The sequence below is a fragment of the Ochotona princeps genome, chromosome 20 (assembly GCF_030435755.1).
Source record: "Ochotona princeps isolate mOchPri1 chromosome 20, mOchPri1.hap1, whole genome shotgun sequence".
In the NCBI taxonomy this organism is placed as follows: Eukaryota; Metazoa; Chordata; class Mammalia; order Lagomorpha; family Ochotonidae; genus Ochotona; species Ochotona princeps.
In genome coordinates this window covers 15,196,981-15,341,159 of record NC_080851.1, presented here as the reverse complement: position 1 = coordinate 15,341,159, position 144,179 = coordinate 15,196,981, and the positions used below count along the sequence as shown (strand labels likewise).

Below are 144,179 nucleotides of genomic sequence, written 5' to 3'. Positions count from 1 at the left end.
TCTACCAAGGCAGAAGCTTCCTGTGTGCCCCACCTATAGAGAACTCTAGTAGCCCTGTGTTCCTTGGGAAAGCACAAGGCTGTGCTGCCTGATCCCAAGCTTCACTCTGGCACTTGGCCTCCCAGGCAAAACTACCCTTGCCCCTTGCTTCTGCTTCCCACATGGAAGCAGCTCCATCAACTTCACCTTCTCGACCTTCTTCACGGCATACAGTGAAAGCCTGCATGACCCAGGGCACAAAAAGCAACACATCTGGCTCGGCCCCGTCTCCCGCTCGTTCCTTCTTTCCTGCAGTCTACTCTGACTTGTGACCATCATCTTCGTCACTCACAGGCTTGCGGGTCCCAATCCTAATGCAAAGCCATTTGTCCTTCTTTCAAGCTGCTTCTGTTTCACACGGTTAGCATCTGATATAATGGCGTGACGGCCAAATGGATCCATATGCAAACTGAATTTTGTAAATAATATGAAAAGTAAGTAATTTAGATAATTGCAAGTCTTTACTAACTGAACTGTGAGGACTTCTGGAGCTGCCTTCTGGACAAGATATCTTAAATCACAGCTTTATAGATGGTAGACTGCAAGTGCACACCTGAAGCTGCAGCCAAGTCTACACCTACATTTATGTGTTAAAGTTTAATTTGTACATTCAGCATAAGAAGAGAGGAAAAGCAAAAAATAAAAGAGATCCCCTGAAATAAGTATATATAACATACAAGGGGACTTTAAAAAGAGACAGAAAACTGGGATTAAAGGTGAGTATGCATTTCCCATTAACTTTTTTGAAGCGTGTGTATGTGTCCCAAAAGACTTAAAAATAATCTGGAAATAAGTATATAGAAGCATTCATATGCTAACTGTTCAGTCTCTAAGCATTTACCATATGATATTTTAAGGAATTTTATAAAACTTTACATCATTATGGTCACTGAAAATGTATAATTACTCCAAAATTCTCATGAGTTTTCATGTTACTTTGATATTATCACAAACAGAACAGATTCAATGTACTTTGAGATATAATTATAAGGCTACAATGTCACATAAATTTTGTATTCTCTTCATTTTGCTAGTCTGTTTTCTAAAACTATCACATACTTCTGTACTGCTTCTCTGTTTTAAAACATGCTTTAAAAAGGCAATGCTTTGCCCAATTTCCAAGTCATTGTTTTGATATTCCAGACAAGTTTCCATGGAGTTCAGTGATGAACGAGTTTGGGAAACAGAGAAAAATGTAAATGGAGTACAGAAGGGCCCATAATGCATTGTGGCAGGATAAGAATCTACAACCCATGACCTGCTCCTGCGCACACAGGACTCCAGAAATATGAGTCTGATCCTGTTTGAGTTCTACTCGCTTTTCCGTGCAAACTCATTCATGTGCATTCATTACAATTCTCAGAGAACAAAGACACATCCCTCAGCCAGATGGAGGAAGATGCTTGTTGAATCCAGCACTTCATACTTGATGATTGCAGGGATTAAGAGCCAGCCTTCCTGCTTACTAACTGCACCTCATGTGACTTGCCAGGAAACTTCCACCACAGCACGCACGTGCTCTGTAAGCTGGTTATCCTCCACACTCCATCTTTCTCCAACCAATTCCCCTCCCCACCAAAGAAAATAAATATTTGTAGATTAAGAGAGGACTGCCTCCTCATCCTTTGCAGCTGCTGCCGAGCAAGCTGTTAGCCACAGAGTGTTTAATTAATGGGTAGATACCGCTAGAGAGACAGCTGGACCTGCATCCAGATGAGTCTGGAGATGAAGATCTGCGAGTGGGAAAGCAGCCCTGCGATTGGGTTCCTTTATAAAAGAGGCTGCTAAAGGTCAATTGTGTTTTCCTGAGCTAGAGATAAAGAGATGCTATTAAAAAGAATTGGAAAGTAATTCATAAGGGACCAGTAAGTCCCTTATGTTAAATTAATTTGTCTTTCTGATAGCGTGGCACTCATGATGGGAAACTAAATTTACCTAAAATCAAGATCTTTCAAACATAGCCATTGATCATGTTGGCTCTGCAACACCCTGTGAATCAGCCCGCACCTGGGGCTGGCTGCCTGGTGCCGGCTGATTGCAGCAGCCCCGTAGTTCATGGCGGCCACTTCTCAGGCTGAGAATGAACCAATTATTCCGAAGGACAGCAAGTGCAGTGGCATTTCCTTTGACACGCTGAGATGCCTTCCCCTCACTGCTGACGAATCAACGGCCAAGCACCAGAACAACCCATCAGGCCAGTGATTCCGTTTCCCTGACATTCAGCAGCATAATAGAACATCCCAGCTCACTGTACTCCACTCCCAACCTCCCTGTCTCCACTCCAGCGCGCACACACAATCACACTTACATATACCAGGCTGAAAACGTCATTTACTCAGAGAACATGTCTGCAATTATGAGTGGCAGTTTTGGGAGCTATCTAATAGGTTCTCTTTGTTCATCTCTTCCTGAGGCCAAGCCTTCCATCTCCTGCTTGCAGATGCAGCCACACGGCATGACAAAGGACAGTGGCTTTCAGTGCCTGGAAATGCCAGCCCCTTAAGGCACGCTTCTTCCTCTACACCAGGGGGAGGGTGTGCTTGTTTGCCTCCATGAATGGGGAAAGTGGGGGTTGGCACGCCATCTGATTTTGGTATGACTTCTGTAGGTAGACTAAACCTGGGAGGGACCCCTTCCACTTGTCACAGGGACAAAGGGGGAGAAAACTAATAGTTCTTTCTTTCTTAATGCCATGACAATAATAAGCAATTCCTTTTTTTAAAAAACTCCATTTGTAAAAATCTACTTTTCCAGGCACATGTTAATCACAACCCAAGCCACAGAGCTGCTCACCTTTTCCAGTGTCTGCCAAGGCGACACAAGGCAAGTGAATGACAGGGAATGTGTTCTGTCTACCACTGAAACTTTTGATAACAACCTCACAAACCAGAGTCTGCACCCAAAGTGATTCTAGATCACATATCACCAGGTTTCTTCTGAGCCTGACATGTTTAAAAAACCAGAGACGGGCCCAGTGCGATAGCCTAGTGGCTAAATCCTCACCTTGAATGAGCCGGGATCCCATATGGGTACCGGTTCTTCTCCTGGCTGCTCAACTTCCCATCCAGTTCTGGGAAGGCAGTAGAGGATAGCCCAAAGCCTTGGGACCCTGTACCTGCGTGGAAGGCCCAGAAGAAGTTCCTGGCTTCTGGACTAACTCAGCTCCAGCCATTGCAGCTACTTGGGGAGTGAACCAGTGGATGGAAGATTTTTCCGTCTTTGCCTTTCCAATAAAAATAAATAAAATCTTAAAAAAAAAAAGCCAGAGACACAGATGTGTTCAGCAGGAACTGTGCTGGGATGGATGCCCCTTCCCCAAGTTCAGTCTTCGTAAACGTGATGTAGTTAGGATATGCTTTAGGCTGCACGACGGGGAGACAACCCCAGGAGGCTCAGCTCCTTCAGTGAACAGCGACGTGGAACAGCACAGAGCAGCCAGGAATACCGCAACCGCAGCTGCCGCCACTGAGTGCCGGCCACAGCCACGCCCTTCTCCAGTGATGTCATGTGTGTTAGTTAATTGCCAAGCCACCTGGGAGATGGACATCACCATTTTCCTGTTTTAATACTCGAAGTTCTTCAGGAATGATCTCCTAGAATCCTGATCCTAGCTTTTCCTAACTGTACTTACACGCCTGGGACCTGTCGCATACATAGGAAACACCGAATGAGTTCCAATCTCCTGGATTCAGAATAGCCCGACCCTGGCTGTTCTGCGCTGGCTAGCTGTTGTCTCTCCCTCTCCCACTCTCTCTGCCTTTCAAATAAAATTAACTAGCTAACTAATTAATTAATTAAAATGCCTAGTAAGTAGAAGACACAGGATACTCTCACGCTCTCAGCCGATGCTAGGTAGCAGGTGGACACTCTTTTGTGAATCAGTTTACAGTGTAACTATGATTTGAGAAATAACCAGCATGCACCAAATAAGATTTATTTTGCTTCGTCAGCCCAACCTGCCTTCGCTCTCAGTGTAGACTAAGCATCTATGTCTTCTGAAAATGTTCCCGCTAGCACGTCCACTCATCTCATTCAATGGCACCTGCTATCTTTTCACAGAACTTCAGTCCCACTGTCCACACTGGATGGGCCCCGGGTAGGACATCTACTTGGCAAGGCCAGGCGTGAGGCCTCTTCCTGTTCTCTGACTACAACTACTTGTAAGTAGATTTGTGACAGTCATAACTGAAATAATTTAAAAATTATTTTGAATGAGCCAAATACTTTATGTTCAGCTCATGTTATCCTGGCCATAGTTCTTCAATGCAGGTGCTGTTCCTCTCCCCCACCAGACAGAGGAAGGAAGTGAAATCTTAACGGATGGTTCCTGACCCCAACCCACATAGCTAGGAAGTTGCAAAGCTACTGCCACAGAAATTCTAGACTAATAACTCAATGACGTAAAGAGCCACCATTGATTCTCCTAGACCTAGGGGTGAGATGAGGGACTGCTGGGCTCAACTGCCTGACTCTCAGGGTCTCGGCTGAGGTCAGTCCTGCAACAGGGTACATTAGAACATGGACCAGCAGGCCATTTCATTCTGTGGCTCTCTCCTCCTCACACCGGGGAACAGGTCCAGGCATGTCCTTGTCACTGAGCAGCCACAGAGCAGGAGCGCAGGGGTGAGGCTGACAAAGCCCCCAGCACCCCGGGCCAGGGTCCATGTCAGCATGCTGCTGCTGGTTTCACTGCCACCAACGTGACGGTGACACGTGGCAAAGATTGTCCAGCGGAAGAACTTCATCATCAAGAGCAACAACAACGAGAAACAAGGAGAAGACAAGAGCTGAGCTCAGTGCCTGCACTTACCAGCTTACGCACCAGCATCCACCCTGATCAGAATTCTTTAGGCATTTCCTGTAAAGAGCGGCTCAGTGACCCCAGACTGACCCCACCATCCTGGACCCAGTGTCCACCTGGAGTACCTACTTACCTAGCACAATCTAAAATCCCCTAGGTGTCGGTCCCTTTAAATTCAAACCAAGCGCTCCACCAATCCCTGGAGACCTTCATCCGTGTGTCCACCTACTGCGCATTCGCCAATCCCTGACCTTCCGCCCCTCCCCCACCCTACCCCGAGGCCTTAATGCTTCTCCCCTTTGCTCTCCCGCTGGTCTTTTTTCTCCCTGCCCCACAGCTCCTTCCCTAGTGGAAATGGTGACCTCTCCTGTGGCTTACTTACATGTCCAGCGTCTTGAGTTTAAGACTCAAAACTCTTTTTTAGGTTAGTTTCATTTTCCATCAAATGTTATCCACAAAAGTGACACAGCATCCCTTAAAGCCACAGTGATGTAGGCCAACCTCTGCAGCATACAGCATATACTGTGTACATCTCCTATCTGTAATGGATGAGAGGAGAAGCTTGGCATCACAAAGAATGGGTGAGATGTAACCTCCATCCTCAAAGGGCTCATAGCCCAAGAGACACAAGACACCAGCTCACGCACAAGGGTGTCATTTGCTCCACAGGTAGGGTGGGCTAAGCCCTGATTTAGGCAAAAATAGGAATGCCTCGGAAATGAGTTGGAGTATACTGCCAGGTTCTGGAAGGCACAGAGAACGTAACATCTTCAATCAGAGCAGAGGACAGAGAGGTGGCAGTGACGAGCTTTGAGTGGGGAGCAGGGCGGAGAGAATCATGGGTCATGTCATCAATGGGTAAAAGTCACACGATATCAGCTGAGGGACAAGACAGGCATGTCAGAAGTCGGGAGAAGGCAGCAGAGGATTGGGGCTTCATATAGCTGAATGTAGCAGAACTGTTCTGCCCTAGTTAGCAGGCATCACGTCCCGAAAGTGTTGTGGATTGTCAGGGGAAAAAAAATGCCCCTTGAGATCATCCTATTCCTTTCATCCTGAGATTACACTTGCAAAGCAACCTTTTCATCACAATTTGGTTTCCCACATAAGCTGTTCTCTGGGGAAGAAAATGAGCTACCAACCTATGGTGATGTTCCCATCTGCTTGGCACTTACGCCTTTGCATAAATGTAAAAACTGACAACCTAGTTTATAAAGTAAACTCCTGGGGGTCTAGCGTACAGTCAGGACTCCTTCTGTCCCAGGAGCCCTACACGATCTAAACACAAGGGCTTGCTGGAGAACAAGGGGCTTCGCTCACGAGGTGGACTGTCAGGCGGCAGCGCTGCTGCAAGGCATGCGGGATTTGTCTGGAGCTCTGGACCCTAGCAGGGAGGCTCCCAGCCCTGAGCTCAGACTTGAGAACCCACAAACAAGGAGCAAATGGATTATTTTGCTAGCCATCTCCGTGGAAGTCCTAAAATAAAACAAAAGGAAAACCCTACGATCGTCCTGATTTGAAGAATGTGCGCCTTAGTAAGGGATGAGACACAGTGCGAGGGCCAGCACGCGAGGAAGCTGTCCACGAAAGGTGGGAATCCTACGGTAAAACCTGGGGCTGAAGCAAGGCTGTTTGTTCAGCCTGGCGATCAGTGTTACCACCCTTGTTGATCAGGATCAGATTATGCCTAACATCCGGGGGAACATTAATAACTGCAATTACCTCTGAAACCACAAAGAAAATGACTAGACCTGGATCTGTTGTCCTCAACTCATTGCTTCTTCCAAGGGTGGAGTTCCCCAACAATTTTTTTTTTTTACTCCTGACACCATTTTCTTACTCTAAGTCTTGATTTCAGATGGTGTGGGTTGGACAAGCTTTCCGGCAGGACATGGATGAAATCTGGACAAATCAAAAAGAAAAGAAAAGAAAGAAATCTGGACAAATTAACACTATTGGTTGAATTTATGCTGGAGTAGAAAAAAAATCTGGCTGAGTGCCAAGTGAGAATCCAAAATGGGTGTCATTTGTCTCCATTGTGACGGTAGGGATGCACTTGTGTGCTCTGCAATCCCACACAGCATTGTCAGCACTGGCGTCAGTGCTGTTCCGGGCACCGTGGGAGAAGGCGGCTCCCGGGACAGCAGGTGCAGAGTATGGGTAGTGCTTGTCCTGAGCTCAGCCACACAGCCAGGGACCCACCTGAGAAGCTCTGCAGAGTTTTAAGCACACACAAGAGCCAGCAGCAGTGTGTGGGGCTGCAAAGGCCAGCTATTGTTCAGGGATGTGTTCTTCCAGCTTAGCTTAAGGCAAAAACAATTCAGAAAAGTCAGAACAATTCTTTTATATAAATGTTCAATGAAGAGCAATGAAAAGTCTGGCTAACAATACAAAGTTGTCACTATTGTTGTTCGAGGGACAGAGTGATAGAAAGAACCCCCCAATTAATGTTGGTTCACTCACTCAAATACCCACAACAGCCAGGGCTGGGTCAGCCTGATGCCAGAAAATTGGAACTCGATTCATGTGTCCCATGTAAATGGTAGGGACCCAAGTGCTTGAGCCATCACCTGCTGCCTCTTAGGCTGCACATCATCAGGAAGCTGGAATCAGAAGCAGAGCTGTGTTCTCACCCATGGGAGCAATGTGCTGGCAAGCTCATCTCTCAGAATCATACATAATCGCCAAAGATTTACGTTTGATTTTGTTAGACTGTGCAACTGCTAATCTTTTATAGGGTTGATACCTTTGTGTACTCTCAGTATACTTTATCAGTAATAGGGATGGTGGACTCCTGAGAACATAGCCAAATGAAATGCAATCTGCATACTAGAAAGAGACCTGCAACTCTATTATTTATAGCAATGCAATTCACAACAGCAAAGACATGGAAGCGACCCAGATGACCATCAACAAAGGAATGGATAAAGAAATTGTGGTACATGTACTCCATGGAATACCACTCAGCCATCAAAAAGAATGAAATTTTACCATTTGCAAGAAAATGGTCCCCACTGGAGACAATTATGCTTAGTGAAAGAAGCCAGTCACAAAAGGACAGCTATTGTATGCTCTTTCTGATAGAAGACAGCTAATGCAACGTACAAAATAAAGATACAGGCAATCAAATCTATACGTGTATTTTCATAAATGAACTCTCTAATGGAGACTAGCATACCAGAAAGTAAAGATATTTTGCAGCATGTGTCTGCTCCCAAATAAAAGTTGCATTCTCAATAAAAACATTTAAATATGCATTTACAGCATAACACTAGATCCTCTACCTTTGTCTATACCTACCAAGCCATGATATGCTTAAGTAGCAGAAAGTTAAAGTTACAACTTCTACAATGACAGAACTTACTGTTATTGACATTTATGAAACACTCACATGAACTCATCTTGATCTTTCATCAGATGCCTTAGTCTTAGACTGAAGTCAGATATCAGCAGATCTGTCATCAGGGCAAATCTTTAGCTTCCACATTAGGGTTAGACCAGGAACATCAAGGGTTTCCAAATGCTCCAAAAGCAGAGTGTCCAGGTTGGAGGTCATATTGACTTATCAGAGCAAGGACATTTAGAAAAAGCCAATAGGATTAGTAGGTGTTTCCAATTATAAAAAGTCATTTACTAGGGGTATCCAATGAAAATCAGTCATTCAAAAATGTCTTTACAAGGTTATCTGATTCTAGCCCTTCGTTATCTTTGAGCTATTTGATAATTGATGTTAAAACAAGCCACATGCAAATGACTTGACAGGTGGTGGAGGGCAGGGCTCTTCTGCAGAAAAGCCTCATCTAAATACACTTGTATCTGTTCCGTGAATTCTCCTTCGAGCCTGTTATATCTGCCGCGTTCCTTTGCTAGCAATGAGTTAAATGAATTCTTTAACATGTGTCTGTTTTTTTATCTGTGTGAAAAGGCACAATTCGATCCTCTTTTGAAATGTATCCTATAACACCAGTAATTGTGGAGGGTTTGTGTGGGTAGCTCTTGTCAAACTATCTTGTTTCTATTCTTGGGGTATTCATTTGTTTTCTCTTGAAGTTGTGCCTATCATCATTTCCAGAAAAGCTGCCATGTCCTGCATCATACAAATCAGGCAATGCAAGGATTCCACTATCTTCCCCTCCCACCCCTACCCCGACTGTTAGGATGGTATGCCTGCACAAGCTCATCAGGAAGCTGCGCTGCTGACATTTCCAGCTCCCACAGAAAGGCCTATTTGCAAGATTTGTTCAACAAAGAGGTTGGATAAGCATCTTGGATTAAACCTTCAGAGCAGCAGGCTTTTGGTTCCATTCTCCAGATTAACCTGGGAACACTTTGAAGTTCTTTCTTGCCAGACTATTTTTTTTTTAAACCCTCGGTTTCCATAATGAGAAACACTTTTGTAAACACACTTCTTTATATCTTTCCTTCTAATTAGTACTCTTTATTTTGCATGAAATTTTTATATTTAAACTTTATCTACAAAGGATATTTAGTGTGCAGTATTAAAGAATTAGGGAGGTAATGGAAAATACATTTTTCCTACTGATAACATATCAAAATCTGTTAGTCTACCCATTAATTTCTAGCTGCTTAGCCTCCAGGAAGCTCAGAGCCAAATTTATGACTCAAGTTTAATAACTCAGTGGGATCTACCTGTCTGTATTCTGCCTTTCTCCACTCTTGGCTTTGTATTTTATCTGCTTCTGATTTTACCTACTTAGATCTATTTCTTTCCATTTTATTGTATTCATTGGATAAGCCATCTCTACTTGTTTAGAGAATTGGCCAGATATAAAGAGAAAAAATGCATATACACAAGCTCTGCATGTAATATTCTAAGAAAAGTCTCTGGGGAAAACAGATCACACTTTGTACCATTACTGTTCTTTCATGCTGTATTTCAGTTAAAGACAAGGAAGCACTTGCACGTGGATATCTTATTTAATTTGTTCATGTGTACACATATTCATATGCTTTCAAAAGGCATTTTTAAAACTCCTGGCAAATTCAGTTAATAATGCCCAGTCGCTGTGCTGATTCCCACGTGGTTTAAATGATATTACATTTCACTTTGTTTAAACTCTTCCCAGTTTATTAGAAGAGCACTTTTTGATCACCAGAATCCAAAGACTGGTGGAATGCTTTTGACTTTTCATGGGCTAAAAGATAAAACAAAACAAAACAAAGACTTGTCCTGGTGTGTACAGATTCAGACTGCAAATGAACAGGTTTACACCTCATGAGGTTGGGCTGCCTGAGAACCCACGCTCTCCAGATGCATAAGAGGAACCCAAAGTGTTTCTTTCTCAGAAAAGGAAAATGGGCAGGTGTTCTGCTATCCTCATGCCTCAGTACAGGGTAAGGCCCGCTTGGTGCTATTACAAGCACATTGGATTGGAGCCGTAAACCTGTGCTCCAGCTGCAGGTTTACAATTCATGCAGACCCCAAGGTTATTAAATCTCCTTCCTCAGGACTGTCATGTTCAGGCAGACCTTAGTAACAGCCGCTCAAGACTTTAGATCTTGCTCTGCCCTTTGGGAGGTGCCTGGGCGGGTGAGGAGTATCCTTAACAAACCTTCCATCTCTGGGTTATTTGCCCGAAGTTGAGTGTACTTAATCAAGATAAAAACAGTGACTTCTTCTGCACAGTAAAAATAAAGGGCAGGACGTCTAATTTTTGAAAGGACGTGATACCTACGTTAAAGTCATCACTCACTTTTTTCTCAAAAATGTTTTTAAAAATTTATTTGAAAAGTAAAGGGGTAGAGTTAGGAGGAGAAGCACAGAGAAATCACTTCTTCACTTTCTCAGCAGGGACAGCAATATTTCAATTGCTTTGATTGCCATCAGCACGTCTAGTGGTGAGGACAGGAGGGGCACCTTCTTGGGTAATGAGAAGGCAGCTCCAAGACGCCCCGCACCGCCACCACTGGTGTTCTCTGCTGGGTCAGTTTAGAAAACAAAATAGAAAGAAGCTGGGCAGTAAGAATTGGTTCCTCTAGAACGGCCATAGGAAAGTCTGTGTTGCAGGTCCAGTGTACGCGGGGGTGAGGGGAGGCTACTGCTATTTGCAAGCCCGATTTTGTGGTGTGATAATAGAACCTGGACCCAACACTGCTCCTTCTCTGCATTTCTCAAAATACAACGTTTCTAAGAGGGTAGGGAAGATAGAAAGTAACATTTTTCAAACTGATTTGAATCTGAGAGTCTTGTTTTGTTTGTTTTCTCATGGAGAATACTGTGGACACAGTGTTTAACTGAATATGTTTTTGGAAACACCATTTTAGCTATCCTTTGCTGTGTAACAAATGACTGCAGGCTTAGCTAAACATGATGTACTTATACGACGGTGTAGTTTTGAGGGTCAGGAGTCTGGGCACAGCTTTCTTCATCCTCTGCAAGATCATACACAGGGCTGTGCTGCACCTGTGTGTCTCAGAGGGATTCATTCCAAACTCACTGAGGTGGTTAGCAAATGTATTTCACTTCCTTTCTAGAAATAAAACCTTTAATTTTAAATTTTAAAATTTTTAAATTTGTGTGAGTGTGCTGGCTGTTAGATGGAAGCAGTTCTCAGTTTTTAAAAATCCTCTTTAATTCCTAGCCACTTGGGTGTCTCTTATCATAGCCAGCAGTGAGCAGCTTTATCTTAGTTCCAACTACTATACCCAAATACCATAAGGTTGTGATTAGGAAATAGTAAAAATGTATTTTTTTAAAAAGTATTTATTTTTACATGAAAAATCAGAGTTACAGAAAAAGAGACACAAAGAGAGATCTACCCACAGTTTACTCCCCAAATGGCCACCATGGCCAGATCTGAGCAGGTCCAAAGCCAAGATCCTGGAGACTTTTCCAGGTCTCCCATGTAAGCACAGGGGCCTGAGGACTTGGGCCATCCTCTGCTGCTTTTCCAGGCCATGAGCAGGGAGTAGAATTGTAGGTGGAGTTGCTGGGACATAAACTGATGCCCATGTGAGACACCAATGACACATGCCAGAGGATTAGCTTGCTGTGCCACACAGTAATGTGTTCTCACTTTTGCAGGCTCAAGCAACAGGCTAAGCAGAGCCGATGTCTCTTGAGGATCCACAGTCAAGGATTATACCTTTGTCAACCTGTCGTCACATAAGTAGAACTGGCAAGGGAATCATTTGTGACCATGATGGCTCCATTCTCTTAACCTAGTTATCTCTCAGTAGACGCATATCTTAGTATTAATTTCGTGGTTTCTGGTTTCATACTATGAGGCCCAGTATTCCCTGTGACACATATGGGAGATTCAGATGGAATTTCTGGCTCCATGATTTTGCTTGACCACTGTGAGCATTTGGGAAGTGAACCAGCAGAGGAAAATGTGCTGTCTCTTTCTTTTTCCTCCCTCTCTCCTTGTCACCCTCCTTTAAATAAGTAAATCTTTCAAAATAATTTCGAACTATGAATAGTGAGGATGACAGGAAAATCCAATCTATAAGAGGTCACTTCACCAAGTAAATGTTAATCATTTGAATTATAGTCGCATTACAAGCAAGACGTAGGTCTCACTTGAACTCAAAGAAAGGATTCAACAAAGAATAGACTACAATAAAGAATAGTGAATACAAGAGAGAAAATTGAAAAACTGTCCACACGTGGTTTTGCCTCTCTCCAGGCTTGGAGACCTGAGCTTCGCTCCAGATGATGCAGCCCTAAAATGTCTGTCTGAGAAAGTTCAACAGCCAGAAGAACTTACTGGTTCATCTAGCTAAAGCCTCACTTCCCTTGAGCACTTAGAAGACTTGCAGTTCTAAACTCTTTTTCTTTCTTTCTTTCTTTTCTTTTTTTTTTCCTTTTTTTTTGAGATGCAAATCTTTTAAATTTGGAGAATTTCCTTCTTCTTTTTCTGGGGTGCGTGGGTGGGTGGGTGGGTGGGGGGGGGCGGGTATTTATTTTTATTGGAAAGGCAGATTTTCAGAGAGAAGACACAGAAAGATCTTCTATCTGCTAGTTGACTCCCTAAATGGCCACAACAGTCAGAGCTGAGCAGAGCCAAAGCCAAGAGCCAGGATCTTCTTCCAGGTCTCCCAGGCAGATTAAGGGTCCTAAAGTTTTGGGCCATCCACTGCTGCTTTCCCAGACTGTAACTGGGGAGCTGGATGGGAAATGGAACAGCCAGGACATGAACCTATGCCAAAATGGGATCCTGGGACTGGCAGGTGGAGGACTGGCCAGTTGAGTCATTGCACCTATCCCCAGTAATCTCTTTCTCAAAGACCTAAGAGCCATCATTTTGAAATGTAGTCATCTGGCTGGTGCAGTGGCTCTGCCATCTCATCCTCTGCCTGTAGCACTACCAGCCTATCTGGGTGCCAATTCTAGTCCCAGTTGCTTCCACTTGCAATCCAGCTCTCTGCCTCTGGTCCAGGAAAGTAGCAAAGGCTAGCTCAAATCCTTACACTCCTGCACCCATATGGGAGACCTAGAAGAAGCTCCTGGCTTCAGCCTTCAGAATAGCTCAGCTCTGGCTGTAGCAAACATTTGGACAGTAAAGCAGTGAATGGAATATCTCTCTATCTCTCCTTCTCTATAAATTTGCCTCTTAAATAAACAAATAAACAAATAGAAATGCAGACATCTAGAAAGATAGGGCCCATCTCTCCCAGTGTTTGAGGGAGGGTTGGAGATCAACTTGGATAAGCATCAACTAGCAGACACAGATGGCTTACTCATGTGGATGGACCTTGCATCACAATATCTTCAATGCTTTTCCTTTTAACACAGTCCAGGGTTGATAACTTCCTGAATTTTGTTTCAGCAAAGCTGAATTCCATTTTGTGAACAAACTGCCCCTAAAATACTTGCTAAGCATTCAAGATAAACCCCCAATCAGATTTATGCAAGAAGTGGTTGGACAGAACTATTAATCTCTGGTATCAGGTCATGAATGATGTGTGCTAGGGTTTTTAATGTCTCAGCCATTCGGAGCAATGCCTTGTTCTTTGTCCTGCTTAAAATTAATCAGGAGCCTTCTCGGCAGCCTCTTTTCAGAGGCAATGCCGTCCTTGTCCCTGATGTACTTGTGAATAGTCATATTCCAAAGAAAGTAACCTTGGGCCTGGCGCAGTGACCTAGTGGCTAAAGTCGTTGCCTTGAATATGCCGGGATACCATATGGGCACTGGTTCTAATCCTGGCAGCCCCGCTTCCCATCCAGCTACCTGCTTGTGGCCTGGGAAAGCAGTTGAGAATGGCCCAAAGCTTTGGGACCCTGCACCCACGTGGGAGACCTGGAAGAAGTTCCTGGCTCCTGGCTTCGGATTGACTCAACTCCGGCCGTTGTGGCCACTTGGGGAGTGAACCATCTACAGAAGATCTTCTTCTCTGTCTCTCTTCCTCTCTGTATATCTGATTTTGCAATAAAAATGAATAAATCATTTTAAAAAAAGAAAGAAAGTAACCTCCAACTAGTGAGAATTCACCATGAGTATCTAGTGTCTACTTTTTAGGCTGAGCCAATGTACACTGAGTGACATGTGAAAATTGACTAGAATTTGACACCTCTCAAGATGCATTATAGAATCATTGAGCTTATGTCTCCTGCAAAAGTCTCTGATAGTCTATCCTGAATAAACCTCAAAATAACCATCCCACAAAGTGAGTTTCTTTCTGTCAACAATTTCTGTTGGACCCCCTATTCCCTATTACACTTATCTGAATGCCCTTTTTCTGGTCACCTTCAGCAAAACTCTGTTCTGTTTTTCCTTGCAAAGGGGCAACCTTGAGTGTTTGGGTCAAACACCTGGCACTTTGATGGCATTCTGGTCTTCATTCTGACACAGATAGCCTATTTTAACTAAGTATTTGAGGTCTCTTAAAGTAGTTTGGCTACCTCCCTTCTCCTCTCCTAACAGATATGTTCCTGCAAGTGGTATAGATATTTAAATCAACTTTGATGTTGAACGGAAGCATGGGTGAATAATATAGGCAAGGAATCACAACCTAAGATGTAGGAGTGGTTCTGGCCTAGACTAGCCGTGATGGTTATTTTTACAGTTTATGGGGAAGGAACTACCAGAGGTGTGCAGAAGAGAAAAACAGCTGGCATTGAGTGATGCAGGCCGTTTCCCACCACAGCTCCCCAAAGGGAGGTCATGGCTGCCTCCTTGCAGAATCAAGAGGATTCTGAGCTGAGGAATTCTGCAGCTGGCAGCTGAAGCTTGAGTGGTAGATCTGCAGTTGGGCTCCACAGGAAGAGCATAGCACACTTTGGGCTATCTGAGCCCTTTGTTGAGTACCTGCTCTGAGGCAGTGTTGGATCCAGAAGTGATGGGAACACTTGGTTTTCCTCTGCCCTCCTCCCACAGGCCAGAAGTCCCCACTGCACACCAAAGGAAATCATCAACAGAATGAAAAGGCAACTTACAGAATAGGAGGAAATGTTTGAAAGGGTAATATCCTAAATATATGAAGAACTCCTATTACTTAATGACATATTTATTATTTATTTATTTATTTGAAAGGCAGATATACAGAGAGGAGCTACAGAGAGAAAGATCTTCAGTTTGCTGGTTCACTCTCTAAAGTGGCCACAATGGCTGGAGCTGAGCTGATCCGAAGTCAGGAGCCAAGAGTTTCTTCTGGGTCTCCCTCATGGGTGCAGGGTCTCAAGGCTTTGTGCCACCCTCCACTGTTTTCCGGGCCACAAGCATGGAGCTGGATGAGAAGCGGAATAGCTGGGACATGAACCAGCATCCATATGGGATCCTGGGCTTGAGGGGGAGAATTAGCCAGTTGGGCCATTGTGCTGGGTCCAAAGACAAACAGTCTGAAGAGTAGATTTGAATAGACAAGGAAAGAAAAAGGTGGTCACAATGAAAAGACATAAAACTTTCAACAAGAGCTTCTGAGAATGCTGGGCAAAACTACAAAAGGATGTCACCTTACATATGACATCATGGGCTCACTCCTAAAAAGAGAAAGAAGGAGAGCGAGTGTGAAGCAAAGAACTAACCAATGTTCACAGGATGTGGAGAAACTGAAACTATTGTGCACTGTTGGATGGAATGTAAAATGTACAAATAACATGGAAGAAAGCTAGGAGTTTCATATTCAGATTATATCAGGTAAAGTAAACAAGACATAAAAGACGAACACTGCATGGCTGCACTTATTGCAGTGACTACAGAAGTCAAGCTCTTAAACACAGGCCGTGGATTCAGGGCCCCCTGGGATTTAGGGAAGCAAGAAAAGCAAAGTACTATTCAACAGTTCTACAGTCTTGCGAGGTGAAAACAAACTGGAGATCTACTGTGCAATAATATGCGTAAGAGTAATCCAACTGTGTTGCTCACCTAAAAATGATTTAGATAGTAAATTTATGTTGGGCTTTTAATTAAGAAAAAAAAGCACAAATCCCATGTGCCACTACAAAACAGGTATTATCTCTGATTCACAGAATAGTCTTAGAAACTTTCAGTTATTTGATAAAGGTAATACATTAAGTATTAAACTGGGATTAGAAGTTAAACTGACTTAATTCCGACTCTATGCTGTTAAAGAGTTATGCTATTCTCTACAGTGCTTCTGCGTAGAGGGGGAAATATATTAAGTCTTTTCCAACAATTAATGGGAAAACTAATGGAGGCATATCAATGCTCTGTATTCAGTAATTTTCAGAAATTGTCTCTCATTGGGCACATGCCAAGACTAAGGAATCTGCACTTCATGATGTAATGACAACATTTGTGAGGCTGAATGTTTTATAAAAGGAGCACATTTAGGGCCCAGTGTGGTAGCCTAATGACTTAAGTCTTCATCTTGCATGTGCCAGGATCCCATATGGGTGCCAGTTCATGTCCTGGCTGCTCCGCTTCCCATCCAGCTCCCTGCTTGTGGCCTAGGAAAGCAGTAGAGGACAGCCCAAAGCCTTGGAACCCTGCACCCAAGTGGGAGACCCAGAAGAAGCTCCTGGCTCTTGGCTTCGTGATCATCTCAGCTCTGGCCATTGTGGCCACTTGGGGAATTAATGGATGGAAGATCTGTCTCTCTGTATCTCCTTCTCTCTTTAAATATAAGTAAATCTTTTTTTAAAAAAAAATAAACACATTTATTTGGCTTACACATTCGTAGGTTGAAAGTCCACGAACAGGTGGCTCCACCTCTCTAATGTCAGCATGGTGTCACAACACGCAGGAGAAGCAGAAAAGGAAATGGCTGCATCTAGAAGGAGTGAAGAATATGAGAAGGTCGTTAATCCCTTCCGAGGACTGCATTGCAATAATCTCATTTCTTTCACTAGATGCCACCTCTTAAATATTCTACCATCTTTGAACATTGCACACTGAGAGATCAAGCTTCTAGCACAAGGTATTAGGAAGACACTGAAACTGTATTCAAACCATAATGCATACCTTGCCTTTCTCAGACTTCCTTGTATTTAGGGTGCAGCTGTGTGATTCAGTTCTTGCCACTAGGACTCTGAGCGGAAATACGCAACCCAAGACAGAAGCAATGATGTATGAATTAATTCTTCATTCTCCCAATCTGCCCTCCCTGCACTCTACAGAGATTACTTAGATGTGAGATTGTAACGTGAGTACATCAGTCCAACAGTCAACTCCTTTCCAAAAACTGCCAAGAGTCACATAATCCAATCAGAGTGATGTGAGTGAGGGGTGCACTTCTGATGGTTGAAGTCACTGAGATCTAGGAACTGTCTTCATGTTAAATCAAGAGTAGCTTATCATACTCACAATGAATCTACCCACCATTTCTTTGTCAGCTGTTTGATTGCGATGTAGCTGGAAGGAGAATGAGGAATGCCATGAAAAAGAGCATCCGTGCTTTGCAGAGAAGTGAAAAGAGCGTTTAACTTTAGCCTGGCCCAGGGGAGAGACCCGCGTGAAGGAAAGACTCCTGGCAGAAATTGTTCTCTAGAGAGGGAAACCTGAGCTGGGAGGAGGGAAGAAACATCCAAACTGGGTCAGTCTAGAGACAAGGAAGGCAAATGGCCTACTAAAACCTATTTCTGATTAGACATAGTCAAATATAAATCCCAGGTCAAAACTTGCTGAGAATATCTTCTCTCAAAAAAGAGGCACTTTCAAGGAGAAAAGATAAATCATAATGCTGAACAGATGTTCCATTTGTTAATTTGGTTTCAGTAATAAGATAACATTTTTGAAGGCATTGTTGACCGCACCAGTTTTGTTCCTTGTTAGTAAAATCAGAAAGCTATCTCGGTTCAACAATGCTCTGGAGGGTAAAATGTGTTCTCCTTTATGATTTCCAGCTCTGATTAGTTCTATTTTTCTGCCTAAGGTGCAAATATGCAAATGTGAGCAGAGAGTTTGTGTTAATTTCAGCTTCTTACATCACTGCCATTAAAAAAATATCAAAGCAATGTCTTCTTTTGACTCTCACTAAAAATATCCGAATCACATGAGAATCACATCCTGCTATCCAATCTTTCATCACCATTTTAATCTATTGACTGTCTCACATTATTAAAAAACACAAAAGATTCATTTGCTGTAAAATTCATATGTATATCTTTAATACAATTATATATGCATTATATCCTATATAAAATATGCATATGATATGATTTATAATAAATTATGTATGGGAAATATATATATACTTCAGTATATTTATAATGCTGAACTAAATTGCTCCCAACAGAACGACACGTGTTAACAAGCACAGCAGTCTCGGATCTGCTTTCGGGTAACAGAGGAAATATGATGGATAAAGTAGGCACGGCAGAAATCTTAATGAGTTGAATCTCACTTCTGAGTACACAGGGGAGTCTTGAGTATGCCCCACATTGTTAATAAATGGTAGAGGGACCATTCTTACAGGAAAAAATGCTCTGAAACATTTGCACAGACTGAAGATCACACATTAAACACTAGTATACCTAATCACAGAATTTCATCGACTACTTTCAAAAACTCGTAACGACATGCAAACAACACGCTACGGTTTGAGGGTTCCATCACCTACGCTATCTCATCAAGAAACACAGAGTGACAAGTTCCTGCAGCTGCTTCCGACCTCCTCCTGATCATCAGGTCCTTTCTCACTGACCTGAGGTCTGCAAGTCCTGCAACAGCACAACCACCTGCAAACCCCACAGCAGTCTCGCATCGCCGTAACAGTGAGACTCGGGGTTCACAATGAGGGTGTGCAGAAGTCACATGCATCACGGACAGCCACTTTGTCTCTTCCGTTTGTATCAACAAATAGTTACTGAATTCGGGTTAACAAAACATCCAATTCAAATGATCTATTATTATTTCTAGAAGCCATACTATTGATTATGACTTTTGCTCCATTGACACGTAGTAGCACTGTAGGTAGAGAGTGTATCTCATTTTTCAGAACGAGATACAGAGCAGCTTTAGGTATAAATGAAATTTGTGAACTAGAGATATCATTGAACCTTCAAACTTTGACATGAAGTTGTTTGTGTTATTAGGAACCCAATGACATCTAGTGCACAAAGAACACGCAGGTGTCATGCTGGGAAGCCAATGATGTGGCTCTCATCTTGGCTGCAGGCAAAGAACTTCTCAGCAAAGCTATAAATTTCATGAGTCTGTTCCCAAATTTAAAACCCTTTAGGAAAATGGCTTTCATGGCTCAACAGTTTTAAAGGGTTGTCGCTACTTGGATTTGTAACAAGGAAATTAATCGTCTTTTTTTTTTTTAAAGCAAATCAGAATTATACCATAGTTGCATGCAATTTTCATGCTGTTGCTGTTAGCATTTAACTTCCTGTCCAGATAAGAGAGCCCTGAACACCACATTGAATTCACCATAGGAAGACACTGATTACCTGCTATGATTACTTAGTATAGTCCAAGCTGGGGACAGAATTTGTTTATTCATGGCTATGAAAAATTTTTTTCGTTAGGAAACCAAGAAATGAAGTAGCTTTCTAATCAAGTTTCACAGCTACGAGTGAATCTTATTTAGCTTCCTCTCAGGAGTGAGTTGTTTCAGGCTCAAGCAGTTAGCGCCCAACCAACAGGAATGTGTGCGGGCCTCAGGAAGCCCAGGCATGAGCTGGTGAATTAAGCACACAATGAACTGAGCCGACTCCTTCCTGACCACTGGGCCCTGGAAAGAATCTCACCTAGCCACGTGAGGGGCACATTGGTAGGACGGTCTCCTGTTTCGTTTTGTAGGCATCCAATTTGAAAGCAAAGGTTTGTTGCACCTGGGTAAAAAACAAGACAAATTGAAATGGATACAGGAGAATACAAATCTATCAAATGCCTCCCACTGCTTATTCTTAGAGGAAAATCATGACTTACTGTTCACAGACATCAAATGGGCAATATCATTGCATTTTGAAAAAGTATTAGACAAAAGTGTCCACTCACCTGATTTCACTTGGATGATAAAGAAGTTACAAATGAATAACTTAAAGAATTACTACAGATTTATGTAGTAGCATGCATGATCTCAAAACATGGCGAATGAAGAAAGCTACACATAAACAATACGCATGATACGATTCTGATCGCATGAAATTTTGGAACAGAAAAAAGTCAAGAAGGAAAGAAAGTCAAGTGGCTAAAGCAGGGTGTGTCAGTGCTTCAGAAGTGCAGAAAAGGCCTTTCTGGAGTAACAGAGATATGTTACATCCTGAGTGGGTTAGTATGTTTTGCAAAAATTGTCAAACATCAGATATTAAATGGGTGTATTTCATATACTCACATAAAATGGATTGAAAGAATAAAAATAATGTACAATCAAAGTACCTGCTGTGGAATGTGTGAGCCTAGTAGAAACTAATACTAGGGGACCATTTGTTCTAAAATTATTAAGAATTTCAAGATAATGGTAGCAGGGGAAGTTTGTCCATGCATCCCCAGTGCTAGAACAACAGTATACCCCAGGTCCCAGGAAAACTTTGCTGAATGAATTTCAGAAGTTGGGAAATACAGTGCCCTCAAATTTTCATTTTGCAGGAGCACAATATCCCTTCCTACTTCTGCTGTCTCTCCTTACCTCAGGAGAGTCCGACCCTGAACATAATTGTCAAAACTATGTCTAAGCCAGGCTGCTAACACCCAGCACAGGCAAGAATGAGGCAGGAAATAGACACAGAAAAGCAAAAGCAGTAATTTGTTAGGGCCCAGAGGCGCGGCCTAGAGGCTAGAGTCCTCGCTTTGCACGCGCCAGGATCCCATAGGGTGCCGGTTCTAATCCCGGCAGCTCCACTTCCCATCCAGCTCCCTGCTTGTGGCCTGGGAAAACAGTCGAGGACGGTCCAAAGCTTTGGGACCCTGCACCCGCGTGGGAGACCCGGAAGAGGTTCCTGGTTCCCGGCTCCGGATCGGCACAGCACCGGCCTTTGCGGCTCACTTGGGGAGTGAAACATCGGATGGAAGATTTTCCTCTCTGTCTCTTCTCCTCTCTGTATATCTGACTTTTTAATCAAATTGATAAATCTTTTAGAAAAAAAGAATTTGTTAAGTGATTTACCTTCCTTGGAAACAATTTATAGAATATTTATTAGTATTTATAAGGACCTTCTCTAAATATTTATATAATCTGTATGACATAGATCTTTCATTGAAAATTTCATCCAGTGCTCCTTAACACAGCTCACCGTTATTATAACAGAGGTACCTGGACTGCATTTAAACATGAGGAGAATTGAGAAGGCGGAATAGCGTAAGGACACGTTTAAACACACCGAGAAACATTAGCCAGTGTGAAGCAGAGCGGGCACATTCCAGGAAGTAAGAGAGGACAGAACAACAGCAGAGGGGTACCTGGAGACTGACAGACACAGGAAAGCAGCGAAAATAACGGTGTGGTGTCACAGCGGCATTCAGTGAGCGGCGGTATGAATTGCACCGGAAGCCGGAACTCCACCAGCAACAAGGTCCGTGTGGCCCTCAGACCTAATGACCAACAGGTTCCGGCAAGATCACCACCAACAACAACCTAGCTATATAGGCCAGCTGGTGCCTCCCTAATCCTGGAACTTGCTCTAACAGAAAGTGGGAGAAAGGTTGTACAGAGAACAATACAGCCTCAGCACAGTATCACAGGAGGTGGAGAGTGGTGAGCCAGGAGCTGGGGCTACGGAGACCATGATGGCAATCTAGCATAAGAATCCAGACCCGGGGCCCGGCAGCGTGGCCTAGTGGCTAAAGTCCTCGCCTTGAAAGCCCCGGGATCCCATATGGGCGCCGGTTCTAATCCCGGCAGCTCCACTTCTCATCCAACTCCCTGCTTGTGGCCTGGGAAAGCAGTTGAGGACGGCCCAAAGCCTTGGGACCCTGCACCCGCGTGGGAGACCCGGAAGAGGTTCCAGGTTCCCGGCTTCTGATCGGCGCACATCGGCCCGTTGAGGCTCACTTGGGGAGTGAATCATCGGACGGAAGATCTTGCTTTCTCTCTCCTCCTCTGTGTATATCTGGCTGTAATAAAATGAATAAATCTTTTAAAATAAATAAATAAATAAAAATAATCCAGATCTGGAATTTGCTGGAGGGAGTGGCATAAGTGCCTGCAAACAAAGAGACGTGTACCAACTGCAATGAGTAAAATCGAACTGTAGAGTGGTGGGTGACGCAGCTTAGAAACCTGCTGTAAGAAGAAGGATGTGTTAACCAGAAATACAATGACCAAGAGAAAAAGAAGAGACAAAGGCAAAAATGGGTATTACTGAAGATTCCCCTGCAAAGGAGCAAAATCCTTGCCAACCTCAGAGTTACTGAGGAAGATGTCGAGAACATGGGGGATACAGAATTCAAAACACTTGTTATAAGACTTCTTATCAACAAGAAGCATGTAAAGCAGGCATTCAAGAAATTTAAGAAATATGTCATGCTGGACTCAATATACTCCCACATATCTGACCAAATTTCTAGGTTGAAATCCTGAGTAAAATTTAATTTTTAAAAATTTATTTTGTTTGGATGGCAGAATTATAGAGAGGGATTGGAGAGAGAAGGAAAGATCCTCCATCCACTGGTCCATTCCCCCAATGGCCCCAACAGTTGGGACTAGCTAGGATGAAGCTAGTGGCTAGGAGCTTTATCTGGGTCCCCCATGTGAGTACAGGGGCCCAAGCAGTTGGGTCATCTGCTGCTTTCCTAGGTATATCAGTAGGGAGCTGCACTGAAAGTAGGACAACCAAGAATCAAAACTGGCAGTCACATGGGATTCCAACATCACAGAAGATGCTTAAGGGCGCTGCGCCCCTGCCTTGGCTCCTCTATGTCTAACTCCTCATGTGACTCTATTTGAGGCAAGAGTCAAAATGGTTAAAAGAGGTCAGAAGGATTACCCCCTGCTCAGGCAGAGCTAGCTTACCTATAAGAAGACACTGCCCTGCTCTCATGCTTGTCTGGACGTGTGTGGATGCTGTGTTCACATGACCAGAGGTTGTGTAGGATGTAACAAGGAGAAAGACAACACCAGAACGGAAGCCATGCTGAGCCTTGACCTGGTGATTCTGACTTCCGGAACAGTGAGAAAGTCTATTTCTGCTGTTTAAGGCACCCAACCAGTCTTAGATATTTTATAAAGTGAATCTGAGTTAGTATGTAACATTTTATATAACAGAGATATAAATCATGTGCGATTTAGCTTAAGTAAAGTGACTGGCTTAATCACAATCACATAATAGCTTTTCCACATTATGAGACTTATCTGTGTGTACACACAGCAGGAAGGTACAGATCCTAAAAATTTGAATGTACTTCTGAAAAAAAAAAACGCTCACAACAGACAGCTTGGTTTTCAAATGGACAGAGATATCACTTGAATATAAATATTTAAAACAGGACAGCTGAATGTCACTGTGCTTCGCACAGCGAGCGGTTTATTTTAGGAATGTGAGCATTCCGAGAGAGGTGGCAGCACACTGATAACAAACACACTACTGCAAAATACACAGATTTCTTGAAAAATCAAAGCCAAACAGTAGGCACACTCACACTTCTTCCATTAGAACGCAATGCAAGAAAGAAAAAAAAAGATAAAAGGATCTCCTCGATTTGGAGAAGATAGAATGATTGTTATAATGTTTTCATTTAAACCAACCTTCAAAATGAATTAAAGTTTTGCTAGCAGGTTGGAGAACAGAAAGACGTGAGGATGCAGCAAATGGTGGGTGAGGTGCTAATGAGAGACTGTACGTTTTCACGGAAGATGGTAGATCAAGACGGTAATAGCTACTACAAAGTGATTTAATGTAATATTCTGAAGTAAGACTGCTGGGTTTTTAACTCTTGTTCAGCCAATTACAAGTTACCTAACCTTGATTAATTTATTTCATGGGAGCCTGTTTCATGGCAGTTAACGTGGGAAAAGCATTAGAACTTATTTCCTAGGTTCACAAGGGCAAATGGTGCAACTCACACTGGACATTTACTATCTGCAACCATCACTCTGTTAGCTCAGACATGAGTCCTGGTATGCTTTCTTTTGAAAAGTGACACTACTGATCCAATGGCAAGCTTCTAAATGTGTGTATTTTGAAACACTGATGTGAAAAATAAAAGGTCAAATTCATTTTAGACTTTTCTGTCTTGTCATTGGCTCACAGCCTTTGGTGTAAGATGCACCCAGAAAGTCTGTCGTGTGGCCTATCAGTCTTTCCTGCTATCCACAGTGAGCTTATCAGAGTCTGTCCTTCGATGAATGGTCTGTTAACTAGCTGGAGCTTCTCATTTCTGCCTGCTGTACATCACAGCTGCCAGCATATCCTACTGTCATGTGTATATTGAGCTTGTCAGATGCATGCGATAAAAAATACGGCTCCCGGGCAAACACGGATTCCGCTCTCACAGGGAGGAACTTATATGTGGCCATTCTCTCAGAGCCCTCCGAATGCTCTCTCATGTTAAGAAACTCTGCCTTAAATCATCAAAGACATCTGCCAAAAACATATCACTCTGCAAACAGCAAATGGATTCATTGTTGCTGTTATGGCTCGCAAACTGACACCTTGGAAATCAGAGCCATGGAGAGTAAAATGACTGGGGAGAGGAATCTGGAGGAATTTGGGAAACTGCATAAACCAAAGAGAGATGCTGTTTTTGAAATGTTTAGGAAAGCTGTGTAAGTCACAAAGTGGGTCTTAAGAAAAAAATCTTATTCATCAAAAACTCCAGCACTACTTTTGCAGTAGAGAATGTTATATGAGCACTTCTTTTTGTCCTTCCCTGAAACCCCAGAGTGTCAAATGATACATAAGTTGATTACACTAGGAGAAAGTAAACCTATTTGATCTTACTTCATTGGTTGATTTCAAATGTTTCCACTTGCAAGCGTTCTCTGTTCACTCTGACCCGTGAAGTTTTTCCTGATATTGGTAACTGGAAATCTGGCAAAGTCCATGAACAAGAAGACAGAGACCAGTAAGGAGAACAGACTTTCAGAGGCTTCCATTAGGTCACCCCAGTGTGTTAGTACTTATTAATATATATATATATATAATATATATATATATATATCAGTTCTGAAATTTCAGTTAAGAATTTTTCTTTCTTTAAAAACACTCTTAAAGTCCAATTTATCTATAAATGGCCAAACAGTTCCAAACAAAAATAAAAAAATACAGATTTCTCTTCATTTTCAACAATTTTATTGAGAATATTTTGCAAATTAGATTTTACAACTTAACATTTTACATTAGAAATTTTATCTACTACATAGTGGCAAATGTTTCATAGCATTACAGAAAACCCCTCATTTCTTTGGATTTCTCTGTTCTGTTCCGAGCTCCTGAGACATATTTTTTCTGTCAGCTTCATTTTCATCTTCCTGTGAAAGAAATTTTAGAAAATGTTAAAACACAATTTTCAGGGTATTCATTAACTACAGTTATCACATTTTAATTTCATTTTTACCTGTAGGAAGGTAAAAATGCTATGAAGCATTGTGATTTCAGTAATCTTGGGGAAAAAAAGACTACAAACAAAAATGGCAACACAATTTGGCATTTACATATTTACAGTAGGTGGCATTTTATACTACACATTGGTTAAAATCTTTTATGGCATTTTTTTTTCAGGAGCAAATCATTTCATCAGTGCTCTAAAAATTACTTTTGAAGCACCGGCCACTGAAAAGTGTTCTTTGTTGGGGGTGAACCAGAAATGTCTACTTCACTGTTTGATAAAAAGCAATAAATCTAACTTGTAAGACACTTTACGTGCCCCAGCACGGTATTTTGGTCCCATCTAACACACTCTAGTGACGGGTCTGCCAATTTTCCAATTACTTGCACCACCATATGTTATCTGCAGATCAGTTAGGTCTAAAATAGGAAGCATGGGCATGTCAGGCTGTGAAATGCTTACAATCTTCTACAGTTTCAATTCAAAGCGGTAGCCTCATAACTCATAGCAGGGTCCTCTGAAATGCGATGAATAAATGAAGTGACATCATGAAGCCTGCTACAGGAATGAAGTGCATGTTGTGTTCAATACTAAAGGGTCACCTTCAACGTTGAGATAATGAGAGTCTGGAAAAATACTTCACTTTACAGTTTGTAACCCACTTCAGGAGTTGTGCTTCTTTAACAGCGTCCAAATACAAAGCAGTCCTGCTTTTCTAATACTTTTGGTTTACCACATAAGATAACTTAAAATAAAAGCATTTCCTAACTCTTCATTGAGTTAAAGAATGGATAATAATTTATTAAGTATCCGTGGGTAGTAACAAAATAGCATTATCATTAAACACATCATCCTATATCCCTGTACCTTATAAAGCCAAATTCAATTGAGTTGGTTAATTGCTGAATACTGTTAATTAAAGTAAGTGTTAATCAAGGAACATGTGCTGGTCTTCTTTGGGTCAGTGTCAGGAAGGGACAAACCAGCAACTAAAGGTGGCAAGAAACAACGTTTAGCAGCACTGACTGGCAGTGACTTCCTCAGGTCACACGCTTGGCGTCATATCCCAGCCGCATCACCTGGGAACTCTCGGTATAGAACAGCTGAATTCTGAACTGCAGTATATTTTCTGAACTATGTGAAACCATGGAGTGAAAAAGGAATCCAACAGAGGTCTATCAGGATTCATATGTAATTTGGAAAAGCAAACTATTGTTTATTTCCCATAGCAATCTTGACTTACTAAATAACAGCACTGAAAAATAGAAGAAAAATTGTTTGAAGGAACATAAGCCAATACAACCACTATCTGGCTCATTTCCTTTAACTTTTGGGAGAATGGAGCCTTGAAGAAAGAGGTTTATTTATTTTATTTGAAAGGCAGAGAGGGACAGAAATAGAGACAGCAATATAAAGGTAGAGATAAAAAGGAGAGAGAATCTTCCATCTGCTGGTCTGCTCCACAATGGCTGAGCCGGGCCAGGTGGGTGCCAGGAGCTGCAAGCATGATCCAGGGCACCCACATGGGTCATGGGAACCCAGGTACTTCAGCCAACTACCACTGCTTTTCTGGGTGTCCTAGGGAGCTGGATCAGCAGTGCAGCAAACGGGATTCAAACTGGTATCTATATGGAATGCTGTTGCTGCAGGTGGCAGCTTAACCCACAGAGCCACAATACCAGCTTCCATAAGAATGAAGTCTTTATCTCATAGACCAATATGATTACTTAGTTTGGTAATTTTGCTTGGAAACTTTCAAAATAGAAGTGCAAAGGGTTACTAATAACTGGTGACTAAGAAGTAACTGTACACAAATCAATTACTTTCATATTTACCTATGAACATAGACTACAGTCTCAATCACATGGTTAACTGAAATAAAACTTTGTAAATGTCATTCATTCACGTATGGCTTAATATATAATGATAAGATATGTGGGGAGACGCTGATAAGCTAAAATAGTTACTGTTACTAATATCAAGGTTTGGTTGTTGAATTTTTCTTAGGAGTCATATATACTTTATAAATGCAGGCCTCTACTAACCCTGCTTCCTGGTCTGGGTAGGTACAGAACTGCCTCACACCTTTCTTTATATTGAAGATTTGTTTTATAATATCTTGCCATTCTTATGCTTTCAAATGATTACATAAATACCATGAGCCAATCTCTTGCTTTCTTTACACAATGCTATCTGTGATCTAGATGTAAAAAGGGTTATAGAGGAGAGGGATAAAGGCATTTAATATCAATTACTGTAGCACGACAGTATAATTGCTATGGTATAAAATCATCTAGATAATACTAATAGACTTTACCTTAAGGAAAAGCGTTAGGATTATACCCAGTAAAGCCCCAGAAAAGGTTTTGTTGTTTAGAAATGTTAATCCATGAGTTTAACAGCACAGGTTAATTTATATAAAAATCCTAAATGCAGTTCAAGATGAGTAATTAAAGTAGCTTGGCCAACTATCAAAACTGACAAGTGATTCCAAATGAGTAAAACTGCAAAACACAAGCTTTTTTTAATCAAAGCATTTCTTTACCATTGAAAATTAAGATGGGCAAGATGGCAGGACTTTTTTTTTTATTATTATTATTGTTAAGACAAGATATCTGTTTGTTTCCCAGAGAAGGAAGACCCTTAATTATACGGATCATTTTCCTAGTGACAAGTCCTGACAAGTCTGACATTTGTTTCACGAAATATTCTGAAACAGCCAGCGAGAATATTTACCCTTTGAGACTATCAGAGAGCAGATAGGTTTAGCTTAATGTTTAAGCTTGGTAAATCCTACTCCAGAAAACATGGTGACTGTAGCAACTCTACCAGTCTATTACAGGAAATTTCAAGAATGCACATTCCCGCGCCGCCCCCCACCCCCATGGCTAATCCTCCTCTTGCAAAGTGCCAAGATCCCTTATGGGCACTGGTTCTTGTTTCAGCTGTTCCACTTCCCATCCAGCTCCCTGTTCGTGTCCTGGGAAAGCAGTCGAGGACGGCCCCAAGACTAGGGACCCGAAGCTCCTGGCCGTTAGCTTTGGGTTGGCTCAGCTCCAGCCATTGAGGGCACTTGGGGAGTGAATACGCAGGTGGAAGATCTCTCTGACTAGGAGCTTCCTTAGCCTTCTTGCTTTTTTTCACACTAACAGAACTGCAGTGAAGGGAAGGATCACTTTCAGAACACATGAACCATGTAGTGACTGTCCAATGCTGCAGGTGGCAATATGAGATTACAAGTTATTCTAATTGGGAAACACGTCAAAACCTTGCAAATCAAATCTCTCTTACCTCTGAATTAAGCATTTTACTAAAATGTGTTTCTTGAATTGGAAATTAAAAAAAAAAAGGTTTTGCAAGGAAAAAAAAATACAAACCTGTATACTCTACACTGAAATGTATAGCTAAAATAAATTGCTACTTAAAAGTACTTTCCTAAGCACCTAAACAAAATGTTTACAGTGATGCAGATGTTACCAATGTTGACAATGTTACTGATTTTTATTTTTCTTTTTTGTACTTTCCCACATTTTCTTACACTTCCACTGTGAGCAAGGGTCACTTTCACAATCAGACAACAGAAGTTTTCTTTTAAGTTGCTTTATAATCTACAAAAACAATGATGCCAATTGCTTTTATTTTATCTAATGTACTATTTATAGCAAAGATAAACAATGGAAAAATAGTAAAATGAAGCAAGAAGGTGCTGACCACTAAATTAAAATGCCTCTATTTTATGATATTTTCTATTTTGATAATTTGTTAGACTAATCAGAGAAAAAATAGTTTAAAATAGTTGTATTCAAAAATCCTACTCAAAACTGCCTGTATGTTTTAGTAATGGTCCCTATAAAACATGGATATGGGGGACCAGGGTTGTGGCATAGTGAGTCATGACTCTGGCAACAGTGTTGGCATTCCATTTGGGTGCCAGTTTGCATTCCGGCTGTTTCACTTCCTATCCAGCTCCCTGCTTACGGACTGGGAGAGCAGCTGAGGACACTCCAGGTGCTTGGGCCTCGGCACCTATTTAGGAGACATGGAAGAAGCTCTGGTCTCCTGGCTCCGACCTGGCCCACTTCTGGGCAGGCCTACGCCCGGCCAGTGTGGCCATGTGACGAGGGGGCCAGCAGCTGCAACATCTCCTTCTTCTCTCCTCCTCTGTAACTCTGCCTTTCAAATAAATGAACAAATCTTTAAAAATACATGTAAATAAATATAGACAGTTTTTAGAGAAAAAAAAATTCTGTTACACGCAAACTCTTCTGACAAGTGGCATTATAGAACAAGAAAAGCAATATACAAAAAAAAAAAAAAACCCAGTAATATACACTGTACCGTTTCAATCTATTGTCAAAAACTGCCTTCCTTGATTCATGTAAACCGTATACCAGATTTAACTCTCAATAGCTTTTAAGACCCTGGTTTAATACAGAAAATATGCCAGTGCTGCACAGTGAGAAAAAAATTTATCTTAATAACTGGAGAAGTACTGATGATAATGAAAATGTTTTAGGGAAAATGAGCAAGCTGCATGCTTCAAACTAAAATTAATTAGAGTTTTTAATGTGTTGCAATTCCACCATAATTCTTTAAATGGTGCATTTACTTCATAGTAATAAACACTTGGGTCATTAAGTAAAATGCAAAACGCGTGTGATGTGCTACATTTAACAACCTTTGGCCCTTTTTTTTCTGTACTTCTATATTCAGTTTTCCAAGGCATTGAATAAGCAATTGAAGATCACAATTAAATTTCCTGACTTTGCATATTTGAGATTATTATTTCATTTAGTACAAAAGGCAATTAATCTACCATTTTACAACTGATTTCCAACTTTACTGGTCCATGATAGACACTGAAATGAACCTACAAGAAATGCTTAATTAAATTTACTGTAAAAAGCATAAGTAATGACAAGTTGTATATTTAATTCTGTTAAAAACTAAAGTGACATGGTGCCTTCTTAGTAAGCCCAGTTCTAGCACATTTGCTCTTAAGCAGAACAGACTTACTTCTATTTTTTTTAAACTGGTTTTTCCTACTTAGTGATCCTCATACAACACAGGCAGTCACAAGTCTGCCTTTATATACCATTACAAACCATTATTTCAACAGCAAAGAAGAAACAGGACAGCAATGAATCTTCCACTTCGTGCTTGTGAGTAGAAAAACATAGATTTCTGTACAGAGCGATTTTTCAAGCTGGATTATAAAAATTTTAATGAGCTGGCTCATTAAAATTTTCACACAAACATGCTTAGAAATACATACATTCAGTATGCTTAGAAATTTGTAAAAACTACATGGATTATATGATCAGGAAAATTTCTTACATATTTTATTCATTCGTACTTAATAAGCGATAGCTACATACAGGATTGGCCATTGTGGCAGCAGTATCTTCTTTAACAGAGTGTGATAGGACCTTGTTTATTCAGGGGACAGGCGAGTCAAGCGACACAAACGGAAAGGGTATAGAATAAGAAAGATGAGAAAAGGTGTTTTTGTTTTTTTCACTTCGGGTCTAATGGTCTTTTTTTTTTTTTTAACCAAAACTAACTTATATAGTGCCAAAAGGAAGGTAATCATAGGTCATTTTGGTTAATACCACAATAAAAAGAGAAAATATTAAACTACAAATTCATATTTCATTGTTGAATTGTAATAATCCAGGTAGTTTTAGCATCTAAATAATAGCATATACAATCTTAAAGCTGGCATAGAAAAAAAATGTCTTCAAACAATGAAAATGACTACTTAATGAAAAGTATACTATTTATATAATTATAATTTCACTGAATCAAATTTATACAATGCAAAGATTAATTCAGATTTATATAAAATCATATGATTTTAATCATTTTAATACTTAAAATTGTTCCAGTATTATTACTTATGGGACCTGATATTTTAATTTGTTCATTTTGAGACTGACAAACAAGCCAGTTTCTAAATTACTCTCTTAAGTAGCAATTTGTCAAGGTATTCCTCCAAACAGCCATATCAAATCCAGGTAGTTATCAGATTAGCCTGAAAGGAACTAGAAGATGTATGGGGTAACTCTTGTTCTCTTACATTTCTTGTTTCTTGTTAGTGTTATCAAGTCATTTAATATTAAAGTAAGAATCCTAAGAGATCTTTTCTAAGCCTCTGTTCTATGTAGCAAAATACAGACCACCAGACTGACAAAAATATGAAATACATTTCATACCAGACTCTTAAAGCTATCTAATGACTTAAAACTATTCCCCAAACTGTCATCTGAACTCAAATGGTTTAAAAATACTTTGTTAAGGGAAAAACAGTAACTTTATGCCCTAATGGGATGCACTATGAGGTGACATGCCCTCTGGTCTGGTGTCTGGCGACTGTCCCAGGAATGGGCAACCTATGTTTACTCATGGAAGAATATCAGACCAACTCAGTTTGAGGAATAATTAGCAAAATGGCTAAACTATACATTTCAAGGTGTCAGGGTAATGGAAGGTAAGGAGACAATAAGAAATAATCATGTACCAACAAAGATCTTTAAGAGATCTTCGATGATGATGAAATGAAATGGGAGATCTTGGATTAGATTCAAGACTAGACAAAGGACACTACTGACAAAACTGGTAAAAATCCAAGTAAATTCTATGATTTGTTGTTTGATTTTGCTTTTTTTTGTTGCAAAGTCAGATATGCAGAGAGGAGAGGAGACAGAGAGGAAGATTTTCTGCCTGATGATTCACTCCCCAAATAACAGCAATGGCCAGAGCTGCGCCAATCTGAAGCCAGGAACCTGGAGTCTCTTCCAGGTCTCCCACGTGGGTGCAGGGGTCCAAAGCTTTGGGCTGTCCTCTACTGCTTTCACAGGCCACAAGTAGGGAGCTGGATGGGAAGCAGGGCTGCCAGGATAAGAATCGGCGCCCATATGGGATCCCAGCACATGCAAGGCAAGGAGCTACTGCACGGGGCCCTGATGTAGCATTATTGCACTAAGGTTAATTTTTTAACTTGATAAAATTTTTATGCTTACATATAAAATGTCAGCTTAAGGAGCAACTGGACAAAGAATATATGAGAATTTTTTAAGGTTTTTTTAAAATTCTTTTTAAGGGTTAAAGTATTAATATAAAAAATAAAACAGATTAATATCAAATAATCTTTGCTGGATAATTCAAGCACTATGAAGGTACCTGCCAAAAAACGACACACAGGGACAATCAGAGTCATGGATAATGGGGTTTTCAGCATTTCCATGATGGAGACGTCTCATTACTGACTGCACACTACAAATCAGTATTTACTGCCTGCCAGGATAACCACACTCATTCAGTAATAACAATGAGATTTCACACATGAAACTCACAGTTGTATGTTCTGGATTCATGCAGTTTTTAAGTACTTAGGCTAAAAAAGAGAGATAGAGAAAAGAAAAAAGAAATTTTTCCATGGAAACCTCATTTGAGCTGGGATAGACTTAATTGTATATTACATGTTAAAAGTCAAAATATTGGACATCATTGTCTGAAGAGCCATTTTTGCTCCCCCATTTTTTTTTGGACAACCCACCGACAGATTCAACTGAGTTCATTAAATACTATTTTCATTTTAGAGCAGTCCGGAAAAAAGTTTTGCTCCTTAACTCATCGCAAACGTTTTAAAAGATGATACAGCTTCTTATAACTCTATCTATAACTTGTTGAAATCTGTTCTCTTTATATGAGTAAAATAAATAAATAAACTTTGAAGAACTGCTAAAGAAAAAGCGAGGGAGAGAGATGATATTAACCTAGAACCCTTCCTTTCTTCTTTCCACAAAACTTTGTTCAACAATGAGTATATTCCAGATGCCAGGCAAAGTGGTGGAGATAGCTGTGATGAATAAGAGGTCGTACTGCCTAGAAAATCTTATTCTACAATGTGGCAGACAGGTGTGCAAATACTTACAATGCCACAGAGAAAGAATATAATAAAGTATATCAGAAATATAAATGTGATAAAGTTAAACCACTGCAATATAAAAGCAGAGTTTTTCTTAATGATTAATATGCTACAGAGTTCAGCTATGGCGTCAAAATAATATACCTTTCTTCATGCTCAAATATTAGTGCCATTAATCATCACAACAAATATTTCTCAGTTTAACTTACACTGCTCTTCTATTAAGATAAACACAACAACAAAGACTGCTCATCTCAGGGATACAGTTATGCTCAAAAACTGAATTGTTAAAACTTTACTCCCAAGTGAACAGCTTATGTTTCTTAAAATATCTTCATTTCAAGCTGAGTGCTATTTTTCCTAGAGTGAATCCATTAATCTCTATGGTTTTATGGAAAATTAATAGCTCATTAGACATTCAAGTAGTGCTTTTCCTACGGCACATTAATTTTTCATGAATTAAAAAAAGTTGATTTTGCCTGAAGAAAAATTAAAAAGTAATATTTTAGGAAATTTCATAGAAAGAAATTCTCTAATGCCAGCATTTTATGATACTCAAAAGTAACAATCATATTTCCACATCTTGAACTTGCAAAATATTTTTTAGCTTCTATTTTGTTTGTTTTTTTGGGGGGGAGGAAAAGACTAAATGGTTTAAATTCCCACCATAATGAAAACCATTCATTGATACACACTTAAATGAGTCAAAAAAAAGCAGGTCACATGGTAAGCATTAAATCACATACAGAGCTGTCTGAAATGTATTCATTTAACCAATAATTTCTACAACCAGTCAATTATTTGATAGGGTTATATATTTCCCAATATTTCTTCATTTAGACTACAGTAGGAAAATATTACTTCATAATTATGTTTCCAAACATTCTGTTTGAAAATGATACCCAGTAGGCTATATTAGCTATTCCCTTCTCTTGGAATGAGCATTAACTATGTGTCAGGCATTGTGCTAGGTGTTAAAAACCTTTATGCATAACATAGTTCCTGCCTGATGGAGCCCATAGGCTGTGACTAATACTATCAGTTACTGAAGTAACTGCACCACTGCAATTATAATACATTAAATGAAGGTGAAAAGTGTTTAAAGATCTGGAAGCTTCAGTGAAATTGCCCCACACTCAAAAAAAAAAAAAATAACTCTTGAAAATCTGAAGTTCAGGAAAAGGAGTTGTCCAAAAAACAATAATGGGAAGAACATTTAAAATACAGGGAATGATGGGAAAGTAAGTTGGCTGAGGCCAAATGAGAGACAGGAAGACAGGGAGAGATGAAACAAAAAGGCAGGCAATGCTGCCTTCAATAGTTCTTACCCAATGCTCAATTACTTATGATGTCGTTATATTTGTCATTTTTCTTCTGTCATTTGTGCAATGGAGAAAGTTCGGGCTTTATGGTCAGGGACTAGCAAATTAAGTTCAAATCTTCACTGATACAACACTGAAAAGTACTTTGAAGAAGTCACTTACCTTTTCTGAACCTCATTTTTCTCATTTGTAAAACAGTAATAACTACTTTTGATGGCTAAAAGTACAACATGGTATAAAATGTGAGAAGTATAGCACAAAACTGGCCCATGGAAATAAACTCTATTCCCCATTCCACCCAGGTTAAGGCTGTGAGAGGTTTTAACTAAAAATCGAGTACTGAGAAGGAGGGAGGCAGTGGGAAACCTCTTCCACACACCACTTGCTTAGTTGAATAATCATAAGAGTATTATTTAAAAACAAAATCCAGTACCAACTATGTCTCTGTAAATTCTTACTCTCACAGTTTCAACTGTTTTTATTATTCATAGATAACAATAGTAGAAAAATAAGTTAGCTATGTGAATGATTACACTCAAACATATCTACCTATATGCATTAATAGGTAGAAGCTAAGAATTAAATAATTCCTCTAAACCATACCATGTGCATTTGATTAGCATTTTTGATTAAAGTTCTTCCCAGAGTTACCCTAGGATCTGCATAATCTTGCTACTGTTGATGAACGCACATTAACACCCCTTCTCCCTGATTAAAGCAACAATGCTAATGAAATGGTAAAACTGAAACGAAAACAATCTCGAAAATTTAGGTAGGACCAAGATACAAGAAAAATAAACACAGTGATTTGATTTAGAAATTAGGCAAACAAGAATCAAGATGGAGAAACAGCGTAAGGGCACATTTAAATAAAAGGAGAAACATTACCGAGGGTGAATTAGAAAGTTCACATTCCCGGAAATAGGAGAGGACAGACTAATGGCAGAGTCACCTGGAACTGATGAACACAGGAAAACAGTGGACACAACAGTGTGGTGCTGTGGTGACCCGTTATGCCAGTGACATTCAGCAAACAGTACTCTGAGCTCCACCTGTGGCCAGAACTATACCAGCAGCCAGGTGGCAAGGGGAGTTCACCAGAAGCTCAACCCAGACAAAGAACTGCCCATCCTGTTGGTCTGTTTGATTGGACCAGCAGCATAGACAGAGCAGCAGAATCCAAACAGGTGGTATGGGAACAGGGTGGATTTCATAGTCCAAACCCCCAGCAGAGCCAAACTGGGTGCCATCTCGTTAGAGAGGCAATGGCAAAGGGACAGGACTGTGCATGCACTAAGCTGGGAGTGAACTCATTTCAGGCTCAGTGAATTGCAATGACTTGGCATCCTTCAGGTTCCACCCAAAATAAGTCTGGGTAGCCCTCAGACCTAATGGGCAGCAAATTCCATGAGTTGCACATCAGGCATAATTTTGCACAGTGTGACAAAGACTTTGAGACTGCAGGGACAAGAGTGAGCTGTGTATGTGCTGAGCTGGGAGCAAACTCACTGAGCTCAGTACATTGCACTGATCCCATATTGAAAATAATACCGATTTTGACATCTTATGATTCAAAATAAGTCCAGGTGGCCCTCAGACCTAACAGCCAGAAGGTTTCAATAAGCAACCTAGCTGGTGTCTCCCTAATCCTGAGGTCCCATTAAATTTTTCACTGACTCATAGATCATACAGTAGGATCATTTTCTTCAAGAAGGTTCTTGATTTCCTTTTTCATTTCTTAAGTGACAAATTAGTCATTCAGTAGCATGTTATTTAATTTCAATGCATTGTAATTTTTTTCCTTTGTTGATTTTGTTTTGTGCCTTTTCATTTAAGGGAATGTACAGTAACTGTGTAATGGAGACTATCCTATCCAGTGGCATGTTGTTTAACTTCATGGCATTGTTAATTTCTGTTTTTCTTCCTGTCTGGGTTAGGCCTAAATAGCATCACCCACTGCTAACTGACACACTCAAAAGCTGGGGCTGGAGGCATGCCTGGATGGGCTAGGCTGCAGTAACCAACTGCAGATTTGGTTTTGTCTTGTGGCTTTTCACCTGGCGGGGGAGGGGGGATTTATAGTGACTGTATGGTGGAGATTGACTTGTCCAGACATGAGGATACAGTCCAGGGTGCCTCTCTATTTCCAGATCTTGACAATGGGATGCTGGACTCTGCCATCGTCCATACCTGCAATGATTCACTTATGACTGTTTATGAGGAACTATGCTGTTGTAATGATATGGGAGAACTTAGCGGAGGGGGGCGGGGGGCCAGGGGAGAATAGGGGAGGGCATAGGGGAAATCCCAGGGCTTATGAAATTGTATCATGGTGCTTGGCAGCGTGGCCTAGTGGCTAAGGTCCTCGCCTTGATCCCATATGGCCGCTGGTTCTAATCCCAGCAGCTCCACTTCCTCTCTGTCTCTCCTCCCCTCAGTATATCTGACTTTGTAATAAAAATAAAATAAATCTTTAAAAAAAAAAAGAAATTGTATCATAAATGACAGTAATGGCAATAATAATAAAAAAGAAAAAGAAAAAAGAAATTAGACAAATACGGTTTATCAAAGTGAAATAATGACTTTTTTGAAGAAAATGGGCCTCAACCTTACAGTTAAAAAGCATTGTTTGAATGTCTACATAAACCTACAATAAATCCAAGGATACTGTGGAAAGTTGGGTTAAACTCTTCATTTCAGCCTTGGACAAGTGCATGTGGTTCAGTTGCTTCACCACAGATTCCAGGAGTGATTCCTTAATTTCTTTTCAGTAAAGCTCTTGGGAATGTTGAGAGTTCAAACTCAAGAATTTTATGGGCAAAATCCCAATTTATATATTTTTAAAAGTTTTTACTTATTGATTCTATCAGTTTGTTTGAGAGGCAAGCAGACACACAGAGAAAGATGGAGAGAAACACAGACTCAAGCCAAGCAGAGATTTTCTCTTAGCTCACTAACGCAATCCCCAGACGCTTGCAACAGCCAGCCCTGGACAAGGGTGAATTTCAGAGCACAGAATTCAATCTGCATCTCCCACAGGGATGACAGCAACACCATTACCTGAGCCATCTCTCCTGTTGTTCACGGTGAACAACAGCAAGAAGTTGCAATTTGAAGAAAAGCCAAGATTAGAACTCAGGAACTCTGACATGGGCTGTGGGGGTCCCAAGCAGTATCTTAACTGCTAGGCCAACTCCTGCCATTCAATATACTTTGAAATTGAATATAAAACTTTGATACAATGGTACAATTTTTTTAATGTATTCAAACATATAGAAATGAGAAAATATACAAAAGTTAATTATTTTATAAAAACATTACTTGGCAAACACATTGTATCATCAACAATATGTTACCTACTGGAGTTTTGTTTGGCACAGCAGTTGAGAAATGGCTTGCAACTTCTGATTACCATATTACAGTGCTTGAGTTTGAATTCTAGGATTCCTACTTCCGCTAGTACACATTCTGGGAGGTAGCACCTTGCCACCCACATGGAAGAGCTCATTTGAACTCCCAGTTTCAGGCTGGCTGGGCCCAGCTTTTGTTGTATGCACATGGGAAATGAAACAGTGGACGGAAGATCTCTCCATCTGTGTCCTTCACTTTGCCTTTCAAATAAATAGTTTTTAAATTTTAACTTGCTATTTTTCATAATACAGATGTATTCAACAACTATCTAGGACATGTAAATTAATAATTCTATTGTTTGTGCAAAGTTTCTCTTTTTTAATTTTCTTTTATTTCTTAGATTATTGAGCTAGCATCTATCATTGAAATATATGGATCCCCAGCTGTAGGCAACTGCCTAGGTTGCCTTGTACCTAGGCAAATGTTAGACAACAGGCAGAAAAGCCAGCCAATAACTGGCTGGCCTTCTGCGCCTGGTTAATGCCAAATCTGTGTACACTATACCAATATGCTAATGTAGCTGCCTAGTCCATTTTTTTAAAGATATGTGAGGAAGAGGGGAGAACACTGGGCTGGGACATGCTGCTTGAGCCCCAGGGGAAAGGAGGTCTGGGACATATTGGAGTGGAAGTAGCTGAGCACATGTTTGACAGGGGAGGAATGACATCTGGAATCTTCTACACGACCAGGCCACTGCACTTACAGGTATGCAAGGGAGTTGAGATGGAGTGGTTTTGATGGGGGGAAACTGGAGGGCATGTCTGGGTTAGGCCTAAATAGCATCACCCACTGCTAACTGACACACTCAAAAGCTGGGGCTGGAGGCATGCCTGGATGGGCTAGGCTGCAGTAACCAACTGCAGATGTTGGAACAAGGGCTGGAACATGTAAGGCTGGGCCAAAGCACCCACTAGAATGAAGAGAATCAGATCTAGGGGCAGATTTTGTAGTGGACTTGTGGGCTTGAGATGTGGGACTGCAGCATCTGCCAGTTTGCCTGGAGAGATGGGGGTGGTGACAGTCCAAGCCAGGCTGGATCAAGGAACTCACCTGACACTCATGGGAGCCAGGTCCAAGAGAAGGCTTGGCTGGGCCAGGTTGCAGCAACCACTGGCACTTGCAAAGACCAGACTGAGGGCACAACATGCCTGGTAGGGCTATGGCACCTGTTGGCACCTATGAGATCTGGGAGCGGGCTTTGTAGGGGAAGTTGGGGGAAACTCTTCTATTAGGTTGTAGCTCTTGCTGGGAAGCACAAGAGCCAGGGCTGAGGACTGGCAAGGCCAGCCCAGGCAAGACTGCAGTACTTGTCAGCCTTTGTGTGGCTCAGGTCTGCGGGAGCGTGGGGGCTGGCTGGGCTGGGTCATCCATAGCACCTGCTGGCACACAGAAGAGCCAGGACAGGGTGTAGGCCACACTTGGCTGGGCTAGGGTGCAACACCTAAAGTCTCAGCAAAAACTGAGACTTTGGGTGGGTCATGTCAGCCTGGGTCGAAGTACCTGCCAGCATGCAAAATATGTAAGGCTAGGAAAGGCCTGGTAATGGAACTATGGGGATTCCCCTGCTTTGCTGAAGCTCCTACTGGTGAGTTTAGTGCGGGGGACAAACTGAGCTAGACAAGGCCACAGCACCCACCATTATCATGCCAAGTAGGCTGAGTTTGGTGTAGCCAGCTTGGGTTAGGCTTTCGTACACGCTGATGCTCCTGAGAGTCAGAATAGGTGTGGAACAGCTATGGCTAGGCCGTAGCACCCATCAGTTCACATGAGAGCTGGGTCAGGGGTGGTTTAGGCTGGGCTTGGCTGTATCGCCCATTGCAAAAAGCTGAAATGAACTGGACTAGTCAGGACAGGCCACAGTATCTGGTAGTGAGTGCCAGGCTTGGGGGCTGGACATGTCAGGTTGGGCCACAGCATCTGTCAGCACATGAAGTATCTGGGGCTGGGGGTGTTTCTGCTAGGGAAATTCTTCTGCCAGGCCACAGCTCCCACTGGTGAGCATCAGTAAGGGCTGGGGGCAGGCCAGACCAGGCCAGGCTAGGTTGTAGCATATGTGTGAGCCAGATTTGGTGGTGGGCTGGGCTCGGTCAGTTTGCAGCACACACACACACACACACACACACACACACACATGCACATACACACATATATATACATTCGCACAAGCAAGAACCAAGACAGGTGCAGGCCAGGCTGGGTTGGACTACAACCCCCAGAAGTTCACATAAGGGCTGGGTGTGGGCCTGGCTGGGCTAGGTTGCTGCACTTGACGACAAGAGCTGGGACAGCAGGTGGGACTCTGGGCAGGCTGGGCTGAGCCAGGCTGTAGCACCTACATAAATGCTGAGACTGGGAGTGGGCCATCTCAGACTTAGTTGCAGCACCTGCTGGCATGCCTAAGACCCAGGGCTGAGTAGAAAAACTTTGGTGACTCTTACTGAGCCTCTGCTTCCAATGGTGCCATGTGAGATTATAAAATTATAAAATAAAACAAAACAGAAAATACAGGGAGGGTAGCTCCTTTATTCTACTCTTTTGATATATAAATTGTTCTTAAGAGCCATACGATTTTAGAACTGAAACATATGCTACTCAAAGTTGTTTGTTTTTTCACTGCAGCTGGAGAACCATCTGCAGGAGTAGTAACTGCTGCCGCCAGAGTCCACAGTCATTACTGGTAGAGCGGTCCCTGTGCCTCCTTAGTTGTAGTTGGAGCTGTCTCCCAGGAGTCAGTATTGACACAAGTAAGATTATAATTCAAATGATGGCTAATACAGCAGATAGAGAATAATGTGTTTGTGTGTGTGCATCTGATGAGTAGAACTGATAATGTATTTAAAAAACAGTTGTGATATTCTTCCACAAGGCGCCGCATTAGTAGAGCAGGAATCACACAGGTATTGGTCGCATATTTGAATCCTGTTTTGGCACTGACCAGTGATGTGAAAATATACTTGGAAAGAACTGAAATTAGGTGAAAACTGACTTCAATCCACATTTGCAAAACATCAAGAACACTTGTTGGGAATCACCAAACCAGTACTTGTTTTTCACAATGACTTGGGTTTGTCCTTCATAGCCTTCATATCACATGTCTATTGCGTCTTGACAGAATATAAGCACCAAGAGGACAGGGATTATGTCGACAGGTCTACCCCAGCAGTTCCCAAAACAAGCACTGGGAGTTATCCTTATCATATACTCAACCAACACCTGTTAAATGAAGGTCAGAAGAAAAACTGAAAGTCTAAGAATGGGTACATCAACATTTAATGATGGTTGTTTTAGCCTGTTTTGTAATAAAATATTACAGATAGGATAATTTACAAAGAAATTTACTTGTTAGAGTTCTGCAAATTGAGAAATCCAAGACCAAGGATTCACTTCTGGTGAAAGCTTTCATGGGGCACCACCCTATGACTGACCACCAAAGGGAAGGGAGTATGCGACAGCAACAGGGTAAAAGGTGCCCAAACTGTTTGGTAAAAAGTCCGTGTCTATGGTAAGTAGCCTAAACTGTGATAGTCACGTTCATCCATTCAGTATCCTGCTAATCTCTTACTAGAACCTACTCCCCAACAATGTTTTGTTTGGGGAGTTAATATCCCAACACATAAACTTTGGGGGGACACATTTAAACCACCACTTAATTCTTTTTCCTTTTCTTTTTTAATTTGCAAATAATTCATACTGAGCATCCATTATTCACATAATCAGAAATAATATATTTTTAAAATGCAACTTTTAAAGTAATCTTCCAGGCCCAACACAATGGCCCAGAGGCTAAATCTTCGCTTTGCACCCGCCAGAATCCCACATGGGCCCCAGTTTATGTCCTGGCTGCTCCACTTCCCATCCAGATCCCTGCTTGTGGCCTGGGAAAGCAAACGAGGATGGCCCAGAGACTTGGGACCCTGCGTGGGAGACCCAGAAGAAGCTACTGGCTTCAGATCAGCCCAGCTCCAGCCACTGCGGCCACTTGGGGGTGAACCAGTGGACAGAAGATCTTTGTCTTTGTAGCTCCTTCTCTCTGTAAATCTGCCTTCCCAATAAAAATAAATAAATCTTTAAAGAAAATAACCTTCCACTTAATTAACTACTGAATAAACCATAGAGAATATGAAATAGTAATAATTACAATAAATTAATGGCCTATTAATTTTTAATAGAAAACATTTATGCTAAATGAAGTTTATATGTCATTCAAAATTACTGCAGCATACCATTTTCAAAAATTACATAAGAGAATACTACACAGACCACAGTTTAGTAAAATTATGTTTCTCATTGGTGGAAAACTACTATCAAATCACATTTAAGAAATGCAAATCTACATTATCAAGGTAAGATACAATATTTCTGACATAACTAAAACTTTTTTAATCCTAATTGTTATGGAATATGGATCAAGTAATATTATGTACTCCTATTCAACATTGTTATACAAACATTTAAATATATAACAAAAATCCAGTTAGTACCAAATTATAAGAATATAATTTGTAAAAAGAAAGAAAAATTCTAGATTTTTTAAAAACAGATAAACTGTCATGATATTGGTCAATTATTCATTAAGACAGCATTATTACTATTAGCTTAGCATAAAAACCTGCTTTTGAGAACTCAGAAAACTATGAACTAGTAACATAAGAACTATTTGCCTTGTATTTTATCACATCTTAGGAATTATATGGAAATCCTGCATAGTTAAAATATGCTCAATTAAAGTTTATCATCACTGTCAAGCATAATGGTTGTCTTTAAAATAGGTCTGTGATGATAGGCTAACCTTGTCACAAGTAGCTTTGCTATAATTTCCACTTTAATATATAAAAGATACATTTTCAAGGAGGAAAATGCTGATATTATCTTATTTATATGCTTGCTGCTGAAATGATTTAGTTTTCTTTCCCACACATTATCAGTATAAAGCCTATCTTCTGAAGCAATGAATTATTGCTGATTCTTCAAACCTATTCTACCTGTATCTTTTAGTACAGAAAAATGAGAAAACATACATATTTATTCTATATAAACAGGACACAAGATACAGATAAACGATGCTTCATTACACAGCAGTGAATAATTGCTATCTAATCATTATCAGACCAGAAATGCATATTAAGTATTTCTAATCAGTTTTAAATTGGAAGACATGTAAGTTTACCATAAAAATAAAAAAACTGAAATCTTAGGTGTTTGGAATAATATGTGTCTGCAGTTCAAGCTGTTCACTGATACTAACAAATTTAACACCGTTGTCAACAGCAAACTCAGAATAATTATTTGGTCTAATAGAAAAACATCTTCAGTTATAAAACAAGCTGAAAGAACATACCCAGGGAACTGCAGTCTAAAAAATGGTCTGCGAGGAGAATCAATCACTTACTTTGATATTTCTGATACTTACATATTCAATTATGACCGCTTAAAATCAACTAGGTAAATAATTCTCTTCATCTGATAAGTTGAGGAAAATAATACTTTTTTTCTCTTTATGAGATACTATTTTTCTATTTTGGCCGAAAATATAAGGAAAAAAAATACCAAGTAGGAATAAAAACCATCTGCATCAGTTATATATATTAGAAACAGGTTCAAACAAGACTTTAAACACGAAACATTGAAATACTGAAAAATCAGGTAGGTATCAACATACAGTATCAATGCAATGTGAAACCAATATCAAAGAATAAAATGTGCACATGAGATTAAACTTCCCTGCGGGAAATATATTTTAAATTGTAGTTTTGATGAAACAGACCATGATACAACATCATCCAAACACAATGTCAAATTAACTTCTTTCTTTTATATCACAGCAATAAAAAAGGTTTTCTTTTCTGTACATTTTCATTTCTGTCCATACAAGCAACAACCAGACTGGCATAACCATGGGAACTGCCTCCTCCTTGGGCAGGCAGGCACTGCCCGGAGACTGAGCCATCACTGTGTATAAACGGGCACTGAGTGTTAGTGCTGGACGGGGAAGAGCAAAGCAAGAACCTCTTCTTAATGGCTCAACACAACTCCTTTATAAGCCCTGTGAGCTCTAGATTTCTTAACCACATAGATAGCCTTGAAGGAAACAAGACTTGAAAGAATGTGATCAAGTGATTTATCAAAGTCACTCCGAGATTTAAATTCTAAGATTCCAATTATGCTAAAATAAACGAGAAGTATAATTTGCCTAAAACTCCTCAAGATGTAACTGGATTGGCATTTTCCTCAAATGATCCGAGAGGCATTTCTGCTCCATGATGAAGCAATTTAAACATGGGAGCATTAAGGAATTTGTCCATGGTGGCACAGTTACTAAGTGGAAGTACAGACACTGAAATTCAGGTGTGCCCAATTACAAACCTCATGTTTCCCACTTAATTTCAGCTTCACGGAAACAGACATGAAAAATGAGGTCACTTTGCAGATAATAAACATAACAGAAAACAGTTTTAGCTTTCTGACATGTAGATTACAAGATTGATTTTATATATATATATATAGATACTCCTCAGAAATTAAACATTTTTCAGAGTCATTAAGTAGCCGGGAAAATAACTGATAAGGTTAGCATTTGCAGTCCACTGCTATTCTGTTGGCATGAATTCATTTATTTGTATGACAAACAGTATGGGGAATTTTAACTGTGTTATTTGAACCTCTGTTTAAACTGCAAGACTTAAAAGAGTTCAGCATTGACCACTCAGTGTTTGCATGACATACGGTGAAAAATAGTTAGTTGTTAATCTTCAGTGTCAATCTGTCAAACTATGAGATCACATATCAAAAGCTTGAAAAAGCCCTACACAAGAATTTTCAACATAATATGATTTTCTTCTACATTACACATACTTGCCTCTGTACTTGCATTCCTAGGGCTAGATACCCAGCCAAAGACACGGACCTATGTACAGATAACATGTACCACAACACCCAATATTCTCTAGTCTTAACAAAAGAGGAATCTAGGGGCAGGAACTTGGTACAGTCAAGATCCCATTTGGAATGCCCACATTCCATAGTGGGTTCAACTTCTGCCTCTACCCTGATTTCAGTTTGCTGCTAGTTCCCACCCTGGGAAGTAACAGGAGATAGATAACTAAAAAGTTGGGTTCCTGACACCAACACAGGAGACCCAGGAAGAGTTCCTGGCTCCTGGCTTCAGCCTGGTCTAGCCCTGTTTTTAGGCAACTGGGAACTGAACCAGTGAAAAAGAGACCTGCGTGTCTATTCTGATTTACAAGAAACAAACAAACAAAACACAAACAATTCTGTGAGTTGTCAATGCTTTCACAAATAAAATTCAATCAAAAATGAAAGAGCAAGAAGCTTTACTTTAGTGTGGGAGAATGTGTGTGTGTGTACAACCAAGATGTATTGTGTGACGTCTACAGGAGAATACAGAGCAGTCCACGCAGGAACCCGTGCAGGCCTGTTGGGAGTTGGTGCACCATCATGTCCAGATGTGCATGGGAATGTGTATGGAGGTGAATGCAGAACTATGTATGCAACGGTGTTTAGAAATGAGCATATTTGTGGGATAACAACTACTTGTTACTGTGAGTCGGTCAAGAATCTTAGAAAAGTTCCTGCTACAAACACCATGAGGCCAGGTCATCCCTACCACTCCAATGAGAATCCAGAAACATTATTTTAAGGACTTACTAATCATTTTAGTATATTCTTAGGACTGGTAAGCTGTATTATATTCTATAGAAATTTGTGCCCAAGGTGTATCAATTCCATAAACATTTGTCTTTGCTTGTTAACACTTTTTTGGCATATATTTTCCATTTTTGTAAATTTATCTTTCATTTACTTCAAAAATAAAGCTATATTCTTAACACGTTTTAGATATTTAACTTTTAACATTTTAAATCATCAATACTTTAGGGTTAGTGTGAACTCCATAGTCTTCATTTAAATTTGAAATGACTGTAAATTTGATTTCAGACTAAAAGCTGATGGCTTCTGTTTGTCTTTAATTTCTTCTCAATGTGAGATCCAGCAGAGTAAGACAATTAGCTTGTTTAGGTAAGGATAAAGGTGCTAAATTAGTACTGTAAATGGGTAGACATGAATCATATCCTAGAATTTTGAGAATGAGTAATATACACACACTGGAAAGATTTTATGTGCAAAGGTCAAGTCATTTGAAAGCTCTCAAGTAAGAACACATTTTTTAAAAGTTAGAAAAAGAATCCTGCTGAGCATTTATTGATGTTGCAATTACTGACATTCAGAATTCTCTTTATCCACTAAATCAGAGTTAACCAGTTCTTCAGGTTATTTGTGGATTAGCAATAGCATTTATGTATTATCACATTAATGGAAATCTCAGGTGAAACTGATTATAATAACTGGTGCTGGTAACAGTGAACCCTCAGAGTTCTGTAGTATGCCAATTGTGTGCAGAGGGCAAAACAGACTTTGTTTATTCCTTTTAAAGAAGATTTATTTGTTTTAATGGAAAGGCAGATTTACGGAGACAAGGAGAGACAGAAAGACCTTCCATTTGCTGCTTTACTCCCCACGTGGCTGAGCTGGAGCTGAACCAATCAGAAGCCAGAAACCAGGAGCTTCTTCCAGCTCTCCCATGACAGTGCAGGGTCCCATGGCTTTGTGCCATCCACTACTGCTTTATCAGGCCACAAACAGGGAGCCGGATGGGAAGAGGAGTAGCTGGGACACAAACTGGTGCCCATATGGAACAATGGCACTTGAAGAGGGAGGTTAGCTATTTGTGCCATTGTGCCATTGTGCCAGGCCCTACTTTGCTTATTCTTAATGTTTACATTTAATACTAAGGGAAAGATCAGGACACAAATTGTTATTATTTCTGAACATTTGTCCCATTATCACTTTCCAGAAAGATTTCTTCCATAACTCTTTCCTCTTGAGATTTTAATGCCACAAGATCTATTTATGTACATGTATAAGTATACCTATGCTTTATACATGAGAAAGAAAAAAGTTCACTGCTCTTATTTACTACAAGAATGACTGTGATTTTCAGTTGAAAATTTAAAGTTAATAATATCTAGTTTTCTAAGCGGCATTATAACCTACTTACATACATTAGACCAGATGGTAAACTAAATTGCTTACACCAATGATCAACCTTAAAAAACTTCAGAACAACAAAGTAAACTCAGATTTTCAAAAATAACTCTAATCATCAAGAATGTTTTTATTTCTAACAAATGTGATTGACAACATTAAATACATGCAACCAAAATCATGTAAAGTAAACTTTGTGGCTGGGTTGATATAATACGTCTTCACTGGGGTGTGTGTTGAGTCGTCACAGAGAGAAAAGACTGAAGAACAGACAGAGAAAATGTTCACGAGGCAGAGAGTGAGCCAGCAGCTAGAGACAGGCTACCAGGGTGTAACAACTTCAACGTCAGGCCGTCACTCCAACGTGTGCCCATCTCCACCATCTATTTGCCAATGTTCGTGGGACTGATCTTTTACGGATTTTGTGAATTTTCAATGGATTCAACATTAGTAATCCTACGCCCAAGAAAATCTTATAAATCAAATATTCAAATTTTGTCAAGAAAGACTTAACTGTGGAGAGAGGGTCACATTCAATTTAATTTTGGCTGTTTGAATCTGCAAGTGCCACGATTTTCCTCTACTGGGACATGTCACATGAGCTAATTTCCTTAGAAATACACACAGAAAAAATAACAAAATGTTAACAGTAGTTATTCTTTTAATAATTTTTGTTTTAATTTTTACATACTAAAAGTTCTCCAAGTTTTTATAATAAAAATGTATGCTTCTATAACTTTTAATTAAATATTTAAAATAACTATGATCAACTTTAGCATAGAGATCATAATTTGACAACAATATTTTGATCTAAATGCTTAGCTAAATATCTAGAAAAGCCACACTGAAGAAAATACGTATTATTTCTCAATCTCATATAACTGTATATTTGTATATACTTGTTTATTTGCTTTTTTCTTTAGCATAGATATCCAAAACATCAGTTGTATTCACGCCCTTTCAGCCTGCGTGCTGTAACAGCTCATTTGTAATTAAGAGCAGCAGCACGGCCAGCGCAGCATACAACGAGCCCTGCCACAGGAGAGCCACGGGAGCTGCTGACTGCCCCACCACACACCCGCGTTAAGATGAGACGAGAAACAAAGGCAACTACAACTGATTCTCCATGGACGAGGACAAGAAGCTAGGTTTGAAACAAGACAGGAAATTGAAATGGTGTCAACAACTGTTGCTTATGTAAACCAAAAGCTTACCAATTACTTGTTTTCACCATTTCTTTGCTTTCTCTCTTTAAAAAAGAAATAATGTAAGAAGACACATTTGAATGCATCAAAAGTGGATTCTTCGTCAATTTTCATATATCATCTTTAACTTGGTCATCCAGATGAAAATTATGTAAGCCATAAATTAGCTTTAAACAAGCTCTGAATCAGGTTAGAACTCGTTTTTGAATTTAAAAACCTTCAGAATATTATAAGTGGCTGTCATTTTATTACCCCAATCTATTCAGTGCGGCCTGAGGTGGGAGGAAAATGAATGCTGTATTCATTTACTGTGGGTTTATCTCTTGCAGCAGGCCCTGGAAACCACAGCAATGAATCCAAAGTTCAAGTTACGTTTAACAGTGCCAATGCAGGAAACTGCTGTTCCTTAAAAAAGCTGAGCTTCAATGGGGAAAAAGAGACATTTCTTTATTGTCCAAAATACGCAAAAATTAAGTTTAAAATAAAGAGCATTTCCAAAAAAACATACTTATGCATCATAATATTGAAGAATTTAAAATGGTCCTCAAAGGAAAAAAATAGACAGCATGTTATACTCGGTGCTTCTGATGTACAGAACCACATGTGCTACAAATAACTTAATGAGAACAGTTCTATTCCTTGCTTCCTGTGGATTCACACAAGCAAACAGAAGTGTAGCTTAGGTTCCGGTTAGACTCACACCACCATCACTAGACTCAAACACAAGGAAAAAGAAAAGCAGACTAAAAACGCCTGAAGAGGAAGCACTGATCTGTTGTTGCTGTTTTAATCTCGAACAAGAGGAAACTAAAACACAGAGAAGTTAAGTGACTTGCCTAAGTTTCACAGTTAGCTGGATGACTTGATCCTGAGTCGCACTCTTGAAGGAGACTATTGAGCGGAAAGAACTAGGAGTACGTCAAGGAAGGCCCTTCTCAGGCAGCATTCTCTATATCAGAGCAGCAATGAGGGACGGTAAGGAGGGCAGGAAGGAAATGGAGTTGGGACATGTCAGGAGGCGCTGGCAGCTGGAGGCCGCGGGTTCCACTGCTGGTGGACAGAGGCGTCAGCGTGTGTCTGCGCAGGTACTCTCACAGACACACACACACACCCTGATACACCGACACACACACACACACACACACACCGACACAAGACTGCTTTCAGTCTTGCACAGCACTTACTGAGAGAAACACACGTTGCTATACCCAATCACCCGTGTGTGTTCATCTATCTATCTATCTATCTATCTATCTATCTATACAAAATTATTTTACCTACTTTAACAATAAAGTTTCTATGTTGTATGTGCTTTAATATATATTGTTACTTTTCATGATACAGTACCATAGGCACAGGGATTTGCCCTCTCACCCCTGCTCTTTCTCACCACCCCACTGTTCCCCCTCCTTTTATTATGATAATATAGTCTTTCAACAACAGCCTCAGGTCCAACATTCTGCTATTTAAGTGTATCGTGATACTGTGGGTACAGACTATGGTAAAACGTCCAGCATCCTAATGGCAAGATACAGTCAAAAGTTGAACAGATTTAATAAAAACATTATGGAAGCTTCCAAAGTACTCAATGGTAGAGTAGACTAATAAATGTTGCAAAAGAGCACAAATTGAAAGTGACCCAAAGCTGTCACCATCTAGCTGGGAAAACCTGTGGTTACCCTGAGTGTTTCCACTGGGTCTCACTTTCCTTATCCGTTAAGTACTCCAACTAGATCATGAAAACAAAACAAAACAAAACGAAAAAAACAACCCACACACAAGCATCAGGAGGCAGCACTGTGGTGTAGTCGGTAAAACCACCACCTATGACACCAGCACCCTATATGGGCAGCAGCTTCAGATCTGGCTGCTCCACATCCAGTCCAGCTCCCTTCTAATGCACCTGGGAGTGCAGAGGAAGAAGGCCAAGTGCTTGAGCCCATGCACCGGGCTGTGACACACCAAAGAGGCCCTGGGTCTTTAGTGTCTGGCTGGCCCAGCCCTAAGTATTGCAACCACCTGGGGAGTGAGACAGTAGACGGGAAGTCTTTATCTCCTCTTTCTCTCGCTCTTTATCTCCTTTTCTTCCACCTTTCAAGTAAATAAACAAATAAGTAAATCTTTTTTAAAAATGAAAAATAAAGTGCCCAGGTATTTTTAGTCTAAAGAGAAGAAAACAAAAATTCTAATCGCGCAATTTCATGAAACCTTCATTATTATACAATGAATCATGCAAAATCTTTTAAGCATTTATAAGCAATCTAAATGATATTTCATCTTCATTTTTATTTTAAACATAAAATGCCATGATATTTTAAGATATATCGTTAAAAATTAAAAAAAATTGGAAAATCCTCACATGCTTTCTAGCAATAGAATTTAAGATCTTTTTTGGATTAAGCATGTAAGATGTACTCAGTTTTTAAACTAGATAGATAAAATAATACAATGGTAATTTTAAACTTAGAAAAATTTCCACAGAAGTCTTTTAAATGGGTTTCAATCTAACCACAAGACGTATTTCAAATTCTATGTCCTGACAGGAAGAGAAACGAATACCCCATCTTCCAGACACTGGATAGTCTAGGACAAAAGACTGAAGCTCTTACTTCGGGGGTGGTATCAGTTATCTGACTTGGCTCTTCTTCCTGTGTGCATTAGTGTTACTACAAATATTGTTTGGTCAATCTTTGTTTTATGCCTTTGTCAAACCTATGATTTAAAATGTTATGTTATTAAAACTAATGATTATCAAACTCTGTGATTATTTTTAAAATAAAATTTACTGAATATGAGTGAACTGATCATCCTTCCATTCGATTATGATTGAACAGTCTTTGCCTGTGTTCCTGCTAAACTGGGATGCTTTTGTTTTTTACCTGTTGAATGTTTTATTGGCTGGATCATTAAGTACCAAATTGCAATGTAAATTAAAAACATGTTATCCCGAATACAAAACAAAGAATGGGTGAGGGAAGATGGGAGATACGGGGCTATCATCCAGGATTGACAAAGAGATTCAACAGCCCTGTGAGGAAACGGGGAAGGAAATGAATAGATATTTTCCAAAAGAACAAATTCAAGTGGCTAATGGACATACAAAAAATGTTCAGACTCCCAAGATATCAGGAAAATACAAATAAAAACCACACTGGGTTCCACCTAACCCCAGTGAGATTGGCCTGTACTCAGAACTCTACTAACACTTCACTGTTGGTGGGAGCGTAGGCTAGTACAACCACTATGGAAATCAGCATGGAGAATGTTGAGACAAATGAAAATGGATCTACTGTGTGACATTTCTTTCTTCTTCCTCTGAGAAAGAATATAGGGAGACTGATGTGGAAAAAGTAACACTATTTTGAAGGTATTGAGGGGAAAAGGTAAGAATATGCCTCTTTTCCTAAAAGACAAAGCCGTCTTAGAAAAAGTGAGGGTACTAGGGATAAAACTGTAAACTGGAGAAATCTGACAAGGATTTGATATAAGTGCTATAAAAAGCCTGATAAGGAATTCACAAAAGACAGCTATGACGACTGGTTTAAATTAGGAGGCATGGGTTTGTAATAAATCTAAGTCCACAAATTTTTCCACTTATTTCTGGCCAAAAAAAGAACAGCTAAAATAAATCAATACACTTGAGGCGGGCAGAATTGGGGAGCTATAATAGAAGACTGATGTTTTTAAAAGTCTACATTAAAATGCCAAGTCATAGTTTCTTTTAAAAAGGGGGAGGGAGATAAAATCAGGGGGAGGAAAGTTGGCAGAGTTGGAGAACTGGTAAAAAGAGTTTGGAGGAGTGGATAGAAAGACAATGAAGAATAAAAAACGAGTTGGTAAAAACATTGTGACTTGGGGTTGATATAGTGTCTCAATAGACTAATACTCCACCTGTAAGTACTGGTATCCCACATGGTGCCGGTCTGTGTCTCAGCTGCTCTAATCCAGTCCAGTTCCCTGCTTGTGGCCTGGGAAAGCACGGGATGGCCCCAAGTCTTGAGTTCCTACATTTTCATGGGAGAACCAGAAGAAGCTGCCTCCTGTTTTCTGATGGGCTCAGTTCTGGCGATTTGTGGCCATTTGGGGAGTGAGCCAGTGGATGATGGAGGAGCTCTTTCCGTCTCTCCTTCTCTCTGTAAATCTCCCCTTCAGATAAAAATCAATAAATCTTTTTTTTTTTAAATAAATCTGACTTGAGTCATATTTGACATAAGTACATTATGGGCTCAGTATAATTTTTATCTTTCAATCTCTTACAAACAGTCTAAAATATTCATTTTTATAGATACACAGGGATAAAATACTTTAGAAAATACATTCTTTACACTCTCACAGAAAAAATAAAAACTGTTAACACTGAAGAAGGGGGCTGAGGAATGAGGAAAGACGAGACTGAAGCATAAGAAATCCTTTAAGATATACTTGAGAGGTATTCCCTTACTTAAGGGAGATTTCCTGAAAACCACCCCAAGAGGGTGGTCTATATGCACCGGTGGACACAGACTGGGTGCTGATGCGTCTGTCTGGAAGTACTGGCAGCACCAGTGCAAAGACGCAGGACTGCAGCAGGACGCCTGCTCTTTTCGAGCTTATCAGGGCTGGGCTGTGTTTGCACTGGGCCAAATGTGGACTGTGAAAAGAGCAGAACATGGCATCTAGAAAAGGATCCCGAGTTGGGGTGATGCCAATCAAAGAGAAGAGAAAAGGAACTTAAGTTCTGCATAGGAAGAAGCAGGTAACACCCAGGGGAGGGCACCTCTTACATCAAAGGAACTGAATAAAAGCCCAGACAAGGACACATCACTGACCACCTGCAAAAGGAAGGAGGGACAAGTATCACTCCTTGGAAACTACAGCTTACCCAGTGGAAAGCAGTTGTGAGAGGGCAAAAGAAGTTTTGGCTGACAGATAAACTGAAACTTTGACTTTAAACTGGATATAAAAGCATACACACACACACACACACACACACACATTTGATGAATTTATTTTGTTTGAAAGGCAGAGCCACAGAAAGATAAGTAGGAGAAACTGAAAAGGATTTTCCATATTCTTTCTCACTTTCCAAACAGCCACAATATCTAGGGTGGGATCAGATCAGGCCAAAACCAGGAACCAGAACTCCAACTGGGTCTCTCATGTGAGTGGCAAGGACCCAATCACGTGGGTTATCTTCCATTGCATTCCCAAGTACATTAAAGGGGAGCTGGGTGGAAAACTGAAGCAACTGGTGCTCAAACCAGTGCCCATGTGGGATGTTGGAGTTGCAGGCTATGGCTTAACCTACTGCACCACAATGCTTGTCCCAAACTGGGCTAAGGTTTTCTGATATTAAAAAATGACTCTCACTACTTAAGGATGAATGGAAAGCCAATGTGATCTGCCTGTCACTGAGGAGAAAAAGATCCAACAGAGGAAGAAAGGATAGACTTAGTATGTGCCCTATCCTGAATTCAAATCAAAATTTACTTAGATTACGCTTTTTTAAAATAACAATCTGGGTAGTTCTATATCAGTCTACATGAAGAACAAGTAAAACTGCTTCTATCTTTAAGGAGTTTTTGTTTGAGGGTATCAGATTGTAATATCTACATATAAATCCAAAGCAGACTGATTTCTAAGTTGATAATTCTTTGTGACCTGCAAATGATATCCAAATGGGCCTTGTCAAATAAGATTCCTGTGTTATCAAGAAACAAACAGGGTGTAGGCTTTCTTTCCAAACGTTGTTTTGGAAATATGAAGGAAGGGAAAACAAATAGAAGAAAGAAAAAACTTGGGGATTTCTAAACAGTAAATGAAAACAAGTTTCTCTCCCTGCAAAAATCAGATTCATGTGAAATAAACATGAGTGTTCCAAAGAGAAATCGGAGACAAAGATGGTGCTCAATGCAATGTTTGTGCTGTACATAGTTCAGGGCTGGGAAATCAATCTTGAAAAAGAAGCGATCAGAGAAGAGAATGGCAGAGGAAGGTCTGGCTTCTACAGTACTTTGCTTTGCATAAAAGAGTAAAGAATGGTTTCTAAAAATAGCCACTTCAGTTCCAGCCCTAAAATGGGAAAAACACTAGGATACTAGGATAACTTTTCAATTGCATTATGAAATAACAATTAACTGTTGGTTGTTGAAACTTCAAGATTAAGGTAAGAATGCTGACAGTATTCTGAGTTGCTTTCAGTTGCTTAATACACACCTGTGCTTTAGAAACTGATTACAAAAGATAATCTAAATTTAGAAACCTGATCTCAGAAACATATTTGTCTGTGAAAATTGAGATTAGTCCAGCCCTGAAGAGCACAGAAGTGAACATACTGCTGGAAAAAAAATGCTTTCATTTAGCTTGAACTTTTCAAAGTGATACTTAAAAATGATAACCTCTGTTGGCATACTTTAAAAAGATTCAAACCAGTGAAGCATATAATCATCTGTAGCCGTTATTGCAGGTACATTTAACAGAAAATCAACTTGAATGAAGGTATCACACTGCAACACAAACCTTTAAGAAACCTTCAGAGGAACCATTAACATAGGTGGCATCGTATGTGACTAGAGCTTGTATTTATTATACAAATACAGTCAAGGAGCTAAAAACAGAACAAAATGCTGAAACAACCTGTAGAAGTGTGAAATCATTAAAGATTGCTAAGCTGGTCGTAGCTGACAGTATGGTAGAATAAATAAATATAGTTACATAAAGACTTTTATTCTTCAATGAGATGGAATAATTATTTTAACTTTTTATGGGATAAGACAGTAATTTTATATTTTTTGATTCACAAGAATAATACATTGTCAGCAAAGGAACTAATCCAAACGAATATAAATTGCATTGCACTTAGTATTAAACATTCATTAAAAATAAGGTACTATTTTCAAATAAGAAGAGCTATTATTGTAAAAGAATGCTGATAATGAAACAATATAAAATATTTCTGAACACACACGAAATGGTTGAAGAAATCATGAAAGTCAAACTATCCATACAGAGACTGAATGTAGCTGGCTTTAGTGCCTCCTCATATTACAGGTTTTCAAACTCGACGACTCATGACACATGCTAAAAAGTAACCTCTGACTCAGTTAAAACACAGAACCTCTACTTCATAAAAAAGATCTCACTTTTATATTCCTTTCCCTCACCTCCCTCCAGCTAGGTGCTGGGTCTACATAAATGGTCCGCATTGTCAAGCACCCCTTCCCAGTGCAGAACTTGACAAACAAATAGTGTCAAGTTCTCATCTCCAATGTCCACTTTTCCATATTGCACTTACAATAAGGTCATCTCTAAGCAATTTATTTGATTTAAAACACATCTCTAGGTTTTATTCCTCTATCCATTAGAAAGACCAAAGCAATATTTTCTTTTTTTTGTCCTTTTTCCTATTTCATATAGTATTGAAAAAAAAAATCTGAATTTCTACTTTATAAAAACCTAAAATGATGTTATGACAAAAATCTATCTGGAGAATCTCTTGCAAAAAGGAATAGAAGATCCCGGATTCAATGTGTATGTAAAAGCTATTTGCCAAAATACAGGTGTGAGGACCCAGCATGTGGCTCAATGGTTAAATTCTCCCCGTCAAGCGCTGGAGTCCCATATGGGTGCTGGTTCATGTCCCAGCTGCTCCACTTCCCTTCCAGCTCCCTGTTTGTGGCCTGGGAAGCAGTAGAGGACGGCCCAAAGTCTTGAGACCCTCTACCTATGTTGGAGACCTGAAAGCAGCAGCTCCTGGCTCCTAGCTTCAGATAGACTTGGCTGCAGCCATCACAACCATTTGGACGGTGAATCAGCAGGTGGAAGATCTTTCTGTCTCTCCTTTTCTCCATAAATCTGCCTTTCCGACAAAAATAATTTTTTTAAAAAACCAAAATATAGGTTTCAATGTTCTACTATTTATTTTCTAAGTAATTTTCTCTGAGTCTCATATTTTTAAATTTGTACAAATGAGATGAGAACTTTAACTACCTTATAGGCTATCGTACGGATTAAATTGAATTATACATTTTCAGTACCTAAATAACATTGACTGGTAGTTAGCAATAGTAGTATGGTAGCATGAGAAATATTTGTTAAAAGGAATACTGTACAACACTTAATAAGCAGATAAGTATATAACATGGAAATTTTTCATCTACACAATTAGATGACAGGAAATCATTTCATACCAGAGAGTCTGATATGCCTCCAAGTTTTTAAAACTTTGTTGTAGAGGGATACAGAACTATATCCTATGTTCAGATGCTACACATTCACATGATTTAAGTATGTTTCCTATTTTTTCTGAATTGTCCAAGTATTCCACAATGATTAAGTATTATCTTTTTGATAAGAAATTTTAAAAAAAAAATCTTAAAATATAGGTAATTTCACCCTGACCTTAATTTACTTTTAAAAAGTAGAATTATAGAAACAAGAAGAAAAAAAAGGAAAAAATGAAAAGTATGTATTTTAAAAACAAGATTTCATATAAAGGATAACTAAACACTTTCTAATTTAAATTAGGCATGAAATACATTATATTTATTTAATCATATCTGCATAATGATCTTTCACTGGAATATCATCAATATATCTTCTACTTAAATAAATAACATTTGAATTTTGTACTAAATGAAGACTGTTAGGGGGCTGGCATCAGGGCTTGTCGGCTACAATTTCGCTTTTGGCACCAGTTCAAGCCCTGGTTGCTCTACTTCTGATCCAGCTCCCAGCTTGTAGCCTGGGAAAGTAACAAAGCATAGCACAAGTCCTTGGGACCCTGCACCCACTTGGGAACTCTGGAGAAAGCTCCTGGCTCCTGGCTTTGGACCAGCTCAGCTGTGACAGTTGGGAATGAATGAGCGGATAGAAGATGTCTCTGCATAACTCTAACTTTCAAATAAATTAAATAATATTTTTTAAGTAGCTAATGAAGAGTATCAAGTTGGTGACTTTCAAAAGGCACTTCTGTATACGGCTCCCTACCACTGTAACTTGATTGATTAGCGCAGCCACGATTCGGTCTCCCGTCATTTGGTGTCCACAGCAGTGAGGGCCACACGCCTCCTTAGAGAGTGATTTGATTTTTCAAGTGTATGTAAGTGTAACTAAGAAATGGAAAATTATTACAGAATGATCTATTTTCAGAGATTTCAATTATTCTTTTTAATGAATACAATATTGAACCATAGCAAAATGTGTATGTCATCAACTAATTTTATTGGAAACAAGTAAATCACATTTTCAAAAAGATCCTTAATCTGTGACCATGATTTCCTGAAGTTCATGGTCAATGTATCACTCAGTCCTCATTAAAAACTGCTTTAGGTTATGGAACCAAACAGATCAGTTCTGACTCCAACCCTGCTGTTCAGAAGGGCACTAAACAACATATATTTTTACTGAAAATTGTTACCTTATAAAAATATTGCTTAGGGATAGGTTACAGAAAACACAATGAGGACAATCAAGTAAATAGCCTCTGGGCAGGCAAACAACAGTTAAACAGTAAGTTCAGTTCAGGCAATGTATGTTCAGTCTAAGGAACAGCACACTTTCTAAAAAGCACAGTTGTAACTATAATGACAGGAACTGTTACTGATAAATCATTATTACTAATCACAAAATATACCACTCAATTAGAAATCACGCAAAGGAGATGTTCATACACACTTTTTTTTTTTGCCTGCCAGAGAAATACTGGAGCTAGTGGCAGCAGTCTGCAAGACTTAGAAGATCTTAGAATCAACAATCAACTTTGAAGTTTGTGAACTTTACCTTACTTAGTGGAGCAAAGAGAAAAATCTAAAATTTAAGCTCCAAACCACAGCCATGATTGAAGAAGACCATGTCTTTCAGTAAGTATGAAAGCAACCACAGGTTTGGTTTGTGAGAGTCTAATGCAGGAAACAGTACAAGCAACTTTACTCCAGATTAGCATAAGCCTGTATCACTAAAGAGGTGATCAAAACTCAGTTAAGCTGAGAAAACACACTTTTATAAGCATTAATGGCTGTTACACAAATAGGCTTTACATGTAAGTAACTTCTCTGTTAACCATGTTCAAATCAAAAACTTTAAATACAATCTAATGTCATGTAAAATCCCAGAGGTCAAATGCACAGTTAAAATATTCAAAAGTCCTTTTTTATGGGTCATTTACATGCTTCAAATTTAAAAGAACTTTAAAGGATAATTCATTTAAATTTTATATTTTTCATAAATCTTCACAATACATAAAATTCAGACATTCAATTTCCAGTAAGCGGAGGTTCAATTAAATGCTTGTTTAATGTATTGTGGAGAGATACTCCTTAGAGGTTTTCTGTTCAATATTTAAAGAGGCACAATTCTGAATGTCTGTTCTATCTGAAAAAAAAAAATTTATGTATGTCATTTCAAAATATCAGTTTTAGAATTCCAATTAGTCAAAGCAGAAATGTTGGAAAATAAAACAAAGTTTTAAAATCCTATTCCTTATATTCAGAGATTTCTAATTAAAAAAAGCTTGCCATAGCTGGTGTATCATGCATTTGTAGTTCCAGAAAATACCCTCCATAAGACAGTTAGATGAGTTTTCCATGCATTTGAATGTACATGTTTCTACTCGAAACATCTGTAAACTTAAAAGACCAAATAAGAATGAATCAAATGGCAATCTCCAAGCTCAGGCATGTTGTGGTAATCAGATAATGGCGGGCCATAGAGACTGCGATTTCTCAGAGGAGAGAGCCTAAGCAAGGATGAGACGCTCGTGGGAGTAGGTGGCACAGTCAGTGTGAAGTGACAAGACGGATAACTAAGTCCTCAGCAGCACTGATGAACATAATGGCTTGATGCAAGCAGCTTTAAAAGAAACATTTACACATGCTCCTTTAACCATGTCAAGACAAGTTATCTTCATTTGGGGAGTTTTGGCAGACAGAAATTCGAGATCTGTATCAAGTATACCATAGAAAAGAATAAACAGTAAACCATGTCTTAATTTTGAAAAAAATACCTTACCTCTACTGTCTACTTTAATATGTTACATATAAATGCAAAATATAAGTTTAAAATGCTAACTTGTTGAAATTTGTTGATAACTGAAGAGTTTGAAAAATAGGTATATTAGAGGTTCCTAGTCTCAACTACTCACAAAAAGTACCTGGGGAGCTCAAAAAAAATTCATGTATAAATCTGTGTAAAGGTTCTCCCTCAACCTTCTGTCTTCTTTTCACAAACAACTTAGTCTAAAAATCATCAGACTTCCAATCAAATAGGTATCTATGTGAGGAAGGCAGAGAGTGTGGCAATACATTTTTCCAAATTAAGGGTGTGATCACAGAAGAACACATATTAAAGGTAACAGAAGCGTGTTTTGTTGGTAAGGACTTACAAAATAAAAAGGGATAAAAGCGCAGTAGTTTTCAATATTTATGATCACATAGAAATAACAGAGGTGTGTATTTGTGTGTGTGTATGTATATGCATCTATATAGTCCTCGTGGCTGTCTAGTGAGAACTAGGAGAACCAACATCCCAATATCAATGAGCACAAAATATTTTGTTTTCTAAACACCATTTTTGACTGAAAGGAACCATGGTCCTTGCAGAAATGATGGGCTCAAAAAGTAGGGAAGTGGGGGGAACAATTTAAGCCAGAAGTTTTCAATGAGGAAATATTGAAAAATCAATGAAATCATATCTGGAGGACCCAGAAACCAACTTGAAGTGGCTTTCATTAACCAAATTTGGTGTGATTTGAATAAAATGGTAATGAATGCAACCCTCTGAAGATTACAAATTATAACTACTGAATAAAACAGAACATGAAAGTTTGATGAGGAATAGACTGTGTAAGTAGTCTCAAGGTTCTTGTATACTATCACTGTTTTTTTTTTTTAAAGAAAAATGATTTGTTTATTTGACAAAGTTACAGAGAGAGACTGGAGGTAGAGAGAGAAATCTTCCATAAGCTGGTTCACTCCCCAGATGGTTGCCAAAGCCAGGAGCCTGGAACTTCATCTGGGAATCTCATGTAGTGCCAGGGACCAAACACTTGGGCCATCAACCACTGCTTTGTCCAGACCTCTAGCGAGGAGCTGGATGGAAAGTAGAGCAGCAGGATACAAAAGGGGACCCATTTGGGATATTGTGACTTCCCTAAATATAGAAGAATGGCAAACAATCATGTGGTTAAAGTTAACATCATCATCATCCATTGTTCAAGTCAAAACCATGCAAGGAGGGATGGCATCGTAGCACAGCACATTCAGCTGCCCCCTGTGATACTAACGTCCTATAGGAATGCCAGGTCGAGTCCTACTTGTTCCATTTAAGGTCCAACTTCCTGTTAATGCACCTAGGAGGGTAGCAGAAGATGGTCCAGTTACTTGAGTTTCTTCCATTCACATGGGAGACCTGGACAAACTCTTAGCTGCTCTGTTTCAGATCCAGCCTCCTGCTAGTTTGCCTAGGAAGGCAGCAAAATATGGTCCAGGTACATGGATCCTGCCACCCACATGTGAGACCCAGATGGAATCCTGGCTAGCAGCCATCTGGTGAGACATATGTGACCCATATGGGATTACAGCATTGCAGGCAATGGCCTCACCTGCTAGACCACAGTAATAGTCCCTAACTCATTTTCTTTTTAAGAAAGAACAGCTTGATTAAGCCACAGCTGACCAAAATGACTTTATTCAAACATATTCAATATTTTTGTTAAAGGAGTCAAAGCAGCAAAATCTAGTTATCCACTCACACTTTCATAGAAACATGCAATTGAAATGTGCATTAATCCTGATGGTTAAGACATGTCCATCTTATGCAGAAATGCGTGGGATGGATTCCCAGCTCTAGCTCTTGATTCTAGCTTCCTACTAACGCAGAACCAGGTGGTCGTGGGGATGACTTAGTGGCTCTGAGATCCTGCCAGCCATACATCAGCCTGGAGTTCACAAGCACTGAGCATCTGGAGAGTAAACCAACAGCAGGACTCTCTCTCTCTCTCCTCATGTGTGTATGTGTGTGTGTGTATGTATACATATATATATATATATTCTTAAACATATTTATATCCTCAAAAATATATATTTGTTTTCCTTTTGTTTTTGTCTTTCAAACAAATATTTAGTTTTAAAAATACTATCATTTAAATCGTGAATCATGATGATTTTCTAAATAAAAGTTTCTTTTGGGCATAAATCATTAAACAACTTTATCAAAAATAAAACAAATATTAAAAATACTAATTAAGACATGAAATCTAGTTGTTTTACAGAAAAAGAATTTCAATTCCAAGTGTATTTTCAGATGATCCATATGCAAAACAAACTGAACTTTACTGGCTTCTCTCTCGGCTAACCTAATTTAGTAAGACCCAGGGTGTAGTGTTCCTGCCACTCCTGATGTGTGGCAAACTAGCACATGGTTACTTTTTTGGCTGTAAGAGCACCACTAAATGTGCTTCAGCACTGTAGTGAACATAAAAAAAAATACTCCCCAGAGGAAATTTATATCACTTAAGAGTTTTTTTTTTCCATAAAGTAACAGAATAAAGTGATATATTCTTAACATGCATCAAATTAAAGCATGGGCCCCACATATTCAAAACTTGTTTAGCTAGAACACTGATGGTGTGATATGGAAAAGCTATTTTGTTTCAGGGAAGCAGCTTTTTCCCATAGATGTTTTCCCCTTACCTTAGAAGATGAAGAATCACACTCCTGACATATCCATCCATAACCTGTTTGTTTAGGAGACTTTTTCAAGGGAGGATCCAAACAGCCAAAATGGTAGCAGAGTCTACACTCATCACACCTGCAGGATAAATAAACGTACGCTATATCTAAATAATATAAAAACCAGCTACTTCAAAATCAAAGAGAAAATCTTGTGCATTTCAGGTTTAGCACGGTTAATCCTATCCGTGGTTCATTAGCTCATTACTTCAGTATTTATGAGAGACACAATCTAAACCTGTAATAAAAGCCTTAAAGAAAAAAATACAACTACAATTCAGTCAACAAAACAGTAGCCATCCACTGTGATGGCATAAATGTTAAAATTATGTGAATGAATGCAAGTGTATAGTCACTTGTGCTCAAAACAACCATAACCATTTCAGTCTTGAACATAAATAATTATTTCCTATCAGATAATTTAAAAGCACTTAATAATGTAAGATAATAATATATTATTGTAAGATTCTAATATAAGATACCTATGTAATACTCAAGGTTATAAATTTAGTGCAACACATTGTGGTTATTTTAAAAATTTGAGTACTGTAGGGAATTTTACTCGGTTGCAATCAATGTTATAAACTTACACTTCATCTTTCTTTAAAGTAGACAACAAATAAATTATAAATTTGCTGACACAACCTACATAAAGTAATGATACATGTTAAATCACAGAATACTGAAATACACAAAAGGAGAAGAAATCACCCTAAGAGCAGAATATTGGTCTCTCAAACCTGATGTCATTTTTCCAAAGTGCTTTTGATTTGCCTACATTAAAAAAAACTTACAAATAAATGTTTTGATAGTATCTCTGTCACCTAGAAGGTACAAAATCTAAGAAAACTATCATACCTATTCTTTGTTTCAGACAATCTCATCCTGCTGACAATGAAGAAGAATCTGTATTATTTCAATGGTTGGTAAAAAGAACTTTGCATTAATTGGAATAACAAGATCAAAACTTAACACATAACAAAGATGTATATATCTTACAGAAGTGTAATAGTCTTCATTTTGTGTGTTTTTAAAAGTAAATAATACTTCTCTATAAATGTTCAGATTCTCTAAAATTGTTTATCGTACTAACTTAAAACTTCACCAGCCAACAAACCCAACAAATCCAGGGGAAAAATGTGTAAGGCACATATTACTTAAACAAAATGCAAAATTACAATTCAATTCCAACCTAACTACTATGATTTTATTTTGTGCTTGCTTAGTAACCTTTGCAAATTGTGATTTCTAGGGAATAACTCCAGGCAAAAATCATGATAAATATTAAAAAGAACCAATACTCATTATTTATGACCTTCAAGCACAAGGATGATTCTTGTTGGTAAGGATGGATTTGCAGCTAATATACTGAGAACAACTTTGCCAAACTGTCAAGTTTCCTGTCTATTACTAACTTCCATTTACTTGTAAAACCGTGCTATCATTCAAATCAAGACTAGTGAAAACAGGAAAAAAGTAAAGATTTTATATGCCAGCTGTGTCAGAAGATAATTTGAAGCACATGCAGTTTAAAATTATCTAATTCTTTGTTTTCTTCATAAATCAAGCCTCTCAAAAAGACTTAAATTCGCAGGTGTAACGCTTATGTGTTTGTTATATTTCCAAATAACTAGGTGTGACAGAAAAGTTCTATAAAATGTCTTACTCAGCAATGAATAAAAATTTTAACTCTAGATAGTAAAAAGAAGTAGTTAATACCATTAAAAACTATTAACATCCAAAAGAAAATAACCCAATCTTGAACTCAATAGATTTGCTGATAAACAAATATGCATACATATTCTCTTTATGCAGGTTTCTAAAATTAATCCCATGTGAAAAAAATTGGTTGTACTTTTTATCACAGAACACTGGATTTTAAAAAACATAGCTTTAGATGCTGGTAAGAAAAATATTCTGAGTGACACCAATTAATTCTAGCAGAATTTGCAAGAATTGTAATACTATGGGGAAATGTAAGAAATAAATTGAGAACCTTAGATCCAAGGAACAAAGCAGATGGTCAAAATTGTGAAATACTTGCGTCCATTATTTGCTTCAGTCACTTTGGAATCTTTATCAAATCTTGTTAGTTAACAAATTCAGGCTAGGTTTTACATTAAATTGTTTGAAAAAACTTTAAAGTCAGAAACTTACATCAAATCCTTTAATTATCTTATACCTAAAAGCTGTAATAATTAACACTGTTATGGATCAATTTTATTTGCAGTCTTTACCTCTGTTTCTTAATTATACCTGGAAAACATCATTGCAGCTATAAATAGCGTATATTTATCAAAATTGTGGAAAAAAGGTTTAAAAACTTTTGTAAAAGTGGTCTTTGACTCATAAATGATAGTGATGAGCATAATACACTTTATTAAATAACACAAATGTTTATATAATAAATACACACTGTTATACCATTAGCACATATGAAATACAGAGAAAGCGTTTCACAGTGCTAAAAATATAAAACTAGTCAGCAGAGGAACACTGCATTTTTTTAAATAAAATCCAAGCTGAATGCTTCAAGTATATTTATCTTACATGACATTATACAGCATTCAAAAAGTAAAGCTTTAAATGACATAAGATGCATTTCACTTAGAAAATAAAATGAAACCTTATTGTTTTATTAAATTCTTACCAAACACAACATTGTGGACATCAGATTCATATCAGCTATAAATACATTAATTATATATGATTTTTCACACACTGAAAATAAAATGCAGCAATCAAATAAACATAGTACTTAAGTATTTGAAGTACTTACTTAGCATATGATTAAGCATAGCATCCTAGACTAAGAAGGGGAACAAGACGATTGGCCTTCAAATGTGCCATGATTCATACAACGGGCAGCCAGGTGTCTACCTGACCACTCAGAACAATGTAGACAAAAAGAAACAATTATATTTCCTCTTTTGCTAAGAGGCAGCATTCCAGAACGTTTTCATCCCTTAATTTCTAGTGATAATATCATTAGGAGATCACACTAAATAACATCTTCAAAAACCAATTGAAGCAATTAAGTGCACCTCCTACACACACAATTGAACAGTTAGATGATAATAAGCCAAACTTCAGGCAGAAGCAAAATCCACAGCAAGATCTTACAGGTGTACGTTTTCACAACGAAGTCGACCATATACCAGTGGAACAGTTAACTTAGATCTCCACCAAGCTTACCCAGAATCAAACAGTAAGTTGATTCTGCAAATAGACACTATTACATTAATTCACCTGAAAAAAAAAGTAAGTATCAAGGGAACGGATCAATTGAATTTTCAAAGTTTTTCACTTCTACGAAAAAATTTCATACAAGAAAGATTCAAAAATTGGACATGATTACTAGCATTACTTAAACAATCTCACTGGCAGCTCAAGCACCCACAACAATCTCGTAACGAGTAGTGATTTTTTTTTTTTATTGAACAGTAGTCCATGAGTTAAATTGCTCTTAGAATAAGACAAGCTTGCACAAAACTCTTCATTACCAGTTTTAGATTAACATTTAAAATCAATTAGTACAATATTTTACTCCTTATAATACACAATTTTAGTGCAATCTACATGAACATTTTGTTCACAAAATAATCAGAAAATATCTTTAAATATTTCACAAATATAAGACTAATATGAAAGACTTGAACCTATTAACACCATTATCACAAGCGGAAATGAGTAAATGAGTGGCAAGATAAGATGTATTCTTTGCATATAAATGTGTATAATGTGCAAAAGAACATGGACAGTTATCCACACTCAGATCCATGTTTAATAGTCACTGAGAGGATAGAGTCACTCAGCACATCAGATAGAGAGTAGAAATAAAAAATAAATCAAGAAATCGAACATTTATATATAAAAAAGCAGTAAGCTCAAGCACCTCTTCACAGCATGAAAAATGATTAGACATTTTCATACCTGACACATGTCTGCTTTATTCCTTACTACACTTGACTTTCATCTGTTCATGCTCTTGCAAATTTTTTTTAATAGTACAACCTGCTGGGCACGGGTGCTACAAAACTTCGTATTTTTCTGTTCACAATTAACTGATTATGCTCTAATTAATAGCACAGATTTTTGTTTTACAATATAAATCAGATAAGTGGGATAATGGCTGGGGTCAATCTTATTTTACTTGCAAAGCCCAGCATGAAAATACAGTGTCATGCAGTTCATGTACCTTGGACGGCAGTGAATCTTACTGGCAGGCCTACACAAAGCCTTAGAACAAACACTGAGGCAGAGAGGGCTTTCTGTAAGAAGTGTCTGCAGAACATCCCTATCTTAACAATCACAATCCTTAATGCTATGATTTTATGAACTGCTGATTCAGACAGGTAAGAAAAACAACTGTTTTCATATGCCAGGCAACTCTGACATTAGTCTCTTAAATAAGTTCCAGCCATTTCAGAAAATTAAAGACAAATTCATATTTCAAATATCCTACTCTGCAATGCAGTCTTTCTGAATTCTCTGAAAGGGTTTTGTGAATATAGGAATACAATAAAGACAGTGGGGAGTTTCACTTATCAAATAATGTCACTCTTAAGTGTTTAAGTGATTTTCATCACGCAATAGAGTGTAAAAACAGGGAAATAGGACAATGAGCATAAAAATTATCAGTCACACCATATTATCAGTCACCAATCTATTTTAACAACATACCTATAAAACATTCAAGAAACCAGCAATTCACAATATGTAAGTGTTATATAAATTTAATTTCTAAAGTTATGAATAAAGTCTAGGCCCGAATTGCTTTCATGTTCAAACATAATTTTAAATTCCAGTCTTTCTGTTTCTTAAACAAAAGGTAAGTGTCTGGACAGAATCCACATCCCTTCATTCTCTCCTGTCTAAAACAGTGATGTTTCTACTCCACGTGTAAAATAAGCCTTCAATGCAATTCATAAACATAAATTTTTGCATGTGATTTACTTGAAACAAACTATTCTGCATCTAGAAACTAATATGATTTAAAATCTAAGGACCCTTTTAAAACGATTAAAACAATGCTCCCTTAGCAGTCAAAGCCAAGCACAATAGTAAACACAAATGGTTCTCCAAGCAGTATCCCAGAGTGCCAGTACCAGTACCAGTACCAGTTGATACTCAGATATCAACTGAGAAACTGCCAGAGATATAAATACACTTTCATACCTCATCCAGACATACTGGATTAAACAGTCCCACTGCAGGAGGGAACCATACAGTCAGGAAGGATGATAGACAATGGGGCAACCACTTGTGTTCTAAAAAACTCCATGTTGGGGCCCAGAGTGGTAGCCTAGTGGCTGAAGTACTTTCCTAGCATGTGCCAGGATCTCATACAGGCACCAGTTGGTATCCCAACTGCCTCACTTCCCATCTAGCTCCCTATTGTGGCCTGGGAAAACAGTAGAGGATGGTCCTGTACCTGCGTGGGAGATCCAGTAGAGGCACCTGGCTCCAGGCTTTGGATCAGCTCAGCTCTGGCCATTGCAGCCGCTTGGGGAGTGAACCAACAGATAGAAGATCTTATTCTGTCTCTCCTTCTCTCTGTAAATCTGCCTTCCCAATAAGTATAAATAAATCTTAAAAAAAATTTTCATGCTGTGATTCTGATGATCATGATGATTACACCAGAGAGCCACTACTCATACTACAAAATTCTTCTATTTCAAGGAGATGAAGTTTCCTTCCTAAAGTTTTACTGTTTTTGTTTGTCTGTTTTGCTTTCTTATAACATGACAAATACCCATCATGTAACTGATATGTTGTTTACTCTTACATGAATCTGCAATATAGGAGCCATTGAGGACATATTTTCTCAGAATCACACTAACTGAATACTAAATGAACCAACTATGGACAAGCATTAATTTTACACAGTGGAAATATAAAAGCGTGCACATTATTAGCAAAACCTGTTTTATTCTACTTCCTTCAAAAGTTCTTCAGTTAACTATACCTTGGCAGTGCACATTGCCTTATGAATTATGATTTTAATCAGTAAAATCATGTAGATTCTTAGTGACAGCACCACATATGAAATAAACATTTCTACCAATAAAAATATGAAAATGCAGAATGTTGATATATTGTTTTCTAATTGGAACCAAGGTGAAAACAATTGTAATTCAAAAAGGCACCCAAATTACTGGCCTAACTGCCACCCAAAAAAGTCCTAAGATGAAATGATCGCTAGTAACTTCTCACTTTATATTAAAAGAGAGTCCAGACCTAAGGTATTGGCATATTTCATTCAAAAAATGTCAATCTGCCATTTTTCTTAAAATTTGCTGGAGGTCAGCTACAGTAAGAATTATCAACTTTCACTTAAGACTATGTAGTGATAAATAGCACTTGCTCTTTAAGGGAAAAAACAGCTTACTGGTTTTGTAAAAAATATTTTTTATGTCCAATACTATGCTATCTTCATGGAAATTATTCAGATCATGTGTAATTTCATCCATATTTTCCTTTTGCTACACTATTCTGATCAAGTGGTTCTTACTCTGACAACAGATTACTAGAACACGGCAACCATACCACTATAACTTGCTTTAGCTACATAACACTGAATATTCTACTTCTAAACTTAATCTATTTTCAATTATCACTACACCTGGAAAAAGGTTCAAAACCACATTTGTGAGTCAGGAAATTCTAAGAGACAGCTGACAATTTACACGTATATGTGCATTTCAACTTCATAAGATAGTGTCTTCCAAAAATCAGTTCAAGACTGAATGATGGAATATTAAACATAATTCTGTCATTGACTGAATTAAGTTTTAATTAAGACCAAGTTTTAATTCTGTAAATTTCTGCAAAGACACAGATGTTGATGGAGAACTTTCAGGTGGTAGTTTGGATAGTCAATAAGTTTTGTTTCTCCCTGTTTACTTCATAATGACATATTTATGTTCAAGAAAAACAATTATACTGAACATGGAAAGTTCATATTAAAACAATTAGGACTGAATAAATTTGGTTGCTACTAAAAAATTCTCTAAAAGTGAATACATGTATATTTGTATCCAAGAGCTTAAAGTCTGAAGTTGTAAAAATGTCATGCTAACGTTATTAGTGCTTTTATGCTAAAATTGAGACAAAAACAATGGCATATGCTTCACAAATCTTTCAATTTTGCTGAATATTATAAATAGGTATGACATTTATATTAAGAATCTATAGTTGTTTTGTAATACAGCATTTCATATATATATGTAGCAATCAGATGAAACAGAGCAGCAGACAGTTCGAAAGCATTGTCTTTCTTGTTTCCTACTAATATTGTTCAGTAACAGGAGTAGCATGTTGTGTTAAAGTCCCATAACTCACTCTTCCATAAGTTCAAACACTGTATACCATCGTTTGCCAAAAGAGGAAAAGACGTGACTTAGTAGGACAATTCTCAAAAGATATTTTTCAGCAACGCACATACCAAATATTTCTGATTAGTGCAAAATACAAGAAAAAAAGGAAGAAAAAGGTAGATGAAAAAAATTCACAAAGGCAGATTAACTGCCTTGTCAGTCCAAACAGCAAATCAATCAATTATATTCTATTCAAACCTGACAAGCAAAGGCAACTTTTTGCAGTGATAAGCTTATGGAAATGACAAGATAGCTGTTCTCCTTTACTTTATGTACGCTATGAGAGTTTTATCCACATTTTAAAAATCACTCTTATAAAAGAGGTTTCCAGGATTGCCTCCGAGGTTGAGCTGTGGCAGAGTTGGGTCTCATGAAGGGTATCTACACAGTAAAGTGATAAGAAAAGAACATTAACATTTAAAGATCATAGCAACTCTGCATGATGTCTTATGAAACATACTAACAATACTACAACAGATTCAAACAGTATGATCAGATCCAAAGAGACAGACACCCTATAACTAAATGCCACGATTTTGTGTAGCTTCTTATTTGTTGTAATGGAATTATTTTACCAGATGAAGCAGTTGCCTCTATCATTATTATTATTATTAATTTCTGGTTGTCAAAACTAAGTAAAATACATTTATATACATATATACACTTTTATACATCTATAAATGATGAAGTATTTATAAAGGGAAACATATTTGGTCAAAATTATTCTTAAAACAGAGCAGTTAGCTCATGTTTCTCATCAAAGAAAGAATCTGGTGCTCTGAGAATATATCAGAACACGTGTGACTGCTAAAACACCAAATCAAATCACAAAGTAACTGCTGGTTAACACAGTATCAGGGGGAAAATTCTCAAGTTACTCTGTTCCACCTTCCTGGCTAAAAAGAATGTATCAGAAACACTTAGTTTTGATTATTTGCCTTTGTATCTTTTTCAGAAGAGAAATTTTAGAAGTTTAGTGTCTAGAAGTTAGCAGATTTTTTTTAGAGTAGTAAACACAAACATTCACTCCTTCCTTTGAATACTTAGATCTAGAAGATGAGGTAAAACTGGGAAGTAGTCATACATCATAGAGAAGGTTTATTTTTTTAAACATGTAACTATTAGAGAGATGTGATTAAATGCTTCTAAGTTCCTTTGAGAAAAAGAAAGTGAAAAGTGGCACACAGACAAAAGAACACTACTGAAGCGATCAGCCATGCAAAACTACAGAACCTCCAGAGAAACCAAAAGCAAATGGTACGGGGAAAGGGGGTGCAACGGGAAGTGTGGTTTTCATGGAAATACTCTATTTGTCAACATGTGAGAACTAACAGGAACAACTGGTTCTCCTGCTAGCTGGTGAGGTCACATGGACATCAGTCTACGCAGCTTTCTCCAAGGACGCTCTGCAGCTGGCACTCTGAGAAATGCTGTACCTACCATCTACAGGTTAAGCACTAATGAAGAAGCATAATGCAAGAGGAAGCAACCATATTATTTATAATAAAACTGCAACTCATTCTTGCTAGCATGCACAAATAATGGAAAAAAGGCAGAAAACTGAGAAGATATATTTGGAATTAACTTACATGGTTTTGAATAGAGATACACTAAGTATCATGGGAATCTACTTTGAAATCTCAGTTAAATAAAACATAATTCAAGTTTGAAAAAATTTAAAGAAGTATCACTAATATTGTTCCATCCTAAATGTCATTTAATATTCCATGTTTCCTTAGTGTCAGAACAAGCCATATGGTTTCTTTAGGCTCCTATCGTCCCCACGACAGGATATTGTGTATTTTAAATCACAGATCCAGTCTTGACTTTGTAATTTTTCCATAAACACCTGCCAAGCCTATTTAAAATTTAATGCACCAAAAAAAGTGGTTAACTATTTTCACTGACGCACATGCCAGTGACAATCAGTGTATCCTGCCTCAGTACAGTGGAAAGTGCCTGACAAGGGGAAGTTCTTCTTTGCCCCTACAAAGTCAAGCATGCTAAGGTAGTGCAGGGTGGAGAGGCAGTATACTTAATCATTACTGCACGAGCTACAGAGCCAACACTGCCTGTGTTTAATTTTTTAACTCAATTGCTTTCCAATAATGTGATCTCAAGCAAGAACCTCTCAGTTTCCTCACTCATGAGATAAAATCAGCATCTAACTTAGGAACTAGTGAGGATTAAATGAGATAAAATATGGAAAACAATAGTAAACTGATGGGCACATAACAGGTTGGCAACTAAATCAGCAGACTTAGCAAGCACTACTATAGTGTACATATATATGTCTAAAAAGGATGAAATCACATTTTAATATGTAATTGTATAATGTAATCAACATATAATGGGAGCAATTTTTATTTCATATCACTTTAGCATCTTTGTATTTTAGCTACTTCAACTCTAAAATGGAGATGTGAATATTTTATAGTCAACAAATGAAAGGGCTAAACAGAGCAGGGAGAGTTTGGGATGGAGTAAGAGAAAATCATTAGCATAATTCCGGGGCTCAAAGACTTTAAAATAACATTTCCCTAGGGTTAGGTCACATTGCTAAAAAATATGGGAGTCTTACATATTCTTCCCTATAGACAAAAATCTGCTATCAATTTCAAACTTCGTACTCAAACTCATTTCACCACTATATATTGTTTGTTTTGGAAACTCTTTTGATTAAAAAGAAAGCACAAATTCCCTTTGTTTACAGATGAAAAAATTAGAGATTTTATTAATAAGGCTATTCAATTAGCCAATATGAAAATTTTGGAATTATAGATAGCAGTAGAGTTTGTCTTTTCATGCGATTTGTAATCTGTATGTGCCAAGAATAATCACTCCCTTGTATAAAGTAATATTCTTAATATACTACAATGGAAAATCAATGCAACTTTACAAAAATAAACTTTATTGAAAATAATTGAATAAGAACTTTTTCCTTGCTATACGTGCATCAAATTATGCTGTTCACCTCAGCTAAAATTGCATATCCTAGATATACCACACTTCACTATGTATTATATTCAGGCTTCTGTTTTCTTTAAACACAGATTACTTGTAAATACTTATTTAAAATAAAAATTTAAAGTGTAAACACTGATGACACAATACAAATTCTTTACAAATCATACAATTAAATGTTTATTGTCACTGTGACTCACACATTGAAAGAGTGTCATATAGTACACACTAACTGTGTAAGGCAGATTTGCGATGCCTGTGTCTAATGACAACACCAAATCACGCTAGTTACATGAAAAAAATAGAACAACAAAATATTTTCCTTTTATTTTAAAGTTTATCCAAAAAGTAAGCATCTTTCCCAATTTTTATTATTAGGAAAGCATTTTTACAAAACAGTTTTAGGACAACACTGTTTATTTTCTAATTTCTTCTTAGACTCTAATCTCTAATGAAGCATCATTTTAAATCCAAAGATACTTAGGTTAAATTACTCAGCACTGCTTTTTACAAACCCAGGTAATAGGCAAAAAGGTAACAGTGCTCTTAGTTCAGGGACAACCAAGTAGCTTTATGGAGTTCAGGGGCCGATGGTGTAGCAAAGTAGGTAAAGCCACCACTTGCAGCAACTGCATCCCACATGGGCACAAGGTTGAGTCCTGGCTGTCCCACTTCTGACCTAGCTTCCTGCTGATGTGCCTGGAAGAGTATGAGAGGATGGCCCAAGTCTATGGGCTCCTGCACCCATATGGCAGCTCCGGACCCCAAGATTCAGCCCAGCCCAGCTCCAGCTATCGTGGTCACCTCAAGGGTAAATCTGTAGACTGAAAGAGAGTTCTTTCACCATCTCCTGCTGTCTCTCAGGAACTCTGCCTTTCAAATACATCTTTAACAAAACAGGATATAAAACATAAATTTTAAATTTTAGACTGATGGGCAGGACACAGCAGGGAATGAAGGAGACACCCACCCTGCTCTGGGACTCAGTGAGGACTCCAGTGAACTTCCCACAGTGACTGGAATTCAGATAGTCTCCACTGTTACCAGACAAGACACAGACCCAGCCATTAGAGGAACTAAGAAGATGTGACAGAGCTGTGGTCGTCTGGGAGATGAACCAGTACATGGAAGATCTCTGTCTCTTTTTCTGTAACTCTTTGTCATGAAAAAATCTTAGCAAAAAAGACATTTTTTTGGTAACAGGGAGAGAACAAATATTAAGAAATATTTTTGACGAAAATTGTTACCAAAAAATTCTAATATTCTCAGCTTTCAAATAATAACTAGATTTTCAAAAAATGTTTGACAATTATTAAAAATCTGTGAATGACATTAAGATGCCATAAGATGTGACAGAAGATGGCCTGGTCAGCCACCTGCTGGTGTGCTCATCTGAGGAATGAATCGGCAGATGGAAGCTGCCATCTGTAACTCCATCATCCCCCATCACTGCCAGTTCCAATGCCGGTTGCTCCACTTGTGATCCGTTATGTTTCTGTGCAAAGCAACAGAAAATCGCACGAGTATTCAGACCTGCGCCATGGATGGGGTTGACTCAAATAGAGTTTCAGTCTGCTGACATTGGTTTGGCCTAGACCCAGCCACTGCAGGTATTGGGGCAGTGAATTAATGGCTAGAAGATCTGTTTTTCTTACTCTCCTTATAACTGTACCCTTACAAAAAAAATCTTTAAAATAAAGGAATAAATGTTTAAATAAGCCAAAAAAAAAAAAAAAAAAAAAAAAAGGAAATTCAAGAGCCAGTGTTGCAGTGTGGGAAGCTCAGCAGCTGCCTTAAACACTAGCATGCCAGATGAGCACTGCTTCTACCAAGCTTCTGTTGTTGAGCCTGGGAAAGCAGCAGAAGATGGCTCATTTGTCTGGGCCCCTAGCAACCATGTGGAGACCTAGACAGAGAACAAGGCTCCTGGCTTCAGCCTGGCTTAGCCACAACCATTGTGACCATTTGGGGTTTGAGCCATTGATGGAATATCTCTTTGTCCCGCTCCACCCCCCACAACTGCTTTTTAAATGAATGTATGAACAAATGAATGAATTAGATAAATCTAACCATCTTTATAAAAGAGAATAAGGAGATTCAGCTAGGGATATCTGTAATAGATTTGGTACCACTAGCAACCTGGAATCTACCAACATCCACTTGTACTTACAGGATGTATAATCTATTCTAGATATCAGAATAAATCTCTGTCGCTGTAATGTGGGAATATAAATGAAAGAGGTCACACAGCTGCAGGCCTGCCATTGTTAGACATAACACTATCAATAAAACAAATAGATATCGAGATGAAATCAACTGAATTAGCTAAAACCACCTGAAGATGAGGCTTCTTGTGGTAGGAATGAAATAAGTCAGAATTCCAGGAAACAGAAAACATCAGCCGAAATTGATGGGGCCCTAAAAACAACTTCATCTCCTTCACAGTTTCCCACTGTGTCTATTTTGTAGGAAGCTTATCTTAATTCCTTTTAAACAGGATTAAGAAAAACCCATATATTCAAACAATGCGTAGTTATTTATAGGCCCATTTTTTTCAAGTCTGTCATGTAATTTGCCTCTTGGATAAAACATTGCAGCAATCACAGTCCTATGGGTGACTCAAAGGTCCAAAGGCAACCTACTGTAGGAAACATCGGTAAAAGACGAGGAAAAGAGAACCAAATTCATCGCCCACAGAGTGGATCTCAGGTCTTTGTAAAAAATGAAAAATCGCAGGGTAAAAATGAATACCTTTGCATTGGATGGAGTGACTAATAAATCACGATCATGCCCGATGTCGATCTTTAGTTCAACAAGCATGGTTAGTCCTAAGAAGGCTGTTTTCAACTGAATCTTACAAGAACGTCTACCAACAGAGTAGATGATAGTTGGGAAGAACAGAAGCATTAAAATGGACTTTGCATGACTAGGGAAATCATATGATTAAGGAAGACTTCCTCACTTGAAAAATATCTTAAACATTAGTATTATGCTGTCTAGGACTGTCAGCATTTTTTAAAATATTTTAACTTGTTTATATAAAAAGAACAAGTTTCAAATACTCATAATACAGTTTTAGGAGCATAGGATCCCATATGGACACCGGTTCCTGCCCCAGCAGCCCCACTTCCCATCCAGCTCCCTGCTTGTGGCCTGGGAAAGCAGTCGAGGACGGCCCAAAGCTTTGGGACCCTGCACCTGCATGGGAGACCTGGAAGAAGCTCCTGGTGTGTGGCTTCAGATGGGGTCACCTCGGGCCATTGTGGACATTTTGAAAGTGATCAGAGATGAAAGATCTTTCTCTGTGTCTCTTCATAAATCTGATCTGCCCTTCCAATAAAAAAAAGACAACCTTCTCAAAACTTAAATCAACTTATTCAAAATTTTGTAAGATTTGAGACATTTTACTCATCTAACATTTTTAATACAAAGCCATACGCTTCCCTGCCAGTACCAACCCACCCGTACATAACAATTTGATAATACATATTTTGTTCTAAGATAAATATTTTCATTCCTATGCAGTAATCTTGTAATCTGCAGGAGATAAACAGCACCTCTGCTACTTAAACATCCTTGTTTCAAGTAGTTTTTATTTTGGGAATTGTATGGTCATGGTGGAGAAAATATTCTTACTACAAATTAAACTCTTACCATTTTTAAAATAATATATAATCTTCCTTTCTTTGAATATTTCCCTTTGTTAAAATCTGTTATGATATAGATAACATCTTACTAAAGTAACTGTTTCCCTTTAAAATAAAAAATGATTACATATGAAATATATTCAGTTTATAAAATGTACAAAGCCAAAAATGTAGTCCTATTTTCAAGAGCTGTTAGAGTATATATGATTGAACAAATATAAAATATTTTAAGAAAATAGAGCATTTTGTGTGTGAAATAATGTGGTAAAAAATTTCCTTTTGAAATAATGATCTTACAAAGTCAAATGTTTATGTAGAAGGAGAAAAACTAAACAATATTTTAATAAGTTAGAATGTGCTAAAAATAGCTTACTCTTGATGATATTAATATTAGTTTGAAGTTATACATTAGAGTTTACCTTTCTGCCTCTATTCAACTTTGAAAATAATCATAATTTTCCCAAATGTTCACTTCTGTTTACAAATTTAAAATGCTATCCGGTGCCAGAAAAGACCGGCAGGTATCCCTTTTATGCGACTAGGTATCCCTTTCTCTCTCTGCCTCTCTCTCTCTCTCTCTTTCTCTCTCTCTCTCTCACACACACACACACACACACACACACACAGATGAACTCATGGGCATGAACAAAATCTCCCAGAGTAATTATGAAGTGAGAAATTTACTGGGGTTCACATGGTTAGCTTGTGGATATAATCCGCATTGGTGCAAAACTGTGAAAGGAGAAACTTTATGGGTAAAGATGTCATAGACGACTACCATTAAAGCAAGCTGAAAGAATACAGCCATGGAGCCAAGTATCTTTATACAAAACAATCACCATAATAAACCAAACAAGCTAAAAAATGCAGTATGTCAGTATGCTCTACTGCCAGAGGATCACTCAGGTAGGTCACTAAGAGTTCTCAATTTTTTTTAGCAATGTTTTTTTCTGAGTAGAGTGAAAAATAGTCTTAGATGGTTGTGTTCAATAAAATGAAATCTAGCCTTATTTTGCCAATGCTGATTAAAATAAGATTAAGATACAATCAGATCTAATTTGACTGACAACATTAATAAAACAAGGAAATCAGCAAAATCAAATTGTGTATGTGTGTATATATATATATATATATATATTCGTATTACAGAGAATTCTTAGGTACTAAGAAAACAGGTGTTAACTGCAGAAATACAGAAGAAATAAAAGGGTAATGCAACTTCAGAATTAAAAATTTGCCACAATTCATTCATGAATCCAGTCACAAAAAAAAACTGGCTTCATCTACCATATATATCATTTGAAATGCAGAAAGCAGACTACCATTCCAACATAACTAAGCTTAAATGTTTTGCAAATAAAAATGATATAGCTAAGTCATGTTCCCATTAACACTTGGGTAGCTAATTGTTAAAATATTAAATAACCATCACTCTAGTTAGTGGATAGACTTACATATTATTATTATTATTGTTATATAATAAGCGCTAACTTTGGAAGGGGTATGTTTATTAGTTTATTGTTAAATTTTGGTGCTTACACACTTGAATGATGGACTGGGGCTGGCTTGTTAAGTAGCAGATGAAGCCTTGCGATGCCAGCAGCTCCATGTTCTGGTTACGGATCGGATCCTGCTGCCTGCTAGAGGCCTGGGTAAGCAGCCAGCCCAGTGTCTGTTCCCCTCCCACTCACATGGGAAACGTGTGTGAGTCATCTGGGGGAATGAACCAGCAGATGGAAAAGCTTGCACTCTTTCTTTCTGACTTTTAAATAAATAAATATTTTACTAAAAAAAAAAAGAATCACAGGCTGACTAAAACATATGAATAAAGTGTAAAGGAATGACAAACCTCTGAGAAAAAGGGAAAAAGGAAAGGTTATTTCAGATTTCACATTACTTTAAATTATCAAGTAAAAGCAAGATGCTTTAAAAGGACAGGGCAATTTTAGGCAGAACTAGCTTGCAAAGATCTATACGTAAATATTCGGAAGCTGTGAGTAGTTCAGAATGAAGGCAAAAGATAGAGACTAGCTTTAAAGGGCCTTATAAGCTCTTTTATAACATCCAGTTTTATCTTACAAAACATAGGAAACTTAAAGACAAATGCAAGTATAACAGCACCAGAGTCACATTTTACTAAGATAACTGGATAGAAAATAGATATATTCAAACTTCAGATGCTAGCATTGCATCAGTCCAGGACACAGCAGCTGAACGTGCATAAGGAATAGATCCGCAACACATATGTTAATTCAATCATTGGTCGTTTAGCTACGTTATGTAATGATAATTAACCTGTATATTTTATATTTAAGTATACATATTCACTTAATTCCCAAAGCAATTACAGAGGTAGAAATTATTATGTTTAGCTTTTAGAGGAAGGTACTAAAGCACTGGGACAACATAATTAGTTCAGGCATAACAGGGGAAGGAAATTTAAAAATTTGACTTAAAAAAGACAGCTTTAGGGAAGAAGGTAGGTTGCCAATGCTTAATGCTGACATGAAGTCAAAGAGGATGAATATTTAAAATATTTAAAGGCCAATGAATTTAGCAATTAAGAGTTGATCACTGGGCCAGGTATGAATGCTCAATTGGCTATTCCTCTCCTTGCAAGCATCAGGATCCCATAGTGGGCACTGCTTCTTGTCCCGACTGCTCCCTTCCCATCCAGTTCCCTGCTTGTGGCCTCAGAAAGCAGTGCAGGATGGTCCAAGACCTTTGGGATCCTGCACCCATGTAGGAGACCCTGGCTCCTGCTTTGGATGGGCTCAGCTTCAGCTACTGTGGCCACCTGGGGAGTGAACTAGCAGATGGAAGATCTCCTTCTCTCTCAAATCTCCCTTTCCAATAAAAACAAAGAAATCTTTAAGAAGAGGTCATCAGTATCTTCTACCAGTGAAACAATAATATTTGTCTTTGAAAACATCAACTACATATGTAACATTTTCAAAGACTAGAACATTGCACAAAAAGTTACAGTCAGCCTTGTTTTGAAATAAGGACTTCTGAGGTGGGCTTTTGGCATGGTGGTTAAAACTCTGCTTGTATCACCTACATCCCATATCAGACTACCAGGGTTTGAATCTTGGCTCCACTCTAGATTCCAGTTCCCCTGATGTGCGTCCTAGGAGTAGCAGGTGATGGCCTCGCTCTCTGCCACCACGGACGAGGTCCAGATCTAGCTCCGGGCCCAACCGGCCCAGGCCTGCTGCTTGGGTCTGCAGAGTGAAGCAGCAGGTGAGAGATTTCTCTCTCTCTGCCTTAAAATAAATGAATAAGTAAACAAAACAAATGAAAAATAATAAAAGTAACAAGTTTGAAACAGTCTTCTTCACCTACAGCTTTTAAAATAGTTGAATGTAACTTGTAGCAAAATGAAACAGCATTTTGTTGTGTAGATACATAATTTACAAACCACTTTTGAAATACTTCAGAAAACCTGTATATATATTATCTAAAGGCCAAAAGCAATTAATATGTACTTCATGCCCAAGCAATGTGTGTTAGTTGTATGTTTCATAATACTAGATTGCTTTCTATTTTTTAAGATTTAAGTATCACGATACATAAACTTTCAATTTCAAGTTGGTAAAACATATTATTGGCAAAGAAAGCTAAAACAGCAAAGAAACAAGAAAACCAAGGAGCTGAGAGAAAACATTTACAACTTACACAAAGACATGAGAAACCCATTTGTTTTTTTTTTAAAAAAAAGTAACAGATAAAAAAAGGCAGATATGGAAAGTCAATTTACAAGAAAATCAAATGGCTAATCAACATATGAATATTAAACTTCACAGCTAGAAAATACAATTAGAATACAAATTTCTACCCATTAGTTTAACAAAAATCTCTTTAATGACATCCACACACATTCATGCCAGTGACAAATGAAATAATATTATCCACAAAAATTTAAATATGCATATACTTTAGGATATCACCATGGAATGGAAATTAAATACAAAAAGAATTATCATCAGTAGGGAAATACAGTAAATCATGGCTGATTGTATAAATGGCTACCTGAAAAAATGGTTTAGTGCTACATTTTCGGCAAACAGAAGTACACTATGTCCTAAGCTTAAAAAAAAGTTAAGAGTAAAAACAATAATGGTTTTAACAGAAAGGGCCAGCCCAAAATTCCTGAATATACTGTTTGGACATGAGAAAATACATATGAATGGTTATATAGTGGCCTTCCTTCATTTCCAAGCAATATATTTTCAGATGTCTGAAACTACAAGCTAGTTACAAACCCCATAAGATTTTTTCTAACATGCCCTGCACCTCTGCTACCAACTAGCATGGTTAATCTGCCTTCCCATGGCTTATGTGCCGCTTCCTTTAGAATACTATTCTCACACTCTAAAGTTATCACCAAGCACAGTAAGAGTCACCTGAATTCAAGCACCCTGATACAGTTGAGCTGGGAGCACAAACAGTGTGAATACAATAATGTTAATCAGAACAGCAGGTAACATCAAATTTTTGAATTGCTTATTTCTAAATTTTTTTCGTTGCACATCTTCAGATCATGATGACTCACAGGTCACTGAAACTGTGCAAAAAGGTGACCTACTGTACACAAAATCAATTTTGTTTCCTTAAAGGGGCGGATTTACAGGAAATAAGAAAATATTTCATACTTATCAGTTTATCAATATATGAGCATATGCTGAAACATTTGTTTTACCAACTAATTTTTTGAGAATGTTTGTGTATGTGTATGTTATACATTCTCTCCCAATTTTCTAGTTTTAGTTTTATAATTATTGTTACTATATTTTTAGCAAACAGTAATAGCTATAAGAAAAACAGCATCTTATAAAGTATCCTTTCATATCTTACTTATGTTCAGTAAATACAAAGTCTGCTGTTTTAAGACCATGTCATTTCTTCCCATTTCTGCTTCTATCCAACTAGCACCCCGGCAGAACCTCTGGGCTTCCAGGCCATGTTCATGCAGCTGCCCTCCTCTGATGCCTGGTCCCACTCTTTCCTCCTGATATAACCTACCATCCTTTTCAGACGCCCATTGTTGGTGTTTTATTTATTTATCTTTTTAAGATTTACTTATTTACAAATCAGAATTACACAGAAACTGGGAGAGGGAAGGAGATAGGGAGAGAAGGACAGGGAGACACAACAGATCTTCTACATGCTAATTCACTTCCCAACCGGTGGCAGTGGGCCGGGCTAGGCCAAGTAGAAGCCAGGAGCCTCTTCTGGGCCTCCCATGTGGGTGGCACAGCTCACACACTTCATCTGCTGCTTTTCCTAAGCCATTAGCAGGGAGCTGGATTGGAAGCGGAGCAATCAGACTTGAAGCAATACCTACATGGCATGCTGGAATCGCAGGCAGTAGTTGAGCTTGCTATATCACAATGACCAACCAGGCCCATTGGCTTTATTGGCTACCATGCAGTTTTACAACTGGGTAAAAATTTTCTGGGTGCCTATACTAATGAAGAATTTTCACTATTCAGAATCTTGAACACCAGTATCTTCAGTATCATTATGTAGCTTTCCAATCTTGAAGGTAGTTGTGAGGCAACAGAAATGGGATGGGGAGATAAGGGGTACAAATGCACTGCTTAAAGTACTGGCTGCTCCACTTCCAAACCAGTTTCCTTGTTGCACACCTGGAGAAGCAGCTAGATGGCTCAAGTGCTTGGATTCTGAAACCCACCTTGAAGACCAGAATGGAATTCCAGGCACCTGACTTCAGCCTGGACCAGCCCCAGTTGTTGAAACCAGTGGAGGATTTTTTTTCTCTCTTTCTGTTAACTCTGCTTCTTAAACAAAACTTTTAGAAACTAGCTATTTCTTATACTTATGATATGGCAGACTAGGAGAAGGCTAATAAAATGCTTTTAATTTTAAAAAAAGGTACTAAGCACTGGTATACAGAACTATGAGGAAAGTGTGTTCAGTGTGTATATTAACTACAAACAATGCAAAATGAGTGTTGAAATACTGAAAAAATAGAATTTGTGAATTGTGTAATCTAAGGCATAAAATTTATTTTATTTTATGCTCTGCATGCATGTCTTTACTAAATTGTTTCTAAGGCAGTCATAAGAGATTCCAGCTCAGTCATTTCCTAGGTTTCCTAAATCTGATATACCTACTCATCTAATACTGAAAGTTTCCTATCAGATTTCCATATATACTTATTAATTTTTTGCAAATATTTTTATCCAATTATAAAAATAAGACAGTCATTATCAAACATCTATAAAAATACAAACAAGGTTGAAATAAAGTAACTTCTAAAAATTATATCAGGTTCATAAACAAAATGAAATATTTTTAACGTAAACTTACATGAAGATTTCCTGACAGCTGATTCTTTTTAAATGACTACATAAGTAGTCTAAAAGCAGGGGAAAATTACAGTTTACTGTAAATCACTTAATCATTCCCTATTACTAGGCATTTATGCTAATTCCACATAGTTCTCACTATTACATTGACTACTGTTATAAATATTAAATAAAACTTGGACTAGGGTCCAGCGCAACAGCCTAGCGGCTTAAGTCCTCGCCTGCAACCACCAGGATCCCCTATGGGCATCAACTGGTATTCTGACTGCCCCACTTCCCACCCAGCTCCCTGCTTGTGGCCTGGGAAAGCAACTGAGGCCAGCCCAAAGTCTTGGAAACCCGCATGGGAGACCCAGAAGAAGCTCCTGACTCTTAGCTTCCGATCAGCTCAGTTCTGGCCATTGTGGCCACTTGGGGAGTGAACCAGCAGGTGGAAGAACTTTCTCTCTGTCTCTCCTCTTCTCTGTATATCTACCTTTGCAATTCAAATTAAAAATCTTAAAAAACAAAAAAACCTTGCACTAATTCCTGTATATCCCTTTGGAAATAGTTCTGTAGTTGCTGTTACTTTACAAACATTACTGACATGCTGAATACAGCTGACATTATGGCTAATTACACTCCAGAGAAGTTACCTTACTTTAATTTTCATACCTGGGTATGAGGGTTCCATTATCTTTCATATGTGTCATTTCCTAAAGGAGAGTGATACTTTTTCTTTTATAACAAGTACTTCTTCTACATTTTCTGCGAATACTTTGGATCCAATCCCTCGCACCACTCTGCGGAGGATGATAATAGTCTCAAAGACATTATTTTCATTGCTGTTAGAACACCATTCACAAACAGAATATATGAATACAGCTTGTTATTAAATGAGATCAATGAATAAAATACATGGTTCAAATCTTTGGAATTTCCTGTAAAATCAAAATCTAATATTTTCTATCTGATGTTCCTCTAATGATTTGCTCAATAGGGCACATTCCAATCCTAACACTAGCAATGCTCCCCCAGGGACTTTTATCTACACTTCTTATTGTACTAATTAGTTTTCTGGACTGGCAAGACAGTTGTTTTCAAGTAATTAAATAAGATAGAATGAAGACAGGGAACTCTTGAAAAAAGTACAAAATTTTCACTTGGGAAAATTAGCAAAGTTAGTACTTTTTTTAAAAAGCTTATATAATCTAAACTTAGAGTTCATGAAGAACAAATAAGTCTCTTACTGCAACAGTAACTCAACTGAATGAAAAGGAACCACTGATGGCAGATTCATTGAGAAATCCCAGCTACGTTCCCATTCTCTAAATCGAAACGGCAACTTTCATGAATACTCTTGTCGGATAGCCTGTCATGATTTTTTTCCTATGGGGGACAAAAGATGTATTTTCACTGTATGAATAATTTTTAAAAACTGGCATGGTAACAAATACATACGTGCAAAATAAATTCTCACACTTTTTCAAATGTGTTTTTAATAACAGGGCCTATACCCAGGTACTCTATACTAAATCTAATACTAAGCCTAATACTGCAAAAGTATTGTGACAAACTATACTTTTATGGGCTGCTCTCCCCAACTTCGAAACTTGTTTTCAATGGTACAATTAAGATTTCTAATAAATCTATGTAGATAGATATGTATGAGACATTCATTCATAATAGAAATGTGTTCTTTCACAGTCCACAAGTATTCACCTTTTAGATCATTGCGGCTATTCATATTGTTTCATTGTACAAGTATAATCAGATCTAGCAACACACACACAAAAGTGGTCACCCAGAATAGCACACTGAGTTACATGAAACTAACGCCTGATTAGCCTAGCATTATGATCAAGGTTACCAGGGGGAAAAAACAAAAGAAAAAAGAAAATGGGGGAAAACTTTTTAAAACAAACATGTTTGACAGCAGAGCTAAATGTTTTGTATATGACGGTAAAATGCAACGCAAAAGAGGAAAAGACACCTTTTGAAAATCATTCATCAATTTATTTTGAGAAGAGATTCCTATTATAGAATTCAGGGCTTGGTTACTCTTCCTGCACACTCCTATTCTAACTTTAGTTCCTTTTTAATGAAGAAAATGAAAGTCAGCAAAACAAAATGCCACTATTAAATCATTTTGCAACATTTTGTGTCAAAAATGTAATGGGGAATGCACACATCAAGGGAAAGGTTACTGTTCTTCTAGAACATCTTTCCACTTGGTTCATGGCTCATCCTTCTGTGTAACAGTGCCGGCACTCCTGATGGTTTTCTCTCTCAGCTTAATGTGGCATTTGAAGGATTATGGCATTTTCAGGAAACCACAGTGCAGCGATTTTAGTGGTTATCTCACTGAAAGTGATGCTCTGATTTAGAATAACTACTCTGTTTATGTGCAATGGTAAAAGCCAGCTACTGAGCCATCTCACAATGTCAACCTAATTCTTGAATACGTATTTTCTTAACAATATATGAGTTCAGTCTGAAAAGAAAGAACACAATTAAAGGAAACCCCTTTGAAATGAGCCTTCTGTGTGTGTATGTGTACACAAACACTATGGTTTTTTTAAATCCTTTTAAGGGCATTGTAATAAAAAGAGCCAATTTGGAAACTAGTAACCTCACTTCATCTCAGTTTAGAATAAGAGTGATTATTCCTTGCGACTGCCTTGCAAAATAGACTTAGGCATATAAGAATTACAACGAAAAGGAATCACATGTCATATATACAAAATAATCAGTACCTATGTGGAGATTAAACATGAGAAATGCTATAAATACTTGCTCAGATAATATAAGTCATTTTTATCGACCTAGCCATTTTATTTAAAGAGGTCAATTCATTTTATTTTACAAAGAGAAATGCTTCACATTAAAAGAAAGTATTTTACACCACAATCCATCTCTTGAACTTAAAATAACTAAAAGTTGATCACTCATTTATTACTTCACATATTTTTGGTAGGCTATGGCTTATAATATACACAATTAAAACTGAAATTGGAGGAATATTAGGAGTTACTAATACAACTGAAAATATGTTGGAGGTAAGCTTATTTGTGACAGAATTTTTGCATTTTGATAATATTTTACATTTACAAATTTCTCTCTTTTTCATCCCTACAGTCCAGGGGTCTTCCAATTTTTCATGATATCATTAAAAATATTATGCACAGATGTGAACATTTTCTGCACCAGAATAAACATATAACATATAATGTAGTTAGATTTTCTGTACTTTTTTGAAATCTCTGGTATTGCAAAATCATGGAACATAAGAATTAAAAAAATAAATCAGGCTAAGACAATGTTCATTTCATCAATGAGAACTGCTTTCAAGAACAGTTACCCACATTTGTGACCATTTCAAAGCGTCTTTCTGGGAAAGCATTATCAAGAATTCAACCTTCCAGTTTTAGTCTTCTGATCTCTCCCAAGGCTTTTTACCCCAGTTTTCAAAGATTTATTATTTATTTATTTATTTATTTATTTGACAAATTGAGAGAGAGAGAGAGAAGAACAGTGTGAGTGAGTGAGACAGAGAGAGAGAGAAATAGAGAAACAGAGAGATTGAATCCACCTCCTGGTTTACCTCCCAGATCGCCACAAAGGCAAGTGCTACATCAGGCCAAAGCCAGCAGCCAGCTTTATTCTGGTCTCCCACATAGGTACATGCAGCACCCACCAGTACATTAAATCCAGGGATTGGACCACGCCTGCTAGGGCGACTTCAGGAATGCCCTGGCTAGGACACAGCTCCTGCTGGTGAGCATGAGAGCCAGAGCTCGGGGCAGGCCTGTGAAGGGTTATTGGCATCAGCTGGTATGCAAGAAGACTAGGCCCTTGGAGGGCTGGGCTGGGCTGGGCTGGGCTGGGCTGGGCTGGGCTGCAGCACCACCAGTTGGTTAGCATGAGAGATGGGGCTGGAGGTAGAATAAATAAGGCAGCTGCATCTACCAATATTGCTTTGGTTGGTGCAGGTGACAGACCAAACCTGACTCTGCACTAGCTAAAACACACAGTCAAGTCTAAGGTCACTCCAGGTGAGGTTTCTTGGGAGGACTCCCCAACTGCACTCAAACTTGGGCCATAGGAAAATGACAAGGTATATGTTCCAACCTTGGAGTGCATATATTCAGACTTGGTCTCCCCAGTTATTGATGCCTGTGCAGAGGGCTCGTGTCCAGACGCACTCGGGACATGGCATCCAGCACATCTAGGCCGGTAGAGGATGTGGAGTGCCATGTCAGAGGATGGAAAGTAGAGCACGCTGGACAACTCTCCTGAACAAGCTTTGCAGTAAGGTGCTGGGTGTGTGTTGCACGAAAGTGGATTTGGTCAGCAAAGAGAGCTTAGATTATCTCAACCCTGGTGCAAAAACTCCAATGACATCTCAGAACTATCAAAACCACTAAAGTAATACACTTGGAACACTCTTCCTCATCTCACAGTCTCTAAGGCATCATCAAGTCCCTGGGGACTGATGTAGTTGGATAGCATCCCTACTCCCCCAGATCAGGAGAATAAACCGAACTGAAACATGTGCCACCTACCTACCTCCATACCTCAATGCGCCCCACCCCAATCAGGGGTCCACATGGGCATGCATCCCTCTCAACTTATGTAAACAATAATAACGATAACATGAAGCTGAACAGGAAGCAGAGGAAAAACAGAATCCAGGAATATGGGCATCCTGAGTGGCAGGTTAGCCCACTAAACTACAGCACAAACCACTAACATTTCTCTTAATTAGAAGTCCTCTTAGTGGCAGGGGTTTGCCCTAGCAGTTCAGGTGCGTGCCAGTTGAGAAACCTGCATCCCATATCAGAGTATGTATTTTAAATCCTAGCTTCACTCCTAACTTCAATTTGTTGTTAATGCAAATCCTGGCAGGCAGCAGGCAATGACTGAGGTAGCTGGGTTTCTACCAATTGTTTAGATAATACGTATGCAATTCCTGGCCCTGGCTCGGTCTTGACCATGTTGTATTCCACTGGGAAATAATACAGAAGATGGGAGCACTCTCTCTGTGTGTCTCTTTTGCTCTCAGAAACAACTCATTAATGTATCTCTTTCACAGCCCAGGGGCTGTGTCATAGTGAGCTAAGCCTCCCCCTGTGGTGCCAGCATCCCATATGGGTGCTGATTTGTGTTCTGACTGCTGTCCCACTTCCAACTGGCCCCATGCTTACGGCCTGCAAAGGCAGTGGAGGATGTGTCAGGTCCCTGGGTTCCTGTACCTACACAGCAGACCTGGAGGAAGCCCCTTGCTCCTGGCTTCAGGTCAGCTTAACCTGGCCACTGGGGACATTTGGGGAGTGAACGAGCAGATGAAGCACCTCACTATTCTCTGTCTCTCCTTTTCTCCATAAATCTAAGAAAAAATCTATACATAAAAGGAAACATATCTAGAATAAAAAGAAAATCATATTATAACCACAACTATCATTTTTAAAAGTTCACCATTAAGATGAAGAATCGATAAGAGGAAAAAAGACACAAGCCTGCATTGATTTGCTAGAGCCAAAGATGGGGGCTAGGACTAACTTGACTACAACCATGTCTGATGCATTCTAAGTGGAAGGAATACTCTACAACCAGACTAAAGTAATACAGAACTCTCAAATTTAGTAAAAATTAATAACCTCTGTACTAATAATGAGTGAAATTTCATGGGACAAAAACTAGATCCCAAGAGAATTTCATTTTGTTTTGTTTTTAAAGCTATTTATCAAAGGAAGCAAGTGTTTTCAATTGACTTATTTTGTTACATGAGAATGGGTAGCTAGAAAACTGGCTTTGACTATGTTAGATTTAATCGGGAAAAACAATCACATTCTACATAATGACTGAGTAACCCGTGGAGAGGTTTTATGAGAATGTTTTTACAAAAGAGTTTGTGCAACCAGATACAAACAACCAGAAGCATGGGCTTTACAACAAGAGTATCATAAAAATCTTTGACTACTAAGGCCAGGGGCGGCACAGTTAAGACTCCAGGGTCCTCTCCTAAGGAAAAACAGACTAGCTGAGATTTCCTCTCAGTGAAGACAACTAATACAAAAGGAAGAAACCAGGAGTTCATGAAAAACTTTTGTGTGTTACCTGCTGGCTTTGGTAGCAACAAGAATAAATGAGAAAGTTGCTACAAGGAACTTCAACATAACAAGCAAAACATTTATGGATGGAGCAGCCCTAATCTGAAAACTAAAAATCTTAAATACTCCAAAATAATTCACACAACAAGAAATGAACCTGTGAATCTATAAAACTGCTCTACGTAGAATAATACAAATTAAAACCATGGTGGAATTCTCTTTACACACTGATTAAAATGGCTACAATCAAAGACACAATTGCTGTTAATATGAAACTCTAGAACACAAAAAAACTAATCTGTAATGAACAATATATTAGAGTGGTTGCCTTTGAAAACTTAGAGAATAACAAAAGTGTTTATCTTGATAAGAATAAATAGAATTCTTTTGCCAAAATTTGCCAATTTATTTATTTAACCTTATGATTACATTGCATATTACTTTTAAATGCTGAAGTTAGTAAATACACCATTTGCAGTAAGTTGGACTGCAATTTAAAACCTGTATTCTGTGTATCTTAAGTATGATCAAGTAGTTAAATGACATATGCCTAAGATTTAAAAGTCAAAGACATACCGAATGAGATACCTCATAAACAAAAGAAACGGAAACAATAGTTCCTTGAAACCACTTATAAATGTTTTGTTATTTCATACTATTTTCAGTTTACAACTCAGGGAAGTTATACTGTTTCTATATTTACTGTACATAGTTTAAAGAATTGTAAAATAAAGAGAATTATAATCAAGTTTCTATGTGGGAACATTCATTTTGTTGTTTTTGTTGTTAAGATGTGTTTTCCTTGAAAGGCGGGCTTATAGACAGAGATCCTCTCCGCACTGCGTGCATCCCCAGTGGCCACAAGACAAGGCTGGGGGGCAGAACGAAGCCAGGAGCCAGAGCTTTTCTGGTCTCCCAGATGGGTGGCAGGGGCCATCAGGTGCATTACTAGCAGGGAGCTGGATCCGAAGTGGAGCACCCAGAACTCCAACTGATGCCAGTATGGAATACCAGTGTTACAGATGTCAGTTTAACCACCATATCACAATGCTAGCCCCACAATCATGATGTGTAACTTCTAAGTTTTTGTTGTTTAGATCTGAATTACTACAGTTGTGTTTAATAAAAGTACATATATTTTTAAAAATATCAGCAAGGGCTAGAATAGTAGTACAATGAGTGCAGTCATACCCTGTAATGCAGGCCTCCCATATGAGTGGCATTTCCAGTTCTAGTTGTTCTACTTCTAACCCAGCGCCCTGCAAATGCATCTGGAAAGATGGCCAGGGTGCTTAGACCTCTGTCACTCAGGTGGAAGAGCACATGGGATTTCTAGCTCCTGGTTTCAGCTTTCTCAACCCTCATCAATGCAGTCATTTGAAGAGCAAACAGAATCCCTCTCTCACAAAACTTTGCCTTTAAAATAAATAAACAATAGTTTAAGAAAATCAGCCATAACAATGTATTATGAAAATTTACAGCCTGTTAGCATTGGTTCTTCCTACTCACCTTCTAATTAGAAATACTTCTGTTTATTTTATTTCAGGCTGATTTACTTACATAGTTGATCACTATTCATATATTAAATATTAGCAATCTTACAAGTTTTACCTGTATTGCTAAGATGATTCAACTACAAATGTCGCTTATTAAGACTAACACAGTAAATAAACAGATTTCAAAAAGCATGGTATGGGCCCGGCAGCGTGGCCTAGTGGCTAAAGTCCTCGCCTTGAACACCACAGGATCCCATATAGATGCCGGTTCTAATCCCGGCAGCTCCACTTCCCATCCAGCTCCCTGCTTGTGGCCTGGGAAAGCAGTAGAGGACGGCCCAATGCATTGGGACCCTGCACCCGTGTGGGAGACCCGGAAGAGGTTCCTGGTTCCCGGCATCGGATCGGCGCACCGGTCCGTTGCGGCTCACTTGGGGAGTGAATCATCGGACGGAAGACCTTCCTCTCTGTATCTCCTCTCTGTATATCTGACTTTGTAATAAAAGTAAATAAATCTTTAAAAACAAAAAGCATGGTATAATAAACCTTCAAAACTAGAGAATATTCCATAATGTAATTTATTTTTGTAAGGATTCCACAAAGGTTAAAAAGCAACCGTTTGATGAACAAAATTAAAACCTGTGAGTATTATTTTAAAATATATTTAATATTTCAGATTGTAACAAAGAATAACACCATCTAATTCACTTCACTTTTAAATATTAAATGGTGCTTTTTTTGATAATCCTATCAGAAGTTCCTGAAAATGCGACTGCTTTGTAGCGATTATTTTTAATATAAATTAAATGTCAAAAACAAAAAGAAATTTAAAATTATCTTCAACAATCCCCAAGGTATCTCACTAAAAAGTATAAAATGCCAAAACACCTGTGCTTTCAAGCATGGCAGAAAAGTGATACCCAATTTGTATTTTAAAAAGGACTTGCATTAATTTTTTACATTCGAAAATAAGATATCAAAGAGGTCATGATTCTATTTCTTTGCCTACATTTGCAGATAATTTCTACTACTCCATCAACTGTATTGAAAATGCCCAACTTCTGTTTTCTTTTGATGTAAATCCTAAGATTTTAACACTTTTTTGGGGGGGGGCCTATGGATGCCGGTATGTTTTCAGAGATGCTTGAGCTTAGCCAAAAGGCCAAGAAACAATCAGGGATACTATAATATACTAATTTATCTTTGCATTCTATAGTAAATCTAACATGAAAATTAGTTAGATTAAATATCTTGCCAAAGTTTTGTTAATAAGACTTCATATGAAGTGTGCAAGCCATTAACCAACATGGAAAGCATTTTTGTTCAGTGTTTTGGGTTAAGGATATTTATTCTAAGATGAATAAAAGAATGATCACACTTTTAAGATACTTTCAATCCTATAAAAAATAATAGCACAATGCTAACCAATGACTTAGGAATGCAAAACAAAACAAAATAAAACCTATCTTAGAAGCTGCTAGTAGATCTCACCATTTACAAAAACTCACTCAAGATGAATCAAAGACATAAAATTAAGAACTAAGATTGTGAATTTGCTGGAAGAAAATGTAGCAGAAACACTCCAAGACGCTGGTATAGGGGATGAATTCATGCTTAAGGCTGCCAAATTTCAACAGTAAAAGCAAAACTAACCAAATGGAACTTTGTCAAACTCAGAAGCTTTTGTAGAGCAAAGAAAACAAAGAGAGTAAAGAGACATGCAACAGAACAGCAAATAATATTTGCAAACCACAGACCCAACCAAGGATTAATATCCTGAATATATCAGCAACTTTCAAAAACTCAACAACAAAAACAACCAATCCAGTTGAGAAATGGGCAACGTACTTCAACAGGCATTTTTCAAAAGGAGAAATACAAATGGCAAACATGAAATATGCGAGAAAATGCTCACCACCACTAAGCATCATGGAAAAACAAATCAAAAGTATGATGAGCTATCACTACACTAATCCCTGTCAGAACAGCTAAACTGCAAAAAGACAAAGAACAGATGTTGGTAAGGATGTGGGGAAATGCCTTACAGTCTTAGTGGAAATCTAAATCAGTCCAGCCACTGCGGAACGCAGTGTACAGATTTCTTAAACATCTAAACACAGACTTGCCCTATGTCCAGCAACCCCACTACCAATTCCAGCACTCTGGGAAGCAGCAAGGAACAGGTCTGGTTTGGGGGAGGCCTAGACGAGATTCTGTGCTCCTGGGTTTGGCCAGTGAACCAGCAGATGGAAAATTTCTGTGTGCCTCCCACTACCTCTCTGCTTCTCTGCCCTTCAGAGAACCAAAAATATTTTTAAATGAGAAATAAATAAAAGTAGTAGTAATATTATTTAGAAACCAAATTGGCATCCCCATTTTGCAAACAAAATGGTTCAAAATTGATGTAATCTGCCACTTGCTCAAATAAAGAGAAGGTGTGGCAAGCAGCTAATGATGTGGAAGGAGCTGTGAAGGAGAAAACGCTTCACAGATCACCCTCTGCTCTCACTGCTCATTCTGGTAAGTGACCACAATACAAAATAAAGTGAAGCATCCTACTTGAAGGATATATGTATTCCAAGGTTCTCAGGTTTACAGAATTCTTTCGTATCTCTTATTAGATAATAAAATGTGCCACAGTGAGTTTACACAGTGAAGATTGTATTTGAGGTTAAAAATTTTGATCTGAATACTAATTTGATTTTAAAGAAAAGGAGACAACAGTCTGACTTACATCTAAAATCTATTTTTGAAAATCCAACAAATTCAAGGAGAGAAATGATTTCATTTCTAATTTTACACAGATGCAGCAACCACTGTAAAATCAGTGGCTCTGACTTTACATCTAATAGACAGGATAAAAAGAGAAACAAGTCGTTTGTTATATCTTAGTTACTAAAATCAATCTTTTTTTAGTAAAGCCTTTGAACATTTTCCTCAAATATTTATTTTATATTTAGCTGCTCAACTGGCTCCATGATTGGATTATAATGGTGAGAGTTTTTGGTGATTTGATAAAAGATCAATTAATCATTCCCTATTTGAGCTCATGCGCCATCATTCATAATCATTATTCACTTATTAAGTATTTGCTGAGTATTAAGTGTGCCAGGAACTGTGGAAACAAAAATAAAGTCATGAACAAATGGGCACATAACCTCCAACCAAAACCACTTACTGCAAACAAATACATTGTTTAAAAAAAATCACAATTCCAACACAAAGTTTCAATTTCTGCTTCAGCCTTTAAATTGTACTAAATAACATAATATGTATTTTAATTGGAACTTCGTAGACACATTTTAACTGACTGACAAATGGAGCCTCTATGTTTTTTATTTCCAGAAGATACTACAAATTATTTTTCTCTTTAAGACTTTCATAATTTTCATATTTCCCACATCCAGGAGAAACAGTCCAGTATAATCATTTTAAAGAATGTACACTAACAGATTCAAACTTCTTGAACTGTTCTCTGTATTCTAAAATCATCATATATAGAAACAAGTTACATATATTTTCTAAGAGGTAAAAATAAGTATCTACTGAAATTATCAGCTGTGATCCTTATTTCAACACACACATATACTTGTATCTCTGGGTTGGTATGTAATATTACTGTCCTATTGTCTCACAGAGAAAGGCTTTGACCGCCACTCAGCAAGCATTCACAACTTGCACAGTAGGGAGCACAGATTTTAGTCACATCAAACAGGAAGAAAAACTGATGTAAAGAAACGCTTAATTATTTGTCAGAGACCTGAAAAAAAAAAACTTATAAACAAAGCAAAAAAATAACAAGGACCCATTAATTACACTTTATTGATCAAAGGCATGCACTTTCCCAAGACATAAAAAAATGTAAATTTACATATGTTAACAAATAACTGAAAAAGCAATAAAAATAAATGAGACATTTTCTGTGTAGCCTGAATTACATAGAGAAGTGTGGTTTAAAAGTCAGAGCTGCCAGAAGAGGTTCTAATGTGTTCTGTACCTCAGTTCAAAGAAACTTAAAAACTCATTAAAGCATATTCTATAAAAGATTGCTTACTAGGAGTCAAATGATTTAATAATCATACTCAATTTGTGTTATGTACCTGAACAAGCATCAAATATGTCTTTGAAAAAATGAAGCTTTATTTAAAGTCTCTTAAAGTCATAAAGAGGTAGCATTTATATATAATACTTAGGTTGCAATGTTATCATAAAAATGTGGACCTGGAGGGGATGGATTTTTCAAGCAATAATGGTGTTAATTACCAAATTGATGAGATGTTACAAAAGATAGAAAATATAAAACTATAAGGTTATTTTTATTAAACACATAAAATTCTACATAATGCAAAATTTTCACTTGATACGAGAGCAACAGGGTTTAACCTATAATTTTTTAAGACACCATTATAACCAGGACATAGTTTATAGAAATATTTTATATCCAGCTTATCTTGTCTTCAAGAATGGAAATAAAAATATTTAACTCCCTTTTCATTACCTCTTTAAAGCATTTTCAGAAAAATTTGTGATAGTAAGTTCCTAAGACAAAACCAAGAAAAAGGACATTTTATATTCATAATTTCTGTTATACTAAAAGTCTTTACCTTCCAGAAGACTCTGGCACGTGTAATCATGCAATCAAGACTTAAAATTCTATTTAAAAAAACTAATGAAATAAGTGAGAAAGGCTATTCAGAAACCTGAGACAGATGAGATGAAAACTGGTACCCATTTTTTAAAGACATTTTTAAAAAAAGTTTAACAGGTTGCAAATATATGATGGGATAATTTTTGAAATATACATTCTAGTTATTTCCTAGGTTATTTAAAGTAAGTTTGTGTTTGAGGGGAACCTGGTAGAAACATGTAGATTCCATGGTAAAAGGCCTGACTGAACCCAGTATCTCAGAAGGAAAATATGGAAAGGGCAGCTAGAACACAGGCCCATGAGGGCACACACCTTGAAAAGCAGATCACTGTTCTAAGCTCTCAGTGAGAACTGATTGATCAAGTTCCTCCACTCAATTTTCAAAATGGAAGGAATGTCTCTGTAAAGAATTTGTGCTTCTTATACAATATTATTTCATTCTCTTTTGTTTCTTTATCTATTTGTTCATTTATTTGTCTTTGCATTTTGCTGGTGCTGGGGACATTAATTTGATATCAAAAAATACCCTGTGAACAGAATTATTCATGTGTAACTCTTGAACTTGCTATTATCTTATGCTAATTTTAAATAAATTTGATCTTCAAGATGGTACCTATAACATTCTATATAAATTACTTCAAAAGAACATTGTCCAAATAATATAGACTTCCTAACCTTTGTTAAAGCCTTTTCTGTATCTTTATTAGAATGATTATTTTCTCCTAATCTTCAGTGATGATATTTAAAACTCAGAAAATTTTTAAATGCGCAGTTTTATTTGAGAAATTAAGATAAATAGAATTTATTTTATCAATGACTAAAATAACTGACACTATTTTGGGAGTAAATATTTAAACCCTTCCAGCATACTGATACATTTATGTTATCAACATAACTTTATTACTCTTAAAATGCTTCCTTTCTGTGTCTTCAGCTAATTTAATACAGTTTTACCAAATGAGTTAAAAGAGCTCCCTCCCACACTATGAACTTTGCGCAACTGTGCTTTGAAAGACTAATGCATCTTGTAAATGAGCTCTTTTTGGTTACCGACTCATTCCCCAATCTCATACAGCGTTCCAAACAGTTTCCTCATCGCAGCAAAAGAAGCAAATGACCAAAATTAACAGTCACCGACCATCAGGAACAGCCAATGTGTGGACTCAGATGAGACTCTGGGCTAGCAGCATGTTTGATGTTTTTTGAAGTGCCAAAGCAAACCAAAGAAAGAAAAATTAAACAAAAACCAAAATCTACCTCGGCCACCTTTTCACCTTTCTTTATTTCATAAGAGAGAAGCATTTAACACATGTGGTCTGATTGGTACTAAGGCAGTGCTGATACGGCTTTTTCCGTATCGGTCTCATTACTGTGAATAAAACTTCAACTTTCATCATATGCCTACAGAGCTGAGTGACTATCGTCTCATGAGATCAAATACAATAATCCTAGCACAAAATTTTCAGAAGTTATTTTTGTGACCTCTGCATACAGAGTATTATTGTCCACTCCTTTTATTAGAGAAAATTCTCTGTATTCAAAACAAGATTATGAATCTTATTACATCTATAACTATGACATAATTATGTGTGGCAGGTTAATAAGTAGATGAATTCTATAAAGTACTGTGCTTACTTATTAAGTAAGATTTTAGCAACAGCTCGTATACTATGTTTTTTTTCCCTCTATGATGAGAAAATGATGAACATGGAACTTTAACTCCTTTAAAGTCAGAGACAAGCACCCAACATACCTGACAAGATTTTCATTGTCCCCGGTGCCTTTGCAAGTTGCACATTCAGTTCTTAAATCTTCAGCCTTGGGCTTCTTTTGCAATACTGACTGTCTTTGTCTTCTTTCTCTGGGAACTCTTTCCTGCCACACGAGGAAAAGAAAACAAATCAAAACAAAACAAAATCAGAATATAAGGGAAACAATCGTAAGGAAGAAAGTTACTCAAAGTTGAGACTGTGTCCAAAGTGCTTAACTTATTCCAACCTCATGTTTTTCCTCCTCAGGAATGAAGCTTCGTTTTCGTCCTCTGGTTCTCTAAAAGAAAATCCACAAAAATACTTAATGTTAAATTAATAATACAAATAAATTTTGTCTGTCAAATGTTACTGCTTAAGGTATACATTTGGAAAGTTAATATTTCTAATTAAGACTGCATTACTCTATTGCATTTGCTACAACCTGCATAAAAAATTGTAAATCAAATCAAATTAAATATAATTTACAGAATTTTAACAGAACTATCAGACAAATAAATTCTGTAAAATTATCTTGAAAGGCTTTCTCAATACTTCATGTTTGTCCTGACACGTAAAAGGTTGGAACGTTAAACCCAGAGGCAAGCTGCATCGACTGACCACTTGTCCATGTGTGTGCATGGTAATAAAGCAATGTAAGCATGGTCACATTTTCAGTCAATGCAATCGAAATCCCCACCTACCCAGCATAGCCTCTATAGATTTATAAGCCCTATATGTAGAACACCACCTTTTACAGAGGGAAAATAGGTACAATTCTCAAAAATGACTGTAACAGTTGAGATCTCAGACTATTCCCAAGTTACAATCACTATCCAGTAATTGCTAATGCAATTATTTTCTAACATATAGATTTTCTTAATTTATATCATCTTAATATATAGGTTTTCTTAAGTTATGTCATTTTAATTCTTCCAAATACCAGAGTCATGCTATTTAATAAAATGAGTAACTACATGCTGTTTAATCATTTCTTAGATTATCAAGAGTTAGTCTGGGTGTCCAACTAGAGATTATTACACAGGTTAAGATACCCATGGCTCGGGGTTCAATACCCTAATACCTGGTTATGGCTCCTATCTAAAAGCTTACTGCTAGAACAACCTCTGGGAGAAAGCAGTGGTTGCCCAAACAACTGGCTTCCTGCCACCTGTGTGGTACAGTTGCATCTCTCCTATATTTAAAAACTCCTCTATGTGAGTAGGTATTTATTTTATTGAAATGCTAGAATTAGAATGAGCAAGTATGATTTTGAAAGTTTAAAACAATCATTTTAACTTAAATGTATTTATCAGCAAGGGATAATAACTGATACATTCATGTAGTATTTTGAAATAATGCAAGCAACATAATTTCCAGCTTGAGACACAAAATTACAAGAATATGAAATAAAATCATCTTAGAATCACGATAAAGGAGTCCAGAGATGATACAATGATTTGCTCATTTGAAATACCTAATAAGACACAAAGGTAAACCTCAAATATGTTTCTTCAAATTCTAAATTCACTGATTTTTCCCTTTCATATTAAATATAAGATTTATACTTTAGTCCAAGAAAAGATAAGCAGAATTAACAAAAATGATGGACATACTCTTAGTATTTATTATATCACTAATATTGCCAAGGGAAAAAGTAAGAGGACTTAATCCAAACTATTCAAAATACAAAATCCTCCCAGCAAGAAGATATTGAGTTACACTGTTTGTTTCTTTCAGTTTTAGTGAAGTCACAATACTGTAATCATGAAAAGTCAAAGACCACAGCAAATACGGTACCCCAAAATGAATCAAAAGACACATGAGTCTACCAGACAGAAAAGTTGTGTCAAACAAAAAGAGAAAAACGCTAAAAGAAAAACATAAGTGTTTGGGTAACTTAACAAATAAATATTCACAATTTGGTGCTCAACTACTGATAAATGTTTAAGCTGATAAAAACTATTTTGGAAACAAAGTAGCAGGAGAACAGCATGATGAAGATGTAATAACTTTACTCAACAAACACATGCTTCAGAACTAATACAGATACCTTAAGTAGAAGATCCAAATGACTCCTCCATTAAGGGCTCAATTTCAAATTGTGCTTCATTTGAAAAGTTAATTAGTAAGCTAAAAAAAGCTAAACGGAAGTTTAAAATACTCCAAATCTTGACACATTCCAATTATTTTCTTTTTTTTTAAATTTTTATTATTTGTCTACAGAACAATACAAATCTCATCAGCTGAGATCACGTCACTGTTAATCTGCTCCGATGCCCTGACTGGGGAAAGGCAGGAAAACAATCGACAGAAGAGACTGGCACAGCATTACACACGACAGATTCGCACGGAAAGAGAATAAAACTATTTCAGCACCCAGACATCATTTTAATAATTTATTCATCCAAAACAAATACTTAATTATATCTATTTTATTTTTTTAGAGCTGGGGTTATTTTAATTAACAATTAAACAATTCATTTGAGAAAAGAAATAAATTAAAATTGGACAATCAGTGCCATATGTCTTTGATATTACTAAAAATGCTTCACCTACTTACAGTTTTTTTTTTTAATGTACAACTGGATTTTTTTTTGTAGCAAATCAATGTTTATACAATGATGATTATTAAGTCGGTCATGTTTCGTGAGATAAATCCTAAGGAAGGCTTCCCTACTTCATTTATATATAAGAAGAGCAGGCTAATTCACAGATAAAATTCCAAACTCCACGTCAACTGGGAAAATTCAATCAAACCTTAAAGACTGTCAGGGGACCAAGCCCAGGGCACAGAAAGCTAATCCTCAGCCTTGCAGCTCATCGACTAGCTTGCTTCACTTCCAATCCAGCTCCCTGCTTAGGGCCTGAGACTCACGGGGGAGACCCACTGGAAGCTTCTGACTCCCAGCTTTGGACCAGCTGGGCTTGGGTCATTGTGGCCATTTGGACAATGAGTGAGCAGATGAAAGACTCCCCTCTCCCCACGGTCTGCTTCTCTCTCTAAAATTGGCCTTTCAAATAAAAATCAGATTTAAAAAAAAAATGTGTGAAGCTACAAAGTGGAGAATAAATGCCAGAAGCTTTCTGTGAGCAGAAATGCTTTATTATAAAGTTTATTCATTTTATCCATCTATCTACATATACATATGTAGATTTGGTTTCTCAAATTACAAAAATTATACTGAAACTAAATCATTGCGTCAAAGTCATAAAGTATGCAAAGAAAAACAGTCTCTGTGACATACAGATAAGGCGCGAACAAGGTGCCATCTGTTTCTTTTGGCTTTTGGCAAAAAACAGATGGATTGTTCATCAGCAAACAAGAGCGTCTCCCTTCTGGCCAATTGGCTGTGGAGTTTATTTTTACCTAATTTAATCCCTATTATAGAGATTAAATAAATACATGCAATAACAAAAAGAAAACCATAATTTGATTTCACTATTACCATAAATTATTGTAACCAAAATCGAAAGATACAAATATACAAATATATATTTCATGCAATAAATGCCACAATATCAATAAATATAAAACAATATATATATAAAGTAAGTGAAAGTTTGAAGCTGCATCTGTTTTCATTTTCTTTATTTCATAATTTAAGAAATAAATAAAATGGCGGATTGCCAAAAAGCAAAAAAGAAACCTGTTGGCCTCTGAATATCATATCACACAAAATGACTCCTGCAGCTCTCTAAGCAAAGTGAGTTCAGGATGTTCTAGCTCACCACAAAACTGTCTGCGAGAGTTTCGTCTAAGAATTTATGATAGGCCTTATGTAATCTGTTCAGTACCTGTTTAATGTGACAACAGATAACGGATATCCACAGCCCTCATCAACCACCTCCTTTCTCATCATTGTAACAACTCAAAAGTCTATCATACAGATGAGCAAAGTAAGACATGGAGATACAAAATACAGTAACTGTTTGTCATGTCAGTAAATCTCACTTGTTTAACTTGTTCCTAAACTAGCACCCAACAGTGCACATTCAGAACATTTCATGCTTTCAGGCTCTGAGGTCTCACATCTTAGCACTTGAATAGCTTCTGCGGCATATAATAGTAATTCAAACATAAATGTGATGGAAGTAAATTCTAAATTATTTGACTTTCTCTCTCAAAGAAGAACAGGCTAAAAACTCACAGTATTAGGTAAAATGTAAAACAGATTAAACACTGTTTAAATGCCTTTCCAAACAATGATATTTAAAAATTAGTGCATCAGGCCAGTGCAATGGCTCAATCGGCTAATCCTCTGCCTGCAAGCACTGGGATGGCATATGGGCACCAGAATGTGTCCCCGCTGCTCCACTTCTCATTCAGCTCCCTGCTTGTGGCCTGGGAAAGCAGCGGAGGATCCTGTCCTTGGGACCCTGCACATGCGTGGGAGACCCTGAAGAGGCTCTTGGCTTCAGATCGGCTCAGCGCCAGACATTGTGGGGAGTGAGCCAGTAGATGGAACATCTTTCTCTGTCTCTCCTCCTCTCTGTAAGTCTGCCTTTCCATTGAAAATAAATAAATCTTTATCACTTTTCAGCCTTTTGGCTAAGATTAAGTGAAAATAAATAAATCTTTAAGAACAAAATAGTGAATCATGAGAAACAACATGGTTTCCAGCCCAAATTGCTAAAAAGTGTTTGAACTACTGTTTGCTCTTATCCCACAAAACAGTGAATTCTATAAAACACAACAAAAATGGATGAGTAGGAAGAAAGTCAGAACTTCAAAGAAAGATCATGTGTGTGTACGGCTATGGAAAAGGGGCCCCAGCAAGTCCTTTGGCATTTATACGAAAAGATGAAAAATCTCCAGATGACAGAATATGAAGAAAAAGAGGAGAAAATCTGAAAGCTTTCAACTTACATTAAAGTTATTACAAAATGTGTCCAAAAGCACAAATATCAATTTTAAAGTAACTTCAAAGGGGACATAGGTAAGCTGCTTTATATTTTCTTCAAAAGTAATTTCCTGGACTAAAAGGTAGTAAAAAGTCTCCACATGATGAATAATAAAAATAATAATAATGGAGAAAATATCTAAATAGCAAGATATTTAAGCAGAACTCTCTTGGGCTAGCCTTTCAGTAATTCCATAGCTTCTTCCACAGTTTTCAAAGGCAACAATGTTGGCTCTGCCCTGCAGCTGCCTGTAGACACCTCTCTTATTGACAGCTGCCAGTCAGGCATTCATTTGATTAGACGGTTCCCTCACTGATAATCCCAGGCAATCCCCATACCCCCTGTCTTTGAGGTCCCTAACTTGAATCATTTCTACAGAGTTTTGCTACATAAGATGATATATCCACAAATTCTAGCAAACCAGTGGAAGGACGGCATATTTCTATCTCTTTCTATCTCTTTCTATCTCTTTCCCCTTCCACACTTCCCTCCTTCCCTCTGTTTCCTTGCCCTTTAAAGAAAATCACAATAAACAAGAAGTTAACATATATATACCTACATATATTCTAAATAAGGACAGCACCTAAAAAATCTGCTTAGTTGTGTTCCATAAATTGCAATTCACTAGCATTAAGTTGGTCCAAACTTTACACCTCAATAAAACCCACAAAAAATTTCAAAGCAAATAATCCGAGGCCTCCAAGGCACCACTTCAAAACCTGGTGCCACACAACACACCATGATATCACAATCAGTTGTAAAGATGCTACTTTTTTGATACTGTTGGAAAAAAAACAGTCATGCTACTAAAAAACAGGACATTCTGGATTTTCACAACACATTTGAATTTCCACAAGTAAGAGAATAATCATACTGCATTTCCACAAATTACTGGCCATAAAATACTTTCTTGGTGTTTTATCCACCAGTATCTGCAAAAACTATAAGACTTATAAATAAGAAAGCTGGATAAAAATAATAGGATGAAAGGAAATAGACTAAGAAAGTTTAAACTATCATAACTCTAGAATAAAAAAGCAAACAGATGAAGAAAACATACAATGATGCTTTAAGCTATTAAAGTGTCTTATTTTAAGTATTACTGAAATATGGGTATATAAATATTACCATAGTATATACAATCTTCCTCAATATGATAACTTCAAAGTTAGAGATGAGAATACTGGCTAAAAAGATTTATTTAAACAATAAAGAAACTAAAAAAAACGTGTTTCATAAGAGGACTATCTTTGTACAAACAGGTATATGAAGTAATAACATATTTTCTCTACAATCTTAAAAACAGACTGAGAAAATAAAGCTGAGAAAAGAGGTTGTAACCCCTAGACTAGATGGATGTGTATGAGATTGGAGAGAAATTTATAGGGGTTTCAAAGGCTTTGGGTATCGTCTCTCTTTTAAGCCACCACACTGAGTGATCATCATATTATTTTGTTTTCAACTAAATATTGAAACTGTAAACTGTTGGGAAACTACATTTTATAATACAGAAAAATGAATGCTGAAGAACAACCAATAGTAAAACATGTCTCTTTATTTGGTTTTTATTTACACTTTTTCTCTCCCTCTTGAATTTCAGATCTTAAGAATTTTTTTTTCCTGATTATGCTGAAGAAGGAATACATTACCGTGTTTCTCATTGGAATCTTCTTGGGTTCCGGTGGCACATCCTGTGGAACAAATTTCACTGGTTCCTTAATCTGTCTTCTGGATCGTTTGGTCCCATCTGGTAAGGTTTCCATGGCCATGTCTGCCTCCATGTCACTGCTCCCTGCCTGGTCACATTCTGAGCATTGCCTGCATAAGGGAAAAAAAAGAAACTTACATGCAGACATTCTCAGAAACATTATGGAAAGCATGCATTTTGAAACAACTGTGTGTGGATTTCAAAAATATTTTGGGCCTAAATAAATTCATCTTTTAGATTCATCCTTCCAATAGCCTTCTGTAATACCGTCATGTTAACTACTGTCTTCAATTTCAGCCAGTTTCTATCAACACAAAATTCAGATTTTTTGTATATGAAGAATACTTAGATATTGAATGCCCATTATTTAAGCATAGCAAATCAGCGAAACTGTTAATACTAAGAAATTATTGACCAGTGAAGGAAATACTTTGTCATGTACTACTTAAAAAATTTTGATGTATCTATTGCTAGAGTGATGAAGTACTTTATTCCTGAGATTACAGATTGCCAATTACATAAAAACACAACGTAAGTAGGCACCATGACAGTCTGGGATACCCTTATCAAACACTGAAGTACTGGTTCAAGACCTTTGCTATTCTGCTTTGATCCAGCTCCCTGGATCCAAGGAAGATGGCTCAAGGACTGGAGTTCCTCCCACCCACGTGGAGATCAGGATGCAGTTTCTGGCTCCTGGGCTTCCATATATAATTCCATTTAGTTCCCACTCCACCATTTGGAGTGGGCAAGAGGATGGAAGACCTCTCTGTGTCTCTCTTAACTTTCAAACAAATAAATATATCGAACATGAAAAAAAACTGTTTCTGCATTTGTCTCATATGAAAACATCAGAAAATGTTACATAATCTCAGAACTTAAATAATAAACATATTTTGAAGTTACAAACAGAGCTAGGGCATGACATGATGATTCAATTGGCAAATTTTCCACTGCCAAGTGGCAGAATTCCTTTTGGGTCCCAGGTCATGTCCCTGCCTCTCCACTTCTTTTTCAGTTCCCTGTGTGTAGCCTGGGAAAGCTATAGAACATGGCCTTGGAACCCTGCACTGGCCTGGGAGACCTGAAGCTCTTGACTCCTGGCTGCAGATCCGCTCAGCTCTGGCCTTTGCAGCCATTTGGGGAGTGAACCAATGGATGGAACATATTTCTCTGTATCTCTTCTTCTCTCTGTAAATCTATCTTTACAATATAAGCAAATAAATCTAAAAAAAAACTAAACTGTGAAACACTAGAAATTTTAGATATCATTCGCAAATAAAACTAGATATGTCTACAGCAATTATCTAATTACAAAAAGATCAATTGCCTATCTTTACGGTATTAAACTATGTAATCAAGAGTAAGTGATCATTTCCATTAGTTAAGTAAAATGTGGCCATAGTTTCTCCACAAGTTCACATCTGTTTTTAAACTAATGGAATTCTTGGAGTGTAGAAACCGATACCACTTTCTGATGAATTGCTTAAAAAAGAAAAAGAAAGAAGTATTTCTCCTTTTGTTTCTCTTTGTATAGCTATTGCCTTTGTCAGAACATTCTCTAGTTTTGCTCACTCACATCTCCACCAAGAGTCATGCGTATGTGTGACAAACTCGCTGGAACACCAAGATAACAGAACTGCTATGCTCTGAACATCACAGAATACTGAAACACTAAGCAGACCAAAAGAAAATGTAACTGTTAAAGCAGAATTTGTCCACTCCTATTTCAAGATTGTACCACATAATTCCTTCAATACGTTAAAAGCCACAGAGTTTGGGGGGTGGGCAGCATGATGGTATAGCAGGCTAGTCTCACACATGTGGTCTTGCTATCCCATAAGGGCTCCAGTTTGAGTTCCAGGTGTCGTACTTCCGATCTAACTCTCTGCTTGCAGCCTGGGAAGGCAGCAGGGGACAGCTTACGTTCTGGGGCCCCTATCCCCATGTGGGAGACCTGGAAGAAGCTCCTGGTCCCCAGCTCTGACCAGCCGAGCTCTGGTGGTGGTGGTCACGTGGGGAGTGACCCAGCAGATGGAAGAGATGCTTTTTTCTCTGAACAATAGGAAGACACGTTACTACTTTGCAGTTTCACAGCAATGTAACAGGCACTGCAGATCCAACGTAAAGCATTTTGCAAGGTATATACAAGCATCAGTACGCAAAACACTAAGTAATTATATTCCAAGACAAAGCCATGGCCTGTCTGCCCAATCAAATCAGGCATCTTTCCGGGAGAAAGTTATGATTATCTTTCATAAGACAGATGACATACCTGGCTTCTTTTAGTAACTCACTATCTGGTCTTTTGTTTTTAACTGCAAAGTCAGATTTAAAGAGAAGAGGAGACAGATCTTCCACCTGCTGGTTCACTCTCCAAGCAGCTGCAATGGTCAGACTAGTTGCAATGGTCAACCTGGCCAGGAGATTCTTTTGGGTCTCCCACTCAGGTGCAGGGTCCCAAGGCTTAGGGCCATCCTCTACTGCTTTCCCAGGTCACAAGCAGGGAACTAGACGGGAAGCAGAGCAGCTGGAATACAAACCAGTGTCCATATGGGACCCCAGCAAGGTGAGGTTATAGTACTAGGCTACCGTGCCGGGGGCCCCACTAACTAGCTCATACCCTTCATAACCCTATACCTATTTACTTAACAATTAGACAAGATTGTTGTAACCTAGTTGGGTCATCCTTTAGTTGTATTCCCCTGGAGAGGAAGAAGATATAAAAGATGTGGGAAAAATCTCTTAATTTTTCAGCATGAAGGCTGTAATTTTAATACTAAAAACTGCATTCCTGAAATATGAAATTTGTCCCCAATATAGAAATGTCTTAAAATGACATAAAATAAAATTATTTCCATATTAAATAATATGAAAAATACAGCTCACGCATGGCTCAGTAGGGGGTTGAGACCCAGCCTAGTCAGTCCCACATCTACCCCCTGGTTCTCCATGCCACCAGATGGTGTTGGGGTCTGAACTGGCCTGGTGCATCCAATCCCAGCCCACACTAGTGCCTCGGGTGACTGCAACTGTTTCCTAGATAGAACGCAGCTCCAATTCTAGCACATACGCCCCTTGGTGGGAACCTCAACCTAGTTAGGGTGTCCCGTTACCTCCCCGATTGGGCTTGTTCCTAGCTGTAAATCATGCACCTGCCCGTGGTTGCTCTGGGGACCAGTAGGTGCAAGAGCCTAGCTCGGTATGACCTGTGTTCCATGCTGGTTTCTAGTTTTGCTTGTAAACAAAGGTTTGTTCAGTCCTGCCCAGTACATTACGGTCCATTACCAAGTTACACATTTTGGAGCTACTATGCCCTGCTAGTCTGACCCCCAGATTTGGACGGCATGTTCACCAGCGAGAGCTATGACTCGGTATGTGGGTAAGGACGAGCCATGGCTGGGCTGAAACATCCAATAACAAGAACCAGAATGGGGTGAAAGCCAGCCAGGAAAAGCCACTGTTCCTGCTAGGGCAGGAGGTGAACTGAGTTGGGTTGGCTCAAGGACCCCCTGGCATGCGCAAAACCTGCCTTTGGGAGGGGATCTGATGGAGGAGCCTGGGCAACTCCTCTGGCAGGACACAGTCCCTGCAGGTAAGCGCAAGAAGCATGATAGGAAACAGTCCAGAATAGGCCATGGAAAGTTTCCCACTGGCACACATTCAGCATGGGTCAGGAGCAGACCAGGCTGAATCAGTCCATATCACCCACTGGCAAATCCGATCACCAGATCAGAGTGTGGGATGAGCCGGGTTTGGTCGCGACAAAACCAGTACACATTATGGAATGCCAGGGCGTGGTTGCCTGTACTGGATATGAATACAGCACCCAACCAGCACACATGAGATCCAGGAAGGAAGGGAGGGGCAGAAACTGGCGGGGGGATTAAGGGGCTGGTTCCCTCGCCGGACAGCTACTCCCAATGGAGAGCGTGGGCTGGGATAGAGACAGACTAGACTATGCAAGGCTACAACACCTGTGCGCTGCATGTGGACTGGATCAGGGAAAAGCCAGGCTGGGCTGATTGTTCCTGCTGGTGCAAGCATAAATTAGAGTGGGTGAGGGATGTTTGGGCATAGCCGCAGAAGCTGGCACTGGGGACTAATTCTGTCAAGTCAAATCACAGAACCACCTAAAGAGTGCATAAACCGGGACAGAGAGACCTGGGAGGGAAAAAGTGGGTTCCCCCTTCTTGGGTCACTATTCCCGTGGGAGGGCATGAAGACTGGGACGGGGGCTGGGATGGCTAGATAGAGAGGCACTCAACAACACCCGTGAGGGCTGGATGGTTGAGTTGGTTAGATAGAACTAAGCTTTAATACCCATTGACACGTACAAGAGCCAAATGGGATGGGGGACAGACTGGTCTTCTGCTACACATACTGGCAAACCAGGGTAGGGGGCTGGCCTGGTGGGGGTTATTGTGGGTCGCCCCGACTAGGCTGCAGCTCCCACTGGTTTGTGTGAGGGCCGAGTACGTGCTGGGCAGAACCAGACTGGACTGCAACACCCATTGGTTCCAGTGCAACTCGGGACTGAAAACAGAACCAACCCAGCAATTGCAACCACCAGCTGATCGTGGTGATGGACTGTGCCGGGCCCTGTGCTTGCTAGAGCATACAAGAAACTAATCTGGGAATACCTCAAAGTGTCTTTGGAGATCTCCCTAATCGAACTGCTGGACTCAGAACTCTAATCAAGAAAAGACAAGACAGAGCAGATCAATCATTCATCTCAGCTATATGTTGGCCGCGATATATGGGGCAAACGGAGACTTTATGATGGACCATATCAATCAGTGGACGACCTCATCGAGCGAAACTGGCAGCGATTCATAACCGGAGAACTATTAACACCACTCGAGCACATATCTCAGAGCATGCCCCACATCCGGGACTCGGGGTGGGCGGGAAACCGGGTGGGGCTTCCCCCTCAATATCCCCCTTTACCTCAGATACAAGATGGAAACAATGTGGACATAATAGTATTACCCACTTCCCTATCCCCCTGAACCTTTTTTTTTTTCTTTTCTTTTTCTTCTATAACTGTAATTAACTATGTAAAGATTGTCAACAACACAATAAAATAGATTATAAAAAAAAAAAAGAAAAAAAAATAATACGAAAAATATTGAAATTTTGTATAAATTCCTTACATAAATTTGTATTATTAATAACTTAAAAAGCCATTTCAGTTCATTGGTTTGTATATCAAAGTTATGCTTAATTTTTTTACCTGAGTATTATCTGAAAAAAAAAAAAGCCAGAAAATCATAACATTTACGCATCATTCACTGAACATTCTTCCTACACAGGAGAAGAAAATCAGTTCTCTTTGGCATTTGTTTCACATAAACTAATGGAAACCATCTGTTCTGATGATGATGCCGGTGATAAAGACCCTGGCATGATACCAACCCTTTCTGTCCCAATGACCTCAGCGGACTTCTGTTTCAGTGAAATGTTTCAGCTTATCAAATGCAAACTAACTCAACTTCCCCACCCCCTCCCAACACTAACTGGCTGTTAATCCTCTCTCCTACACACCACAGAAGTAAATGGCAGGTGGGACTAAACTGAAAGCATCCTAGTTTAGAACTAGAATTTCCAGGAAAGCGGTGCCGGTAAGGGAAGCAGATGGATGACAGATGCTGAGAAGCCCTCTCAGTAGTCAGGGAATCGTTACAGGCTGAGAAAGGTAAAAAACAGAGACTGATGAAACTGAAAAAAGCACTCTAGTAGGGTTTGTGAACATTAAAACCAAAGGTTACTTGACCCACTTCAAGTAACAAGATGTTTTTCTCACCACAGGATTAGTAAGAGCCCCATAGGAGCTAAGGCACAAGTCAGTGACGTGCTGGTAAATTTCTTAACATATGAACATATGGCTTTCTGAGAGAAAAACTTTATTTGGAGCATTTCAATTTCCACGGTAAGCACTCTCAACCATAGTAATTTAAAACTAGCAGAATGGTAACACCGAATGTGATACGTACTGATCACCATTCTACCATGAAAATATAAAGACACTGAAAAGTTTATGGGAAATTTAATTAACATGTTTATTTGGTACAAAAATTTTGAAATCTATGCAGATTTTGATGATATCATTTTTCATGAACATTCTAAAGATCCTGAAAATTTAATCATTTCAAACATTTTTTGTGCCATAATACAGCTACCATTTTTCAGAAACATTTTGAAGTACCCACAAATAACCTCTGGAGTACAGAGAATAATAAAATATATTAAAATATTTTAAAAGCAGTATATTTTGTCTATTATCCCTAACATAACTTCACAAACTGAAAATATCAGAAACCAAAGAACAAAAGCTATTTCCGGGCCCGGCGGCGTGGCCTAGTGGCTAAAGTCCTTGCCTTGAACGCCCCGGGATCCCATATGGGCGCCGGTTCTAATCCCAGCAGCCCCACTTCCCATCCAGCTCCCTGCTTGTGGCCTGGCAAAGCAGTCGAGGACAGCCCAAAGCTTTGGGACACTGCACCCGCGTGGGAGACCCAGAAGAGGTTCCTGGTTCCCAGCTTCGGATCGGCGCGCACCGGTCCGTTGCGGCTCACTTGGGGAGAGAATCATCGGATGAAAGATCTTCCTCTCTGTCTCTCCTCCTTTCTGTATATCCGGCTTTCCAATAATAATAAAAATCTTTAAAAAAAAAAAAAAGCTATTTCCATTTTCCAAATACAGTGAAGACTAAGTTTTGTTCATTACAAAATTAACACACACTCAATTAATTTTGTTAATCAGAGCTAAATTGATTTTAGAGGTCAAAAGAATCTGCTCACTATAAACCAAAGGGAAGGAACACGTCACTCTTCCATTATTTGCTTCTACTTTTACTAAAAGCCACTGTATCTACTGACACCGCCCTGAGGAGTTGAAGGGCTTTGGGGAGCGCTTTCACTGAAACAGGTTAGTCTACACTCCTGCATTTCACGTTCTCCCAGAAGTTTACATACTGGAAACCCTATGGGCAAGGCAGTATTGAAAAGGTAGAAAACCTCATTTAAAAAAAGAATTACCAACGCACATCCCTGTTCAGCCTCATAGCAAGGTACCCTGATCCTAAAGACTATCCAACAACCTTTCTACAGGAAACCCATCCAGACATTTTACTAAAATGATGGCAATCTAAACCACTGCTGTAATTTCTCACTTCTACAAGTTCCTAAAGAAAATAAATGCCAAAAGAGATACACCCATTATATGTATAAGAACAAGCGAATCTGAGTAACTCAGAACAAACTGATAAACACCATAAGGAATTCTGTAAAAATGGTTAAAGCCAAAAAAGCCAGCTTTATCATAATATAATGAGATATTCTTAAAAGATAAAATAATGAAACGGAGACTCTAAGGTGGACTATGTCAATCAGCGGATTCTGCTGCGACCTCGTCGTGCTTGGAATGGTGAGACTGGCAGCAACTCAGAACTGTTGAACTATCAAAACCACTTAAGCAAGACCATGGGAGCATGCCCCACATCGGGGATCTGGGATGGGTGGGACACTGGGTGGAGCTTCTCCCTTTACCCCCTCTTTATCCCAGATACAGGGAAAAAACTATGGAAATAATAGTCTTACCCACTTTCCTGTAGCCCTTGAATCTTTGTGCCCTAATTAACTGTGTAAAGATTGCCAAAAACAGTGAAAAAAAAGGGAAATAAAAGATAAAATGATGAGGTCAGAAACATGCTGAAGTTTTAAGGAATACATACACTCTTCCATTTTGGATCACCAGTGCATAATCTGGGGTTCTCTCTTATCAAAAACATAAAAGGATTTTGCATGAAAAAGTTTATATTCATCCCAATGTTTTCCATTTTCTATATTCTGCTATCTATAAGGAATTTGAATATCTGTCTTTCCCAAGGACTGAAATTAATGAAAGTGTTAAACTCATTATAGATTACCATAAGCTTTTAGCAAACAGCTATAATGATCCAACAGGCCTGAGTTAACAAAATAATTTAGAAATCCTTGTCAAATGTTTCTAGAGTTACAAAGAATGGCTGAACTTGAATATACCCAACACAAATGACAATTATCAGACGTAAAAAAGCATTCAGTGACATTAATTCTGAAGTAATATGTTAAATCACAATTGTAAGCATGACTACTGAGGCCACTTTTGATAAAGGCACTGGATTTTGAAGCAAAAGGAAAGCATTTGACAAATTCTAAACAATAAAAGAGAATCATAAATACACTTGAATAATTCATACATTAAGTAGGAAATCCTTGCTAAATTGCCAAAACAATCATAACTATTTGAAAATTCACTTCAAAAAGCCTCTCCCTGTTGAACTTGACTGGACAATAAGATGCTGGACTCTATGTTTGGTATACGCTTGCAGTGACGGAATCTCAACTGAACTTGAGCTGTGGTTATGCAACAAGGTGGAGGAATCCACCATGGTGGGAGGGTTTGGGGAGGGGTGGGGAGAACCCAAGTATCTATGTAACTGTGTCACATAATACAATGTAATTAATGAAGTAAAAATAATAAATAATAAAAAAATCAATCATGCAAAACAAAACAAAACAAAACAAAACAAAAAAAAGCCTCTCCCTGTTCTATTCATTCACCACTATAATAAACATTTAGGAACGTTTCAACTCCCAAATTCACCAACCCTTTCTTACGAGTCCACGTAAGGCTTCATTCTGCAGAGCTGAAGCTAGAAAACTAGTTCCAAACTGTGTGCCCTCTCCACTTGCCTTACCAGTAACTGTTTTTGGTCTTGCGTGGCATCCTTGTGAGCGGGGGATCCAGACAGCCAAGGTGGTAATGAAGCTTACAGGTGTCACACAACAAAAGCAGATGCTGGTCATGGTTCTTCTTACAGATTCCACAACTTTGAAAAAGGTACCAAACACAAATTAGGATAATTATCAAGTAAAACAGGTCATTGATAGCATATTTTGAAATTTTAAAGTTTTCCTCTTGATTAACTATTCAGTACAGGTGTGGATTTATAGCACATATTTTGTTGCATTGTCAGTAACAAGATTTTCTTTTTAAATGTTTCTGACAATGTTAAAACACAGTTTGAATCTAGTATAAATTTAAATATTGCTTGTTCAATATCTCAGAAAAGGGTACATATGATATTTATTTCAGTATGATCTTTACCTTAGTCATTTGAAACCTGTTTAAAATTGGGTCATTTTTTTTTTTTCAGAAAAACAGATTATGAGAGAAAAAAAATTTCCAAATTTCTTAATACTTGTATAAAACCAGAAAAGAAGTTAAAGGTACTACATAAACAACATTTAGTTTATTTCTTAAAATCAATTACTCAAAATTATTTCAACACATACATCAGCCACATATAGAAATAAATCTTTTAAAAATTAGAATTTCATTCTTAACAATGCACTGTCCTTCATTGGAGAGACTAGGAAGTCACTATTATCTTTTATTTGTTTGTTTGTTTGTTTTTAGTCAACTATACAAAAAGGCAATTTAATTGAGAATGTAAGCAGTATGACCTTAACGTCTAGCATGTGCCTACACTGGGAGAACCCAGAGCAAGAAAAATCAGGTGGAGAACTTAAAGGAGGAAACCATGCACAGCCACAAAACAATCACGATGTTTTAAAATAGACCTTGGAAAAAATTATGAAAAAAGTTCAAAAAGTGTAAGATAAAAATTTCCTGATCTCAAAGTGGAAATTAAATAACACTTAATATATATTTTTACCCAAAAATGAATTACAGTCATGAAGATTAGGAACCTTCGTAAAGTGATATGACTAACCAACTATGGTTAGCAAAGCTGAACTGAGAACATCTTAACGCTCACATTGTGCACTAGGAGTGAACTTTGCCCATGATCTCTCCAACACCTTGCCCCATCCTTGCCCAAGGAAAAAAACAGCTTGGAAGAAAACCTATTTTCATAAGTGTGTATAATATATGTTCCTATGTGTGTGAGTATACAAGCATATGCAAATATACATACAAGCTATACATAAATACAAAAATATAGTCACAAAGCTCAAAGTCTAAATTTTCCAAGCAATGAAGAAAAATGAGATCCTAACTTATTTAGAGATTGAAAAGTCTGAGCTATATTAAATCACTATAATAATGAGCACTTTAAAAATATTAAGCAAAGAAAGTAAACAACAAAAATATTTCTGAAAACATAATTATTGCAACTGAGTCTAGCAGAAGAAAGTTAAGACAGATTCCCACAGCAGCAACAGAATCATGGTGTATAGATGGTAACCATCACTCCCTAAGAACACAAACAAAACTCGAGAATCTATTCAATAAAATAAGACATACTTGTCTACTATACCATTTTCACTCATTAACACAACAATTACAGTATTATATTTAGTAATATCCCCAATTACTTGATAGACTTCAAATGCCTTTAACTTAAATTCTGTTGCAGGTATAATTCATTCTCTTCTTCCTGCCAGCATTAGTTTAAAATACACAAAGTGACTATTCTAATTTCATGACTTGCCTGTAGAGTACTGCAGGAAGAGCAGACGTCTTCTGTGCGCCTCCTTCTTTCTTACTTGGTTTTCTCTCCTTGGGTGCTCGCAAAATTGCTGGTATGTTCAGTTTCTACCGATTTGAACAAATGCATTATACATTATTGTGAGGCAGAAAAAGCAAAGATTTCCCTCTATTTGCCACTATTGGATATGCTGGGATTGACAGGGGAAGGGGTGGTAGGATCTATTTTATTGGCAATTATGCTGGTAAAAAAGATCAAAATGACTTTTAACATTTACTTTGATCAGAAGCCTATTATTCTATGCTTTTATCAGTTTGCAGTGGTACACTGAAACATTACAAAAATTAAACTTGAGCTTTAAAACCTGAAAGATGAGGGCAAGCATGCGTGGAGTTTGAGAAAATAACAGAATACTCAACAAAAAGAATATTGAGTCTGTTTCTTTTCCTCAACATTCCAGCTATACTGGTGCTCCATAAGTTAATTAGAAAAATTATCTTATTGGACCAAACTCTCCCGCACAGCAGACAAGATTATCTTTGGATTCATAGTAATCTATAGTGTACTGGCTTTTGAGACAGCAGCCATCTATCACAGTCGTTTCTTAGTGGCCCAATGGGTTCACATCTGTCCAACCAACTGCAAAAAAAGCATCATGAAAATGAATTCTATTTCTGCTGTGTGTTTTATATTTGCACAAGAAAATATGCAGACCTCTGTTAAAAGTCATTTAATAAATAAAAATGTTTTCTATAATAGATCATGGTTTACGCTACACAGAGGTTCTCAAAAGGCATAGTTGCAAATTAAGGCAAAAGCTAATGCAACCTTGACAACTAAACTGAAGCATTGCATTCAATATTTTCTCTAAATACTAAATAGAAAACATAATAATATTCGAAAATTCCATCAGTAACCTATCAATGAAAATAAAGACTAATCCTTCGAAAACTGATTATTCATTCTCACTGTTTAAATAAATTAATTACAACACAAGCTAAGCATACACCATTCACAAGAAGCATCTTCAGAGTTGGAATAATACAACACATCTGGATGTATTTTTTCATAAAATACCTATATTAATTTGTATACCTCTGAGAATATACAAAGGGAAGTATTTGCCTTTTGAATGGCTTCCTTCATGGAGAAAACTAATTTTTTACTGAAAGGAAAGATTAGCGCTCTCACACTTTAGAAATATGACTAAAAGCATTTGAAAAAAAAATTTAAATGATCGATTACAAAAGCAGCATTCAAAGAAATCTATTTTGCAGTGATTGTTTTTAACACCAAGAATTTAACAAGTTACAAATGTTCAAAGATTGAATTTTTTTTCATAACTGCAATAAAGAGCTGAAGTAGTAAAATTGCCCATTAATGATGAAGTTTCAAGCATTACACGGTACACGGCTAAAAACCAAGTTAACATGACAACAAATCTATCCAATTCACCTTTTTAAGTTTTAAATTTTTAATGAGATCCAAGTATACCACACGAACAGGAAAGAAAAAAAATATGGCAAGAAATGTAAAACGACTAAATTAAAGGAAAGAAGTAATTTATGCTTTAAATCTTCATTTCATAATAAATGGAGGGTCAACAAGAAGAAACAAAATTTAGCAAACATGACAGCTTCTAAAATAACCAAGTTAAGCTACACATTCTCAGTAGGTGGCTTCTAATTTTCTAAATGTGTGTCATGAAAAACTGCTTACTTCAGAGGATTAGGCCCTGATGAAGCTGCTTTTTTCAGTAAGTAAAGCAAGTTTGTGAGAAATGTAATTTTGAAAATTGTACAGAGCAAGAATCGAAGAACAGTTCAGCAGCTGGAAACTAACCAACCTGCCCTGTGATTCTGCCCAGCAAGGCCCAGATCCCCTGCCCTTCACTCCGAAGTTTTCCATTCAGGTTTTGTAGTTCTTCTAAGGATTCACATAGCTGAAAAGTGAAGAAAATAAATTAGCAAATTTGTTAAGATGGGTGAAAATGTAAATAATTCATCAATAAATAAAGAGTATCTACATGTAAACTTCATATATTTTTCTCACACTATATCACTAGGGAAGATGTCCAATTATTTAACAGTATCAATAGTGAATAAATTTTTGGTATACGCTGCTATTTTTATTAATAATGTATAGATTTATACATTCCATTAGAATTGATTGTATAGTTAATCCTTACCAAGATGCATCTTCGACATTCTCCCATTGAGACAACACAGGATCTCAATGTTCTGTAAATTGGTCAAGATCACTAACAACAATCCCTAGGTCATCTGAATTTAATCCTAGGACTCTTCATTACAACGTAACCAACTATTAGAATCTTACTTTTTACCGAATGTTGTTGTTTAACAGCTTTCTCACAATTATACCAGTTTAAAATGCTCATGTTACACAATATCTGATTACAGTCACATCTTGCTTTTTCAGGTAAATGGTATTTCTCTTATATATCTCTTTTTGTTAGAATAAGAGGTACAATGAAAATGTAAGGAATTACTATTTAATCAAAAGTAAGTTAATAATACAGGTCAACATTGACATTTAAAACTGTTTTAAATTTTTCTACAAATTTAGAGAAATTCTACAGTGTTACTTACTAAGATTAGCCACAAACCTCAACTTCTCAACTGCGTGAGCCTAGACAAATTACTTAATCTGTGTAAGACTCAGTTTCCCTCTTTTGAGAATGGGAATTCTAGCCCATCCTACGAAGGTAAGACAAGGATTGTGTGAGTTAATACAAGTCAAGAGATCACAATTACACTTGGCACATAAAAAGATGCTAAGTCAGAGACAGAGATAATACAGAAGACAGAGTTGAAACAAAGAACATAAAATGCCTAGAATTTCAAAATAAAACATATAGAAATGCCATTGAAATCACAAAAGAAGTAACTGGTAAGATTTTTTTCCTTTCACATTGCTTGTTTTAGAGCCAGCTTACCTTATTATATTCCACATGAAGCTTTTCTTGTTCATTCTCTAATTTATCCTTTATATTCTTTTGTTCAGCCATATTTTCCTGAATTTGAATCATGCGCATATTTCTCTCTATTTAAATTAAATATCCAGTTTTACTTTAGTAGGAAGTAAAAGCTGATACACAATACACCCAAAGGAAAATACCAACCATGGAGAGAAGCACAAGGATAAACCCACATCGTTTAAACACTTGTGACTATATTAAAAAACACATGAACCAAATAGTTCACAAAAGCCCACCACTTATCAAGAAAATATGTGTGTTTTTATATACACACACCATGGCTAACCAATTTCTAAAAATTAAAAACATATTAAATATCTTCATTAGAAAACTGTTCCCAGTGAAGAGGTTAAGTATCAGTGACTATACTAACCAAAATAATAATTCACAAAGTCAGCAGTGAGAGCGGGCTGCTTGTGTTTCCTCCTGCCGTCCACACTCGAACTGGTGTCGGAATTGTCCACTGGGAAGATGTCTGTGCTGATCCCCATCAGCTCAGCCTTCCGCATCAGCTTCCGAATGGCTGAAGCGCTGCTGGTGAGGGGCCTGGGCAGCTTTTCCCTGGGAACCCACGCCTGGGGTCTGGTGGAGCGAGCCAGCTCTGCCTTGGCACGATACTGCTGTAGCCGGGCATTGATCCTTGCCTATAAAAGAAATGTAAACAAATGTAAAAGGAAACAGAATATATATTCTCCTTGTGATTTTAACTTCTATAATTAGATAAAGTAAAGACAGCCAGAATCTCCTATTTTTAAAGCAAATTACACGAGGGCACTTCAGAAAGTTCAAGCAAAATGTATGAGAAACACCATGTATGAATTTAAAAATAGTTCAACCCCAAAATATACCTGGTCTTTTATTTCAAGTTTGCCACAAACCTTTTGTAATACCCTTAGTATCAAAGTTTCTTAATGTATACTGTATAATTCTTGAGTTATAATAAACTAGACCTATCCCTAGTAATAATTGTACTAATTTATGACCAGAGTCAATAGAAATCTAAATTTATCAAGATAACATTTCTCTTTTCAATAACAGCCAATAGTCTCCAGAGTTACTCAACATGCTACATAATACATTTAAAGAAGGAGCAAGCTTGACCAGATCCTTTGCATAAATGAGCTTCAAAAAAAAGAATGAAAACAAGGATGTGATCAACATACTGCACTGACAGCTGCCGTGACAAACGACTGTTTCGTGGACCAGATGACAATATGCTCAATAACGAGTGATACTCATCATTTACTTTAATCTCAATCCTACAAATCTACAATTACTCTTCACTTGAGACTGGCAAAAATATATGAGGGTTGAAATCAACAATATTAAAAGAAAAATCATATGCGTTTCGACATAAATCCCATACCTGTGCTTCTGGTGACAACTGCTTCTCTCTCTCTTGTAAAGACATCTTACAGTAGGACTGCAGGGCCAAGTAGTTCTTTCTCTTCCACTTCCTGTCTAACCGATCTGCATGCTGCTTGCAATAAGCAAAGAACGGATCTGCTATGTCCTGTTACAAAACCAAAGGAATAAACATCAATATTTTTATTCCCAAGGCTCATTAAAAAACTAACCCAAAAGGATATTTGCTTTTTTTTTTTTTTGGACAAATATCCTAGTATTGGTTACTTCTATAATAAATTATGAAAATAAGCTTTGCACATAAGGATAAAGATTACTGCTTTGGACACTTAATTTGATATACACCAACATCAAATGAACGCTCTTCTCTTTGATAAGGGCTTCATAATATGTGGTCTTTGAACACACCTCTATTCTTTTTTTAAAACCATAGCATGAAACAATTGGGATTTTAACAACTTTGAGGGAAAACAATCATTAAGTATTTAAAGTTCTAGATCTACAAACTCAAACTGCAAACCAAAAATATATCTAAAAACTGCAGGCCTGCTTAAAGGAGTTATTTCAAGTTCCTAACAGTGCATGGACAGACTCCAAAGAAGGCCAGGTCTTTGTCGTGGCTGTAGTGAGACAGGAGTGCAAGCCCCTCCTTGCGGCTCCAGCATCCCTGACTGCAGTCCCAGTTGGCCTCTGCACCAGCTCCTGGCCAACGCCCCAGGGAAGGCAGTGCATGCTACTGCAGAGACATGCGCGTCCCCGTCCCACAGCAGAGCCAGTCGGAGTCCTCGGCTTCTGCCTTCGTTCAGCCTGTTCCCGGCTGCTGTGGGCACTGGAGGAGTGAAGTGATAGACTGAACATGTCTGCTTTGTCTCAACTTCTCCTTCACTGCCATTTTGCCTTCAGACAAATCAATCTTAAAGAAAGAAAGAAGGGACGAGATAGGAAGGCGAAAGGCAAAGAAGCAAAAAAGAAAAAGGAAGAAAGAGGGAAAGGAAGAAGAAAAAGCAGCATGAGGGACCCTGTCTATTTAAAAAAAGAAACACAAAATTAAGCAACTCTCTTACTACTTTCTATTAGCTAAAAATTTCAAAGGAACGTAACTCTAACCCAGACATCTTTCACGGTACTAACACTACTTTATAATACAATTTATTTTTACTCATTTAAAGACAACAATACAGGGGAGGGGTGGGAGAACCCAAGCATCTATGTAACTGTGTCACATAATACAATGTAATTAATGAAGTTAAATAATAAATAATTAAAAAATAAATAAAGACAACAATACAAAAAACAATATTATATCAGAAACAGAAACAATTTGCAAAGGTGAAGTCCAAAAACATTATTGTCAATGTGATTGTTAGCAAAATGATAAGTCAGCTCCAAGGAAAAACAGTTAAGATAAGCAATTATATAGTTGGTTTTTTTTTTTAACTAACTTCTATCACAAATTTCTCAGTGTAGTACTGTGTGTAAGACTGCAACATTTGGGGCCCAGAGCCATAGCCTAGCAGATACAGTCCTCGCCTTGCACACACCGGAATCCCACAAGGGGGCCGGTTCTAATCCTGGTGGCCCCAATTCCCATCCGGCTCCAGTTGAGGATGGTCCAAAGCCTTGCGATCCTGTACTCACTCACTCTCTCCCCCCTTCTCTCCATCCCTTCCTCTTAACTCTGCCTTTCAAATAAATAAATTTTTAAAAATGGAAATACTACTTTCAAAAAGATCCATTTATTCAAACTATATCCCTCAAATTTTGTTCAACAAATGTTCTTCAACCTATTATAATTACTTGCTTCTTGACTACTTAATAACCTACTAAGCTAATAATTTCCTAATAAACCGTGCTATAAATTAAAACTTGGACTTTGAAAATAATCATTAATTTATTTAATAACAGCAAGACTATCACATATCATACACTTCATAAAGACAATTTATTTACAAGATTTGATGAGGGCAATGGCACTGTTTTTCTAATAAAAATCTATTATGTCTCAATGCTGACATAAAAGGCTACTAGATTCTCAACTCTTTACATTCAATGTCTTATATGTAAAAGTGTGTGTACTCTCCTAGATATCCACTGTTATTCAAGACAGCACAGAGTTTCAAATAACATTATATTGTTATAAGAATAGTTTAAACCTCAAAAATTAGTCTTAAAAGGTCCACAAACAACTTTCTGCTTAATCTAGAGACAATTTATAAGGATTTAAATGAAAAAAAATTAGACAGTAACTCAAATAACAAACATACGGTAATGATTTCACTCAGAGAAATACAGCTAAGTTACTCAAATATAATTTAAAATTCCTGTGCAATCAGCTGACATTTTAATGCTTTAAAACACCATAGATTATGCTTCATCTTCTCTGTTGGATTTCACAAATTTAACAGGCTTTTCAAAAGCTAACCAGCTTTGAAACTTCTTCAATGATTCACACCTGTCACAGGGCACGCAGTCATTGAGATGTCTTATGAACATATTTAACAACAGAAGGCCTAAATGAACCCACCTCTTCCGCTGCTGCCTCTGAGAGCAGACCTTCCTTCTGGGCACAAGTCACATGAAAATAGGCTCTGCACATTCCCGCATCGCAGCTGATGCAAACGCCTGTGCGAGCAAAGCGAGGGTCTTCGCAAAAGCTGCACTCCTACATAAGGATAACAGGAAAATCCTCAGGACGGAGGCTGGACGCTCGTAAGAATTATTCTCTACATACTTAAAAATACTTGTATGGAAAAAGGAATTATCTAGATAATCGTAATAAAGCAAAATTCCATTTATATGATCACGCTAGCAAATAATAGCAGCACATAAATTTGAGGACTTATTATGTCACCTAAAAATATTCGTTGATGCAGTCATTTAACATTCATATCCACTATGTTAAAGAGCTTAATTAGCCTTAGGTACTCCAGAGACGTGCGCAGTCATTACAAGCCTAAGTTAATACATGTGCATTTACAATTGAAGGGCTCAGTGACTAAACACTGGCTTATAAACAAGGGTGAGAATCATTTTCCAGGCAGAAGGTTATGTAATCCTGAAAATAAAATGAGTCCCTGAAAGTTGGGTAAAATAAAGGAGCTTTGTGTACTCTTTTGAATAATTCTGATAAATTCCACCTCAAAGGATAAATGCAAAGGAGGTTTATATTTAATTCAACTGATTTTAAATAAGACTTTGCTCTATGTACTAGGCAAAGTGCCAATGGTCAAACAAATGAAAATAGCATCAATGGCCATTTGCTCCCTCATACGGTATTATAAATCAGGAATCCTTGGAAGGGGAACAATTCACACGCCAACTCCCCATGCACATGCTCGGTGCTTGGCTCCACCTCCTGATTCTCATTTCCCACAAATGCAGATCCTAGGGGCAACAGTGATGGGTCAAGAACTGGGTTCCGGCCATTCTTGCGGAAGCCAGGGAATGCAACCCCAGCTGCTGGCTCCAAGGGCCCAGCCTAGCCTAATGGATGCAGGCATTTGGGGAGCGAAAGCGAGGCTAGGAGTGAATTAGCAATACATGGAAGCAATTCTTCATTTCTTGTTTTCTAGGAAAACTACAAATAACACACCTAATTTAGTGCTAAGAAGGACTCATAAATAAGTGTTTCAGTAGTCAACAATGATACATATACATATATAATATACAGAAGGACACACACATATACGCACACAAAATTATAAAGCCATGTCAATGAGCACACCATCCCTTTTAGAAATAAAAAGACGAAAAAGAAAAAGAAAGAAAGAAAGAAAGAGATCTTGTCTCACCTTGGCACCATACTTGGAATAATTCATTTCTGTCAGTGTTACTGGTCGTAATTTGTCAATATCTCCAAAGGCTACCCCAGGAACATAAAGGGCACAAACAATATGAACCCATCTATGGGGACAAAAAATAAGATTTTGTCATTAACACTTTTCAGAAAGTTTCCAGACAGAAAACCAACCTGTAAAACATGTGCCTTCTCAAAACACTACTGAAAGAATTCTGTGATCAGACATTAAAAATTCAATTTCAAACACAAAATTAAAGGTAATGGAACACCTACAGAATGACAATTGCTAATAGAAAAGTGACATGTCATGGGGGGAGGGTTTGGGGAGGGGTGGGGAAAATCCCAGTACCTATGAAACTTTCACGTAATACAATGTAATTAATGTATAAATTAATTTAAAAATATATATATATATATGGAAACCACCTAAAAAAAATCCTTGTCAGGTAAAAAAAAAAAAGTGACATGTCATCATAGAAAAAGAAGCAGTACTTTTCCAATAGTTTCCAAAAACAGAGTGAACAACTATAATTGTTTTTCACTTAAAATTTTGCTGTGCTTGGCAATGATCCCTTATTCTTAAATATTTGCATAAAAATGCTCTTCAAAGAAACATTCTCACATGCACTACTGAAAACAGTTTGAAAATTAAAGAAATTATGTAAAGTTGCACTTCCTTGTTAATCCTTTCCAAAAGGTGTTGATTAACACTCAAAGGAACATTTCAAGAACTTTGGTGTGTGGCTTGACCTTCATTTTTGCATGTTAAAACTGATTACTGGAGGGAGGTATACAGAAAAGTTACAGCTATATAAGAAAGTCAAACTTTCATTCATGTGTTCACCATACAACCTAGGAACCACAATTTATACGCGCCACATGTATTTCTTCTTAAGTCTGAGGGACACTGCATGACTAAAGCAAGAATGCTCAGTTCCAATACAACACAAAAACAAAATGAGTAGATTCTCAGTTCATTTTATTAAAATGGCTCTGATCCATTTTTAAGATTTCAGCTACCTTTTCTATTTGTTACAGCAACAAAATGATACGGGATCAATCGCGAAAATTTAACCAGATCAGTACCACCTCTTGTAACAAGGATGGTAAGAATGAGATGGCAAGTCTCCATTTAACCTCATGAATATATTAACAAGTACTACTTCACTACAGCTCAAGGGGCTGGAAATGCTGCAAGGTTTTGGCGTTTGTGATGTAAAGGACTAAGAATTCTTCTATGGAAACAATGGAGAAAATAGTTAACAAATCTACAAAATTATCTTTCTTACTTGAAAAAAAAATTCGAGGGTTTGAGATTTCCTTGATCGCTAATGTTTTAATACAACTTCCCCAATGCAGCCTATAGAGTTCAAAATAAAGATACACATCTTCAACAAGCAACTGCTTTCTCAATTTAATTTGCACGTTTTTTTTATGCTCCACTGATATATTAAATGTTGCTGTAGTCCACAAGTTTATCTTTGATAAACCCAGCAGCAGGCCGCTTGCTTTACATTGACCTTCTGAAAACATACTAACGTTCAAGTCACACAGCAGATTTAAACCTGCCATTTCAGTGTGATTGGCACACAAGTGTACCACTTCCCACCACTACAACTGTGAGAACATTAACTTGAATCCTTCATTAAAATAGATAACAAAAGTCAGTAAAAATCACAGCTCAGATGATTTTAGCTCTTTGTTAAAAGACTGTTTAATTATTTTTATCTACTTTGAAAACAGAGATAAAGAGATCTTCCATCTCCTGATCCATTCTCCGAATGCCTGCCGACTGCCAGGGGTGGCTCCAGAAGGCTGGAAGTCCACCCAGGTATCCCACAGGCACAGCAGAGTCCGAAGCATTTGAGCCATCCTCTGCTAGCTCTCGGGATGCTGGCAGGAAGCTGGATTCAGAGTGACAGCTGCTGTACAACCTTTGTCACCAACGTTAGTCCTCTTTCATATCAGCTTTGATTCATCAGTTTGGCTTTACACACTTCAGAACTTTGTAAGTAGAACAAATCATCAGGAAATTAAAACTTTTTGTTATTTCATCATCCACTTTGCTTGATGCTATGATGACAGACGTCGATTGGGTAAAGGAGCAGAAATTAAGCAGCATACAAAACCGCTCACAAAAAAACTGCCATTCTAGCACAAAAACTTGATACATTTTAATTCAAAGCTTTTAGTAAAGCAATTGAATACAAATTTACTTCTGAAAAGATTCTCATTTCAGAATGAACACTAAATTAATCATTTAAATTTGACTTTTCAATCAAAGTCAACAGATTTTGAATCTCTAGTGCTTTTAGCATAAAACAAATTCAACAGATAAATTCAACGGATCTTGAGTTTACAGTGCTTTTAGCATAAGACAAATTTACTTCTAGAGCATTTTTTTTGGTTACCTTATTCCCTTATTCCTCAACCAAGCTTGTTTTACTAGGCATAGCACACCCGGATGACACTTTAGGAGTTTTAGATACCTGTGACGTGCTTGTAACATCATAGCAGGTTAGCTATCATAACTCAAGAAATGTTAACTACAAGAAAATAAAACTTCAAAGCTTCCTGTTAGTGGAAACTTTTTTCCCCCCATTTTTCATACAAAGAAAAAGGCTCAGAGGCTTGAGTTATTTTCAAACATTAAGAAGGCTAGGAGATAAAACTGAGGACAAGTCCAAGCCATCTTCAATTGAGCTACAAAATAAAAGCAATTATCCCAACAGATATGACAGCCAATAAAGCACATTGGGTCTCCCATAATCAGATGTATATGATGAGGTAAAATACTCTCCTTAAGGAATGAAATAAAAATGGAATGGCCAGTATGTTCTAGTAGTCTTTTCATGTTACATCTCCTTATTCTCTTTGCAGAAACTGCAGTTCCCTTCAGAAAACAGAGGAGCAGTGACGAGGGACTAGAGTCTGACGAATCCCATGTGATAAAATTCAAGTTCAAAATCTATTTTATTCTTTCCATACATTAGTCTCTCTTTTCCCCCATTTTCCACTTGAAGCCAGAAAACTCAAAGACTTGCCAGACTTCTTTGGTTTTCCATGACTTGAATCAAACCAGTATTAACATCCTTCAAAATACAGCATACATATTGCAGAAATCAACGCAAAGCGTTCAGTAAACCTAAATGATTTGTTTGCCAGCCAGCTCATCAAGGGACGCTGATGTATGCGTCTAATATACACAGTCGCCAATATATGCATCCCAGTATATTTACATAGTTAGGAAGAACTGCTTTCTCTTTATTCACAAACATTACAATATGTCTTGTGGACTATGAAAGCACAAAAAGACATAAAACGTTTGAGGCTGGCATCATGGAATAGCAAGCTAAGCCACTGCCTAAGATGCTGGCATCCCACAAGGGCACTGACGCGCTGCCCTGCTGCTCTGCTTCCAACCCAGCTCCCTGCTTATGCTCTGGGAAAGCTATACGGGGCACGTCAGGTCCTTGGGCCCTGCACCCATGCAGGAGACCTGGAAAAACTTCAGTCTCTAGGCTTCCAATTGGTCCAGCTCTGCTTTGGTGAGTGTACCAGTAGATGGAAAATCTTTCTTTATCTCTGTAATTCTGCCTTTCAAAAAAAAAAAAAGGCATAACACTTTCAGAGTTTTTAAAATTATCAACAAGAAAAGAATTTCACAAATTCTCTCCCACAAAAAGAAGCTGTGTTTTCCCCAAAGCTGCCTTACTTATCCATCACAACACATTACAGTTGAAATCTCAGGAGTAGAAGCTACCAGGAATAATTCACGGAGCGTGTTGGTAATAAAAAAGCTCAGGCGGAAGTAGCAGCAGTGGCAGCAGGAGACATTGGTTGAAAACTTACAATATCCCAGAAACTGTGCTAACTGCTTTTCATGAACCTTTTCATTCAATCAACTCAACAGTGTTAAGAAAACTGAGGGGTTAAAAAGGTTAAATCAGGTTAAAAGGTTAAATCAGGTCCAAGCTAACTGCCACCTACAAAGCTGTAATCACAATTTTTCCAACAGAGTCTGAGCCCCAGGCTCAGGGAAGAGGTCATTTTTTGGAGATAATTCCTTCAGTTCTAGTATATGTATATAGATCATTTGTATTTTTAGGGTTATTCTTTTATCATGGGTCAATAATCCATTATGTTAAATTCTCTCTTTTTTAAAATCATTTTATGGTTTCTTCCCCATTTTACACTTGATATCAGATAGATCTGAGCTCAAATTTGACCAGTCACCAGCTTGTGGCCTTAAACTACTTAAAATACTTGAATGATCTAAGTCAGTATTATAAACTGGGAAACCTTGTAGCACTTGCCAGACCACAGTCATTATTAGGACTTAATGGGATGATGGATATAAAGATAAATGAAGATGTTTAACAATAAATGGGACCTTTTTCCTCCCCTATCCTATCTGCAGCCTTCTGGTCAGCGTCAGTTACTATTTGCGAAGAAGATAGAAAGAAGCTAAGAAATGAAAGTGTTCAGGTGACAATATCATAGATGGCAGAACGGTCAGTAGCAGACATGTCTTAACACACACAGTCCGCGTCATTACGACACCAACCTTCCAGCATCTGTCTCCTTGAAGATCCCGTCCTGGTTGGGACACAGTTCGCAGCTAGGAGCAACGCCACATTTACAGGCATCACAAAACCAAGGCTCAGTGGAGTTTTCAGAAGCTGAGCTCATTATGGAGTCACTCTCTCCATCAACTCCATAACAACCTAGAAAACAGAAAGTATGATTAACATAGGACTCTTTTCAACTCATATAATATCACTAAAAAAAAAGAGAGGGAAGGGAGACAGAAAAAATTCTGAAAAATCAATGGTTTCTATCAGTGATATTAAAACAAAAAATGATATCACCAGGTAAAAACATTTTTTTCACCTAATGCGGTAAACATAATAAACTAAATAATATTTTATGACAGTGTTAGTCCATTGAAAATGCACCAAAGGAAGGAAAAACTTTAAAATTCCCCAAAAATTATGATTTGAAGAAATATTAAAATATTAGTTCTCATTAAAAAGAAATAAGAATAATATATTCTTGACCACTAAACAGTTCCTGAGGTCACTTGTGTCCCAAGCACTAGAATACATATAAAAGACCAAGTGCCATGTCCTATAAGGCCCCACCTGGTTACTCCCATCACCCCGACCACTGGCCAGCCCACTCAGTTCTAGTCATACTGCCTCTGTACTATTACACAAACACCACAAGTATTTCCCATTTCATGAATTTTAAATTCTATTGCCTAGAGTCTTCTTTCCCCAAATAGTCACATACTTGCTCCTTCAATTTCTTAAGTCACTGATCAAATATCACCTCATCAGAAAGGACTTTCCTTACCATCTTTTATCCATACAAGCATCAACTTCCTTTACCCCACCCAACCATCCCCATCCATAGGATTCTTATGTCGTTGTTGCTCTGCTTCCAATCCAGCCTCCTGCAAATGCACCTAGAAAGCGGCACAGATGGCCCAAGTGCTTGGGTCCCCATTACCCACATGAGAGACCCGCCCGTGCTTTGGCCTCGCCCAGCCCTGGCTTTTGTAACCATTTGGGGAGTGAGTTAGCAAATGAGAGGCCTTTCTCTCTCCCCTCCTTCCCATGCCATAACTCGGCCTTTCCAATAAATAAACCTCAAACAAAATAATAATTCCATGAAGGGAATATTATAACGATGATCTGTAAACAGATACTGTAATCTCTATATAATAATAATTCTGTCTATTTAAGATGCATTTTACATTCAGGTAAAAATAACTCACTACCCATCAAAGATTCAATATTCATGATTTAAGATGCAGCATCATGAATTATTGTAGAAAAGCCTCAGGACAGCACAAATGTAAAAGAAGTGATTTTATTTGTTTGAAGATGGTATAACTCAGTCATTTAGTTTGTAGACAAAATAAAGCAGTTACCTTCATGTACTGTAATGCCACAATTGTCACACTGAATGATCTCATCAGCATCCTCACTATTATCTCCAAGACAAACACAGCAAATCAGAATATGATCCATTTTTTGAGAACTCCAGTTTTGGCTCTTCTCAAGAATCAGCGAGTCCTAACATCAAAATATTAAAGCATATCAAAAAACCACGTGTTTAAATTAAGAGTTCATGAAAGTCACACTTTCCATTAGTTCAGCACATTTTTGCATTGGAAATTTATGTCACATTCTCCACTTTTTCAGTAACTTCAAACTCGGCCACATTTGAGAAGCACAACTCCTTGTCAAACAGCATTCTAAAGTACCCTTCCCTCCAAGTGCCATGCTGCTCCTCCTTTAGGAAATGAAAGCAGGCATAAAAATAACTTGTCATTGGTGGAGTCAGTCAGCTTCGCCTCTTCAACCAGGAGAAAGAAAAAATTAATTAGCAAGTAATTAACATTCCTATACATGGGTTCAAAAAACATGACACGTGATTCCTAGAATTTGGGATCTTATAATGAAAAATCCTGCCTGGGAAATATGAGACACACAAATACAAAACAAGCAGCAATAAATGATAAGGATAACATAGAGCAGTTAAACTCTACACTCTCTTAAAGCCTGGAAAATTCACCAGATACAGGGCTAGTCACTTCTAGATGACAGACCCATGAATGCCTCTACAGCTAGGGTTGTATAGACAAAAACAGAAAGCAGCTTAAAGTAGGATGAGGATGGCTAGAGGCTAGAGGAGTGAGGGTAATCTACTAGGTTTCTAATCAGGAGATGTAAGCAGTGTGCTGGACACCTAGAGCTGTAAGGAGAAAGGAAAAGGTAGTAACAGACAAGGAGTAAAAGATAAAACACCAAGGAGAGAAGTCAGCTTGTTTTCATTAAAATTTCTGTACTGTGCATTTAAGCTTCATATAAGTGAACAGGAAAATGAATCGTCATATTTAATAAAGTGGCCTTAATGTAACATATAATAAAGTATTTCAGTCTACATAATTTAGCAACTTAACCATGTTCGGAAAAAAAAAATTAAGGAATTTGTTCCATACCATAGATTTACTAATATATTTGGCTTCATATTAGTTTTTCTTATTTTTATAATATATGAACTTCACAAATAGCAGCAAAGCATTTAAAGCCATCATTGCAACAATGATTTATAAAGACATGTTACATCCAAAATCAAAATTATTAATTCCTTCCATTTTTTTTGCATGACAAGTTTTTTCAACTAATCTTAAACCACAAAAAAAAATGTGAAATTCAGTAAGAAAAATTCATTCCTCATTTCTCTGGAGGAAATACTTCAAAGTTTCATATTTTGTTTCTCTTTGTTAGAAAATTAAACAAAACAGTTTGGAGTGAACAAACACCTAGAAAATAAGGTGAAAATGAAACCTCTTTTGTTTCATCCTACATGGGTACAAGAGGCAAAGAAAATCTGGCCAGGTTTTCACAGCTTCAAAGGTGAGCACATTTCACTTACAGTCAAACATTCTTGTGTTACATTCCCAGCTCATTCAATGCTGCAACTTCACATGATGGCCAAAAAAAAAAAAAAAAACAAAAAAAACCAAAAAAAAACAAACAAACAGATAAAGCTATTACGAGAATTAGCCGGACATGTAAGAATATTTCTTGCATAGCTGGCCATTGAAATGTATAGTCCCCTTCGTTTCCCTGCACATCTTGCATGTGGTTCAAAAGAGAAATACCACCAATAGTTTATAGAAAAGTTATAAGCCTCAATAGGCACTACTACTTGAAATATTCATCCAGAGAAGAAGTCCAAACCAGAGTTTTTCTTTTCTTAATATCACATCTAGGTTTAAAAAAAAATTAGATTAAAAAAGAAGATAGCAAACTGTTTTTGTAACCAAGACATTCCTTGTGTTTATATACTCAGTTGACTTTTTTGCTGGTAGATGTACCATTAAATCTAATTCAATGTAACAATCTTTAAAAAAAAAAAAAACAAAAAAAAAACTCAGCCTGGTGTGATAGCCTACTAGCTAATCCTCACTTTGCACACGCCGGATTCCCACGTTAGTACCAGTTCATATCCCAGCTGCTCCACTTCCCTTCCAGCTCCCTGCATATGGCCTGGGAAAGCAGTGAGAACGCCACAAACCCTTGGGACCCTGCACCCACGTGGGAGACCCAGAAGAAGCTCCAGGCTTCTGGCTTCAGATCAGCTGAGCTCCCACCATTGTGGCCACTTGGGGAGTGAACCAGCAGATAGAAAAATCTTTGTCTCTCTTTCATGTAAATCTGAATTTCCAACAAAAGTTAACAAATCTTTTTAAAAAACCAACTATTAAGAATATAAAATTATATTTTAAAATAATAACACAAAGTGTCTCCAATGCTAAATGTTCTTTATGAAAAGGATTTTTTTTTTCTTTTTGCAAAACAAAACTGCCATTTCTATTGGCATGGGTTTCTGTCATTTTAATTCTAATCTAAAATTCAAGTTTCAAGGCTGGAAAATGGAACCTATTTTCTGAACAATATTATAATTGTTTTTCTCAAAAGCCTTACCTCAAAAAATTAAATAATCTAAAATAATCTAAACGAATCCATATTTGGGGGGAAAAAGGCTAAAAACGATACATACCCACATTCGAAGGGGATTACTGAGATTACGCTAAACTCAGAAAACCCCATAGGCCATTGGCACAGACAGCTGTCCATCTGCAGAAAATGTAGGTTATCAAATGTTCATGTTTTATAAAACAGTAGTTTTCACGGGTCAGTTCAGGTAAACTCTCCATCAGGGAGTACAGAAGACAATGTTCTTAATGATTTTAGGGTGCTATTATCCCTTTTCATTCTCTTACTCCCCTGGATATATGGTGAAGCCTTTCTCTAAGCTCCATGGAATGGGAAAGCGTCATCAATTTGACAACTGTGTTTCTATATGCCTTGTTCTTTGAAATTCCTGTTTTATTTTTAGAATTATATATCAACATACATAATCTGTATTACATATAATAATACAGATTCTCACAATTTTAATAAGGATTCTGAAACCAAGACATTTAAAACAATGATCATAAGGGTCAGTGCTGAGGGATAGCACGTTATACCTCCTCCTGCATTGCCAACATCTCATGTGGGTATCAGTTCAAGTCACAGCTGTTCCACTTTCAATCCAGTTTCCTGCTAATGTTCCCGGGAAGGCAGTGAAGGATGGAACAAGTGTTTGGGCCTGTGAACCTACGTGGAAACCTGGAAGAAGCTTCTGGCTCCTGGCTTCATACCAGCCCAGCTCCAGTCGCTGTGGCCACTCGGGGAATGAAGCACTGGATAAAACATTCCCTCTCTCTCACTTGCTGTTTCCATTTTTTGCTCTTATAACTCTGCCTTTAAAATAAGCATTTAAAAAAATCTTTTAAAAAAAAGGTAGTCATAAAAAGGGTCCTGCTCAAAATTTAAAACTCTGGGTTTCATGGCACCATTTACCTACAAATGATGGTCAACAAGAATTTATTAATTCACTTGCCAGATACCAAGAAAACTGCCTATCTGCTTGCAAATTAAATGTGATATAATTTTTGGATGTATTTCTATAGCCACATTTTCAGATAATCTCAAGGTAGAATCTGAAAACAATAAGAAAGAGCAGAGTATAACAAAAGTTTAAATATAATCAAATATACACTTAACTATCTAATGAATGCTTAGTAACTACTGTCACTTCCTGAAATAATCAGGAAGAAACAAAAACATAAGCCACAATGTAACAAAGATTAACATTCATCATGTTTTATACAATCACATGAACTGTGATTGTACAGAAATTTAGAAATATAATAATCTCAACTGGTAATTAAAATTTAGCATCAAAATCATTTGGTGTAATTTAAATAGAACTAAAATGATCTAGAAGCTGTAGAAGAGTGTGAATATTAGTCATGGCAAAAAATGGAAAATTAACTTTCTACATGCAGAAAAACACTTTCGAATTCCTGGAATGCCTTGGGTCTATTAAACCAGGTAAGGTAAGGTCTCTTTACGTACTGAAGTCTGCATCATTAACATTAGGTTACACCTCTTAAGCAATATATTATGATCTACGGGTAATTAACAGTCAACTATATACATTTTATACGTCAAATTTCTAAACACATGCTGGCTTCCCCAACACCTCAGCATAAATCTAATCTACACTGCCTCTATCATCAGCCACACTTCTTAGGTGAATATCAGCCTAATAAGATGGAAGAAAATGATGTTGGCAAAAGCAAGAGTATTCAGTAGACATACAGAGTGAGTATTAAGCATCATAAAATACAGTGAATGTATGCTCAAATTAAAAAGAAACAACTAAGCTTTTCATACCCATTTCTTTCAATCAGCATATTAATATGGAACAGCCTAGGCTAAATCATTAAAAACACTATTCTACCCCAGATGATAATTCTTCCATAGATGAAGATAAGAATTAGGACAGCCTGGAGGGCAGGCAACATTGTCATATGAAAAGGACAAATCTAGAAGTTTATAATCCAAGATATAAACTTATGTTTCATCATTACTAATATATTATCCCTGACAGCCACTTCGTTATTTTGGTAATAAAATGGCCAAATCTTACATAAAATTTAATTAAAATAGAAAAATGTGAAAGAACAAAGTATAAAAAGGAAAAATTTCTAGCAGCTTAATCTATTTTAGTGACATGAAATAACAGTGCTTGGTAAAGAGGTAAATTTGATGACTAGAAACATATTAACAGAAATGACAGAATTAATTATCATAGTTTCACATGTGATGTAACAGATACATCTACATGTAAGACAACAAGACAATCTCTTCCAGAAAAACATATACATAAACACAGAGACAAAGGGACACAAAAGTGTTTGACTGAAGAAATCTTGCATGTTGCATCTCTGGGCCCAATGGACACACCTAACTTTCAGCAGCAGAACTCCAAGTGGAAGCACTCAGTCATTACTGTTGTTTTATGATAGAAATATTTGTCTTATGATGGAATTGCTTGCTTTTTTTTTTCATTTCTTTGGAGACAGAACTTATTCACTAAACGTATGTATGCATAATTCACATTTACTCCCAATAAATAAACCAAATAATCTGGTGATGCGGGTTGCAATAATGGAACAGGAATTAACCTTGAAATGAATCTATACAAGTTACGGGAAATCATTAAGTTGCTTGTTGCCCTGCTCTAAATTATTCTAAAGCTGTGCATGTTTGTGAGGATATGGACATAACTAAGTTGCTTCATAATTCACTCAGCATCCTCCAGCAGTCTTATGAGGAATGTTGTGAGGTAATAACAGGGATTAGAAAACTCTCCTATTTCCCAAGACTCTGGGTATAAAACAAAAAGTCTCTAACTAGCATGCCTTGAAGATGGATGGCGAGCGCCTTGAGAACGGTGGCAAGCAGCAGATACTCAGCATGGATCTTGACCAAATGAATAAATGTTACATTCAAGGTGCTCATTCGCCATCACAGCTGTTTGTAAAACAGGATGTCAAGGAATGCCCCTGATATAACCAGCAGACTTAGAGAATTCCCTTTGCCCCAGACAGACAGATATCATAAAAATTGGGTTGATCTACCTCATTACTCTTGCTCTGAGATAGTGTCAGGCTATCATTGGTCAGTTCCTCATCATCAGCACTGTTTCTGCTAAGAACTTTACTCTTCTTCTTCTTGCAGCCCCCTTCACTGGCGGGGCTGCTGTGATCTTCCTCATTGCCTTCGTCATTCTCATCCTCATCACTCCCACTTCCCTCATCTTCATCATCCTCGTTGTCCCCATCACTCCCCTCTTTCTGAGAGGCGGATCTGCCCTTTCTTTTCACGACCGTCGGCCGCCAATCGTTATCGTCCTCGCTGTCATAGTCATCCATGTCGTTTAGCTCTTCCATGGACACGAAATCCAAGAGCGGCCGGTTTCGACGAAGGTTCCACTTCTTGGGCTCACTGACTTGCTCTTCGGCCGTGGTGGTGGTGGCAGGGGTGGCAGGGGAGGTGTGGGCAGCAGGAGGACTTGTGCTTGGGGTAGCAGCGGCAGGAGCGGCGGCAGCCACACTATCGGATACCGTGGACTTTTCTTTCTCCTTCTCTTTGTCTTTTTCCTTTTTCTTTCTAGGTTTCTCTCCATTTTCTTCTTCGTCCTTCTTTTCCACTTTAATTAACTGTTTTTCTGATGACACTATTTCTTCATCTCCACAGGTTTTAAGCTCTTCCTTTATTTTGGCATCTTCATTCGCTTCTTCCTCTAAAACGTTTTCCTCAGAGTCGCTACAGGAGCCGTCTCCACTGTCCTTTGAAGGATCTTCACTTCCATGACCACTCCCCTCAGAATCTGTCGAAAATATGAGAAAAAAAAAAACCACACATATGTATGTACATACACACACACACACACAACGCTGACAAATGAAACCACCAACATTGGTGAATAACTTGCAAAACAATATGAACAAATTCAAGTTAAAGAATGGTAGACATTCCCCATCTGATTAAATAAATAAATGAAGTAGATAAACAGTTTAATTTTAAACACTAATGAAGATGAATATATGCAACTCAAAATTAAAATGTGCTCTGAAGAGAGGAACAGTATTTTGTGTTACATATCTCATACTACATTTGGAATTATTGATGCAATATTTTCTAAAAGCAAAGGTGCTTTTAAAAATTTGGGCATTTGATTTTAACTTAATGAGTATATAATACACACAAAAAAGTATTCTTCCTTTAGAAAGTATAATCTTAGAAATGCCACATTTGTCACAACCAAAACATGATTCTAAGATTCTATGTGTATGTCTGTGTGTCCCTCTCTCCAACTTTGTGTTTATATTAAATAAATAAATGAAGAACAGAACAGACAAGAGAAAGAGGGGACAGGCACTATACAGAAGGTTGTGTTGCCACCTGCAACAATGGCATCCTCTATGAGTACCAGTACAAGTCCCAGAAGCTCCTCTCTGATCCAGTCCCCTGCTAATAGTCTAGGAAGAAATGGAAGATATCCATGTGCATGAGCCTCTGCCAATCACATGGAAAAACCAGATGGAGTTTCAGTTTCCTAGCTTTGGCCTGGCCAAGTACCAGCCAATGTGGCAATATGGGGAGTGAACCAGCAGACAAAGATCTCTCTCTCTCCCACATCCTCTTGGCAACTCTTTCAACCAAATAAATACTTTTAAAAAACACAATATAGTTGCCCCTAAAAAACACTTTACCTCATTAATTTTAATTTTTATGAAACAAAATGAGCACAGACATTTATTTGTACTTTTCTAAATTCTAATAGGTTTGAGAAGTGGCCTGGCATAGATGTTCCAAGCCAAGTTATCACTTTTCCTACTTACTAGGATATAGTTTGTACCAGTAAAAGAATATTCACCTAAACTTTCAAAAACTCTAGGGGCAGGCCGTTGGCCTACAATTAAAATGTGTATGAGCCATAAAGTATCTAGCTACCACAGGCATTTGGGGAGTGAACCACGAGTTGGGAACACTCCCTTTTTTGTTTATTTCTCTCTCAATAAAATAAATTTATCTTCTTAAAATTCTAGACCATAAGCCAGAGAACTGGAGAAACTGTTGAGTAAATTAATCTGCCCTTATGAAAATGTAATCCATCCAGGAGTCCACCCTAAAAAATAGGCTGTGGCTTTAAGCAGCTGTTACAAGGACTATAAACTTCCCATCAAAGTTCTTCTATTGCTGCTTAGGGTGGTTCATTCTTTCGCAACAGAACTGTTAAGATAATGTTCTGTTGAGAAACACAACATTGTTCAGTAACTTTCTAATCCTCTAAAAAATCACTCAAATAAATAAAACTCAAAAATATTTAGAGGGAAGGATAAATAGGAACAGGAAAAGAGCAGGGCAAACATGAAGGAATGGGGGAGGGGAAATAGTAATAGTCAAGTCTTCAGCAACAAATACCAGCAATGAAATCTACGAAATACTGAATCATCAGCACAATCAAGGAAAAAATAACAAATGATGGGAAAATTCAGTCCCCATACCATTTCAATTTCCTTTAATTCAAAAAAATCTAACTAGACATTAAAATTGAAGGAAGGTGTAATTAATAACTAGTATCTAAAGTACCCCAGAAGTCCTATATAAATGGCGGGTAATAAAAGTAGCCTGTAAATTAAAACACATAATAATTATTAACACTTAACAGCTGTTGGAAGACCTCAAGATTATCATGTAGAGCCACAGTTAGTTAAGAATGTTCTTCAAATACATTCTCATTCCAAACAATCTTGCATAGGACACAAGAGCAGTATCATGCAGGACAAGACATCTCATCTTAAGTATTTAGAAGCAAACATGTTTCAGAATCCAGATTTGTTTCAGATTTTGGAAGGTTAACATGGCATATACAGTAAACATGGCATGAACACCCCAGTAAACTCTATGGCATTAGATCTATAATGAAACACATTATTCCTGCAGAGAAAGGTATAAATATTTAAAGAATATAAAATAAAACTATGAACTCATTAATATTAGTTAAGTTTTTCCATCAAATAAGTTTGTGCCCAATGAAGAAACACTTCAGCATTTTTTTAGTTCCTTGGATTTAAAAAGTGTGAGCCGAGTATGACTTACAAAAGATGACTTCAGTCAAAGCACACTACAATTCATTTAAAATTTTATGATTTTTAAACCAATCATTAAACACAACCTCCCAATGAAAAATAATGGTAAAAAATAATAATGTCTAGCTCCTTTAAAATAAGGATTTGGCATTTATTTATTTATTTATTTATTTATCGATCTAGGATTTGGGATTTAACTAGAGCTGACAGTCTGAAGGCATAGGATTCCTTGTGCACAGGAACTACATAGAATTGAAACACAGCACTGCTATAATTGCAAGAGTAACAAGTTGGATATCAGGGTTCTGTAATGGCTAAATTGCTTCCACATATAAGCACTAGCATCCAATATGGGCACCAGTCATGGTCTGGCTGCTCCATTTCTCATCCAGCTCCTTGCTTGTGGCCTGGGAAAGCAGCAGAAGATGGTCCAACTCCTTGGAACCCTTAACAACCACATAGGAGATGGTCTATAAAAATATAGTAAATCTCACATCTCCCTCCTCCCCAAAAAAACAATTTCAAAATAGACTTTTATTTGTTACTGTACGATTAAACAAATATTAAATTTTTTCAGAAATTAAAATCCTAGTAGCTTGCTCAATCTTTCACTCTTCAAACAGAATTATGAGTAAGGTTTAATTGGAGGGTTCAAGAACATAACAAATTATATCTTTCTCTGATATCTGAAAAGTAAGTTCATGTGTTCAGTCCTTATTTTTTGGCATAAATACATTCAAAGGATGGAGATAACAATATTTAGTTATAAGCACAGTTGAGTAATAATAAGAAAACAAGATTCTTGGTTGTCTACATTTTAAAAATATTTCCTATTACTACAAATTCAAAGAATGGGTTCTACCACATTGTAGATCCATCTTTCCTAAATCCTATTTAAAAAATAAATAATAGACTTAAGAGGCATGAAGAAAGTATTTAACTTAGACAGAAGGCTATACTTCCAAAGTATACAATAAATTTTTAACATTGAAAATGTTTTTTTTTTACCTATCATTCATTCAAAATTTATTGAGTGTTTAATTGTCGCAAATGATCTGTGCATGACTGGTAAATGAGTGAACATACATGATAGACTATAAGGGATACAACAACCATTGTGCAGCATGAAAGGTAGATTCTTCTGGGAGATCAAAATGCTTGCCACCAAATTTAAAGATGTTTCCACATATAATTACACATAGTATCTTCTAAAATATAACAAATTCTATGGTTTTAATAAATGTGATATCTTTGTTTTTTCCGCTGCTTGCCGAAAATATTTTTATAATTGAAATTCTACTTCTCTTTTGGCCGAATAAAAGGTAGCCTTGCTCAAGTACATAATACCTAAGAATCTCTCCAAGCAATACTATTTCAACTAAAAGTTATGTAATTTATTTATTATGCTAACAGAATTGCAATAGTAACCATCAAGAATCTTCCAAAAATATTAAACAACATAAAATTAGTTTAATAATAACCATCAATACCATTAGCAACCAATGCTTAAGCCTTCCCCATGATAAACACTAAACTATAAGACTGGTGATTTAATTCAGATTTTATATTAACTTTGCAAAATTAATAAGCTTAATTCATAAGTTTCACCAACTTTAATCGTTCTATTTATTGATCTAACACAATAGGTACTGACACCATAAGTACACACAAGGTAAAATAGACAAATCACTAGTTTACTGGTCATTCAATTAGCCCCTGGGGACCAATTTTTACTAACTCTGCATACCTCAGGATAAAAGTCATCAGTCAACACAATTCGCCCTCCACTCCTGAACCCCAGTTCCAATTGTATCTTCTTACACTTGCTGGGTAAATCTCAAGTAGGAACAGGCTTCCCTCAGATGGTATCTGACAACACCTGGAGACAACTGCTACTACAAGGACGGTGTGGACAGGGAGGTAAGAAGCCCCTGGCACTGACTAAAGAACAGGGATGCTGTTAAACATCCTACAATGTACAAGAGAAGCCTCCACACAAAGACCTATCCAATACAGAATGCCCACAACATCAAGGCTGAGAAATATTCATCTAGTAATTAAGTTTAGTATGACTTCACTAAGACATAATTCTACTTACCCAAATCTACCTTTTCTATTACTTTACTCAATCCTAATCCATAAATAAAAATGACATTTCCAAGCCCCCACACCTAGAATGATTAAGGTTTTCCTCATCAACACTGCCATTAAATCTAAAATATCTCTCAATTTGGTTCCCTGATGGACTAATCCAAGATGAATCTGAACTACTGTAATCTCTTTGCCTTTGAAGACATAAATGCAAATAACATATCCTCCTTTGTATCATGTTGATAACTGGTGTTTTCTATATATAAAGCTAAACCAAAATATAAACTGTGTCAGTATTTGAAAATTCAAGATGAAGATAAGAAACGGGTGCAGAGAATACATTTATCGATAATTGAGCTCAACCACTCTAGCTGCCTTAACAGAAGTCCTAAAAATCAACGATTTGTTCAGGAGGTCCTTTATTGAGGTTACTGTGAGAGAAGATACTATCAAATGGACTTTTTGTGCTGTTTCTCCACTTCCAGTTTAATTTCCTATTCATAAGGAGGGTTGGGACTACCCAATTTCAAAATGTATGAAAGCCAATGATTGGTCTAACGTCCTATTTCCTGTAAGGGCCTAGCTAAACTTACCTTCTAACAGAGGAAAAATAAAGGATTCAAACAGGAAACATTGGTAATGTAAGGTAGGTTGTTATCTCACCTAGGGGAGGATCTAAAGCAAGAATGGAAAATGTTCAATTTCTACTTGCTATTATTTATTTTAAACAAAACTACTTTCTATTAAACCTCTTTTTCCTATTAACCATCGCTTAAGCTCCACAGGGACTGCAAAGGTCAACTATGAGTGCAGCTAGCTGACTCAGTATTACAGAGCAACAGGGAACAAAAACACATATGGGACATTTTTAGCGGAGATATACAAATCTAACAAAATTTATATTATTACACTTCACAAATAATACACAAGCCTCGTTATGTCTAATTAGAAGGTCAGGAGTCTATTAGCTTGACGCCATGAATTATTTTAGGAGAGCAGTTCATGTCATTACTTTTTTTACTGATTGCCAAAAGAAGTGATACCCAAGAATGACTCCATCTCAATAAACAGAAAGGAAAAACAAAAATACACAGTCAGAATTTATTACCAGAATAATAATTATGAAACACAGAATTTGGCTATATAATTTTTCCAATAACGGCATCTAAAAAACAGGAAACTTTTGAGGCTCAATTATTCTTGTTGCACGCCACAACCCCAATCCTAACAAACTAAAACTACAATCAAGCCGAGATATTATCTGTGAAGGTCTTCACCAAGGGAAGACAGATTTGAATTCTACCTCCTATCCCTTCCTGTCTTTCTTGAGAAGTACTAAATCTCAATAAACTAAGAGTTTTTTTAAGGTCAGAGTTGAGAGACAAAAGTTAAAAAATAAATAAGTAAATGAGAAAAAGTTAGCAACTTTGGATTATTGAAGTCAATTGGTTAGTAACTGTGACACCCACACAGTATCAGTTTAAGATTACATCTCCCATTCTTGTTAATCAGTGAACACTTAAATGTGGAACACTGAAAAGTGTGTTTAGGCAAGTTCTTTAAACTGTTACCCTTTTCATTTGTAAAAAATACATAGTTAAGTAAAACTTAACATAGTTATTGTTATTGTAAAAGAAAAATGATATTATGTAAACAAAATGTTCCTACTGAACCACAGTACAAGTTCTGTTTGTTGTTGTTACTGAAAAAGTAACAGTAACACAATATAATCCATTCATCCCTCCCTATCCTCTCCAACAGAAGGGGGCGGGGGAAGGCAAACAGGCAAGAAGAGGCGTAAAAGAAGAGATGTTCTTTAAGGATAAAAAGTTCTTTCAAGAATATTTTCAAACTACCAAAGGAATAAAATTTAAAAGGCACCTTTTTTCAGTTGTTTCCATCAAAAGACGTAGAATTGAGTAAGTTCATGTTTTTTTTCCCTCACATATGTTTAAGCCATTTTATGTATTCCTCTTAAAACTTTATAGTATGTGCATAAGGTATGTTCAACAGAAGAGAAAAAGGAAAAGTATATTTCTGTTTCCCAGTTTGATACAAAGCAAATCATCTTTCTTAAAAGTTGTTTTTAGAATCGCTAAAATGAGCAAGCATGGGCCAGGCCCGGTAGCCTGGTGGCTGAGGTCGTCTTGCATGTGCCAGAATCCCATAGGGGCACCATTTGGTATGCAGGCTACTCCACTTCCCACCCAGCTCCCTGCTTGTGGCCTGAAAAAGCAGTAAAGGACAGCCCAATGCCTTGGGACACTGCACCCATATGGGAGACCCAGATCCGCTCAGCTCCCTCCCACCCCCCTGCAGTCACTTGGGGAGTGAACCAGCAGATGAAAGATCTTTTTCTTTGTCTCTCCTTCTCTCTGTAATCCTGACTTTCCAATAAATATAAATCTTAAAAAAAAAATGAGCATGCAGATATCTCAGAGATATCTGAAAAGGCCCAGATTCACAAGTTTCAGCAGCTGGTAGAACATAAAGTACTTGGATCAATTTTATTCTAGAGAATAAAGAGAAAAAAACAAAACCTCCCCCTCACAGCCCATCTACCTAGGGCTATGTAGAGTTCACATCACTGCCCGGTAATATTCTACTTTAGGATTTATCTCAGTCTTTCCCCTGTCCATGGAAATAAGCAGAAACATATTTTAAGGTGTAGAATAGAGAAACTGCCCTGGAATCTTTGTCAAAAGGAAAAGTCCTCCCTCCCCTGCCCGCTAATTATTGTTGACTCCATAGTAATGAGAACAGAAGCAATGACAGGATTTAGGAGTGACAGATCTCAGGAAACTATGGGAAATCAAATGGACAAAACAAATGAAGTGTATGTGCTTCCAGTTTTAAATGGGTGTTTTATTCAAAACTGATTCCTTAAATAGAAAAAAAAAAAGTGTAAAATCAAGCCCAACTCCGGAAAGCCGGGCAAGGGAAAGAGAAGGAAGCATTTACCTGAAGCATCTCCAACTTTAAAATCACTGTCATCTGAACTATCGTAATCGAGAGCTTCTAGGAGAGAAGCTGCCAAAGGCTTCACCTGCCTCCTCTTGGAGCTGCGATCCACTGTTAAGAGAGAAACAGCCCTCGTCACTCCCAAGGACAGTCCCCGCAGGTGAGAGCCCCGTGGAGGCCGGCACACAGGGGCGCGGCTGAGGTGCGGACACGCGCGGGCCCGGCAAGCCCCAAGTCCACCCCGCGGGCGCTGCCCACGCCTGTCCCTGCAGGGCCCACCCTCCAAGCCTCCAGCCCACCTCTCCGTCCAAGCCCCCCGAGCTGTCCCTGCCACTCCCCGAGTCGGACACCTTAAGAAAGGAAACCCAACTCTCAGGGCAGGGCGTTCATCGCAAGCCACGGAAGGACCGCGGAGCCCGGTGTCCACCCGCCCCAGGGCCCTGGCCCCCCATCCCCACGACCCCCAGCCCCGACCCGCTCCAGTGGAGCTCTCTCCCCGCGCGGGCCTCAAGCACACTTACTAAGGAATCCGTGAGGCTGGTCGTTGGGAGGAGACCTAGAGAGAGGCTGCGGGAGCCCAGGGGTCGGCGGGCCGGGGGCTGGGGCCGCCGAGGCAGCTCACAAAGACGCCGGGTCCAGCCCGGGGCCCACCCGCCGCCCCCCAAGACTTGGCTCGGCCCCGGCTGCTCGGGTCCCTTCCCACGGCGCGCCCCGCCCCGGCCAGAGGCAGCCTCGGAGAGTGTACACACCCCCCGTTAAGACTGGAACGGGGGGCGGGGAATGTCAGGAAGAAAATCTTTATTAGCCTGCCGCAGAAGTCACAGAAGACGCCCCCCAGATGGTACACGGCCCCAGGCCGGTCGCCTGAGACAATAGAGAAAGCAGCGACCCGGATACAGCTCGGAAGACAAGGAAGTAAAAACACGAGGCCGAGCGCGGCCTTCGCAGCGGCCGAGCGCGCGTGCGCCCCACTCGCCCTCCCGCTGCCTCCCGGAGCAGCCGAAGCGAACCGAGCGGACGCCGAGACACCGAGCCGGGCCCGCGGAGCCGAAGCGAGCGCAGCGGGACCCGAGCCGACGGCCGGCCGCGGCCCAGAGCCCCGCAGCCCCGCAGCCCCGCAGCCCCGCAGCCCCGCAGCCCCGCAGCCCCGCAGCCCCGCAGCCCCGCAGCCCCGCCTCCTCGCCTCCTCCCGGGCTAATTCCGCCCCTCGGTCCAAGGCCCAGGGAGGAGGCTTTCTGTCCCGGTTTTTGTGGCTTTCATTGTTATAATTAATGGCGCATGTTAATTAGTTGTGATCGTTTCATACGCATAGACCCTTGTGTAATTTGCATTGCCGTATCCTCAGACTCCTGGGTATTTATAAAATATACAATACGTTGTTGTGATCACCCTCCTATAATGAACTTATTCACCCTACCTATATGCTGGTACCTGTTACCTGACCTCCCTCGCCCACCACTGCTGGGTTTTGTGTTTTACAGACTGGCTCAGTCAGCTGTCCACAAAGGATTCTCTGTTGTCTTAAATCACTACCAAGAAAAGTAAACTATGACACCTTCTTCCATAAACTACGTGTCTGAAAATATCCTGGAACAGGAAAAGTATTTCCTGCTAAATGATGTGATGTGACAATCACATTAGATTCTGATTGCCGTTTTCAAAATTACAAATGTAACAGAAAATTTTTCCTTTGTTAACTAACCATTATACTGAGAATGGACATTTGCACAGACATAAAACCCAGTAGTAATATTGGTAACAGAAAAGGAACAGGAACACATCTGGGGGAAATTCCTGTACATTTTTTCCTTCAGAATATGTGTCACAGGTCTGGTGGGATGGCCTGGTGGCTAAATCCTTGCCTTCAACGCATTGAGCTACCATCTGAACACCACTTCCTGTCCTGGCTGTTCCACTTCCCATCCAGCTCCCTGCTCGTGGTCTGAAAAGCAGTAAAAGATGGCCCAAAGCCTCGGGACCCTGCACCCACGCAGGAGACCCCAAGGAAGCTCCTGGCTCCTGGTTTCAGAATGGCTCAGCTCCAGCAGGCAGCTGCAGCCACATGAGAAATGAACCAATATCTTTCTGTCTCTCTGTATATCTGAGTTTCCGGTAAAACTAAATATTTTTGAAAAAATGTATCACATGAAAGTGAAATAATTTCTTGCATCCAATTAGTGAATTCATTTTTTAAAAGATTTACATGCATTTGAAAATCAGGGTTACAGAGAGAAAGAAAGAGACAGAAATCAGGCTTCATCCACTGGTTCACTCCACAGATGGCCATAACGGACACAGGCCAAAGACCGGGAGCTTCTTCCAGAACGCTCACATGGGTGGTGGTGGCCCAGGCACTTGCCCTATCTTCTGCTGCTTTTCCTGGGCTAAGAGCAAGGAGCTGGATTGATTGGAATAGCCTGGACATGAACCCAGCACACTGGTGAGATGTCACTGCCAGAGGTACCAGCTTTACCTGCTAGACCACTACACCGATCCCAGACAGTTTGTGTTTTTAAGATGAATGTATAAAGCATAAAACCATAAGGTCATTGTGTACAACCAAATATGGCAATTGCTAACAGTTTAAATACATTCATTCACATGTTATTCACATATCTATTAAATGTTAGAATATGAAATA

The 144,179-nt window shown here is 38.1% G+C and overlaps 1 protein-coding gene across 1 annotated transcript; it reads right to left on the bottom strand.

Annotated features, from left to right (window-relative positions):
- Window positions 1-25,422: 25,422 nt before the first annotated feature.
- PHF14 (PHD finger protein 14) lies at window positions 25,423-142,545 on the bottom strand. Its single transcript, XM_004582527.3, has 18 exons — window positions 142,060-142,545; window positions 141,539-141,649; window positions 133,469-134,220; window positions 127,850-127,994; window positions 126,479-126,638; window positions 121,904-122,015; window positions 120,637-120,774; window positions 118,114-118,260; window positions 117,121-117,391; window positions 116,706-116,812; window positions 115,596-115,691; window positions 113,753-113,856; window positions 111,995-112,126; window positions 103,193-103,361; window positions 96,889-96,939; window positions 96,644-96,765; window positions 62,291-62,408; window positions 25,423-25,618 (listed from the first exon to the last, which is right to left on the bottom strand). Coding segments are annotated over exons 1-18 (2,811 nt in total). The 5' UTR covers window positions 142,061-142,545; the 3' UTR covers window positions 25,423-25,543.
- Window positions 142,546-144,179: the final 1,634 nt, after the last annotated feature.

Coding starts and splice junctions, on each gene's coding strand:
- PHF14 (XM_004582527.3), bottom strand. Junction 134,221..141,538: donor TAAAGTTGGAGATGCTTCAG/GTAAATGCTTCC, acceptor TATTTTCGACAG/ATTCTGAGGGGAGTGGTCAT. Junction 96,766..96,888: donor CTGAGGAGGAAAAACATGAG/GTTGGAATAAGT, acceptor CTCGTGTGGCAG/GAAAGAGTTCCCAGAGAAAG.